The 144179-nt window shown below is 42.2% G+C and overlaps 1 protein-coding gene and 1 long non-coding RNA gene across 2 annotated transcripts; both read left to right on the forward strand.

Moving 5' to 3' along the window:
- Nucleotides 1-3750: 3750 nt before the first annotated feature.
- Nucleotides 3751-76643, forward strand: LOC125173566 (uncharacterized). Its single transcript, XR_007155079.1, has 8 exons — nt 3751-5058; nt 5446-5548; nt 6020-6205; nt 8164-8342; nt 11261-11462; nt 37097-37177; nt 39226-39268; nt 76407-76643. It is a non-coding gene; the product is annotated as an uncharacterized LOC125173566 (long non-coding RNA).
- A 45511-nt stretch (nt 76644-122154) lies between these two features.
- On the forward strand, nt 122155-126015 carry LOC125163531 (protocadherin-8-like). The gene is given in 4 exon segments (XM_047855429.1): nt 122155-122294; nt 124154-124217; nt 124265-124346; nt 124349-126015. Coding segments are annotated over 4 exon segments (1953 nt in total).
- The last annotated feature ends 18164 nt before the right edge of the window (nt 126016-144179 follow it).

The raw sequence follows: 144179 nt of genomic DNA on the forward strand, positions 1-144179 counted from the left end.
TCCCTCCACTGACTTAGAGGGCCCTTGACTGACAGGCTGACTTTTGGAGGTGATGCTTTACCCAGAACTCCTGAGGTGACAGTGAAGATAGGGACACCCCTCCCCCACCCCGAGGGCCTTTCACCAGGCTCTGATCTGCTCCTGAAGAGAATCATGGTAAGGACCGTAGCATGGTGTTACTTTCCAATGAAAACATAGCTTGTCACTTTTCTCAGAGCCATCCTGGGCGGGGCTGCACCACAATGAGTTCCACAGCCCCCCTGAGACCATCTGCTGCTTGCTGGAGTCCGGGTGGCAGATTTTCTAGAAGGATCTCAGAAGTCAATGAGTGAAGGCAGAACTGCCCTGGAGAGGAGGAATTCTGGCAGCATAAGCTCAGGGAATTCGTTTGGGAAAGAAAGTTTATAATAACAGTGTTCTAGTTACTGCTGAATAAAACATTCACAGAGCTTTTGTTCTCCCAGCAGAAAAATAGAATACCCTGGTGGCAATAGAATGGTTGTTCTGTTTAAATGTTGTTTTTAATAAAAATCAGATGGTAGCAGTCATTTGACCTCTACACTGCTCCCCTCCGGGTCTTGTACGGGGCCTCCTCTGGGAGCACACTGGACACCGTGTCCTGGGGCTGTATGGAGGCGCTCTCCTCGAAGCAGATGGGGAAACAGTCATTTGAACGAATGGGGCATGAGCCCAGAGAAGGTACAACCAGCTGCAGAAAGACCAGTAAATATGGTTGTTACACAGCTGGTAGGTAGTTCTGCAGCGACACAGCTAATGGTGCTGGTATTTAAACGGCCGTTAGTAGACTTTGGCTTCTGAGTGCCCAATTAAGAAATACCCCGGAAGCTCTCTCTTGGTGCTGCTCTGCTGTCGCCGGGCCGCAGAGCTCCGGTTTGCATGGCCATCTTCATTGCCTGCAGGGAGAGAAACTTCATTTTTGTCAACAGCACAGAGCAGATTCTGGAGTGGCCCCCGCCAAGGGTGGGGCATCTCAGTATCCTAGGGAAAGATAGGATTCGGTAGGCAGAGGGGGAGAGGCTAGGGCCTGAAGGTCCCTGGTGGGGGAAAACACAAATTTTAAAACATTTCTCCTGGGCACCGCTGACCTCCAGCAAACTCCCTCGGGCATAAAGTTCCTCTTAAGCGTGTGACATCACCTACTCCCCCTCAGGTTTGCCTCAGGAATTTGACAAAAGACCTAACTAAAAATAAGTAGACCGTACAACACGCAAGGCACAAAGAACAGTACGGCCAGAGACCATCCCTCATGCAGTGGAAACGAGTCAATCAAAATAGAATGTCTAGTGGGCCTGGGTGGTTCAGTCAGTTAAGCTTCCAACTCTTGGTTTCAGCTCAGGCCATGATCTCACGGTTCGTGGGTTCGAGCCTCACAATAGGCTCTGCGCTGACAGCATGGAGCCTGCTTGAGATTCTCGATCACCCTCTCTATCCCTCCCCCGCTTGGGCACACTCTCTCTCTCTCCCTCAAAATAAATAGATAAACCTAAAAAAGAAAAAAGAAAGGGATGACTAGACACGTAGAGTTATCTACCCAATAAGGGTAGAACCTGTGAAGAAACAAGGGAGAAGGAAAGGGGGCCCCCCAAACCCTATAAAACAAGTCCCTTGCCTATAGTCTGTGGGCATTCACTTTCAGATGCCCTCTCTCTGTAAAGAGAGCTTTCCTGTGATTCTTACTTTCTGATCTTATACTCTAATAAACTTTGGTCTGTTGCGCCTATTATTCTGTGTCCACCTGTTCATTCTTCGAGCGACAATGAACCCTGGGTATTGAGGTAAAAAATCCTGCAACCCCTGGGGCTATACCTCCGAGAGGTGCTGCTTGGCTCCCTCCTATGCGGGTGAGGGTGCCAGCCTGGCACATGAGGCACGTTCAGCAGCTTGGCCCTCATTAACCCTGAATCGACAACACTTAGAGCCAGTTAATCTTAAAGATTCAGTATTCACCAGTGCCAGGTTATTCCCTTTAAATCTCTGAAAAGAGAGGAAGGGGGAGGAGGCGTTTTCTCTTCTGAAAAACCTCACCGCAGGGGGCAGCTTGAGCAGGCTTCCTTCTACCTTTTGTAGGATTCCCAGGTCCCAGGCTGCTTGGAGCCACTCCTGTCCCTCAGGGGTTCCTTCACAGTCGCAATGCAAATATCTCTGGCCTGAGAATTTATTCAGAATGGTGCCTGCAAAGAGCTTAAAGGCTTTGAGGAAGGTGGGGCCCAGTGTAGGGACATCTCTGACTGTTGACAGTTTGCAAGGAAAGATAACGACAGGAAAGGCCACTTTACCTACTCTGCTGGCCCCAACCCCGTTTCTTTTCTTCTCATTTCATAGGTTTATTACTGAAAACCACCACCACCTCCTAATATGCTACGTGCTGCCCAGGAAAGAGCCAATGACATGGACCCTGTTTGCAGAGACTTATTCCATGGAAACATCTTGTCTTGCACAGGCCGGTCCAGTTTGTGCTGACGGTCCTGATGTAATTATTAATAGCCGGGGGCGGGGTGGGGGGCTTCACTCCCAGAAGGTTCCAGTTCGAACTGCCCACGATATAGGCAGGCACCCTGTCTGTACATCATAGGAAGACGCCATTTGTTTTCTTTTGTTTAATCTCTTCATTTTCTCTCTTGTTTTGGGGAAGCAGCAAGGAGACCCAGGCTTCTGCTTTTACGCAGCAAGGCGGTGACAACCAGTAACATGGGTTGATTGGAGGAAAACCAAGACAAGCCTAAAAGAAGTCAAGCTGCACAACAGTGCAGACTGAAGCGCAGCACGGGGTCCCCGGTTCCTCCTCAGCCCTCTGATGCTCACTGTGATGGCTGCTTTTCACCAAAGCCTCCGCTCCCTGGCAGCCAGAGAGAAGCTTCAGGAAGCTGGTGTGGTAGGCTGGTCTACGGATGGCCCAGTGGCCTGCGTGGAACCTTTTCGGGCATAGTATGCTGAAGAGGTGGCCACGTGGTGGGAGTAGCATGTGACACACAGGGGGGGTAGGTCACACTCACCTCTACTTCCAGCCCCGGCAGTGATGGCTGGTAACTTGGCCTGGCTGCCTTCACAGGGGAGGATTCTCGGAATCAGGAAAGATGGCCAAGCAGAGGTTTGGGCGGTTTGCCCCACTGGACTGATCTGTGTTCAGATCACGCACACACACATATGACCTCTTCCTCTTTGTACAAACACACACACACACATATGACCTCTTCCTCTCTCTCCCACCCCCACGCCCCCCACCCCCCCAGACACTGCCATCCATTGTGTTTTCTATATAACAAGCTCTTGACATATGGATGGGAGGTGACCATGTGGCATCATGGAACAAGGGCTGGTTTGGGAACAATCAAACTCCGGTTCCAGTCCCCCCAGCTGTGGGATTTACTAGCTGTGTTAGCTTGGTCAAGTTTCTTAAACTTTCTGAGTCTCGGTCTCCTTAACTATGACATGTGGTACTTGTGAGGATTGAAAATAACTCAGATGAAATAACTCTGGCCCATAGCACCAGGTCTGGTCCACAGCATCGGTCAAGAAATGGGAATCACCAGGAGCTCCTCATCCTTACTCCAGCTCTAGCATTAAGAACCTTTCAGTTGAGCGGGGAGGCTTGTGGAAGAGGAAATGTACTCTCCCCTTGGCTGAGTGTCCGTGCCCACGGGCAATCTTTTACTCACTGTCTGTTTTCATATTCGCCCGCCTCAATTCACCCATCTCCACGTACTCCATGGGGCCTTCGTGTGCCTGGACCCTGGCTGGCTAGATGTTACTGGTTTACCAGGAGCCGCGTGGCTCGGAGAGAGGTTTCTGTTCTTTGAGGTTCCTGCAGGTGGATCCTGTTGAGATTTAACGCAGGTGTTTGTCCCTCAGACACCACTGAGGGCCCTCTCCTCTTTCTGTTTCTCGCTGTCCCTGAACAGTAATAGGGTAACATTTTCTGGTCCCCGGAAAACAGCCTGCTCTTGGCGTGTTTCTATTGTGCATCATCTATGTTTGGCCTTGACCCTCCTGTGTTCTGCACTGTGAGCAGAATATCAAGTGGGCTGGAGAAGCGAGCCAGGCACTGCCAGCCCAGTGTGTGCATTGTCAGGGGGAATATCATGCTACGTGCACAGAAAATAACTTCCTTTTCTCATTTTATAAATTAGCTCAGCGATCCCTGAGATTATGAGCCTTTATTCCCATAGACAGTGCTTTAAAGGGGAAAAAGAAACAATAACAATGGAATCAGAATACAGTTCTCTGGGCAGTTCCAATCAGGAAGCGTGGGTAGGAATACGGTCTAGAGATTCTTACAGCACCCAAAAGCTCTCCATCATCCCCGATCCCACTTTCTCTCCTAGCCTCACCCCTACTTCGGCTGCTTTATCACAAAAAGCTCTGATGAAAGGCTTGTGATCTCAGCTGGGGCTGCCGGGCTGGGGAGAAGAAAAGGGGTCCTCTTTCTAGAGGAGAAAGGTCGTGCAAAATGCTGGATTCCTGTGTCTGGGAGGCAGCCGACCAACCTTTTCAGATACAGGTTTGTCCTCTGTCATAGAATTTGTCATAGAAGCAGTGACAATTTTGTCATAGAAGCAGTGATAATCAGAGCGAGGAATGTATAAATCATCTGGACCTCCCCCTACAGATGAGGAAACTGAGACCCAGAGAAGGTAAGTGACTGGGCCGAGGTCCTCACTCAGCTGACGAGGGGCTGGCCTGGGACCCCCGTGAGCCTGACTGCACTTCTCAAAGCAGAAGGGTTCCCAGGGGAGAAAAAGGCGTCTCTTTCCCATCTCATTTTATTCCAAAGTACAAAACCCATTCCTATTTTTTCTTAATCTACTTGTAAACTCTAATGACTAGTTCTAGTGTTAAATACTTCACATAATTTACTTAATTAGCTAATTGCTAACAATGTGAAGTCATTTTCTTTGACCTTTTATAATCCCCGTTCCTCCCACAGAAAACAAGGTCCTATCATCAGTGTTTTGGTGACATTGGCATAAAAAGTGAATGGCTTGACATAAAAGCAGAGTCTAGTTCTGGAATGTTTGGCTTTCCTCCACTAAACACCTGGTATTTCCTTATAAAGTAGAGTGTGTGTGTATGGGGGGGTGGGTGGGGGCAGTGGGAGGACATTTTTGAAATTAGGAGCATTACCCCCACCTGTATATTTACTGATCTTAGAGGCGAATTAATGAAGTAAGTTTGAAAGATTGGGACCACAGAGACCTAACATCGAGTCTTACCTCTACCCTGTCCTCGCTGGATCGCTTTGAACAAAGAACCTGGCTCCAAGACTCTTTTTGACTATAATATGGATTTAATAATGGGGCCTATTTGATAGAGTCATTATGAGAATTAAGTGACTTGATATGTGTATAAAGTTTCTAAGACTGGATGTGGCATGCACTAAGACTTCAACCAATGTTCATTATTATTATTGTTAATAAATACTTACAGGAGTATTTGAAGGTTCAGAAAAGTAAGAAGAAGGAAGGCTGCCTCGATTCCCTCCCTCTGAGTTTGCTACTTTTCCACCATGGAATCATCATGGTATCACAATGTATGTATAATTTATCAGGCTGCTTTTTCCATTTAGCATTCTTTTGTGAACATATTCTCTTATTCTTCAGACACATGACTTTTAATGTCTACAAAGTATTTCATAAACAGACATACCGTCATTTATTTAACTCTGTCCCTATTGTTGCCGTTCGGTGTGTTTTCCCCATTTTTTTTCTCCTTTGTAAATATTTTGGCATATAAATCTTTGTACTTTTGATCATTTTCTGAGGCTAGATTCCTAGAAGCAAAATTATTGGGTCAAAACATAAACATATGTCAGAATCTCAATTCAAACTGTGAGTTGCTTTGTAAGAAGAAGCAGTGCTTTACTTTGTAAAGCTCATTTGCCAAAGCCGTGCATGTCAACATTTCCCACTGGGCTGTCATTGGGAAAGGGGTAGTCGAATACTTAATGTCTGTAGTCAATCGAAAATTAATTTCCTCTTCCTTTTCTTCCTGGGTTGCCTAGAGGACTGTTGGAAATGGCCCTGACCGGGGAGTCCTTCGGGATCTCCTCCTCACGAAGCCTCATGTACTCTGGTTCGGAGACGCTCAAGCCCGAGCCAACCTCGCAAGCCCAGTTGACCTAATTCAGTCTTCTGACCAGTGGAATGGCATCCAGCATCACGTCCAGCTTTAAAAGCTTTCACAAAAGGTGAGCCCCTGGCTTCTTTGCTTAGTCTATTGTTGTGTGGGTAATACCCCTTATTTGTTAAAAAGTTACTGCTTAAGCTCATCCCCTAAATCCTTGACCAATTTGGTCCTGTTAAGCAGAAGTCTTCCAGAACGTGCGGTCTCCATAGCGTGTGGGTGGTGACCACATCACAGGAGTGCTTTGCCGGTACCTTTCTAGGTCCAGCACAGGGATGCCTGCTACATGGCTTAGATATTGCTAAGCTTCTCCTCATGCTTCTCTTCCTTGAATATAGAATTTTCACCTTTCCCGGATTCACCCTTTCTATCCTTGCTGATGCTCCCCTCCAATCTAGGGCTCCCATTCTTCCAGCCTCAGATGCTTCTTACTTCCCTAAATGGTCTCTCTGCTGCTAAAGTGTTTCTCCTCCAGTCTGTCCTATGTAGAGCCACCAGGTTCGTCTCGCTTAGACATAGTTCTAAGCTGCCACTTTTCGCTGAGGACCAGATTAAGCATGCTCTCAAGGCCATCCATTGTGTAGACTCTGTTTCCTGGTTATCCCATAACACTTTCCAGCCAAATCATACTACTCTCTGTTCCCGAATGGGCCCAGTCCTTGTCAGATTCGTTATTTTCCTTTTGCTTAATTGCCCTCCCTTTTCCCATGTCACTCTTGAAATTTCAGGGGCACCTGGGTGGCTCCGTCGGTTGAGCGACGGACTTTGGCTCAGGTCACGATCTCACAGCTCACAAGTTCGAGCCCTGCGTTGGGCTCTGTGCTGACAGCTCAGAGCCTGGAGCCTGCTTCTGCTTCTGTGTCTCCCTCTCTCTCTGCCCCTAACCCGCTCGCATTCTGTCTCTGTCTCTCTCAAAAATAAATAAACATTAAAAAAAAATTAAAAAGCAATAAAAAAGAAATTTAATCTACTCATCCCAAATATCCATATATGAAGCCTGTCTTAACGCCCTGTTGCCAGAATGAAAGCTCAGCCACCATGAACACCTGTGCACATCACTTCCCTTTTCTCAATTTTCCCCATAATACAATATTTTCTAATCCTCCCTTTGTCCCAATCTTGGTAGCTAATAACGATTATCTACCTTTATTATCTATCTCTTGTTATCTAATCCTCCTTTTGTGCTAGCCTCTGTAGAGAATAAACTCCTGGAAGGCCGAACAGTGCTTGCCTCTTCGTTGCACCCCTTACATCTCCCCAGAGAGTGCCTTGTACATGGTGGACACTCAGGTTCTGAGACAGAAGTTCTCTGACACAGCCCCCCTCTCACACCGCCACAGAGTGGGAGCAGCACAGCTGCCTGGATTTATTGCTTTTCCCAGGAGAGGCAATTATAGTGCTTTATCTTCCCCTTTGGCTTTCAGCCAGTGGCTCTGCACCTAGTTTTTAATTTTCTTTTGTTTGAAGGGATGTTCTGTCTCCTCAGTCAAAACAAAATGATGACGGTAATAAGAGTTGCTGCTATTTATTGAAAGACTACTATGCGCTGGACGTTGTGCTTTACATACGGGATCTCATTCATTAGTCTCCATGAAAACCTTACAAGTTAGAGATATGATTATTCCGCTTTATGGATGAAAAAATTGAAGCTCGGAGAAGTTAAAAATCTTGCCCCCATGTCACTAAGGTAGATTAGAGTTTGAGTCAAGAGTTGAACCCAGATCTGTGGGCCCCAGTCCCTTCCATTGTGTCCCACTGGAAAAGGATGGCTTGAGGGTGGGTAGGCGTGAAGCTCTGGCTCAGTTTTCCTGGGATCTGAGAGCCTTGGGCTTTGTAGTTGGGGGAAATGCGTACTCCCACTGCAGCTCAATTATGCTAGTTATGCCAAGCCCCTGGTGCCCCTTCATCCTGTTGCGTTGCCTACAGGAGGGCAGGGAGATGGCGTGAGGCCACTTCTTGGATCTGAGTGCCCTTGGTGCCCCCAAGGTCTTTGGCTCTACACATACTCTGTGCTTCTTCCAGAGACCTCCAGAGCTCCCAGACCTATCACTGCACAAGGTACCCTGGACATTAAGTTATTGGAAATCCGACAGTTTAACACAGTCTCCGGGTCATCTGTTTGCTGGGGAGAAGGCAGTTGAATATGGGTGTGATGTATGCCGAGATGGAGACAAATGTCTTCCTTTAGGCATCAAAACTAGGTAAGTCGGGATAGTTCAATGCTAATTTTTAAAGAACTCTGGAAAATAGCATTCTAGCACAGTGCTTGAAATACACTAGTTATTTAATAGACATTAATTTCCCTTATTCCATCTAACATGTTAGCCTGTCACACTGGTTACCTACACACACGGTGAGCGGTGTTATATAGGAGAGTGACCTGGGCTTAGGGATCCTGAGTTTATAACAAGCAGTAAGTATGCCTGCCTTTTCCTCTGGTGGGTGATACTATCTCTACCTTTCCAGGCCATTTGCTATACAGATGTCCTTGAGAAGACATTCTGGAATAAAGGGAACTATAGCTTTGCTTGTAAGACATGTATGTAGAAATGCATGAGATCCATGAAGAATCATCTTCTAACACCCACCTCATGGATCTTTTTTATGAGGATTAAATGAACTGACATATTATATCAGTCAGGATAGTTCAGGTTATGCTGCAGTAACAGATGACTTCCTAAGTTTCAGTGTCTTAAACCTCCAAAGACATTCTTCTTGCTAACGCCACTCGCTCTTGAGAATTAGCTGGGCACTCTGTTCCAGATTATCCTCACTCTGGGTCCTAACCTGAAGGAGGCTTCATCATGTGGCACATCATCATGGGAGAGGGAAAGTGAGTGTGCAAAATAGCATGCTGGCTCTTAAAACTTTATCCCAGAAAGAATGTGTATCTCTTCTGCTCACATGTCCATCCCCAAAGCAAGTCATGGGGCTAAACCTGACTTTGAGGGAGAAGGCAAACGTGCCCAGAAGAAGATCTAAGATACTTAATTCGTGGGCAGCATGAAATACTACTAAAGAAATGCAAAGTCCTTGCACAAAGTTTGGCACCTGAGAAATTGTGGCTTCTCTCTTCCTTTCCATTCCTGGAGACATGAGTTTGGGAAGGGTCAAAAGTGTGGGTCATTGGTCCGGAGGAAGCTCATAGTGATCAGGGATTCAGTTTATTCTCTGACTGTCTGTGGCTGTGGTCAAGAAAATGTGCAGGATTTCCAGAGTAAAGTTATGTGCCCAAGCTTGCAAATCAGATTAATCAATACTAATTGCTAACATGCATTCAAGTTCACAAGTTTGTTGGTCAACACTAACAAAGAAGGAACAAGAATTTCTCCCAATCCCCAATTATTGCACAGAGATAATAACTAGATTGAGAGAGAGAAAAAAAATGTTGATTTATTTTTATTCATGAAGCAACGCAATCACAGATTCAATAGCTGAAATACTTCCTGACCTGAACTGGTCCCCCCATCTGACTAGAAATCATTGAATGCCATAGAATGAAATAAACATTAAGGATCATCACAGCCTCCATGCTCTAGAGTTAAACAATGCCAGATGGGTATTAATTCATTTCTTCAAAAGATATTCATAAAGCTTCCCCTGCCCCAACCTGTCAGGTTCTGTGTTCAGCATCTGAGTACAAGGTGCAAAACAAAACAGACATAGTTCCTGACTCCATGGAACTTAGAGTCTAGAGGGAAAAAAAAGATCGTAATAAAAGGAACCCTTATTCAAGGCTTGCTTACTAGGGCCTGGGCACCAGGCTGTGCAATATGTTTGCATTTCATCAAAGACTCAACAGCCTGGGGTGGTTTATTATTCACAATAACCATGTGGAGGTAGTGGGAAGCATAGCTTTGACCCAGTGTAGTCAAAGCTCAGAAAAGTTATTCTACATATTCCGTGGGTACCAGAGTTTTTAGGACAGAATTCAGGTCTCAGTAGCTCAGCGTACAGATGTATCCACACCCAGACATCGTCACTAACCTGTATCACAAGAACCACCCTTGTTCATGGGCTGTGGATCCCCCTTCTCCAGGCTGTGCCTTGTCCTCATTTACATCCTCCATCAATGAATGAGTTAGTCAGAGAACTCAGTACGCGTCGATTAGGTGCCAGGCAACGCGCACCTACAGTTACCTTCCTACAATTACCTGCAAAGGTAGGAATGACTATGATCACTTTGCAGCTGACTAAATGGAGGATCAGAACATGAGAAGACACTTGCCTGTTATTCCAGGGATCGAAATTGGTACAGGCAGCCAGGATTCGACCCACCCTGTCTGAGCCAGAACTCTTCCCAGGGCCACAACGTTGTTCTTCCTCCCTGCCGGCAGGCCTGACCAGTGGATGTTTCCAGACCTATAACCATGGCTCCCGCCTGACATCCCTAAGTCCCCCTGCAATAATGCCAGGTTATGAAATCCAGGCAGCTCTAGCAGAAGCAGACTCATTCTGGGAACACCTGCCTCTCCTTACAGCAACAGTATAGCTTCCAGCTCTTAACTCACCTATTCTAATGAACCCAGCAAACATTGATTAAGCAGTGGCAGGCCCTGAGGCTAATGCAGTGAGCCCAGTGCAACTCTGGTCTCCAAGGCCTTAAAATCGAGAGTGTGAGCGAAACTTAGAGCCACAGCAAGTAGAAGGCAAGTAGACTTAACACACAGGGTTATAACAAATAAAGTGTAACAGGAGAACAAGGAGAGAGAAACTCCTACTAGGCAGTCTAGGAAGACTTTGGGGGGCGATGTGATTTTCAGGGCCTTGAAGGATGGGTAAGACTCAAGTGCTAGAAGCCAGGCAGTGAGGGGGATGGAGGGAAAGGGTGAATGTGAAGGAGCCAAGTCCTGCAGGCACAGGAAGGTGCTATTTCTCCCGGAAACTGGTAAGCCCAGGGAGAAGTTGTTTTTCCAGAACACTCCAAGGCTGACCCATTTTCACAGAGGCCCCAGGGAGGAGCAGCTTGTGGAGTGGGGGTGCGGGCAAGTGCGATCAGAGGGGCTGCTTCAGGGATGAGCTGAGAAGAAAGAACACTCTGGACACTTCGAAAGTCTTATCCGAAAAGGAGCCATCTGGTCTGGTGCGGAGTACCAAGCAAACTTTTTATTTTCTGCAGGCATCTGGGCTTTGTGGAAGGATCTGCGGTGGCTCCCTGGGCTGGTGAAGGGCCGAATCTCTGGCGCCTGAAGCCTGACTGGTCCCAGCCTCCACACCTCTGCCCAGAGCGGTCCTCACAGTGAGCTGCTGAGCTGACAGCTGTCTCTTTCGGAGCCCTTTGGGTCTGCCGCCCCATGCTGTCCCCTTGAGAGAGAAGCATGGTAGGTTTTGTTTTGTTTTGTTTTAAATCCTGGCCAGTTACATCTGGGAAAAACAATCCAAATGTTAATCCATCTGGAGAGAGAATGAATCCCTCTCTTCTGCTGCTGCTTGTATCTTTTCATTCTCATTTCTGGATCTTTAAATCACATTATGAAGCCAGAACGAACGCCCTGCAAACCTGTCTCCTACCCTTCAGGCAGCCTTTTAGACCTTTCTTTGTGCCCTGTCTCCTTATGCTCCTGCCTCACAGAGCTCCTTTCATCTGGGTGTGATGCAGCCCGTGAAACAGAGAAACAAAGCCTCGCTACACCCCCATGAGGAAAGAGGCAATCATAACTTGCCTTCCTCCTGCCAGGGAGGCGACAAAACAAGGAGGTGCAGTGATTTGGTCACAGTTCCAGCTCCTCCTGCCACCCTAACGCAAGGATTTGGCCACAACACCCTGCACTCGTGTGCTTTCGTAGGAGGGGACTCACATGTTCAAGAAGGAACTTGGTACATTTCTTCCTAAACTGGATCCTCCTCCTGCATGCATTGTCGGGGGAAAAGCAACAACCAATCACCCCAGCTGGGAACTTTCAACTCTCCCAGGCTTTAGAGACGTACCGGGGGTCCTAACGCTCATGCCGAGGCTGCTTCTCTCCAGTTCTCTGCGACTCCTTTCGGCGCCCTGCTTGCCTGCATTACTACCACAGCTTGCTCTCCACAGTCCTGTTTCTGCTGCGTTTCCCTCCAAATCCACCCTCCAGGCTGCTGTCAGAATAATCTTTCTGAAATACACTTAGATAGGTCATGCCTCTGCTCAAAACACTTGTCCTAAGATTTCAACCCCTTACACTGGCCTAGAGGCTCCATGTTCCATGCCCCAGCGTACCTGCCCAACCTCCTTTTCCACCTGTGCCCCTCCACACTCTCCATAACTGGCCACTTGGAACCACTTCCTGTTCCCTGTGCGTGATGCATCATGCCTTTGCTGGTGTTCCCATGCACGACTCTGATCCTCTGGTGCGGGAGTTCCTGTCTGTTATCAAAGCCCAGCTTCAGGAGTGGCCTCCACCCTGAGTACCAGATGAAACTGGCAGTTCGCTCCTTCGCGTCATGTTGTATCTTTACTGGGTTTCCGTTAGGGCTCATGGTAGGATATCAGACATTGTTTACGTACTGCCTCATCTCTGGCCCCAAATCACCTGTGTGTTCTTTCTCGGCTAGTGTGGTGTCCTTCATCTTGGCATTGCCAGGACCCAGTGGAGTGCCTTGCAAATAGTCGATAGAGTTTGCTGAATCAGGAGGGTGATCACGTCTGCTCACGGAAAAGGCAGAACTAACAGACAGGGAAACAGAGGCCAAAGACTGTTGAGAGGTTTTCCCAGTCTCGTGCTGTGAATTTGAGTAGCAGTGCAATGACTAAACCCAAGGCTTCTGGTTTCCAGATTATCACACCTCTGTAGTCCCTAGAACCAATGCATCGAGCAAGCCTGTAGGGGAGAGTTTGTATTCCTCTATGTGTCACAGATAACCTTCATTCATATATTCAACGTGTACTTGTGTGTTTAACAAGTCAGGAAGGTCCCCTTTCCCATTAGAAACTTGCTACTGGAAACAGAGAGAAAAATAGATAACAAAGTACATAAATCAGATATAAGGTGAGTGGACAGGAGTCAGAACAGGTGGAAGCTTGGAGGCCATCATAGGGGGCCCGGATTCTATTCTAGCAGCAGTCATTGGCTTCTAAAAACCAGGAGTTTGACAGCTGTGGGACAGGAGTTGGGAACAGAGTGACACAGGGAGAGGAGTTACTGCACTGCCTCTGAAGGATGCGACAGTGACTTGGACCAGGGTGGTGGAAATGCAGGTGGAACAAGGTGGACTGATTTGGGATTTATTTCAGATGAAACCTGCCCACACTTGCAATGGGTTGGTTGTGGCTAAAGTCTTTGGTCTGGAAGAAAGGTTATTAGGCATTGTTTTCATTTATCCCCAACAAATTGATGACCACAGAGGCAGTGTTAGAATTCTTGGGTCATCAAAAGATTCCAGCATTTGGTAGACACCCGTTATTTCTGTGAACAACCCCACAATATTTTATTATGTGAATGATGTCATCAGAGCCTCCTTTGGGAGTCAAAGTTTGTCTTCTACCTCTTAAGGCCATGGAAAATGGCAATAGGACCCTGGTTGGGACCATTCTGGGTTTGTGTGTGGCCCCTGGCTGTGTCTTGCACGGTTTGACGTGAGGGCCAGCATGGTATAGGAAGAGATTAAGATTTGAAGCTGTACAGTGCCTGTTTCAAGCTGTGTGACCTTGGGAAGGGTTTCCAATCTCTCGAAGCCTCAGTTGTCTCATCTATAAAATGAACTTCAAGAATACATGACTCACAGAGTTTGTGTGAAAATTTAATGACCGAAGTAAAGGACTTAGAGGGCATTCTTGCCTTTGATTCTCCCCAGAACCAATATGTGGGGAAAGAGGAAAGTTTGGGAAAAGGAGGGAGCATTCTTCACATTCTCTTCCAATAGCTTGGGCCCCGATGTAACTACACCCCCAGAACAAGAACCTTCATATTCCTAGTAGGTATTCATCTGGGTTTAGGGAAGAAAACAGTATGGGGCACTGTAAGGTATCCTTCTTACCAGCTAGTAGCTTGCTCTTTTCTCTGTCCCCATTGAGGGTAACCGTAGCTTGAGTAATGACAACATGATAAAGATGTCCATCTCCAGCCAATACCATGGCATCTGGTGTTTTGCTTCTGGGCTTGCGGGGTAGGTGGAAAGTATAAGAGGAGACTCCTGTGAGGACCTTTCTCTTATTGACCTTCATATGAATGTGTGGTTTTGAGTTGGTGAGCAAAGAGGGGCACCTCTGTGGGCTGGCGTGAGCTCCTCTGATGTATGTAGTTCCCGGAAGATCACTCACATGGAGACGAGGTAGTCTTTGGACAGGAGCCAGAACTTAGAAGGGGGTCTTAGTCAGGCGTGATAGGGAGTTTTCTGGATTTCTTGGGACTCTGCTTTCTTTGATAGGGACTTTGGGGATCTAAAGCAGGGATGACAAGTTGGTGTAACTTTGGCTCATTGGGAGTTGATACCTAGAGACTGTGTCCAAGTCTGTGCTCAATGAGGAAGAGTGCTGTGGTTGATTGGGGATGTCTGCCCTGAGCAGACTACGGGGACATGTAGCAGGTAGGTTGTGAATTGGCCATTCTTGGTATGGAGATTCGCGGGATCCCTCCAGGATGGCAGGGACTAAACGTGACCTTCACCACATGGAGTCAGAAGGGCAGCCAGGCAGGGAGACCTCCCCATTGACGCCAAATACTAAAGATGGATAAACTACATTGTGTAAGCCAGATGATCTGAGTGCTTATTATTTTTGTTGATTTATCTTTTTGAGCCCCTTGCTCTTAGTGTAATCTTCTAAAACTTTTGTTGGCCGGGCCTCTGCCTTGTCACAAGGGACTGGTGGAGGGCACGTGCCTGGGCTGGAGGACAAAGGAGAGGGACAAGCCCCTGAAAACAGTGAGGCTGGCCATGGATGGCACCCGAAGACCCCAAGGAGATGGCCAACCTCAGGGCCCAAGCCTCCCTCCTCACATGTGGATTTCCTCTCCATTGCTAGCTGCAGGCCAGTGGAATTCTAATGTTCTATAGGCAGCATTCCATCTTTTTTTCACTTCACCTTTTCCAGAATTTTGCCAAAGACTATTGTCAAGATAGTTATTCAACCATTTCACTTCTTAATTCCATTAGGAAAAGAAGGGAAAAATACATAAGAGGGGAAAGAAACCAAGAAGACTGAAATTGAACATTTACCAAATATTTTTATGTACGTTTTTCTTTATTTTTTTAAAAACTACCTTATTGAACTATGACTGATGCTTAAGAGGCTGTACGTATTTAATGTACACAGCTCCATAATTTTGGGAATAAATATACATCTGTGAAACTATCACCACTTTCAGGCCATAAAAATCTCCCAAAGTTTCTTTCTGCCCCATCATCATCATCATCACTGGAAACAGAGATGTTATTTGTGGTGAGAACACTTTTATCTCACAATTACCCTATGAAGTAAGCACTATTGTCACTATCTAATTAATGGTGCAACTGAGGTTCAGAGAGGGCCGGGCCCAGTCCCCAAGTCTCAAACCCGGTCGAAAGCAGAGCCACACCCCCGGCCCCAGGCATGACAGTCCCCAGTGTGCATGCTCCTTGGCTCTGTCATGCCTCGGGAGCGTGGTGGGGTTTGCAGTCCTGACAGGGAGCCACGGAAGGAGTGTGGGCTCCCCCAGGCTGAACGCCGGCAGGGATTGCTGCCCAGGAAATAGCCAGAAAGCTTCATCTCCCGTGGCAACCTGGCGTCTGGGAGGACGGGAGAGGGCTGAGGGCTGGGAAGCTCTTGTGCCCTTTGAAATGGGGAAGGGAGCATCTTCCCCGCCCAGAGGGGCCACTATGAACCCAGGTGACCGCAACCTTCGCCCCACTGCTGAGCCCAGAATACCTAGAGCCTGAACGATGTTGTATTCAAGGGGCCCTTCCAGGAACTGCTGTCTGGTGCTCTGTGCTAAAAATGCTTGTAATCACAGGATTTGCTTTACAGATTTCTTTTTTTATTCATAAAAATTCAAAGAACTGAATGGGGTGTTACCTATGTGACTTTCCCCAGTCTGAATGGAAATTGTGTAGCTAAATCAGGGAGCGAGATGTCCTTGAGTTCTGTGTGCATGTGTGTGTGTGTGTTTGTGTGTGTGTGTGTCAGGGATAGAGGTAGACATGATTTGACTTGATGTCACTATGAAATATTTTTAGAGACCTTTAGAATTCTCTGTAATTACACTATCTATACTCGGGCCTAGTGTTATTGTTCAGGTGACAAAATACTGGCTGCTAATTACAATAAACAAAGGATTTCATTTCTCTAGAAAAAGGAGTCCATAGCTTCTCTTTGCTTAAAGCAGCCCAAAATACCTACTGGGATTTTCTTCTTCTTTATTTTTTTAATGGCTAAGACTGGCACACCAAGACAATTTTTATCATGATTACATTAGTATGGTTTGCAAACAAGGCAGCGTGTCTTCACACCTTCTGTCTGATGTGGTGGCAGAGATATTAGAGGGGTTTTGTGTAAAAAGTTTAAGCTGAAGCCTGGATTTTGTATGGCTTAATAGAGATGCTTACTCCAGAACTGTTCCCCTCTGGTATTGGTGTGCTGTGTGGACAGAAGTCTTGGGATTTTTCTATGCATTCACGAGAAAGGAATTGAGATTTGCAGCCTCCCTTTTCACAGATGACAGAGGAAGAGGAGGAAGAAAGGACAGGCCGCCTTGCCAGGGTGCGTGGGTTCGAGGGCTGCATTCTTTAGACATAAGGGAAGAGGCAGAGTGGTCAAGAACAAAACTCTGGCTCTGGTGGGATTTTATCTTATTTTTATTAAGTTTAAAAATTTTAATTCCAGTGTAGTTAATATACAATGTTATATTAGTTTCAGGTATACAATATAGTGATTCAGCAATTCTATACATTAGTCAGGGCTCATGGTAAGTGTGCTCTTAACCCCCTTCACCTGTGAAATCACCTGTCCCACCACCCACCTCTGCTCTGGTAACCATCAGTGTGTTCTCTGTAGTTAAGAGTCTGTTTCCTGGGTTCGTCTCTTTTTTTCCCCCCCCGTTGCTTGTTTGCTTTGTTTCTTAAATTCCACATAGGAATGAAATTACATGGTATTTGTCTTTCTCTGACAGACTTATTTGGCTTAGTTAGCATCATGCTCTGTAGCTCTATCCATATTGTTGCAAATGGCAAGACTTTATTCTTTTTTATGGCTGAGTAATATCCCATTATGTATATGATATTTTTATAGATAACTATATATATTTATATTAGTAACTATATCACTTCTTTATCCATTCATTAGTCAATGGACACTTGGGCTGTTCCCATTATTTGGCTATTGAAAATAATATTCTGCAGTAAACATAGGGGTGCACGCATTCCTTTGAATTAGTGTTTTTGTATCTTTGGAGTAAACAGCCAGGAGTGCGATTCCTAGATTGTAGGGTTCTATTTTTAACTTTTTGAGGAAGCTCCATGCTGTTTTCCAGAGTGACTGCACCAGTTTACATTCCCACACAGCGCATGAGTGTTTCTTTTTCTCCACTTCCTCACCAACACCTGTTATGTCCAGCGTTTTTGATTTTAGCCATTCTGAGAGGTGTGAGGTGATAGGTCATTGTAGCTTTGATTTGCATTTCTCTGATGGAATCTTAGTTCTGCCATATGCCGTGTGACCGGTGGCAAGTTACCTTACCTCTCTGAGCCTCATATACAAAATGGAAAGAATAATAGTACCTCCCTTATAGCATCGCTATGAGTGTATAGAAAGCACTTAACACAGCATTTATACAGGGAGTGTCCATATGTAGCTGGCTATTATTTTAAAGATGCGCTCAGTAAATGTGTGGTGAATGAATGAAGAATGTTCTGATCGCAGGATGCTTCAGGCAGCGTTTTCAATTTTAAGTTGCGCTATGAAGAAAGCCTAACGAAGTGCCAGCCTCCCCCAGAAACCTTGTAACTTGTTTGTCTCCAACAAAGACGGCTGCTAATCTTCCTGTGGAACTGTGGCCATCTGCACTCTGCAGAACAGCAGCCCCGGACTCTTACTGGGGCTGGAGTGGGAGTGGAATTAGGACTGGGCTGACCTAGCACGGGCCAAGGGTGCTGCCAGGCGCTTCGGTAGCTCTATATAGCTAATGCTTATTCAACTCTTGCCATGTGCCAGGCGCTGTTATAAGCACTTTATGCTTAGAGCAAACAATCCTACCAACAGGCGCTATTGTTAGTCCCATTTTGCAGAGGATAAACCTGGGGGACAAGAGACTATTTCAAGAGACCGTTAGGAAGTCTCTTGAAATCCCACAGTTTGTAAGTGACAGAACTGGGACCCAACATGGACATTCCCACTCCAGCATTCCCCCCGCCGCTGTGCTCTGGGGCCTCCCTGGCGACTGTAAATCTGAGGGTGCCCTGAATAAAATTTATGTTGTGGGTTGGCAACAGGACGTTGGTTCTCTGATCTACAGATGGCCCGGTGAGAGATATACCCAGGGTAGATCACCCAACTGGTGCCTGAAGCTGGCCTGGCTTAAATCTCCTACGTGTGTGTGTGCGTGTGTGTGTGTGTGTGTGTGCACATGTGTGCGTATGTGTGCATACACATCTGTTTGTGCGTCTTCTTAAGCATCACATGGGGCATAGACAGGCGAGTGAGAAATACACTTGTGAGGACCATAGGAGGACACTGTGTAACTGAATTAAGTGATTTTGAAGGCGAGGGAAGAAATGGATTTCCAAATACTTTGTGCTTGCTGCAGGGCTCTTAGAGATTCATCTTATTTCCATTTGCCCTTAAACATTTTTTTAAGCTTGCCTTTCTGGGCTGGAGATAAAGTCGCCGTCTTCTCTAATTGTCCGCCTCCCCTAGGAACGCTCTTCCTGCTTGAGGCGAGGACATCTGACAGTCACCGAGATTTTCCTGGCAGACAGACTGCAGCATGTGCCCTGGTCTCCACCCTCCTGCCTTCCCTCTCCAGGGAGTACAGGGCTGTGTAAATCAGCCATGAGGAGGGCTTAGCAATTAAGGAACCTGACACCTAGGTGATTGCTCCATCCCCTGGGGTTTCCAAACCTTTTTGAACCATGAATCTCTATGTTCAGTGTAAATCCCAGACCCCCTGTGTGTGTGAGGCGGCTGAAAGTGGAGCTGCCCTGGCAGATGCTGGGGGTCCCGGGAGCCCGCCTCGTCTCCGGCGATGACACCCTGGGGTAGAGAAAAGCGGTTTGAAAGCCCAGTGAGCAGCTCTCAGTTCCCTTCTATAACTCTGAAGACCAGCTTGTTTCTCTTCTGCCCTCCATTCTTCTCATCTTCTGGGTGCCTGTGATCCACTGTGACAAACAGGCGTAGCTAGCATGCCGGAGGATCAGAAGGCAGTGCTAAGGGGCCAGATTTAACACTCATTCTGCTCCACTCTTACTTAAAAAATGAGAGGTGATGGTGGCGAAAAGTGTTTGGAAAGTGGAACAGTTTAGAGGTTGGGAACATGGCTTGTGGAGTCAGACTGCCTGGGTTCAAAGCCCAGCTCTTCTACTTACTAGCTGTGTGAGCCTACACAAGTTTCTTAGCCTCTCTGTGCCTTAATTTTCTCATCTGTAAAATGAAGATTAAATAGTAACAAACTATCTCATTGGGTGGTTGTGAGACTTAACTGAATTAATATATATGATGATATACCTAGAACAGTTCCTAGCACGCGGTAAGTGCTCAGTAAGTGTTACCCATTATTATTTAGATAATCATTCCTCTCTTCCCCAAAGTGAATCCAGTATATCCTAAGGTATACATGACAGACTTTCTGACAAGTAAGATTTTTTTTTTTGAGGGGAGGAAGAGCAGAGATCAGTATAAGAAGAAAGAGAAAAGAGTTTCATGGAGAGCAGTAAAACCATAGAAAGGGAAGCCCACAGTCTGTGGGATACATGAGCACCTGACTACCACTATACCAGACCAGTCACTAGGGGGTCTTGAGCAATTTAAGAAAGGGGATTATTGGGGCTCCTGGCTGGCTCAGTCAGTAGACCATGAGACTCTGATCTTGGGGTCATGAATTCTGGCCCCACATTGGGAGTAGAGATTACTAAAAACAAAAACAAAAACAAAGAATGGGGCTATACCTTAGAAGAACCTACAGGAACAAAAAAGCTTTGAATTTTATATAACAGTTCTGTTTTATGAACCAGCACTGCCTCACCCAACCATTTTATGGTAAGCCATTTTCATTTCTTTCTTTTTCTTTTGGAGGTGGATTCTCTGTTACTATATGAGATGCTAAGATATTTTAAGCTACTTCGGGCCTGTAGCTCTGCTCCAGGTGCTGGGCTGGGAGAGTGTCACATATTCCGGCCAGAAGACTTCCTGAGGGATTGGAGGAGGCTGCAGGGCAGAAATGCCAGGTTTCTCTGGAAATCACTAGCCTGCTAAATATAGTGGTGATTATGCAGTTACTCCGTTGATTTTTTTCTAATCACAGTTTACTGGAGGCCTTAACCTTTAGAATTCTTAACAGCAGGAGGGCTGCAAAAACAGTTCTGGTGTCCTCTCAAAATAAACATCTTTGAAGAGTAATTAAGGCAACATATTGTTACCTTGGTCCCACAGAACCAAGTCTGGAGTACACAGGGGTCAGAAAATAAACAGACTTTGGGGTAGCTGAAGCAAAGAGAGGGGTAGGCCCAGGGATCTGGAGTCCAGGGCTGAGGGTATCACAGATATAAGGGAGTTGGGTTAAAGGATGCCATCTGTTAATTCTCCAATTTTTTAAAGCTGAGAGCAACGAGAGTTAAGTTCAACATAAAATTAACACGAGTTAGTGTTAGAATCAAAGGAAATTTTGGAAATATATAATCATCCATTGGGTAATCGTAAAACATACAAATACAGGCCGTCGTAGAAATCAGTATGATTGAAGGAGTGATAATCTGCAAGGAAGGTCTGATTGTCTGAAGACCTATTTGCCCCTTGTTCCTCACAATTTTGACTAGACAGTACTTTGATTCTGAAGTCCGGTGACCAAACGTTTAAATTTGGTGAGGCCACCTGGGGAGAGCTTACAGCTAGACATACAGTTTTTTGACACTGACTCTGGTGATTAATTTGGTCTTGACCTTGCAGAAGGAAAGGCCTGGGGTCAAGTTCATCTAAGTAGATGATAAACCCCCAGAGGAACAAAAGAATAGGATGGGTGTTGGGTATTTAGAGAGGGAAGGAATGATGGAGAAATGGAGTACCATCTCACACTCTCCAAATTCTGGGCTCACTGGGAAAGACCAGAGTCATTTGGAAGGAGCTCCAAGCTGGTCTGAGGTTCCTCTGAAAACTCCCTGTTTGTCATTCTTATTTTTTAACTTAACAAATATTTGTTGAGATCCCAGGCACTGTTTTGAGTCCTTAAGGATGGCTAGCAGAGAAACAAAAATACATAGACACATTCCCTGACCTTAGTTTAAACCTAATGAGTGGTATAGTTGATGTGTACACAAGTAACACATGGCAGCTTCAGGGCAAGTGAGTTCATTTGGAAGTTATCCAGGCTATGTTTCCAAACTGAAGCACCACGGATGGGTTTCCCTTCTAAATGCCACCATGGCCACGTGGTCCATGTTGGTATGTTTGCCTGTGTCTCAGGGGAGAGGACAGGGTGACAGACAGAGTGCTGTTAAGCCTCCTCTCCTTTTTATAATGTGTGGGAAATTCCACTTGGAATTCCACTTGGAGAACTTTAATACTGGTAATAATCTGTGGTCTTTTTGGCCATCGTGCCTGAAAAAATGAACTTGTCAGCATCTTTATTCTTATCCCTTTTGGGGAAGAAAGCTAGAGAAGCACAGAAGGGCAGTCAGAAGCCTGACTGCCCATTTAGCCCCCGCTCAGCCCTCGTTCCTGAGCAAAGGCAATGGCTCAGGTAATTAGAGTCAGAATCCTGATGGAGATACTTTGTTCAAAGTTCAGTCATAGTCTGGGATGGAGAACTCTGCATGCTCACTTCCCTTGTTAATAGCTTTGCTGACCTTCTCCAAAGAAAAAGTCATTAGAATGTTGAGTTATGATCTGTTTCTTGTAAAATTGTGCCAGTCCCCCATTTATAGCCCTGTATTTCAACCAATTCTAATTACTTCTTAGAATATACTTCTTCCAACCCTTGGAAAATATTTCAAACCCTGATCCAAGCAATCAAGCATACTTCTTGGTTTGCAAGCCGATTGGGACCCAATGCATGCAAGTCTCAATGAAAGGCCCCTCCCCCTTCCCAGAAGCCACACAATCCTTATCTCCAGGACTCTCCAGGGCTCCCAAGAGCCAGCGTCATTTGGCTTCATAACTTTGGAAGGTGACCTTTCATGGAGGATGTTGGGTGTTAGGAAGGTAATGAGGAAGAGCAAAAATTTTCTGCATCTCCCAGGGAGGGTCTTTCCTTCTCTGTCATAGCTGAGCATCATTGGAAGTCACTGGCCATTCCCTTCCTCCACCTCTGGAGAGTTCAGAATCCATTGTGGGGCCCTGGGTAATAGAGTCCTTGCATTGCTTCTGCTTTATCTCTACAAAATTCCCACAAGGTTTAAACAAAACAAAACAAAACAAAACAAAACAAACAAAAAAAAGAGTCCCTGTTGGCTTGTGAAGTCAAGATCTCCTTGGTACAGCTCAAATTTGGCTGAGTCCAGTGGATGTTCTCCCTCACCTATCTTTTTAAATATATTAATCATTTCAGACAATTTAAGCAACTCAAAGATTTTCAGAAGTCTCTGTTCCTTTTATGCTTTGAATGGGAGTAGAATCACCAGCAGTGCTGAAGGAAACATTTTTATAGACTTTCTAAATCTCCCCACTGCTGAGAAGAATTAAAAAAAAAAAAAGAAAAGAAGCATTTCTCTTGTCTCTTTATTTCTAATCACTTTTTCCTTCTAACGGGACTGAAGCACCATGAGAAATGGCGCTCTTTTACGGCAAGGACTCATTTGCCCATAACGAACACTGAGTACAAAAGCAAATTAAAAAAAAAAAAAAAACCAACCCTATGCTTAGAGAGACCATTAGGAACGATTTGACATTTATTGAACAACAGATGGCGATTAAAAGCATAAAAGCTAGATTGCCTTGCTAGAAACAAAGGGTAGTTCTACTGAGGAAGTCTAACGTTTCAATTAAAATACCTCTCAATGTCAATTAAATCATATGAAGATAAGTCTGAAAATGGTTTCTAGCTGCACTATAATCAATAGTGCAGTTAAAATCCTCATCAAGAAGCACCCAAGTTTTTAGGTTGACAGTTTGCTAAAAGATTAGCCAAAGCTTCAGGAAACCATTTCCTTCAGTGTAGGGTTCAAAAGGTAAACATTTAACCAGGAGTGCTTCCTATGTATGAAACAGATTTATTTCAATGATGGGAAAGAATCCTCCCTGCCTTTGCTTTGTTTCAAATCTCAACCACTTTTCAGTATGGATTAGGCATTAGTTAGGGGTGGGGAAATAACCCCATTATTTCCACAGCAAGGATCTCGCTTTAATGATATCCATATCATTTGGGAAACAGCAAGTTGGAGTGGAGAGAGAAGTGGTTTGGTAATGAGACAGACCTTGGTTTGAAACATGGCTCAGTTACGTTGGATGAGTGTCTTTGGTGATCAGAATCTGTTTTTTCGTTTGTAAATTTCTCATTTTTCATTTGTAAAATGTCATCATAACATCACCTTTCTTGGATTGCCTGGTGCATTCTAGGGTCTCGGAGAATGAGGACCCCTATCTTTAGCTGTCTTTTGGAAGAACCTAATGATAGAGAATCCATTGTAGCAGATCTTACCAAAACTGAGTCCAGAGCGACAGTGGTTTTGCTACACGTTATATGCCAAAAGGTGTGCTAATGTTAGAGTAGGCAGTTAGTTGGGTTCTAACAGGATACCGGGAGGCCAGCAAGGACGAAGTCCTGGCCAGCTACCGGGAAGATCAGAGGCAGGTCCTGACAGCACTCCACAAGAAGCCAGATCTAACCAGACAGGCCCAAGATGGCAGATGCCATGACAGGAACCCCCTGAGCAAATTGAGAAGAAAAGGCTCGGGAATTCTGCTTTCTGTCCCAATAAATACAATAAATATTCTGCCCCTCAGAACTGATAAAAGGTAGAAGCCCAAGCTTCTCTCTCTCTCTCTCTGTCTCTGTCTCTGTCTCTCTCTCTCTCTCTCTGTCTTGAGCTCAACCCTTCTCATATCTCAAAAGTGTACTTTTCGCTTTTAATAAACTTTCCTGCTTGTGTTCCTTGTCCTCTGTGCTATGTGTCTGTCCTTAAATTCATTCTTGTGACTAGAGCAATCATCTTCCATGACTCCTTCAGATCTGGCTGAGTCAAGGCCCCAGGACCCAAGGTCTCCCTAGTTCACCCAGCAGCAATATGGATTGAATCATTTCCCCCTAAAATTTATATCTTGAAATCTTAGCCTGCAGTACCCCAGAATGTGACTGTTTGGAGATGGGGTTGTTGCAGATGTCATCAGTGAAGTTAAGATGAGGTCATACTGTGTAGAAGGGTGAGCCCTCATCCAACGTGACTAGTGTCTTTATGGAAAAGGCAAATATAGAGACAGCCACCCACACTGGGAGGATGCCATGTGAGCGTGAAAGCAGAAGAATCTATAAGCCCAGGGAAGTCAAGACATTGCCAGCTGGCCACCAGAAGCTAGGAGAGACACTTGGAACAGATTCTCCCTCACAGCCTCCAGAAGGAAGCAAACTTGCTGAGATCTTGGTCTCAGACTCCCAGCTTCCAAAACGGTGAGATGACAAATTTCTGTTGTTGAAGCCGCCAGTTTGTGGTTCTTGCTACCACCGCCCTAGCAAACCGATACACTGTGTCAAATACATTTGGTAAACATTGGTACAGCACCCTGCTTTTGACATTTCATAAAGCAGCTTACTAAAGAAAGTCAGGTCTCTGAGAAATCCTGCTACTAAGAATTGTCTCTACCTTTGCTAAATCCAGTGTTTCCCAAACACTTGGCCATGTAAGACTTTCCCCCGTGCATCAATACCTATTTACATACTTTTGGAACTACTTTGGGCAAGAAGGCTTTGGAATGCTTTGCCCTGAACCCCACCCTGCGATTTACATCAACCCATTCCTTCACCTCAGCCCTAGGGCTGTCACTCCAGCTCTTGCTCCCTTCCCAGCCACCACCAGTCACTTAACCACATGCTCCGCACCACTCCAGAATGATGCCAGCCCCTTCCTCATCGCTGCATCCCTGAGCAACTCTGCCGGATGCTCTCTCCCCTTTGCTCCACGTCTGCTCTCCAGGTGTTGGGTGTGGCTTGAGGAAGTGATGGAACTGAGTTAAATGATGGATTTGGATCCTGGGCAGTAAAATGTAATACATTTCAAGCTGAGTTTCCACTGCCGCTCAGTAATCCTTGTATTCTTGTATTGCTTCTCCTGTGCTTGCATGCCTGCTTTTAAGCACTCACTCATTCATCACCTAGTGAGTGCCCCACCATGAGCCAGTGCCTATACCAGTCACTGGGCAGGTAGGCGAGTAGGGGAAGACATTGATGAATCACTTCCTTCAAATGCCGCTGGTCTAGCAGAGGAGGTAAACTAACACTATCAGAGGAGAAGCATTCACGGAAGTAATGTCATATGCGGCAGAAAGAGGGAATACAGAACCGACCAACAACTGTTTGCCAGCCGAGGGTGGGAGAATATATTTCAGGCAGAAGTAATAGCAGATGTATTCAGAAAATTTTAAGTCCTGGTCAGATGTTAGGTTACTAGTTGGGGGAGAATACCATGCGAAGCTAGGAAGGAGACAGGGGTAAGAATGTTACTTGCTGAGGCATTTACAGTTTATCTCGTAGGGAAGGGGAAGCCATTGATCTGTACATATGTAGTGATAGCATTATATGTGATTTGAATTTTCTTCTTTGTCCTTGTTAGTATTTTCAAGATTCTCTGCCTGCTTTAGTTTTTGTGCTGCATGCACGGGTTTTTACCAAAAGGATTTAAAACATTCATACATACACAGAGGGAATCCTGGATTTTCTCACCACTTTCCCCACCAACTTATATTCTCTTCTAATAAGTGTGGTTTATTCTTTCTGTCCCTCAGTTACCTTTCTATGTATTTGGTGTATATGTACATGCATACATGCATACATAAATGTATGCACGCATGCCACATACGTGTTCATATACACATGCCTGTGACTCAGATTTGTTAGCTATAAAACAGATACAACCATGCTATGCCTCTGTTTAATGACTTAGGCTTTCACATTTGCAATATTTTCACATTGCAACTCTTTCCACACATGGGTTATTGCAATAAGTTTTTAATAAGTTTTTTAAATAAGCTTATGTATTTTGATAAATAGAGATTTTCCCACACTAGACTAATTTCTGAATTATGTTTTCCTTTTGGTGCTTTTAAGGTTTCCAGACTATACTACAGTATTTTTGCACGTGGTATGATATTAATAAGATGTAAGTTTCTTGTTAGTTTTTGATTCAAAAAGGCTAACAAAAGTCCCAATGCCATTTATTGAATAATAATACTAGTATAATCAGAAATAAAATATTTTAAATGTATATATTAATTTGGTGCCATTTTACAGGTTGGATTGGAAGGGATTGAGAACAATTAGGAAATTTTTTATAGGAAGAAAATTCCCAGGTAAGGAAGTCTAATAGCTTAAGCCAAGGAACTGGCTTTGGCAGTAAATAGGTGACCCAGAGAAGAAGACATGAAATTGAGAGGTCATTAGGAAGAGAATAAATAAGGATTTGTAACTGACTGACTGAGGAAGAGGGAGGAATCCTGTGTGATTCTCAGGTTCCCAATCTTGGTCACGTTAAGTACTAAGAAATGTCCTGGACAGGAGAATAGATTGAACACAATAAAATATGCTTCGCCATCTCAATTAATCAAAATCCCGGGTAAATGTTTAAAAATTAAAAATGCACACTAAAAGCAAGCAGGTCCTCTAATGCTGAAAATGGAAAGGGAACTGAGAGCAGTGAGTCAGAAGCAAAGCCATCTTGCTCAGGGAGGCCTGGAGGCAACAGAGGCTGGAGTGGCTATGTTTTGACAAGCATCTTGGGATGGCGTTGAGTCCACAAACACTGGGTTGGGCTGGGGGCACCGGGGGCCCCCTGGGTGAGACTTTGGGCTAGAAAAGTGCTTCATTTACTTTTAAGGGGGGAAATAATGGCTGCCCACTACATAGGGCTGCCACCTGAAACCAGCTGCTGCCTCAGGCTGAGGGTGGAAGCCATCTTACCAGGTCAACAACAGGATTGGGTCACATTCAAGCCCAGGCCCACATACACGCAACCAGGGTGGAACAAGAACCCTGAGACCATAAACTCACTTAAACCCTGGTTTGGAGCTGGTCAGGCTCACTCTGCCTGAGCAGAAGACTATAAAATTAGCCAACTGGGAGGCTAAGAAATAGAAAAAATAGTGATAGACAGATGTAGACGGATGAGTTTCACATCTAGGCTCTTAGCAGTCCAAGCGCCGAATATCAAGCATAATGAAAAATCCTATAAGCCACTGGAGGAAAAAAAAAAAACGTAGACCATAATCTCACAATAATAAGGTGGGCAGCCTAGCTCTTAGCAGTGATAGTTATCATAAGGCAACGGGATAAATTTTTAAAGTCCTAATGGCAAATGATTGGGGATTTAAACATTTATAATGAGTAGGATATTTTATACTTCTTGTTTTGTTTTGGGTCAGGTGCTTGTTTTACCTATTTAAAAAATTAAATAGAAGAGTACAAGTAAGAAATAGACATCTCAGGCCTACTAGGACTTAGAAAGGTTTCCACGAACAGTAACTTGAATAGATTATGCTCACTAAAAAGATTACTCAATGATATACTTTAGTTTGAAGAAAAATATATTCAGAAGGAAGAAGTGGAATGCAAGTAGCAAAGGGAGCAAATAAATTGTGGTGGTAAATCTAAATGAGAATTGACATTAAAATCAATGAGAATAACGACAGCATTGTTCATCATATGCGCTGAAAACAAAATGATCTGAAATATCAAACAAACAAACAGAGCACAACAGCAGGGGAGTGATTCTGAAGGGAGTTCAATTCTACAAGGTTCTAGTTTAGTTTAGAAGGAAGACAGATATGTGTATGAACTTTAGCTTTTAATAGAAAAATTTAAATTTAACTATATAACTTTATATATCTTTTTTTTAAGTTTTTTTTTTTTTATTTTGAGAGAGAGAGAGCAAGAGCACGAGCAGGGTAGGTGCAGAGAGAGAGGGAGAGAGAGAGAATCCCAAGCAGGCTCTGCACCATCAGTGTGGAGCCTGATGTGAGGCTTGAACCCACCAACTGTGAGACCATGACCTGAGCTGAAACCAAGAATTGGATGCTTAACCAACTGACCACCCAGGCACCCCTATACCTTTATATATCTTATAAATATATCATATATATTAACTATACATACATATGAAAAATCTAGGCATAATTACTAAAGGCACAAACATAGACTATCATGCTAAGTGGGTAAAGGAAAATAGGGAAAATGAAGAAAAGGTAATTAATCCACAGAAAGTAGGACAAGAAAATGCATGAAGGAAAGTAAAAGCACAGCAAATAGAAAACATCAGAGGCGGGGCCCCTGGGTGGCTCAGTCGGTTAAGCGGCCGACTTCGGCTCAGGTTATGATCTTGCGGTCCCTGGATTCGAGCCCCGCGTCGGGCTTGTGCTGACAGCCCAGAACCTGGAGCCTGTTTCAGATTCTGCATCTCCCTCTCTCTCTGCGCCTCCCCTATTCATGCTCTGTCTTTCTCTGTCTCAAAATAAATAAACGTTAAAAAAAAAATAAAAAAAAAAAAAAAAGAAAACATCAGAGGAATTTATAAACACATCAGTGGAATGGCAGAGAGGCCCCAGAAAATACCTTAGGTGTGGAGCTTGGTTTATTGAAGGGACATCAACACCAGTGGGGAAAGATTCCCTACAAACTCCATAATGTTGAGACAGCTGACTTTCGGCAAGGAAGGCAAAGGAGAATTAGATAATGACTTCACACCATACACAAGCAAATTCCAGACAAAAATGTGGAAAATGAAACTCTAGGAAGCGAAAAGAAACTACTAGGAAAAACATGTTTAAAAAAAAAACATAGAAAATAATTGAATAATTATTTTTCAATAATTGAAAAAAATGTGGACTAGAGATAAAGAATGAATTTTTTTTTTAAAGATCAAAAAGCACATTCTATTATGGAACAGCTAGATAATTTTGACTCCACAAGGCAAAATGCTCAATAAATTGAAATTTAAAAACAACCTATGGACAGGAGAGGGTATTTTTTGTGCCCATGGGAAAGGATCAGTGTCCACAATAAATAAAAAATCCCTATGAATGAATAAGAAAAATACAAAGAAAATACAGGGAAAAAATGTCAAAGGATACGAAAAGCAGGTCACAGCAGAGAAGTGAGTGAACAATAAACACAGGAATTTTGAAAAGCTTTCCATTTTACTAGTTATTTGGCAAAATGCAAATTAAAATAGGGAACAACATCTTTTACCCTCTGTGTACAAAAAGTAAAGTCTGACACTTTTACGTATTGGTGAGCATGTGGACAAAGATACCCAATCAACCACCAAAAGAAAAATAGACCTAATGTTCAGGCTGGTACTTTACTATTTTCCCCTTTTGTTTGTTTTGCATTTCATCCCAATCCTGGCACAGGACAAAGGCTGTAGGCAGAGCACATGACATGATTTTTGAATGAGCGAATGAATCCCCCAAATAAACTAGGTATCCTCTCTTTCTCTGTGGACTGAATGTATGTGTTCCCCCCACTGCCCCAATTCAGATGCTGAAACTCTATCCCTCAATATAATGCTATTAGGAGGTGGGGCCTTTGGAAGGTAATTAGGATTTGATGAGGTCATGAGGGTGGGAGCCCTCCTGAAGGGGATTAGTGCCCTTATAAGAGGAGACACCAGTGAGCTTTCTTTTCCTCTCCACTCTCCCACTTTGTGAGCATCCAGGAAGCAGTTGACAGTCTATGACTAAGGAGAAGGCTCTCACCAGAACAGACCATGTCGGCACCATGATCTCACACTGCCTGCCTCCAGAACAGAGAGAAAAGAAAGGTCTGTTGTTTATAAACCACCCAGTCTATGGTACTTTGTTATAGGAGACGGAACAGACTAAGACACCTTCCTTGACACCTTATTTCATTTTGTTTGTATCTTTTTATGGCGCTTACGTTATTTTGCTTCTGTTAGAGTCATTTGTTAGTGTGTGTACTTGTCTTATTTTATTCTCCATTTTCATCCTTCCAGTGGCAAAAATTTTGAAGGCTGGCACTATTTTATATGTGACTTTTCTATTACTCGCAGCCTACTACCTTGGATATAATGGGTGCTCAATAAATATTTGTTAGATTTAATTCAGTAGAGGTAAAAATCATGTCATCTTCTCTAGAAAAATGTGCTGGCCATGAGAACCATTGTTTACCAGTGAATCTCCTAGAACTTTCATGTATCAATTTTAAAGGGCTTTGTAGCCTATGAACACTACATGAGGTGGGCTAAAAACATTTTTAGCCCACCTCACATTTTAAGCTTTTCCTTTGAGAGGAAAAAAAAATCGCTAGATTTATTCATTTATTCTCAGAAGATTGTACTTAGAGGAGGAAATGAGGGTTATGGCAGCAATCCAAGCATCCTGAAAATGCATTGGAATTCCCCCCAAATTGGATTTACCTTTCTTCACACCACTGATGCTCTCTTGGCATTTTGATCACCAAAGACAATAGGATCTCCAAGAGATTTGGGGTTTCCTGGAGAGCGAGTTTTGGTTTAATTAGGTCCTACTGTATGAACTGCAGTTTGATTCACACTGGTGGAGAGGAGAAGGCATTCTCTCTCCTTGTTTCTTCCCCACACCTCCTCCTCCATGTCTTTCTAAACCACATCTCCTTTCCACCTATCTTTCCTTCTCATTGCTTGTCACCCTTCATAGGCTGTTCAGTTACAACTTAGTTCCTTCTGTTAAGTCTCTGCCTCTAAAGCCCATACCTGTTGTAGCTTCTCCTTGTCCGCACCAAGTGATCTTTCTCAGGGATGAGGAAGGAGGGCATTTAGTATGGTACAGACGCATTCTGTAAGCCACCCTAGAAAGAACTATCACTATTCAACGAGTGTTCTCTGGTGGTTTAGGACACGGGAAAAATTTAGCAACCCAGGATGCCTGGGCATCACTGGCAGAAATAATTGCTAATTAGTATCCTACTAGCTTGGGAGCATTAATTGGCTTTGGGGGATCTGCTTTCTAGACCCAAAGTGTATTTTGTTCATTTTAGCTTGCTATATAGGATGAGGGAGGAATAACAATTACTGAAATAGTTTCATTTCAGTAATTCTACCTAATGAAGACTTGTCATTTGAATGATTATTCAGTAGTTGGTCCTTGTTTTTTCTGCCAAGGTTTTAGAAAAACAAGCTCAGATATTTCTCAAGCCTGAGAAAACACAGCCTTTCCTTTAAAATAATTTAGAGAAATTTATTTTATTCACGGATACAGGAATGCTCACAAAAGAATTGTCATCCTATGTGGTTACATAAGTAGAGAGAAAAGGAAAGAAGATATCTTTTGAAACATATCATTTTCATTTCAGAACACATCAAGCAATAATATAAAATAAAGTGCCTCAAATTGATATCTTTAATTTTCTCCTAGAAAGAAAATTTGTCAGCTATTTTATGATTTATTGAGGCTAAAGCCATACGTGAGGACAAGTTTTTATGATTAATTAAATAAAATTACTTGAGCATAATACTCATGATGATATTATCTTTGAATTAAAACTCACTTGAATAAGATTGATGACATTTTCAATCAGCAGATTAATTAAACTCTTTTGTTAATTACACATAAGTCAATATGTTTGGATTATGTATCAATCAATATGCTGAAGCAACATCCACTTACTTTGCTCTAGAAAACGGCTTTGCTGATATTTTTTTAGTAGCTTATGTTAGAAGTTAGCGTTCTTTCATTTTCTTTATACCAGAGGTCTCAATATTTAGCAAATTTAGATGTGAAAATAATTGTCATAACATTTTTTTTTTTGCCTTTTTTTTTTTTTTGTCTTTGCGAAAGTCTTTTTTTGGGCTGAAATGAGCTGTTTTTTTGTTTAACATTCTGGTTTTTTTCTAATTTTATCATTATCTTTTTATTTGAGAGAGAGAGAGTGCGAGTGGGGGAGAAGGGGGGGAGAGAGAATCTCAAGCAGGTTCTACACCCAGTGCGAAGCCCAACGAGGGGCTCGATCCCAGACGCTGCGATCATGACCTGATCATGACCTAAGCCAAAATCAAGAGTCTGAAGCTCAACCTACTGAGCCACCCAGGCGCCTCTGTGTTTCACGTCCTGAAGAACTGTTAACCTGTTTCTGTGCCTTACTCTACCTTTGACAATTTCCACCCCTCGCCCTCCTGCCCAGTCCCATTACTAGAGCTTTAATTACCGATGACTTCCTATTTGTCTTTGTAGGTAGAGGTGGGCGGGGCTGGCGGAGGGGTGGGGCGGGGAGGGTGACTAGTGCTTTGTGACACCGAGACACAGAAAGGTAGTTTACTTACCATCTTACAGAGCTTAGGAACCAGTGATAAGCCGACACACCGGTAACTGTTTTGAGGGCCTCTATGAAGCGCAGGAAAACTAAATGCTGTGGTTGGACAATCAACCCAGAGCCTCTTCTCCTCCTACAAGTTTCCAAGCATTTATTTTCTGTATTTTTATTCACTGGGCCAGATTCTTCTCTCAGCCTGGCAAGAGTTTACATGCTACAAATAGCTACCCTTGAATGAGTGGGAGTTTTCTAGGCTCTCAGAGAAGCCAATTTGGGGCTGTTATTTAGCTCCTGTCAAAGCCTCGCTGAGACAACTGATATTTGAGAAATAGAGTTTATAGATGTACAGTCTCCTATGTGGGCTAAAGCCATATCCTTGATCACCAGAAAGCTCTAAATGTGGTGCTCATTAGTTTACCCTTTCCCAGTGGAAGTTCTTTCATGAATCATGTTTTAGTGCTAGGTCTTTATCTTTTTTTTTTTTTTTTAAAGCATTTAATACTGGAAACAGTGAAGTGAAGAATATTTCTGAAGCTTCTGTAAAAACTGCTTAAAGATACTGCCCATTATGTTGTTCAATGTTCCTTGCGCAAGAACTCATGTGATGAATTCCTTTGAAAATTTATTACCAGGAAAAGTTTGTCTCTACTGCAGAAGTGAAAGTTTTGCTTTTTTTCAGACAACGAACGCCATATCCTTTATTGTTTCTCTTTATGCATTGGCTGTCAGGAAGCTCAGAAGTAAAGTAAGTGCTGTGTCATTAGAAGAGAGAGTAAGAAATACCAGGCAGTTTCCAGGAGGAGCATAGGAGTGAATCTTTGTATTCCTGTTATCTGTTCACTTGCTGATGCAGTGGACATTTACTAAAGGGCCACTGTATTCCAGACACCATGCCAAAGGTTGGGGAGAAGACGACGGTCCTTACCCTGAAACGGATTATGGTCTGGGAGGGGGACAAGATATATACATGAATGAATCTGCCAATGGGCTGCAGGAGGTAAATAAGGGAGCACTTAGTTCTGCGAGGAGACAGGAAAGGTCCCCCAGATGAATTATGGAGAAAAAAAAAAATCGCTGGGTAGACATGGTCAGGGTAGGGCACAAAGCTCAAAAGGGAAAAGCAGCGAAGCAGCCACAGCAGTGTGTGAGGGGAGGGTTAAGAAATGACGGCAGAGAGATGGGTAAAACCCAAATGTCAAAGGCTCCTGTGACTCACCTGGAAGTCTGTGCTTTGTCCTCAGGGGGAATGTAGATTTGTAAAAGTATTTTTTTTTTTTCAGTTTATTTATTTGGAGAGGGGGTTGGGGGAGTGCACAAGCAGGTGAGGGGCAGAGAGAAGGAGACACAGAATCCCAAGCAGGCTCCTGGCATCTGCTCAGAGCCAGATGAGGAGCTTGGAGCCCAGCAACCGGGAGATCATCATCTGAGCCAAGATCAAGAATCCCTGGCTCAACCGACTGAGGCACCCAGGTGCTCCGATTTGTAGAAGTAGTTTAAGGCACATGATCAGATTTGCATTTGAGACCGCCTTCTGGCAACCTAGCAGGAGAAGATTTGGGAAGGGGGCCAGATGAGAAGCAGAGACCCCGGGCCGGTCGGGGGGAGGCTGGTGGAAAGCACAGGAGCTACAAGGGAGGGACCGGGCTGAGGCTGGGGCAAGAGGAGAAGCAGCAGCGAGGACCACAAGCCAGGTTTCTGGCTCCGGAGACTAGGGATGAAGGCGAAAGGAAGAGAAACAGCTGCAACCGCTTGGGCTGGGATATTCCGTCCGCTCTGGTTGTCTGGAGCTGCGGGGCCTGGAGGGCTATGAGGGCTGCTGCTCCTGAGTTTCGAGTCAGAGGTAAGGTTCTGCCCCGCAGGAGGGAAGTCCCACCTCTGAACCGTTGATGGAGCTCTGGGAGTTGTTTCCGCCTTGGAGACAGGCAGAGTCCTCGATCCAGCAGATCCCTCGAGGAGTGGGAAGTGTGAGGATAACAAAGGGCGAGGCGGTGGGTGGGGGAGGCGGGCAGAAATACTGGTGTCCTTCCTGGAGGCTTGGGAGGCGCGGGCAGACAGGGAGGCCTCTGGGCGAGGGGGGGGGGCATGGGGGGCAATGGTGTAGGCCTAGGCACCCCGCCCTCCCGTGGTCAGTCTGGGAGGTTCATCCACCCGCACCCTAGGAAATCCAAAGCTCAGCTCCTGCTCTTCCACCCTCCTCCCCACATCACCCCCTTCTCTACTCTCTCCTTGAAGCAGAAACCTACCCTTTTCCGAAGCCAGATCCTCAGTGTCACCCTTGAGGCCTTAAGCCCCCCCACGACTTACAGGGAACATTCAGTTTCTTATTAAGCCCTTCCTTTGTCTCCGGCCCACCCTCGCCCCAGTCACTGCCTTAGTTCAAGCTTCTGACACTTTAAAAAACAATTTTTTTTGCATTTATTTATTTTTGAGAGATGGTGTGAGCAGGGGAGGGGCAGAGAGAGAGGGAGGCACAGAATCAGAGAAGCAGGCTGCAGGCTCCGAGCTGTCAGCACAGAGCCCCAGGCGGGGCTCGAACCCCAGAACCGCGAGATCATGACCTGGGTCGAAGTCGGACACTCAACTGAGCCACCCAAGCACCCCCAAGCTTTTGACACTTTTGGCATGGGTTGTGGCAGTGGTTCCCAGTGGATCTTGCCTCCCTCTAGTCTAGCTCTCAAATTTGTTCGTCACTTCCATGCTAAAATAATACAATGGACTCCCATTTCCTGCCTGACCAAGTCCAAAGCCTTAGCTTGATATACAAAAGCTATTTAAACAGTGCAGTGTAAGCAGCCATCTTGCCGTCATTCTTTTGCATATGCACAGTGCAACGTACAAAGAAGTCTCCGGAGCCCTTGGCCACATTCCTCCCCCTCAACCTTTCCTTAATCCGGGATGACAATGGACAGTCCACCCATCCAAGGTCAAGAGCAGAAAACGGCGCCATGTTTTGTGGAGTTGTGAAATCTACCGCTACCTTTCCATCTTTGGGAAATTTCCTGATACTGAACTGCAGTATATTTTCTCTTATCCCTACACTTTTGCATCTGCCATTTTTTTTTTTTGCCTGCAACGACTTTCCCTTCTTCATTTGGATAGATTTATTCAAGAAAGAATACAGAAGTAGTGAATTCTGTACAAGAAGGGATGTTTTGTCCAGGTGATAGTTAACCCAAAGGTTGTTTTCTTTCTCTACCTGGTCCCATCCAAGCCAGGATTTATAAAATCCTTCCCATGGCTATAGTGCAGTTCAAAGAGACAGAAAGAGAGATCAGAACAAAGAACAAAAAGTCACCTCTGGGTAACTATTAGAGGCAGCCACTGTTTGTAGAGAGTGCACTTTAGAGGAACCCAAATCTCCTCAGAAATAAGCTTGATGACTTAACAATAAATTTTGAACAATTGTGGACTGAGAAACTGAAAGTTCTCTGTTATTTGAAAGAAAGCCGTGATACAGTGAAGCGTCCTTTGCAGAGCACAGGGGTTTCAGATGTAGAATTTTTGTGAAGATGAAGAATTTGGTGCAAATAATGTAGCTCCAGGGCAGAGGAAAAAGAGCATGTGCCCTGAATCCAGAGGGACGTTTCTCTTAGCAATATTTGGCTAAAAGTTTTGCCGATTCTGAGGTGAGGGAGAACAAGTAGTTTGCTGTGTGTTTTCATGCCTTTATAACGGTTTAATAATCCATATACAATCAACTTCAAAGTAAGCATTGATTTAGTCATTCTCAGCTGGGGAAGCAAATATTATAAACTTGAAACCCTTGGTTAAAATTAAGAGCAACTATCAGTCATCATGCTGTTTGATAAGCCCAGGAAGAAAAGAATCCTACATGTCAAATGCTTTGAATTTTGAAAGTGCTTCACGGATGAGATAAGGATATTTACATTCTGTGACCACAATTACAGAGCTAGCGAAGAACGCAGGTAAGAGAACAGACTAGGAGGGGAAGGGCAGTATTGAAATTTAAGTTTATGCACGCAGGCTTTGTCTGCTAATAAGTTTATTGCAAAGGAGCTGGAAGCCTCTGCCTCAGATTCAGTAACTATAAATTTCTCCCCGAGATGGTCATTTAATGTTAACTACAAAATTGCTGCTTAATATTCATGGAGTGCAACCTTCCCCACTGCTGCACGTGCAAAATATTCTATTATTTCCTTAATTCATATTTGTTTTGTAGGAAATGGAATTTGCTTACTTAATTTGTAAATAGATGCAAACAGCATTTTGTTAATCTATGTAAAAATTGTTCTTGCGTTAGTTGGAAAATCCTTTTATCTCTGGACTTTTTTTTTTTTTTTGTAGGTTGCAGGTACATACCTTCCTTTAGCTGGTTTGGAGCCAAAGACAACATGAGGGTTGGTTCCTATAACCCACTAACTTTAACTTATTGAGCATTTCCTGTGTGCCAGGTGCTGTATTGAGTGCAATGCCCATCACCCTGTAATCTGGCTGTATGAGTCCGAGTTCAGTCAAGGAAAGAGAGCAACCATGTGAGTGTCATGGGATGAGGGGCTTGTTCGGGGTCGAGCTGGGGCTGGCTCAAGAGCTCCTGAGAGCACTTGTGCGCCTTTCTTCCCAACTCCATGTTCAATGACTTCATATCGATGGCTTGAAAAGTGGGAGTATTCGGACCACAGATATCAGCAAAAGCTGCAAATTGGGTTCTCCCTGGAAAGCAGGTTTATTACATACCTGTGCAAGGTGGGGAAGTGAAAGCTTGGGAGAGGGAGCTGGAGGGTTGGCGGTGTCATTTACCGGTTGTCCTGAAGCAGTGGCCCAGAGAGGCAGTTCGGAGCTTGCAGTGAGATCTGGGAAACTAAGCACGTCCAGTCGCTGAAGGTGGATTGCAAGGGGAGGATTACTTGGAGAGGACCGAGGGGAGCTACAGCCTCTGTGTGGCACCTGCCTCTGTGGTTTGCAGCCAAGCATCTGGGGTGGGCTTGTGGCTGCTGTTGATGAGCAGAAGCCGCCGTCCGGGGGACAAGCTAGGTGTGGAGCAGAGGGAAGTCAGCACCGGCTGGGATCCTTACTGCTGTGTCACCGTCACCATGTCTGACTGCAGGGAAAGGTCTCCTGCCCTTCCCCTCTCTCCTGCTTCACTTCCATCTCCCAAATTTGGGGCAGGTTTCTCTTTTGGCCAATCCTAACCTTGAGCCCTCTGGGAAACAGTTGTCATCACGGTTCCCAGCTTAACCAAGTTGACATGGCACAATCCCACACGCTTCCCCAACGGGGCGGTGAGACGGATATCATGCTCTCCATTTTTCAGAAAAGAAAACCAAGATCCAGTGAGGTTATACAAACATGTCACTAGGTCTGTTAGATTCCAAAGCCTATCTTCTTCATTACCATAGTACCCTAGGAGTGTGTTTATTCTCATTTTGTCTTTTTTGGTTGTTTGTAAAATAATGGCCCAAATCAAAGAATCCCTTCCCAAAAGTGCCACACGTAAACATTTGTCATGGGTGAACCCATCTGACAATTATCATAAGTGTTCTAGTGCCCAGGATGACCAGGTAAGATGAGCATTTACAAAAAAATGTACGTTAACAGGGCTTACTCCAGTCTGTTATGGTGTGTCTGGGCCTTAATTCTGGGGATACAAGGATGCTGGGATGGTGAGATAGGATGTCTGCCATCAAGGAGCACACTAAGAAAAATAGAACAGTAATTTTAGTTCCAGACCATTTTATGTACTTTTCCAGATTTACTCAGCCCCACCTGCCCTCTTGGCCTTAGATGGTTGCTCCGTGGACGGCCTGGCCAACACTGCCATAGTCTGAATGCTACCGCCACCACCTGGGCTCAGCATGGGTTTCATTTTGTCCACCAGAGTGGGGGCCTTCGGGCTTCTCGGCTCAGATCTGACCTGACCAAACACACAAGGCCTGTGACTTCCCTGGCACTTCTGGGCTCAGAGGTAGCCGTGCATCATTGGCTCTGGGCTGGGCTTCTCCAGCGGCTTCCCGGAGGGACCGGATGTCATAACTCAGAAGTGAGTGGGGAGGTGACACATTGGGAGGGTGACCTTTGAGCAATGGTAGACAAGAGTTGGAGGATCCTGGCTGATATATCCTCCTTTCCTGTCCACGTGGACTGTTCCAGGTATAGTGGTTCCACACAGCTGACTAGGAGGGGTGGAGAGTCATGTGACTGAATAGCTGACTATGTTTTCCAGGAAGATGTGGCCAGCTCAGTAACCCACCACTTTGTTTATGCCTGTCTTCCTTCCCTTCCTCTCTCCCCTTCTCCCTCATGGTCGCTTCCCTGGAATTGCACCTCTGCAAAACATTGGCCTCTCATCTTTGCCTCAGACTCATCTCTAGAGAGCCTAGGCAAAGATAATTACCTAAAGGTAAACAAATGCTAAAAAAAAATTATGATAATGGCATGTATAAAATACTATTGGAGAGGGTTGCTAAAAATATAAAATATATACATATATATGATACATATATATGGCTATATATATATATATATATATTCAAAGCCCAAACCTTCCATACCTAACTCATTAATTTCTGAAATTAATTCCTAGGTGTTCCACACGCCGTGACGTGACAATATATCGTGATCCTCAGGTAACGTGTTTGCATTCTAAAAGAGATCTCATTAAGTCAAAAGGATGAGTAGTATGTGTACTTCATACTGCATAGTGGGGTAGACGTGAAGGAGGAAGGAGACTCTCAAATCACATCCCATCGGGCACGGTCCACTTTCTCCCAACATGATAATCTTATGAGTAAGGCTTGCCACAGTAGAGATGTGACTTTATGTTCTAACAGGTGTTAAAATTCCTTGAATTACCAATATTGGCAAGGAAACAACTACACGTTGACTTCAATGGCACTAATGGGTGCCTTCTTTAAGAAAGATACTTATTATTATTTTTACAAGACTATTTAAAAAAACCCACTTCATCCAGAAGATCTATAGTCCAATTGTATTAATCCCACTGCAAAGGCACAGGGAGATTCTGTTGAAATTAATAGAAAATGGCAAAATAATACCTTATGTTAATGATTAACATATTAGGAAAGTTTAAAAAGCATACTTCTAGACTCAGAGTCTCTGGAATGAGTCTATGAACATGCATATGCTCATATTTTTCAATGTGATTGTTTGGCAACTGCAGAATGGGTAAATTAGCTTCCTTTATTAAAAGAGAAGAAGTCTCCCAAATTGACTTTGGGAACTAAATCCCAAACTGCAAATAATTGAAAATAAAGGTTAAAAATGAATACGCTGATACAGCAGTCTCCTAGAACAGAGCGCATCATCACTATACAATTATAACTGGGTTTTCCAAGTGGAAGATTAAAAGAGAAACTCAGTTTTGACATTCTAGCCAAAAGGATTTTTAGCAGAACCTTGTGGTAAAAATAAGGGCAAAGGTAAAATGGTGTGTTTACCCTAAAGCGTCTGAAAATCTTCACAGTAATTAGAAAAAGGGATTTTTTTTCCTATCAAGTTTTCATCTTCTCTCTTCTTGCTTAGAGACAGAATCATCTCGATGGAAAATTAGCAGTCACAGAGCAGTGTTCAATTTCACTAAATTATGGCACAATTCTGGTGCTGTATGTTATGAGGAGCCTTTAATGCCATTGCTGGAGGACAATCAGAGATTTTTCCAGTTCTTGGTAGTTGAATTGCAAAGGAGAATATTAATAAGATAAAATCCTGGGATGGGAAAATCTTTCAACTCTGAAATTCTATGCCTGGAAGAATCGTAAGATAGCATTTTCTCATAAAGTACCTTTGCTTTGGAAGATCCACAATCCTGATTATTATTCAAACCTAATTTCAGCTCAGAAAACTTAAGTGAAAGACAATCTTCAAGTTCTGAGGATTATAAAAGATGACAGGACGTATGTACTTTTGATCAAAAATGCACCAGGGGCAACCGCTGCCCACCAAAAGACAGCTCAGAGAGGCTGTCAGTCAGAATAAGAGGGATGCAAGTCAGAGCAAATCACCGTGTCAGACTCCTGGGCAATGAAACCATTACTCCTTAAATGCTGGGCAGTTAGGAAATGTTGCTGTACCGTGAAAATGACATTATGACATTCTCGGTTTGTTATTTCTCTTTAGTTTTCATTTAACATTTATGTACTTGAAAAGGCAACCAAATTACACATTGTCCTGATTAGGGTTTGAAACCTAGCGTAATGTTCATCTCATTTTTCAACAAATATTTATCGAGTGCCTGCTATTTACCAGGCCCTATGCTAGGTCCTGGGGCTCACAAAATGATTGGATCTTGATTCCTATTGTGTAGTAGCTTACGGTCCAGTGGGATAGGAGAGTTGGAGGTATACTTGGAGATCATCTAATTTTATAGCTCAGAACCCTTGGGCCCCAAGAGAGTTAGGGACCTATTAAAGGCCACCTGGCTTGTTGGAAACAGAGGTGAGATGATTCATGGCCTCTGATTTCCACAACAGAGCTGTTTCGAATTCTTTTTTCATTTATTTACTCATTAAAACATATTCATTGAGTGTGTACTCTGGGCCATTTATGTTCTCCCCCTTCTGGAGGTTACAATTTTATCAGGGAAGGTGAATATCAAAATGGTGAAGAATGTACAAATTCCTTAAGCTATAACTTTAATGTATAAATGATGTCACTTAATATTCTAGTAAGTAAATTTACACAGTATTTCAATCATCCCCCGCTACTGATGGCAGAATATTTAACATGATCAGTCTCAGGTGAATCCTATTTTTTTTTTTTCCACTCTTTCCTTCTCCTCATGGTTGATATTAAGTTGCCCTTAGAACTTACGGATTGTTGTGGGCCCCATCTGGTCCCAGATCGTCATTAACCAATGCGGGCAAGAGATGTCTGATTATCCTCATCCTTGATCCTCTTCATCAATCCTTTTGGTGTTTACTGAGATACCCATCAACACCTCTGGTCTACACTGCCTGGATTCCAGCAGTGAAGTTTCAGAAGACTCTGTCTTCTCTTCCACAAAAATTTTTTAAAACATTGTTTTTAGTATCCTCTTAGACTGGAAAATTCACTCCTATCTTGCCTTTTTTCTGAATTTTTTGCCTAAGTCATAAGTATTATGCCTCTAAGTTCTTTAGGGCATTTGTCTTTTGATAGTCAAATGCCAGGATATTTAGGTTCCAAATTTAATTCCTTTAAGCCATCATCATAGAAACGATTGTTGAAAAACTACTTTGAAACTCAAAAACTAATTGACCCCTTTCTCTTTTAGCATCCTAGTCTGAGGGCAGTGGTAAGAGTAGGGTAGTATGCTGGTTACTTATTCCTCAACATGTCTCATGGTTTCTGTGGGTCAGGCATTCAGAGAGGGTGCAATGAGGACAAGTTATCTCTCTTCCTGTGTCTGGGGCCTCAGCTGAAAGTCATCAACATTGTGGGGCCGAGATCATCGTAAAGCTTATAAATGCAGTATCTGGAGGTTGCTGTTGGCTGGGGGCCTAGCTGGTGAGGTCAGCCGGAAGACCCTCACGTGGCCACATCATGTGCCATGGGCTTTATTAGAACATGGTGGCTGGGTTCCAGGGGCAAGAGGTGAGAGAGAGAGAGAGAGAGAGAGAGAGAGAGAGAGAGAGGCAGGCAGAAGCCATATTGCTCTTTATGACAAGCCTCATCAGTCACATGGTGTCCTTTCGTTGGTTGAGGAAGTTACAAAGGTCCACCTGCATTCAAGGAGAGAGAACTCTGGATGGGGAGGCTTGTCCATGCCACACTGTGAGCATATGGACATATATTGGTATGGCCATCTAGGGAAAACATAATCTGCCACAAGGGGGTTAGCAGAAAATACAGGGAATGAAAAACACTGGGTAACGCATCACAATATTATTTTGTCGCATTTGGTCTGCAGCTGATGGCCATCAACCACGTGTGCAGATGTGGCCAAAAGGAAGGAAAGCGTGTATTGATGGAGAATCAAAGTGTGTGTGATTGGTTCTTTGAAAAAAATGTCTTAGAGTATTCGTGTCCAGCTATTTTTGTCCCACTAAGGAGTGCAGTTTCTAGCTATTTGTGTCCCACTGAGGAGCAAGCTTTGCCCTACCATTTGCAAACTAGATGTGATTATCACTGGAGGCCCTCCTTCTGTGGGTTACCCTCTCACTACTTTCCCCAGGGACTGAGTGTGTTTATGTTGGATTTTCCCACTCCTATCACCAATTCCTGCCAGTTCCCCCTTCTTCCCTTTTCTATATAATAATCTAATGGTTCAGCCTTTTGCTGGGGGAATTAATTGGGTTATCATGTCCTTAACTAATAATAGCTTTTTTTTTCCCCATGAATTTTAACAGCTGCCTAATTGAAGTATCCAAATGGAATAACTAATAATGAGAAACTTAGGCTTTTAAAGCCTGACTGCAGGGCTCAAGGATGAGACCAGGGCGGGCTGGGCAGAGCAGCTCAATAGCTCCTAATCATGCCATGCAGATGCCCATCTGTGTGGCCTGCACCCAGGGCTGACCTGCTTTCAGGAAGCTTAATTAGCAAGATGAGAAGAATTGCCTCCTTTCCATGCTTGGGTGAAGGCGTTGATCTAGCAGAACAGTAGAGCCTAGCTACTCTCCTCTTTATTAGTATATATATATTTTAAATGAAATAATGTTATTATTTTATTCTGGTCATAAAATGAATTCTTGCCTACTTTCAAAAAGCTACACATTTCTGGAATTGCAGAGAAAAAAAGAAAAACTGTGTGAAAACTTACCATCCAGATTTAACTCTTAAAAAACGTTTTGGGAAATGTTCTTCCATATATTTCTGTATGTGTGGTTACCTAGAGCTATACTTATACATGACTTTGTTTACATATACTATACATCCTGTTCTGTATCCTGTTTTGTTTTGTGTTCATTCAATAATAGTTATTTTTTCCATGTCAATTAATATAGATTTGCATCATCATTTTTATTGACTGTGCAATATCCCTCTGTGAGACATACCATAAGTTATTTAACTAATTCTATTGAACAACACTTACGCCTATTGCAATTTTTGGATATTATAATCAATGCTCTGAAGAACTTTCTTGTACATCCATTTTTATGTACTTGTTCAAAAATCTCTTTGGGATAGTTTCCTACACAGGGAAATTACTAGGAGTTTTTTTTTGTTTTTTGTTTTTTTTTTTTAAGAGACAGTAGGAAGCTGTGGGGGGAAAGAAATCTGAGTGAGCAGCCTAGTTCCAGAGAATTTGTGGAAAAAATATACATAAAAGGCTCTATTGAGTTAGGAGACTGATTTAGACAGCTCAGAATCCAAATTAAAAAACAAAATCTTCGTGAAAATCTTGTAGCCTAGAGTGGAAGATAGACCCTTACACAAATTCCCAGGGGAGGCATGAACAAAGTACCATGGCAAAGATTAAAAACAAAAAAGAAGGGGGGGGGAGGTATTAAATCTGAACAAGAGAAGTGGGGGAAGAATTAGAAGAGAAAACAAGTGGGCTGGGCCTGTGGTTGGGAAGGAGTTGAAGACATGAATCCATTAGTTTACTCAGGCTGCCATAACAAATACCAGAGACCAAGTGCATTAAACAACAGAAATTTGTCATTTCATAGTTCTGGAGACTGGAAGTCCAAGATCAAGGTATTAGTAGGGTTGGTTCTTTCTGAGGGTCATGATGAAAAATTCTGTTCCAGGCCATCTCCTTGGCTTATAGATGACTGTTATCTCCCTATGCCTTCATATCTTCTTCCCTCTATAAGAGTCTATCATGAAATTTCCGCTTCTTATGAGGACACCAGTCAAATGAGATTAGTGCCCATCTTAATGACTTCATTTTAACTTAATTACCTCTTTAAAGACCCTGTCTCCAAATATAGTCACGTTCTGAGGGACTGGGGGTTAAGAGTTCAACCTCTGAATTTTGGGGGTGACATAATTCAGCCCATAATAGCAAAAGAATGGAGAAATTCTTGTATAAAAGCCCAGAGTCAGGCAAGGGTGCTGTGGTTGTGGGAGACTGAGGAAGCTGTAAGCTAGGTGGAGAAGGTCTGGGGGCTGGGATTGAAAAAAGAGAAAAGTGGGGCGCCTGGGTGGCACAGTCGGTTAAGCGTCCGACTTCAGCCAGGTCACGATCTCGCGGTCCGTGAGTTCGAGCCCCGCATCAGGCTCTGGGCTGACGGCTCAGAGCCTGGAGCCCGCTTCCGATTCTGTGTCTCCCTCTCTCTCTGCCCCTCCCCCGTTCATGCTCTGTCTCTCTCTGTCCCAAAAATAAATAAACGTTGAAAAAAAAAAATTTAAAAAAAAAAAAGAAAAAAGAGAAAAGTGGTGGAAGGCGTGTCTGTGCTGGGAGGCAGTCTTGTAAAAATCCCTGAGAAAGGTGGGCTTTATTCTGCAGTGGGTGGGGAATCATGGGTAATTCTAAGGAGTGACATGATCAGGTTTGTCCTTCATTTAGATGTTGCTGTCAGAATACCAAGTATTGGTATGGATGTGGAACATCTGGAACCCTCATGCACAGTTGGTGGGAATGTAAAATGGAACTATTTTTGGAAAATAGTTTCGTACATGTACCATATGAACCGGTATTCCTCTCCTAGGTATCTATCCAAAAGAAAGGGGAGCATGTCTAGACAATGATTTGTACATGGATGTTAATAACAGCTTTATTTGCAATTGCCCCCAACTGGAAACAATTCAAATGTCTATCAACAGGTGAATGGCTGAAGAAATTGTGGTATATCCATTCAGTATAATACCACTAAGTAATATAAAAGAAAGAACCATTGATACAACAATGTGGATAAATATCAAAATAATTATGCTGAGTGAAAGCATCCAGCACTCCCTCCCCCCAAAAGACCCTCAAGTATGTACTGTGTGATTCCACTCATGTAAGATTCTAGAAAATATAAACTAATCTGGGAATGAGGGTTGGGGCAGCTGGGGCAGGGGTGGGAAGGAGAGATTGCAAAGGTGCATGAAGGAACTTTTGGGAAGGATAGAATTGTTCATTATCTTGATTGCAGTGATGGTTTCTTGGTTGTATACAGATGTCGAAAGTCATCAAATTATACAAGTACAGGCAACTTATTGTATGTCAATCATACCTCAATAAAAAACACCAAGCCAACAAAAGGGAAGCAAAACCAGAATCAAAAAGAAAGGAAGTCTGTAGGGTGGATAAAAAAAAAGAAATTGGAACATAACCTTGAGGAAGGGAGACCAGTTAGGAGATGACTGTAGACTTGCGAGAGATTATAGGAATCTGAATGAGTCTGGGTAGGGGTGCCCACTTGGCTTTGCTCTACTTTTGTTCTGGGGCATATGCTTTTAGGAACTGAAGTGCTGTGGGCTGCAGAAGGATGCTTTGAACTTGTGTGATAGTGGAGGACACCAGCCTTTCTTCATCTCAGTCTCCACTATAGGTTAGGCATAATTTTAGACATTTGTAGTAGTGTTGAATAAGACAAATATCTTCTGGGCCCTAAAGGCTACCATGCTAGTAGGTGACCAAAAGATAATATGTCAGGTTAACTGCTATGAAGAAAAAGCAGGGTAAGGGGCCAATTAATGGATGGGCATTGGGTATGAGAACCATTCCAGTGAGGTATTTAATAAAGGCCCCTCCAGAATGGTGAGCTCAGGTCTGCATGAAGTGGTGAAAGAGGTTAGTTGAGATCAGGGACAAGTATCCTAGGCTGGGAGACAGGCAAGTGCAAAGGTCTTGAGGTGGCAATGGAAGTGGCTTGTCAAGGAGAAGGCTGGAAAGAGTACAGAGCACAATAGCAGAAGCTTAAGTAGGTTCTTGAACTGCCACCATCGTGCGCGCAAACCAGCTCACTGGTAATTTATACTGGGCATTTCCTCTTACAACAATGTTCATGCTAGAATGTTGAAAAGTTTAAGTGCTGTTTGAAATACTATTAGGTTGGCTGTAGCTTGGATTCTGTTTCTTAGTCCCTTTCTGCCCTCTTCTTTTTGCAAGGTTGGGGTCGGTTATGGCATTTGTTTTAATGGGATTTAATCTACATTTCATTAGGGTCGAAGATATGAGAAAAGTCTTATGGAGGGGTCTTCATTTATCGTGTACCTTAATGCCCAATGCTGGGTCGAATCCCACAATTAAAACAAACCTAAGTATGACTGAGAATTGGATAATCACTAATGGTTGACAAATTAAGATCATTGACACATCCCTATAACATCTGCTTCAAAAAATATGGCATTAAAAGGGAGCAATAGACATTTGTTGGTCACCTCTTATGAGGCGAGCATTTCTACCTGTCTTAATTCATTCTCTCAGCAATCCTCTTATTAACACTATTTTGCAGCTATAGAAACTAAATAACTTGTCCAAGGTCACACGGCAAGTAAATACCAGAGTTAGGATTTCAAGTCACGTCTGCTGCCTCCTGCTTGGAACTCCTGTCGCTGTACCACGTCAGTGTTTAGTGCTATGCCTCAACGTACATAAAGCCATGCTGTCAGGGACTGAATAGAGAGGCAGTCCTTTTAAGAAAGCAAACAACTTCCTTGAGAAAGAAGCCTCAAGGCTTTATCTCTTGACTGTCAGACCTATCTGTCTGAATGTTCCGGAAGAGCCTGTGCCCGGCTCAGCCATTTCTCCCTTCCCAGAAGGATTCTCCAAAGGGACTGGGAGCAGAAGGAGGCTGAGGGAAGTGGCTGGGTCAGCTGGGTATGATTGAACACTGTGCCAGTATCGAAGACCTGATAGAAATCTGGGGCCTCTGGGCACTCGATTTTTAAAGTAATCCTGTCAGTTCCCTAATAATAGTAATAAATTAACCAAACAGTGGATTCAGTGGTATTTTATGTCCTAAGGGTATTGCTTTCACACTTCAACTTGATAGCATGATTTATCAAGAGATAAATTACAGCTGGGAACGAATGGATTTACTGGTGTCAGAGAGACGACAAGTATATTCCTAAGATGTTACCAGTGACGGGCATATACCTGACAAGCATACTTGAAAATCCCCCAACAAAAAGCTTCTCTTCAAAGGCTGAATAACTTTAATCTTCACTTTAGATGTAGGTTATTGCAAGGACAGAAGGATTTTGATGGTATAATTAGCCCCTTCCCAAATCATTATGACCCAAAAGTACTAATTACGTTTATCTTTGGAGATGGGGTTACGTAGCCAAGCCTTTTCTCAAGCCCATCAGGACGATAAGTAAATAAATGAATGTGGGGGTTATGCTACTCTAAATGAACGTCTAACTGCCGGCTCCCCCCAATCCTCCACTGCCAATCGGCCGTTACCACGTGTCTGTCGTTCTCATGTCAGTGCACATGACGAAGATAGAGTTTTCTTGTTGGATTTGCTTACTGAGCAAGACAACCTCATCTTTGGATGTAAGGGAAAGTGGAATTACTTCCAAGATGTTGCTCAAAAGAGGATCCAGAAAGCAGAACTGAGAAAGAAAGCACAGGTACAGGGTAGGGATGGCCTGAGCTCTCAAGGTTAGATGAGGACTCCTTGGAGATGTGAGAAGATGGCCCCCTCCACATGGAGACAGACCCAGAAGTGCGAGCTGAGAGTGCGCCCTGCCTTGTAAATCCATAGATGCGTATGGGGCTCTCTCTAGAATGTAACTTTAAGAAAAAGCGTATTAGATCTCTAGAATGTAACTTTAAGAAAAAGCGTATTAGAAGAATTCATGGTGACTCATGGTCTAATGAATGTGTTCTCAAAGCCTTTTTTGAGTCTTTTATGAGAAGCATGAAAATGGGCTTATTTTGGGGAGGGCAGGAGTGGTGAGGAGAAGTAGGGGTAGGGTAGGATGTGTGCTCTTAGTGCTTAACAGTATCTTGAAAAATAACTCTAAGCTTAGGGTATTTACCTCATAGACGAAACAAGTTAAGTGTGGGTTGAGCCTTGCACATTCAAAACATGTCTTTAAAACAAATTCCAAAGTCTGGGAACTGTACAATTAACAAACAAACATGTAATATTTTGCCCAAAAAATCAACACAAAAAAATTATTAGGAAAAGTAGATGTAGAAATAAGATTTAACTTCAGAAGTAAGCAAGCAGATAAGCACATTAATGAGTGGTCCACTCAAGAAGCAAATAGGATTTAAAATGTTTCCAGCTTTTGGGTGGTTTAAAGCTAGCCATAACTAGACAACTATGTACACAGATTAAAAGAAAATGGTGCAATGTCGTTTCTTGTTAAATCCCTTTAAAGTTTTCCAATAGCCTGAAGCATTTGTCAAAATCCCAGGGAGGTGCAACAAAGAACTATTTTAAACCTCCAAATTCAGGGCACCTGAAGAAGTAAAGGTGCATGCCATTTTCCCTCTTGGGGATAAATAGCTTTGCCGTATATAAAATTGTGAAAACTGTTATAAACATACAACACTTTCTTATTACATAGTCTATGTGGATCTCTCTAGACCCGGATAAATTTTTTTTTATTGTAAAATATTTAAGCTGCTTCATATATCTTTTGAAATTATTTTTTCTGGCCAAATTCTGAGTAGGTTTTTATAGGGGAAAAAAAAAATCAAGTGCGAGTCAGAACTCCTGGACTCTGGGGAGACATCTGGTTTTCAGAATCAATCTCTAAGATGGAACCTCACCACCTTGGACATCTGACTTCCAGTTAAATCCTCCAATAAAACCCTAAGAGCCAGAGAAATCATCTTTAACATGCATTCTTCATACTGTCTTAGAGAGTGTGTGCCTACGGGCAAACGTGAGAGGCAGCACAGAACCGGACAGGGGCTTAAATCTTTCTTAAATCTTAAATGTGACCTGAGAGTCAGAGTCATGGACGTGGAGGTGAATTTTGATAGGTGCCCAAGCAACTGTTGGCCTAGGTGCTCTTACGGTCACCCACACTTCTAGTGGACAAGGTGTGCCAGTGCTGATATTGGGAAGCAGGTCAACCTAAACCAACTGTATTCAAATTAAGATAGACAGAGAACCCACATGTGGCCATCTGCCAGCCTCCTGTATGCCATTTCTCAACTCCACACTCCGTCAGATGCAGGAAGGCCAGGCAAGAGTGTGAACCCCTCCATCTCTTCTGTTATCACCCTTCCTTTGAGGCCCAATTTAGCCCAAGGGGTAAGGAAAGGGAAACTACCGGTAATATTTATTTTGTCTTACCCAAAAACATACTGCCCAGTTTTTCATCTTTTTTTTTTTTGGACCAATGACACAACTATTTGTGTTTTGTTTTATTTTGTTTTAGAACAGCGGTTTCAATTTTTTTCTGCCTTCAGTTTGTTGAAGCAAAAGTTGCTATGAGTCACAAACTTGGTCTGCTTTATATTAACACTTAAATATATTGCATTTAAAAAATTATACTGGAGGAATAATTCGGAAGCAGTGGCACCATTTTTATGGGAAACATAGCATATAGATAGAAAAACATGCACTTTGATGGTTTTTTACAAAGTACAAACTAAATATCCCACGAAAGCCCTACCCAGGTAAAGAAATAAAAAATTACCAGACCCCAGAAGATTCCCTGTGCTCATTTCACTTCCTATCCTGACAAGGCTGATCATTGTTTGTTTCATCATTCTGATTTCTATCATCACTATTTGGATTGGTCATTTTTTTTTTTTTTTTTTTTTTAAGAAAACGTTTCCTTAAATAAGTGGAATCATACAGTATATAGGCTTTTTTTGTCTGGCTTCTTTCATTCAACACTGAGGTTCTAAGAGTCCGTGTTGTTGGGAGCAATAGTTCATTTGTTTTCATTGCTCTAGCATTTCACTGGATGAACAGACCACAGTTCATTTATCCTTTCTACTGTGGATGAACATTTGGGTTGTTCACAGTTTTTGCCTATTATGAATAATGTTGTTATGAGCATTCTTGTATATATCTTGTGGTGAACATAGGTACTATCTTGGTTGGTTACATACTTAGTGGAATTCAATGGGCCAAAGAGTATGCATATGTTCAATATTAGCAGATACTAAACAGTCGTCCAACATTTCCATTTAATAATGGCAGTTAACACTCTGGTCTGAGAGTTTTGATTGCTCTACATTCTCATCATGACTTGACATTGTATCTTTGACATTTTACCCATTCTGGTAGCTGTGTGAATGACACCATTTCTGAGAATATACACTGTAAAATGTAGTAAGTTAGAAATAAAATAACATGTATTTTCACGTTTCAGAGATTAAATAACGTCCTGAGAGAGACAAATAAGTGGTTGGCCTCGCTGGGGGATACTGGTGACAGATCACTTCTGAATGAACAATGTTTTAAGGATAGCTGGTTTTAATTATTTGTTAAAAGAAGTGCAGAGTGTAGGATTCAAAATGTAGGATTGTAGAATTAGAAAAAAAGAAACCTTTTTTTTACTGTATTTTGTGTTTCATGGGCATTTTGAAGAATTGTGATCAATACCCCAGTGTAGGCAATTTGACCACTGGTTAATCTACATCAGCACAAAAAAAGTGCAGCAAAAGGGAGTCTGTTCATATGCTAAATACTCTGAAGCATTTTTCCCTGAGGTAATCTAGATTCTGCTGTCATTTATTAATTCACCTTCCATTATTCCTACAAGCTCAGAGTTTTTGAAGGAAGTCTACATGTGTTTTTTTTAAATTTATTTGTTGCATTAGAACTATTAACATTTGTCTTTCATCGCTCTAAAATCACACTAAACATATTCACGAAATACCTGGTTCTGTGGAACCAGGAGGTTCTGTGGAACCAGGACCATGGAGCAAAATCTGACCCCAACCGTTCGTTAAGAAAGTTTGGGTGGCAGTAACTAATTAATTGGCCAAAGGTACATCAAACAAAGTGTTTATTTCCCTCACATAGTGAGAGAGAGAGACTTGCTGGTTTTTAAGTAAGACTTGTTTACCAGCTGGTTGTGTTTATTTATTGTTCCAGCCGCTCAGCAGTATCTTTAAGCATCCAGCTTTCGGTCATTCTGTTGTGTCACCCTTAACGCACCAACTCTCACACTCATGTTTGTTGCCTCATGGTGGCAAGATGGCTGCTATTCTTCAGGCATTACACCAATATGTAAGGAGGAAAAGAGGAAAAGAAAGGGTGGTTCCAGCCTTATATTTCTCATTTATCTGGAAAGGTAAAGAGCCTGCAGAAGACTTCTGCGTATACCTACGTATTAGTAATCTATTGCTGTGGAACAAATAACCTCCAAAACAGTGGCAAAACAACAAAAACAACAACCACGAGACTACTGCAGGGGATAAATAAAGTGAAAACAAATGCCGATTAATTATTGTTTCACAGTTTCTGTGGATCAGGAATGCCATGGAGGCTTAGCTGGTGGGTCTGGCCCAGGGTCTCTCATGAAGTTCCAGTTAAGATGCTGGTAGGGGCTGTCATCATGTGAAGGCATGACCAGGCTTGAGGATCCACTTCTGAGATGGTTCACTGCCAATATGGCAGTTGGCAGGACACCTCAGTTACCCACCACGTGGGTGTCTCCTATAGTCTCTGTGTTGTATCCTTTCAACATGGCAGGTGGCTTCCCCTAGAGCAAGCAATCCAAGAGAGAGCAAGGCAGAAATCACATTACTGTATAAACTAGCCTTGCAAGACTAACACTGTCCCTTCCACCCTTTGGGGAGAAGAGTACCAAAGAATCTGTGAGCATATTTTTAAGCCATCACTGCCTCGTTGGTCAAAACTGATTCATTTGTTTAGTCTAATTACAGCAGAGTCTGGGAAATAAATTTATCGTCAGAGGCTATGGCCATTCTTCCCTCGAAAAAACAGGAGCCCTACTGGCAGGAAGAAAGGGGAAAGAAATATTGATTGGGATTGCAACTAGCTCATGAATGTGTATGTAATAGAATTTTTGGAACTTGGTCAGATAATTCTAGAGTTAATCTGAAGGAAGGAACAATTTAGAATAGAAACAGTTTGAAAAATATGACTTTTTAAGGGTGAGAAGGGAATGACCAGACCTTTAAGACTTCAAAATACAAGATGAACCAGTAAGAGGCAAATGAATAGAAAACAATGTAGGGTACATAAATAGATGCTAATTTATGGGGAATTAATATTAAAAAGGATGAATTATTTCATAAATGGCACTAGAAAATATGTGTTTGAGAAAGTTTCATTTACATTCTTGCTATACAACAGAGTAAATTCTAGATGAATTAGAAAGTAAAACATGAAAAATCAAACCACTTTAAGACACTAGAAGAAACTTTAGGTAAATATTTATCCTATCCCAGATGGGGAAAGGACTATCTAAGTATATAAGCAATGGACTAAATCGTAAAGGAAAAGATTGATTTTAATATTTAACATTACAATCTCTGCATAAAAAACATCATAAAAATTTAAATGCAAACAAGGAAATTATGCATTATTGATATTTTGATGGGATATATTTATTAACAAGAAAAATACCTTAGCTTTGCTTGAGGTCTATGGCCCTTTTCTGTCGAGCAAATATTTCAGATTAAAAATAAAACAGTGGGAAAATATTAATATATAATGAGTTAATATAACTGATAATAAAACATCTATCTTCTCAATAAAATGGGTAGAACCATAAACCTACAATTCACAGAACAGATAGACCAAATGGATAATAAACAGGAATAAATGGTCATCTCATTAGTAATCATAATGACGCAAATTAAAACAAAAGTAAAATTTAATGTATGTATCGGATCAACACTCAGGGCAGCCAGAATGTGGTGAAAAGGGATTGTCAAACTCTGCTCGTCGATGCAAAGCAATTTTATAATCTTCATCAAGCCTTCAACATGTTTGTGCTTTTTTATCTGATAATTTTACTTATAAGAATCCAGCCTAAGGAAATAACAGAAATGAATTTTAAAATGTACATCTGATGTGGTATGTCTCAATATCAATTATAGTAGAAACAAAAAGAAAATTCCCTAAATGTCCTACAATAGACTCATAGCTAAACAAATCATGGAATGTCCATATGATGGAATATTTGGTTGTTGTTAGAATATTTCAATGAATCTCAGTGACTCAGAAAACCATTCATGATATAATTTTAGTTATGAGAGCAACACAGTACTTAAAGTATATATGACAGTATATAAATTATGGAATAGGTATTATATAAGAATTTAAAAAGTTTGAAAGAAAATAGAACAAAATACTTGCAGTGTATCCTGAAAACTATTTGGGGGGAGGGCTTGTAAGATTATGAAAAATTTGTGTCTAATTTAGATTTATGAACTTCCGAAGTTTTCTATAGCGCATTGCTTTGTGATCAGAAAAAAGCCCTCAGTAGACTCTAAATGGACTATTTCAATCTTATTATCTAACCTATCTACTGCTCTTAGGGAGTTGTAGTGTGTGTGTGTGTGTGTGTGTATGTGTGTGTGTGTGAGAGAGAGAGAGAGAGAGAGAGAGAGAGACAGACAGAAAAAGAGAAGGTGAGGGAGAAAGGGCAGAGGGAGGGAAGGGGGAAGGAGAGAGAGGGAGAGAGAGAATTTGGGTACTATAATTCTAGGGAACTTATGTATAAAAAAATACTCAAATTCATTTTTGTCAGGAAGTGGTAGATTAAAACCTACAATAGTGTGTTAACTCTTTCAGGTCACTAAGGGACCAATTAGTGCATTAGGCTAAGGGGTGCTAAATTGTATCCTACTAGCCTGGAGGAGACCAGGCATGTCTTGCGGCTCTAACTCATATCACCACTGGGAAGTGATTCAAATCTGGGAAGAAGCTGGTTCATTGAATATTAATTGAATGGGTGAATAAATGAAGGAAAAGCAAAGAAGAAGCTAACAAGCTAACATTTATTGATTATTTTCTATGTGCCAGGGGCTTCTTGCTCATTATTTCATTGAATTCTCACGGCAGCCATAGGAGGCCTATGTTATTATTGTCAGCACCATTTTGTAGGGGAGGATGCTGAGTTTATAACCACAGACACACAACTACTTTCTTGCCCGTCCTATCGGAAGGTGCTGGCATTGCTCTGAGTTAGTCACTTGCTTCCTGGGGTCAGGAGTACAAAATCCGTCTTGGCCCCCCAGAGCTTGGTTCAGGTTGACTGACATGAAATACCACAGTTGAAGACATCATTCCTTTTAAGACTGTGGCTTTTCTTTTTTATTTATTTTTTTATTAAAAATTTTTTTTCAATGTGTATTTATTTTTGAGAAAGAGAGAGAGCATGAACGGGGGAGGAGGCAGAGAGAGAGAGGGAGACACAGAATCCAAAGCAGGCTCCAGGCTCCCAGCTGTCAGCACAGAGCCTGACGCAGGGCTCGAATCCACGAACTGTGAGAGTGTGACTGAGCCGAAGTTGGACCCTTAACCAGCTGAGCCACCCAGGCGCCCCGATGGTGGCCTTTCTGAGTATGACATAGGCAGTAGTATCTGAGGGGAGGGTGGGGAGGGGAGAGGTCTGAGGAAGGGAAAACTCTTTGGACTGTCCGTCATTGGCACTGAAATCGGGCTACATGTCAGATTACTCTCTGAGCACTATTTTTAAGTAAAAAAAAGAAAGATGTAAAAAGAGGCAGAGGAGAGCAAAAGATTGCGGGGTACCTCAGGAGGACAAAGGGAGTACCGCACGACACAGGAGAAGGGATCTGTGGTTACTTCCTACTAATCATCGGTGTCACAAGTGTGCTTAGAAGCCGCTTCTCCTGTAGTCTCTTCAAGGCGAAAGGCAGGCATTTGCAAGAGTTGTGTGGGCTGCTAGTGCCGGCACAGGCTGTTTTTGTGCCTTGGAGCAAAGGAAATTGGTTCATAAAGAGGATGTATTCCTCACTCATTTCATTAGCAAGAAGCTGTAGCTCAGTAAGTTGGCTACTACAGGCTTGTAAATGGTTCTGGAAACCGACCCAAGCAAGCACCGTACCGCAGTTGAATCCATTTCTGCGGGGGAGCCTGGGCTAGGGGAAGAGTTGGTTGCTCTGAATATTTCATGTTTCTATTTAGAAGGATTTTTTTTCCATCTGAGAGGAAGCACTCTCCTGCTCAGGTGGTGACACGCAGTTTTACATTTCAGACATTTAAAGTTGTGAGTGCAAAGTTCCACAGCCCTATAATTTCATCTTTAAAAGGGAGATTTCAAGAAAGGAGATGAAAGTTCGATAAGAAAGCTTTTTATTCTTTGTTTGCTTCCTGGTTGGGGCACACTTATGTTTAGGCTTCCAAAGAATGAAGGGGGGTAAAGTGTTTCTTTCAATAAAGGAAATCCAAACTAGTGACATCTTTAAACAGATTTATGCCCAAATTACCCACTGTAAGTCCACAAGCCACATTATAAAAAATCACCCACATGGCCTTTTGTACTGTGATCCATTGTGTGATACCCAAACTCCTGGAGGAGGGAGAAAATAATGATTAGGCTTAAGCAAAGTGAAAAGATATTTTCTCAGCTGGAAGCTGTTAATACTTTAGCTGATAGAGACTTGGAGAATAACTCCTCTGTTGTGTGTTTAAAAAATAAATATACAAGTACCGGAATAATTCACAGGATGAGAAATCACAGGAGGGAGATAACAGCTGAGCATATCTGAGACTGATCGTTTTTCTGCTTATGGGGATGTTGCTCTTTTGCCCTAAGTCTTAGACTGTCAGTTCTTCTGGATGTTGTCTCCGGTCCTCTGGGCCTTGCTGTCTTTGAGTAAATACTGTATTGCCAACTCAGCCAAGGGGCTTACATTTTCATAGAAGACAGGTAATTATTGGAAACATAGGCAGAGGATTTAGGATTCTAAACCTCCTTCACACTTAAAGAAATCAAATCTATGTATTTTTCTTATGGTAAAGCAATATATGTTCATGATTTAAAAAAACCTGGAGAAATGCAGGAAAGCAAAAAGAAGAATGTGTATAATAATCCTACTAATGAGAGATAATCACAGTAATGGAGTATCTCTCTCTCATTTTCAATCCAATAGAAGTTTGTGTGTGTGTATATATATATATATATACATATATATATATGTTTTAATGTTTTTAAATGTTTATTTATTTTTGAGAGAGAGAGAGAGCGTGAACAGAGGAGGGGCAGAGAGGGAGGGAGAATTAGAATCTAAAGCAGGCTCCAGGCTCTGAGCTGGCAGCCCAGAGCCCCATTATAGAGGTATATTTTACAAAAAATTTTCCTCACGTAGGACATACAGTTTTTTTATCTTCTTGGTCTCCCCTTCCATCCTTTTCCCTGAGTAATAGCTAAAAGTCTACACTTTGAAATCAGAACCAACAATAGGTAGAATTCTGAGTTTGCTACTTACATCTGGGTGACGCAAGTCTCAATTTCCTCCTGTAGTAAATGAAGATGATGATACCCAGTTTGCGGGGTGGTGTGAGGAACATGTGACACATATTAAATGTTCAGTAAATAGGAGCTATTACAATTTTTCTTTCTTTCTCCCCTTTTGGACTTCTGCCATATTGGCGTCTTACTCTGTCTTTTGCAGGGCTCAGCTTCCTCCACTCCCTGCCATACTAGTTTTATTTACAACCGTTCCCAAAGCTTTCTTTGGGTTTTGGCATCCTGTTTCCCAAGCCACAGCCTTCTCGAGGCTGAAGGGCAGCAATTTTACCCAGTTAGTTGTGCCACTAGTGGTATCCATTCAGCCTTGAGACAGGACATTGACTTTCACAACCATTAATGAAAATTCACTCCCTTACATTTCTCGTGTCACTTGGTAAGTGTGATGTACTTTTCTTGATGGTTCTACCTCCCAGGAATGGACACTTATAACCTTTAGATATCCTCAGAGTAACCTTGGCCATATAATGTTTATCCTAATTTTCTGCTTCCTCTGTCTACTGACAAATGTCTTCAGTGTTTGACTAGCAGGGAAACAGTAGCCACATCTGTTACACGTGCAATACCATTTGTTCTTCCTCTTCTTCCCCTTCCTCTGGCCATTCCCAAGTGTCCTTGATATGTTTCTTTCTATCAGCCAGACTGTTCATGTCACAAGGTCTTTGGATTTCTGTGCATAAACTTCAATCTGTTCTGCTACCTTGACCATTATTAGTATATATGATTACAGTTATTTATAAATCTTGCTAAAAGCTAAATTGTATAGATTCTTGAATTGCTCCCCATAACATTACTAGAATTCTATGCCATCCAAAAATATGTATTTCTTTAAATTTTTCCTTGACAGATGAAGGCGTACAGTTTTCCATCAGGATATGATTGCCAGGATCAAAAACATTTCTATTCCTGAAATTATTATTAAAAAAAAAAAGGTTAAAAAAAAGCAGCACTGAAAATGTTTAGTCTGAGTGCTGATTACACTTTATTTTATAGAGTATAAAGGTATAAAGATTGGAGATGTTTTGGAAAAGTCAGAACAACCCGGCAGTAGAATGTTTTAATTCCCAAGTTACAGTATATACCGCCATTTCTTTAAATAAGATAAAGAATTCAGCCAATAATAATCAAGTCTTACTTGTCTGAGAGACGGACCTAAGGATTTAGAGAAGGAGGTCTCTGTCTCTGTGGTAACAACCTTTCAGGAGAGGAGAGTATGGGCAGGAGCAGGGAAGCAGCGTAAGAAGGTTGAGCCCCCATTAAGAACCAGTGCTGCTCTGGGATGTCCTTCTCTTATTTCAGGCTGGAATCTTGACTTTCCCTGGGACAAGAAAGATGGAGGCGTCTGTCTAGAAACTGGTAAATGGTGGACTGAGGGCTACCATACACAGGCACGTCTACCACCCAATATGTTCACATTCAGGGAATGCTGTTTCCTTGGGTTCAGCAGTGGGCAACCTGTGAAGAATGGGCAGTCAGTTGTACTTTTTTCTCTCTTTCTTTGCTTGCTGTGCCCAGTAAGTAGAGCTACTTCCTTGTCCATGGGTCCATCCACCAATGGAATGCTCTGTTTGGTGAAGGGGCCTGGGAAGATTAAGAAAAATTTTTTTATGATGGAAAATTTTGGACATCTGCAACATTAGAGAGAATAGTAAATTGACACTGTGAACCACGACACAACTTTGGCATTTTTCAGCAGTTTTCCAATTTTGTTTCCTCTTTTGCCCTACCACTTACCTTCCATGCCTTTCTTGTAACTACAGCATTCTAAAGCAAATCTCAGAGAAGACATTCTACAAATGCTTCAGTAGATATCTCTAAAAGATAAGGATAGGAAAAATAACATCATCACAGTACCATTCATACCTAACAAAATTAGTAGTAATTCTTTAATGTCATCTAACGTCTATTCCATGTTTAAATCTTCCTGATGGTCTAAGAAGTCCATTGGTTTGTTCAAATCAGAATCTAATCAAGGCCTACACATTGCATTTAATTGTTAGTTCTCATAAAACTCTTTAATTACCACGGTTCTCCCTTCCTTATACCCTGTTTTCATGCCATTTCATGCCATTTCATGATCCAGAAACTGGATCAGTATTTTCTTTGGAATCAGGGAAGAATTTGGATGAGCTATTTCTTCAGGTCTTAAGATTTAGGGAGCTAACTTAGAGGTCATGTGGAACAATATAGCAGGGTGTCTGCAGGCACAGTAATGTCATCCATCATGGTGGGACGGTGGTGATGACGGAGTGACTGATGGGACACGTGGGAGTGGCTCCAGGTACAAGATATGGAAGGTTGAGAACCACTCTGATGCAGAGAAGCTTAAATGGCAGTCTAGCAGAACAGCTGCCTTGCCAATGACCCCATTGATCATACTTATGTTCTTTTAAGAACCTTATCCTGGACCCAGAGGCCATAGGATCTGTGAACTTGGACTTCATGTGTTTTTCTCAGTACAGACGGTACTCTCCCCTAGCCGCTTTGGCTAGCTGGATTCTGTTGCTAATGCGTCACTTCTTCCATCTTTAGATGGCCTTAGTGATTCTAGTTAGTACAATGAAAATAGTTATTCACACGCCTACTGCGCACCCTGCAGAAGAGCAGGGGTGTAGAATGCCATTTGTAAGGTGTCCCCTTTCAATCTCAATTTCAAACATGCTTGCTTTTTGGTTCGTAAAAGCTGCTTAGTTGATTCTTTGGGCTTTGAAACCACACGGTACTGATGGGAACTGAAAAAGAAAAATGAATTCTTTCTTGACGTGACCTCTGGGTTAATCTCAGCCATTCTGCTATCCTTCGGGCTCTAACTAGGTAGGAATGTGGAGACATGACAGCAGAGCCCTGGATTCCTTCATGGTCCACACCCATGTGGGCTGATCAGTATGCCTTATACATTCTTTATGATTTCCCAGAATAGCATGCTGCTTTCTCTTTTGGAGATGCGCTCCTTCTCCACCTCCATTGAAGCCTCCCTAAGGTTCAGTTAAGACAACAACCCCATGAGGTCTTTCTTGAGCTTTCCAGCCAGGTATTTGTTCCTCATCTTTTTTTAAAGTGCTAGCATTCAGTGGATCTGCTGTAACTAGAACTGGTACAGACACCAGAGCACTCCTTCGTCCTCTTTCTTCTAATCTCCTCTCAAGACTGTAGCCAGGTGTCTGACCAAAGAAAAAGGGACGCATCTCCAACTAGCCAACAAAGAAGCAAAACCAAACGGTGGTGGTAAATACTTGGAAAGTCCTTCTTTTTTTTTTTTTTTTAAGTTATTATCGCCTGTGCCTTTTTAGTGAGTGGAAACTTCAGTCCTGCTCCGTGAACAGTTTTGTTTGTCTCAGTGTTTTTTTGCGTTCTGGGGATCACGCTAAATGTAGAGGGTACATAGAATAACAATAGCTAAAGCAGTGTGGAGGTTCCTCAGAAAATTAAAAATAGACCTACCCTATGACCCAGCAATAGCACTGCTAGGAATTTATCCAAGGGATACAGGAGTACTGATGCATAGGGCCACTTGTACCCCAATGTTCATAGCAGCACTCTCAACAATAGCCAAATTATGGAAAGAGCCTAAATGTCCATCAACTGATGAATGGATAAAGAAATTGTGGTTTATATACACAATGGAATATTACGTGGCAATGAGAAAAAATGAAATATGGCCTTTTGTAGCAACGTGGATGGAACTGGAGAGTGTGATGCTAAGTGAAATAAGCCATACAGAGAAAGACAGATACCATATGGTTTCACTCTTATGTGGATCCTGAGAAACTTAACAGGAACCCATGGGGGAGGGGAAGGAAAAAAAAAAAAAAAGAGGTTAGAATGGAAGAGAGCCAAAGCATAAGAGACTGTTAAAAACTGAGAACAAACTGAGGGTTGATGGGGGGTGGGAGGGAGGAGAGGGTGGGTGATGGGTATTGAGGAGGGCACCTTTTGGGATGAGCACTGGGTGTTGTATGGAAACCAATTTGTCAATAAATTTCATAAAAATAAATAAATAAATAAATAAATAAATAAATAAATAAATAAATAAAAATAATAACAATAGCTAACATTTGGATAATGCTTATGAGAGAGCAGGTTCTGTTCTAAGCACCTTATAGTTTTTATTCGCTTAATCCTCGGAACAATGCTATGAGGCTGACACTATTACTGCCTCCATTTTATTTTCAGAGAAACAGAGGCCTTATGAGGTTAAGTAAGTCATCAAGGTTACACAAGATTTGGAAGTGACAGAGCTGGGGTATGAACCAAGGCAATGTGGCTCAAAGGAAAATAAGACCCAGTCCTTTGGTCCTCAGGTGTTTACAGTCTGAGGGTTCTAACAAAGGGGGCGAATGTGATTGTCTCCCAGTCTTAGGATTTCATACACATCCCACAGAACTGGAGGTAACCAACAACAGGGTGGACTCTTAGATAAGGCCACAGCTGAGACCGGTGTTGAGAGTGGTTGTCCTGCCATGCACCCGGAAGGCAGGCGGTTGTAGGTAGGGGCTGAACTGAGCTCCCTGTTAAACCGTAAAGCCTCCTGCAGAGGGCGTTATTGGGCGCTGTCCTTCAGAAGTGACTGGGAGCATCAGCTATATATGGAGGCTGGTCTTTCTCTGAGGAATTCACCTTTTATTCTCGTTCATTACCATCAGTGAATCTAATTGCAGGATGCCATTTTGTGTGGTGTGGACTGACTGGCTATTAACGACTATTCTGAGGAGACCTTACTATTTTACCATTTGAATATTTCTTTAGAATTTCCTCACAAAACAACAGATTATATGGCAGCAATGAAACCCTGCTGAACTGAAACCACGTGGAATCGTAGCCAAATGTTGGGATGGCATAGCAGTCCCCACAGAATTTCTCTGGGGGTTTGGGAATGTTCAGAGTAACCCTCTATCTTAAATACTGTGTTTTTTAGCCAAATGGGTTTTCTGAGAAAGAAGAGGTTTTAAGGGCTTCTCTGGAGATAAATGAGCATATAATCATCTGCTCTAGAGGGAAATGGTTCCAAATCTTGGCATAAATCTGAGAAGTTGTTGCCTTAGAAACAACTAATGTTGTGTAACTCTCTTCCCTGGACAACCATTTAGGGTCTCTATAATTTGCTCGCTTCTACCCACGGTTTTTAAACCTTTAACCCCAGGTGAGAAATCTTAATCTCCTTCTCCAGTGCGGATGATAACAAACAACCTTTCTCTCTTCCCCAGACATTAAACATTTGGTGGGGACCTATCTCCTTCTTCTTGAGGGGGATTCTGTTAAGGTGGTGGAGAAAAATCCACAGTGATAGGGCCATTGGGAGTTTGATGACATCTGATCTGGGTTGCTCAGGACTGAGAAATTTCCTGGGTTGCAGGATTTTCACTGTTAAAACCAGAACGGCTGTTCACCATAGTAGTGGCATGGGCAGTACTGTAAGGGAGGATGCCCAGCTCTTTGGCCTCTGGGCTCTGGACAGCTCCAAGTTCCTCCCCTAGCATCATCAGTGGAGGGCCGTTCAGAGCATGGTCCCTACTGAATTGTCTGGTGATTGCTCTTTCAAAGATTCTCTCACAGCAGTTACATTAGAGAAACTGCTGGAAATATTACACACAGCCAGATTCAGTTCAGCTCGTTCAATTTTACTCAATTTATCAAGCCTACATGGAGTTTCTATAAATACTATACTAGAGGCAGGGGATACAAAGATGAACAAGGCTCAGCTCTGCTCCCTAGGGACTCTGTCTGATGGGAGAGATGAAGGTGTAAGCAAAGAGACACATTTCAGTGTGATGGGTGCTGTGCCAGAAGTGGCAGCCAAGACATGGGGAGGGGCATTGTTAGAGTAGTTCACTATGTGAGGAGGTCAAGAAAGCCTTCCCAGAGGAGGTAATACTTCAGTGGAGAGTTGGAGGATGAGTAGGCATTTACCAGCCGGACAGTAGGGAAGAGCACTTCAGGCAGAAGCAAGAACATAGAGCAAAAGCACAGAGAAAAGAAATGATCTGTTGAGTAGAAACTTCATGGTACATTTAGGGAACAGCAGGTCTGGCTGGAACACAGTGTTTGAAATAGAAGGAATGGTAGAAGAGGAGCCTGGAGGCAAGAAACAAGGCATAGACCATGAATGGCATTGTAGGCAATTATAGTAATCACATGCCCGTCTCCTTTCCCACTTCGCTGTTTTTGTTTTTGTTTTTGTTTTTTTCCAGATGATCCATTCTCCCCCACATAGCCATTGGCTTCTTTGAGCTAATCACAATGATCTCATTTCTCTTGGCAGTGGCTTGTTTAACATTTGAACTGAGACAAAAGTCTGGCCTAAGAGATGTGAGATGTGTTGAGAGCTCTGTAGGAAGAGAAGCCTTCTTCTCCTGCCGGAAGTTGTCATGTCTGCATGTTTGGCAGCCATCTTGTGAGCCTGAGGATAGCTGGCTTGAAGACCAGCTGACCTGCTGAGGAGTTAGGTCAGAAAGATAGGAAGTGCCTCGGGCCTTGGAGTCACTTTCCCTTAGGACATTTTGTTATATGGGATACATTTTACTTATTGTTCTAGCCATTTTGAATTGAGATTTCTGTTACTGGTGGCTGAAAGCCTTTAGTGATGTGGTAAAACACACTAAAAAGTTGAAGCTTTTGGCAGCAGGAGAAATGATGTAATATTATGAGTTTTGTTTTAGGATATTGACTCCTACCTGCCAGTAGCCATAATCCCTGCCTTTAAATCCTAGATACAGAAACACATTCATTCATCTAGTATTTTTTGAAACTTATGCAAAGTACAATTCTACATGCTGTAGATACAATGTCAAATGAGATATGCTATGTACTCTTGGGGGCATTTGCAACCCCTTAGTGGAGACTGGCAATTGAATCAACTTCACGGTGTAATGTGGCCAAGTGCTGTGGTAAAGTTACACCCAGGATATTGTAGTGGTGCTGTAGGGCTCCTAAATCAGTCTGATAAATCATAGAGTGCTTATCAAGGAGGTGATGCTTGTGCAGAACCGGCTGAAGACCCCTGAAGCAGTAACTAGCCATCCAGAGAGCTGCATGTAGGCCCAGATGTATCCACATCTCTGTCCTTCTGTTTCTGCTGTGGTCCCTCTGACTTCAACCCATTTCTGGGTGCCAGAGACCTAGTCTTATATTTGCCGTGACTCATCTCTTCTAGGTTTAGTCTCTTGCTTCTGTCTCTTGAATTGGCCGGTTCATCTATTCTAACTTACCTTTTGGTTGATTATATGTTTCCAACTTCCAGAGTCTTTCTGTGTATGTGTTCATATATTCTTGACTTCACAGATTTTGGTTTTTGCCTGCTGTTTCTGAACATTTTCTTGCTGAAGAGGCACCTGGCTCATGTTGAACCTGTCTGACTTTTTCCTACCCTTAACCCTCAAATGGTCTCCATATGTGGGCCGAGATATTAGCTGCCAGGACATATGAATTCAATGTACTTATAATAATGACTGTGAGCCTCACCGTGTTGTCATTTTGAGACTGATATAAAAGGTCATATTGGTTTAGAAAACTTTTGGGTAAAAATTAGGTGGAAAATAATTTTCCTTTTCCTTTTGGCATCGTTTTTATTTTGGTGAGGGTGGGTCTGAAGACTTTTCAAATGAGAAACTATATGCACAGCAGTATAACTTTTTTATTTGCCACAATTATTTGTCTTATGAATGATGTTGCTTTCATGTGGGAAGAGTATTAACAACTCTTTTAACATTATGTGAAAGGCCTTTCTCCAGAGGGTGAAAACCAAAGATGGTTCTCTGGCTTATGTAACCTTCCTAAGAATTGATTAAGTGCATCAGCCCCAGAGGGGTAGGGTATTTGGAAAGGTAGAATGGTTTTCCTAATGGTTTCTTGTAGGTTCAAAACAGCTTACTGTTTACTTTCTAAGGTCACTGAGGTTGAAATTCAGTAGGTAGAAAATGTTTAAAGAGCAGAAATAATATTATTTTTCAAAAATTAGAGATGCCACATATTTTCTTTCAGATATTAGATATATTTTCAAGAACTCCATTGAACTTAGAAAAACAATATAGCTCAGTATAAAGAAATCGAGCAACAGAAAAAGATACAAAGAGGAAAAAAAAAGTCACTCCAAATCCCACTACACAGAAATAACCATTGCTAACATCACTGCAAACATTATCCTCAGCATCTCCTTCGGATGAGATTGCTCCTATTCAGAATGCATGGTTTAAGGTCTTCTATTATTTCCATTTCCTGATTGCATTAATGACAGGAAAGGTTTCTTTTCCCTAACATTTTTATTATTAGTTTTGGTTACCCATGGGTTTTGCATGGATAGTGGCATTAAATGACCCTTACTGTGCCATCTTTGACCAAAGTACATATTTCTTCCAACTGGAAAAAATTCATATGAAAGAGGCTTAAGTGTGAGATGAAAATGTGTGGCTTCAGAGCTTTGAGTTACTGATCTCCATGGCTTATACTACTCAGTTCCCTCCCAGGACTCCCATTTTGGGGAGCCATTTATTCATCATCAGATATTATTGATATTCATAATTCATAATTGCATGGAACCACACAAATCCTAGTAAGAGACATAAAAATATGACACACTTTATTGCTTTCTAAGACATAATTCAGCAACAAAGGGAAGTCATCCATTCATTCATTTTACTAATCATTTATGGAGCACCGGACATCTGGCACTGGGTCAGATGCTAGAGACAGAAAGACAATAGATAAAGATGTAGTCTCTGTCCCCAAAGGAGTTCATAGTCCAGTAGGGAAAATAAACACATTGACAAATAGTGATCGCATCATATGACATGTGCTTCTGATATGTAAGTAAACAACAATAACAAGAGATCGTATCTGTCAAGTAGTTTATGAGAAATAGTTAGTCCTTGAGCATGACTTAGGAAGGAAAGAGTGATCCCATCTTGAGGTCTTCAGGGAGCAGAAGTATTTGAGCTGGTCCTTAATGGATTTTCAGTCTTTTAAATTGGCAGGGATGGGTGAAGATAGTGTTCACAAAGGAGGCAAGGCCACAAGCAAACCAGAGCACAGAGATGGGCAAGAGGGGTGTGAAATGGGGCAATTTAAGTCGTGCAGCCACTGGAGCTGAGTGTTCCTTTCTGGCAGTTGGAAGGATATGGCTTGCAAGGTAAGTTAGGGTGAGGTGGGTGACGCAGAGTTCTGTGTCTTATTCTTTGTACAGTGGGAGGTGACTCCAGGTTGCAGTGAGGGAGTGACGTGATCAAAGCAAGGTTTTGGTGGATTAATCCCCAAGCAGGAGGGATTAAAAGAAGAGAAATGCAAAGGAACTAAATTTATGCAACACCTGTTACCTGCAAAGCCCTGTGAACTTACTGCTCTTTGATTCTCAGGAATATACCCACAAGGAGGCACTTTTATTTCCATTTTAAGTCTATAGAAGTTGAGGGTCAAATGGCTTATGAAATTTGACCAAGGTTCCAAATCTAGAATGTGAAAGAGTCTGGTTTAGTTTCCCTGCCTGTCTGCCTTCAAAACATGGAACATGGTTTGACATCCTTCCTCTGCGCCATGACCATGGACTGGCATCACGGAGCTCATAATAGTTACTCTGTTTGTATTGAATGTGCTAAGACACAAAGTTATAAAAATGCATGGTTTGTTCAGGGTACAATCTCCACTCAGCCTTCTCAAGTTGGAGAGAGTTTGATAGACTAGCAGAAGGGTCTAAGCCTTGCTTTAACCCTAAATTGCTCTATTAGACCCTGAACAAGAGCAGCTGGAACAAAGACTCTCACAACGAATATTTCAAGCTTTGATGTTTTATTTCTTTCTATCTAAATAGAGTCTCAAGCCCTGCAGGGAAGGAAGAAAGAGAGGGCAAGTCATGATGGGGGTAATGGGAAGTTTCCTGCTCCAACTTGCCCGGAACATTTTAGCCACCTACTTTACCCAGACGCCCCATGCTGGCAGGTACCAGTAGAGAAACAAAAGAGTGATTTTGGAGTTGTGTGGCCCAGCAGGCCTTCTCTTTGCCCTACCTGCAGGTGTACCCTGTGGGTGTGTGTTCACATACACATGCTGTAGTGACGGAGTGGTTAAAATCAGCCAAAAGATTTCTCATCTCTCTCCCCTGGATTCTGTTTCTCTAGTGCCATGTAAACTTTCCTAACCTTTTTTTTTTAAAGTAGAAAAATAGTCTGGAGATATGAATATTCATTTAAATGACTTAGAAATACTTTCAAACAGGTTCAGAGGAAAAGAAAGACAAGTGTTAAGGAAAAGAAAGAAAGCATTAAAAAGCTAGCTCAAAAGCCTTGTGAGTGGATTTTGGAAAGAGACCTTTGATAGGATTTCTGATAAATTTTACATACATAGAGAGGAGGGAAGGAAGAACTCTCGAAGGTGTTCAGGCTGGTAAATTGTGGCATTGGTCACAAATCCTAGAGCAGTGCCACGACTTCCCTGGTTCCTCTTGGGCACATCCCCATTTCACCCCTTCAGAGGCCCCCAGTCAACCAGAGACTGACCCAAGTTAACAGCGTCCTCAGGAAGCTTTCCCTGTTTCTTTGCGTTTCATTTTAGTGCAAAAGAAAAAGCCACAACAATAAGGTTCATGAGGTGGCATGAAAGTCTTCCTTTTTCTAGCCGCTTCTTCAGTACCTGGGCTTGGCAGCATCTAGCTTTGCTATGGAAGAACAGTCATTGAGATTATTGCATCAAATATCGTTAGTGATTAAGACTCAATGTGGATGACAGATGGCAGCTCCTAGTTTCTACAGTAGGAGACAGCAGTGCGACAAAGCCCGAAAACAGCTGTAGGGGTAATGGTTGGTGCAGACAGCAGCAGGATGTTGAGCTTGGTTTTGAATGCCATACTGTGGGGGTGACGGGAACAAATTTGAGCACATTCAGAGGAGAGCAATGAAGACCAGGCAGCATCTGGAAATCTAGGGACACTGAGAATGCTTCCTCCAGAAAAAAAAGAGCCTGCAGTGGCACATGACTTTGGAGTTAGACTGGTTGTATACTGCTCCGGGCAGACAAAGACAGATGGGTGCCAGAAGTGCATTTTATGAAAGAAATAACTTTTCTAACAATGATAAAATGGGCTGCTGTGAGAGGTCATGAGCTCCCTAAGATCAGAAATGTTCAAGTGTATGCGTTTGGTGACCTTCCAAATCAAGGGTTCTGTGGTTTGATGGTTTCCGAGGGTCTCACAAACGACCTGTTTACACAAGTGCATGCACAACTGTCAGCTTGTTGATGCATCTTTCCTTGCCTTGCAGTCTCTTTTCTACCCAACCCATGCTGGCTTCTGTCCCAACCACCCCATGGGGACTGCTTCTGTCAAGTTACCAGTACCTCTCAGTCATCAAAGCCCATTGTCTCTGTCCCTATCTTCTTTCAATTTGGGGGAGCATTTTGCACAATGTCAACTCCTACATTCTGGAAACAGATCCTTCTCTTGGCTTTCATGACCTCATCCTCACCCAGCGGCTTCTTCCTACATCACTGATTTCCATCTCAGTTTCTTGCGAGTTTTTCCGCCTATGCTCAACTTCTAAATGTTGGAATGCTCCAGAACTCCTCTTAGGATTTCCTTCTCCTCTCTATATTAACTCTTTGTGGAGGTTTAAGAACATGGGTATACATTCCTTGACTTTCTTCTGATGCAGAGGTGGAGTCTATGTCTCCTCCTCTAGAATCTGGGTAGAACTAGTAACTCATTTGTTATGTAGCAGAAGAGATGATTCCTGACACCATAGGCTAGATCAGAAAAGGCCAGGAAGCTTCTACCTGATTCTCTTGGGACATTGGTCTTTGGAATCCTGAGCTTCCGGGACTGAGGGGGTCACACTGTGGGAAAGCCTAGGCATCTGGAGAGCCCACATTTGTACTCTAGCCAAAAGCCCAGCTGGGGATCCGGACATTGGGCAACAGAGACAAGCCTTCTCTGTGGTGCTCTGTCCAAACTCTTGACCCACAGAACCTGAGAGTGGAATAAAATGGTTCCTTTATGCTACTAAGTTTGGGTGGCTTGTTATACAGCAGGGTAACTAAAACACTTCCTAAAAGGTTTCATTTTATAGCATGACTTGAAAAATCAACTATAAATGACTTCAAAATCCACTTTCCAGCCCTGATCTCTTCCCAGAACTCCAGACTCTTTAATCTAATTATTTAAGTATCTATCTGATCTCTCCACTTAGTTTTCAGTAAGCATTATCTCAAACTCCATATAACTAAGACATAAAGCTTGACATTAACCCTTGACCTTTCTTTTTCTTCCACTTTTGCCTACACCTAGTTTTTCAAGCAAAAACTCCTTTAGTCTTGCTTCCCCATTTTGCCCTCAAGATGACATCTTATACAATACCAAGTCTCCACAGTGTCCCTGGGATCTGTCCCTTTCCCTCCATCTCATCTACCTCTGTCCTAATCCAAGTTAACATTTTCTCACCTACTGCAATATCTGCTTGACCATTTTCCTGTGTCCATTCTTATCCTCTTAAAATCCATTTTTAACATGAAGTCTGTATTAGTTAGCTATTACTGTGTAATAAATTACCCCCCAAACTTAGTGGCTTAAGACAACAACATTTAATACCTCACAGTTTCTATGGGTTAGGATCTGGGCAGTGTAGCTGGGCCCTCTGGCAATTGGTCTCGGGCTCAATTGGGAAGCATCTGCCTCCTAGTGCCCTCATGTGGTCGTGACAAAAATCCACTTCCTGGGAGCTGTGAGATTAAGGGCCGCACTTCCTCTAGGATTGTTGGCCAGAGGCATCCCTGATTTCCTTGCCACATGGCAGCTGGCTTTATCAGGGAAAGGGAGAGGGCAAGAGAGAGAGAGAGAAAGAGAGAGAGAGAGAGAGACCTAGCTAATCACAGGCTTTTGAAACCTAATCATGGAAGCGACATCCCATCACTTTTAGCATGTTCTGTTAGATAGGAGCAGCAAGTCAGTAAGTCCAGCCCACATTCAAGGGAAGGGGATTTACTCAGGGCACGAAAACCAGGAGCTGGGGTTGTTGGGAGCCATGTCAGAATCTGACTGCCTGCTACATTGCCCCAGTGTGATCTTTTAAAATCATCAATCGCATCATGGTATGCCCCTTCTTAAAAACCTCCGGTGGCAGATATATGCCATCATACGTTTGTCTAAACTCACAGAAGTGCGGTACCAAGAGCAAAGCCTAACATAAACAGTGGACTTTGGGTGGTTATGATGGGTCAGTATAGGTTCATCACTTGTAACAATGCAGCGCTCTGGTGGGGAGGTTGATAATGGGGCCGGGGCATGTGAGAAATATCTGTTTATGCTTCTTAATTATTCTATCAACCAAAACTGCTCTAAAAATTAAATATATTTAAAAAGCTATCCCTTATTGCACTTTGGAATGAATTCCCAATTTCCTATTGCTTTACAGAGCCCTACATGTCCAGCCTCCACCTCCTTTTCTCACTTCTTATTTTACTACGCTTTCTTTCACCCATTTCACTCCAGCCGCCCCATCTTTCTTTCTGTTCCTTGAATTCTCCAAGTATGCTCCTTCCTTGGGCCTTTGCATTAGGTGTTCTTCCCTTTGGACCACCTTCCCCACGGTGTATATTGGGATGGCTGGTTCTTTTCATGCAGATCTCAGCTTCCTTGTTACCTCCTCAGAGAGGCCTCCCTGACCACTCAGGGACTCTCTCCTCTCTTGCACGTCCCCCTTTTTGCTTCTCTGCACTGCTCTTCAGTATTGATTATTCTTGTGTGTGTGTGTGTGTTGACTTATTTGTCTGTCTCTCTCCCCCCTTCCCTCCTGCAAATGGAATGTGGGCCCCATGAGAGCAGGGACTGTTTCTGTCTCAGCTTCCATTGCTTTCTCCATCCTCAGATCTGCATCTGGATCCTGGCTGGCTCCTGGGCTGGGCAGGCTCTCTGGGAGCATTTGATCCTGCTGGCTGTGTCCACGGGCACCATTTATCGTCCCCTCATATGGGTGGCCCAAGTAACATCTCCGCTCTATTTAGCTTTTATATTTATACTTAGCTCTTATATTAGATTTTCTACTTATATGTATTATCTTTGCGGGGATTCATCTTTGAATAAATTCCTTGTCAGAAGTCCAGATACCACATGGAAATTGCTTCAGCAGTTCAACCAATGAACAGATTGGATTTAATATACTGACCAGTTCCAGCTTTGGTTCATTCACTCTACATGTTCAACAATATCAATCTCTGTTAAGAGGATTACCAGAGATTTTCCAATATACAGTTTCCATGACTAAGGTTGTCAGAATAGCTAATAGTTATAGGATACGTCTATGGTGGCAGATACTGTGTCAACTGCTTTATAGGTTTCAACTCATTTAATCAATCAACATTCCCATTCTACAGATGGGGAAAATGAGGCACAGAGAGGCTAAGTAAGTTGCCCAGGGTCACACAGGTAATAAGTGGCGAAGATGGAATTTAACCTCACAGTCTGACTTTAGAGTCCTTGTTCTTAACTAGTGCATGTTCTTGCCCACTCACAGTAGGCAAACTTCTGCAAAAGCCCTCCATCACGACTTAGCACAGGTATAGACCGGTTCCCAGACCCATGCAATCCCCACTAGGTATTTTTTTCAAAACTGTGCAGAGCTTCGAGTCTCTTGATTTGTTTACTGTCTTCATTGACTGTATTTCTACCATTTTAGGGACTCTGTTTCAACTATCTGGGAGAGAGAGAGAAATGTCAAAACACAAGCAGAGACATCCTCCCAAGTGCCCGTTGAAGCCATCGGTGCCACCCAGGGCACAGACTGTCTCTCGATATCCCTCAGATCCACCCTGGCCCGTAGTTGTGGGAGGGCTTTCAGAAATTTGTCTGGTGTTTTGGCAGGAAGAGAACAGCTGTTAGCTTGGTTATCACCTGAAAAATACTCCCTTGCTCTAAAGATGTTATGGGTTCGGTGACGCTCCCTGTGTGCCACCACTGAGCACTCTCCTTTGCTGTCACAGCGCAGGGTTTCCTGTGGAATTGCCTCATTCTTTGTGCATGTGGAGCTATAGCAACCCCCATGGGGGCCCCCTACCTGACCTTGCTTCCCTGCAAATTTCTCTCCGCACACATTTGGAAATTTAGCTAGTAATTTTCCAGCAAAGCGATTCCTCCTGCCCTGATGGTAACGACCAAATGGCGGACAACAGGGACAGCCCCTGTGGCCAAGTACAGAGATGGAATAAACAGCACCCAGCTTCTTATTCCTTCCCTTCTGAGAAGGAATAGTGATGTCTTGCAAGTCAGGAGGAAGACAAGTGTCCAAATAAAAATGATTTATTGAACACTATTCAGGGTCCCTCTGGGAGGACTGTCACTGGTGGGGTTTCCGCAGGGAGCCAGCTGCAGGCTGTGCATGCAGAGGGCCTGAGCGCGGGCTCCATTTTCTCTGGTACACGCCGTCTCTGGGTGGGAAGAATGCTATTTTTTTTGTTTAAGCTGAACACTCACCTGAACAAATAGCAGATGTTGATGAATATTAATTTGTGCTTAGATTAATGCTTCAAAGTGTCAATTTAATTTCTGTTTTACTCTTCAGCCCCTGATTGTAATGAGCTACTTCAGGATGTGGGGAGCGTACACCTGGGTGGGGGTGGGGCTGGAGGTCTCCTGGGAGCCTGGCCAGGTCCTCGGGCTTTTATCTCTCTGCAGTGGGACAATTCCAGAGGGGTCCGGGTGGCCCTTAGAAGTCACCCAGCAGCTCACTGGCCCAGTGGAGAGCTGGCAACTCCTCAAGGACACACACACACACACACACACACACACACACACCCCAGGCAGCCATTTGACTTTGAGGAGAGGCGGGGTTGCTGAGTGCCTGCCCAAGCTGGGCTCTGGGCTGAGTGGACAGGCTGCTGGGTGATGCCATCATGAAGTCCTTTGATGCTACCCCAGGCCATCTCTGTCACTGGATTTGCAGGTTCCTGAGAAATTTCATTCTAATCGATATCCTTATAGGTCCACATGGTGAGGGGAAGAGGGCCTGCTTTGGGAGTCAGGCATATCAGGGTATAAATCCCAGCCCTGAATTTCATCAGCTTAGGCCCATTTCTTAATCTGTCTGGGCCTGTTTCACTGCTTGTGAAACGGAGCCGTCGAGAGACGAAACGAGGTGCCTATGTCCACGCTTAGCAAGGGCCTGGCACCAACTTCCCTTCCCCCCTTCCCTCCAGAGGGGTAAACCCATTCCCAAATACCATACAAATTGAACTTCTTACTGAGTTTTCAAAATTCTGTTATAAATGTTTCTGTGTGTTGCCTGATTTCCTAATTCTCCCTGTGCCTCATTAGTAACTTGGTAAGTAAGCACGACAAAGGTTTCTATTTTGAGTTTTCTGCCAGAATAATGTGAATGCTACGATTTTTACAAAGGACACAAATGGCACCGTATTCTACATTCGTCTTGTTTCTCGTTCATCTATGTTGCTGTTTCTTTGTCAGTTGGGCAAATAGAATGGCTTCTTCCCTCGTAGGAAATCACCTTCTGTGGCCCCAGCCTCTTGCCTGCCTGGGACTTGCCTTCACCACTTCACCTTCTCCCTCCAACCTTGCCGGCTGTCATCCCACAGACACACAGGTTGATGGCATATTGTCTCTTGAACCGCAGTCAAGAGAATCCTGGGTAGTGACGATGTGCAGAATTGCAAGGCCAAGTTGTCCTGCTGTTGAAACTGTTGATGGCAGGTTTGGGCACACAGTGTGGGTGCCTACCTCCCTCTTGCTATTCCGCACTTAGATGTTATATTAGTTTCCTAAGGCTGCCTTAACAAAATACCAAAACTGGGTGGCTTAAAATAACAAATCGGTTATTTCATAGTTCTGAAGCTAGCAGTGCAAAACCAAGAAGTTGGCAAGGCCATAATCCTTCTGAAGTGTGGTGGGGCGGGGGGGAAGAAACCGCTCTGGCCTCATCTAGCCTCTGGTGGGGGCCGTCCATCCTTGGTGTTTCTTGGCTTGTGGCAGCATAACCGTAATCTCTGCCTCTGTCTTCACATGGCATTCTCCTGTGTCTTCCCATCATCCTGTCTCTGTGCATGTTCAATTTTCCTGCCTCCAAATGTGGACACGGTCCTCTGTCTGTGTCCAAATTTCCCCTTTTTATAAGGACACGAGTCAGATTGGATGGGGTTCCACCTTAACAACCTCATCTGGAATTGGCTAAATCTATAAAGACCCTATTTCTACATAAGGTCACATTCTGAGGTCCTGGGCTCAGGACTTCAGCATATCTTTTTTTTTTTTTTTTTTCCTTTTGCAGGAGGGCGGGGGGAGAAACACAATTCAACCATAACATACACAAATTACTTCTTTTCTTTTTTCTTCCTTGGGGAGCTGGTCAACCCTTCAGGTTTTACCTCTGTTTCAACCCCAATCAGCAAAACTCTTCACAATCTGGCCATTATTCATTTGTCCAATTGCTAAAAAAGTCTCTATTAGGCACTTACAGTATGCTTGGTCTGGAACTTCTGTATCATCTCATTGAATTTTCAAACATCCTAAAAAGGTATCATTGTTCCCATTTTACAAAGGAGAAAACAAACACGCAAATATATTCAGACACTTGCCTGTGTCCTCACAGTCCCTGTCAGAGCTCAGTGTGTGAGCTGAGGGCTTCTGACTTCCAGTCTATTAGGTCAGAACTGTATTGACGTGGCAGCCATCTTTACTTTTCTATACAACTGTATGTCTCTACCCTTGACTGCAAGAAATCCTGCCTGCCCTTAATCTCATCTCTTCCTCAACACTGTCTGGTCACTCTCTGTCTTTGTCTGGCTATTTTGGTGACATTGGCTCCTGCCTCCCAATCAGACCTGCGACACTGGCTCCTACTGGCTACTTCTCCCTTGCCCTTGTGTTCTATTCCCTTCCAAGGACTTTTCGCTTCCCTGCCTTTCTCCCTTCTGTCTCACTTGCTTTGTTCTCTTGATTCTTTAAACATGCCACTCTCCCCTGACTCCTGGAGTCATTCATCTACGTGAATTTAGCGGCAGTCTCTAGCCTTCACATTTATATATTACGGACAGCAATGTACTTCTTACCATTTGACCTCCTTTTTTTTTTTTTTTTTTTTAAAGCAACACTCATAGCTTCTGATGTATTTTAAACAGCCTTAAGACACCACTTTATACTGGCACACAGCCCAGTTCCTTACCTCTGCCGCTTCTTCCAAACATGACATTGGTCCCCTGGGGGATATTAGCTGTTCTTTCCCAAGCACTGAGAGGTGGCCTCTTGCTAATGTTATTGTTCAGTGCTTTTTTTTTTTTAACACGACGTAAAGCGTCTAGGTGTCTGACTGCAGCCACCTGAGCTCATTTTAAAGATCACCTGGCAGGTAGGTCTGCCTGTTAGAATAGCTACCCAAAACTACCTTAGGAAGAGGAGAGGCTCGCATTTTTAAAAAACCTCTAGAAAAGGAGATGTAGTTACTCCCTTGATAACATTTAAAAAAAAAAACAAAAAAAAATTCCCAACCTCAGATCTCCTTATTTTCTTCTGTCTGTATTGTACATGCTCATGTCCTGAGTGATCTTGTCTTCCTTATAACTTTTTAGGTACTATTTACATGCAAAAATGTCAAATCTAATTCTCTCGGTGCCATCCCCAAACTCTGTATTTTTAGCTCTCTGCTACCCACCTGGATGTCCTGCGGGCACCTCACACGTAACTGTCCTCCACCCTGGTTACATGTCCCCTTCCACTTCTCGTCTGTATTCGATGAGGCTGGTGTCCACCCCCCATATCCCAAGCTCATTACTATCATTCCTGATTCTGTGTCCAATCAGTTAGAAAAACCCTGCCATCCCAGCTCACACATATACATATACCTGTCTGTTGATCCTTGTTCTCAACATGGCTCACCAAACTTGAGCCCCATTGGCTGCTCTTTCTCTCCAACCCAAAGAGGCTTCTCTGGAGAAAGTAAACTTGACCACATGGTTGTCTTGGTTCTGATATTGCCCCTGGCTTCCTAATGCCGAGGGCAAATAGCTAAACTCCCTAGGTTGTTATTTGAGGCGCTCACAAATCTGACCGTGACTGACTTCTTATTCCTCAAATTCGGTCCCTCCAGCGTCTCCCCACCCCAAGCATACCAGTCTTCTGCCAGATGGGGCTTCTCATACCCTTTCATGGCTTTGTGCTTCTGCATGTGATGCCTCCTCTCTTGGGGATAGCCTTTCTCCCCTTCTCTAACTGACAAATGACTTCTCACCTTAGGCTGACAGGAATCCCCCCAGGTAGAATTACTGGCTCTCTCTACTTGCTTCATGGCATTTTGTTCATAGGTATGTGGTCCTACTCTAAGCTTTATAATTATTTCTGTGTTCCCATCTGCCTCCTCTACTGGGCCCTAAACTCGCCAGCACCTAGTACAGTGCCAGGCATTCCATGAGAAAACACGAATGTTTTTGAATGATTGAAAGCATCACAGTCTCTAATTCAACTCCATATCTCTTTATCCCTTTCCCTTCATTCTTCTTTTCTTTTTTTTTCCTCCATAGAGAAGGATCTGATTATCATAACCCAAAACCCACACTGATTAAGCTATGAACAAATATATAAATAAACAAAGAAACATGCTGGAGTCAAAAGAAGAAGAAGAAGAAGAAGAAAAGAAGAAGAAGAAGAAGAAAAAGAAAAAGAGAAGGATCTGATTATCATAACCCAAAACCCACATTGAGTAAGCTATGAACAAATATATAAATAAACAAAGAAATGTGCTGGAGTCAGAAGAAGAAGAAGAAAAAGAAGAAGAAGAAGAAGAAGAAGAAGAAGAAGAAGAAGAAGAAGAAGAAGGAAGAGAAGGAGGAGGAAGAGGAGGAGGAAGAGAAGGAGGAGGAGGAGGAGGGAGAGAAGAAGGAGAGGAAGGAGAAGAAGGAGAAGGAGAAGAAGGCGGCCATAGGATAAAGTCAAGGGTAGGGTGAGTACATCATCTCTGCCTGCCTGGCTCAGTGCAGGTGCTAGAGGCTGGCTGTAGGACTTCCTGGGCTCCCCGGCAGCCCCCAACAAAGAGCACAAGGTTGGTTTATTTGATTATTGGTATCCACATAATAACATATGGCTCTGGGGGCGACCAGGAACTCTAAGTCTTAAGACCCAAGTGAAAAAATCTCAGAAAGGCACCACATAACTGGACAACACCACCACCCTCTCTGTCTGATAACATAGTCAGCACATGGCAGGATAATTCCTGGCTGAGCTATGGGAGGGAAGTGTAATATTTGCCCAGTGTCCACATTAATGAGTTTTAATTAGAAAAGGTAAGCATATTTCCCCTTAGTCTGTGTCTGATGAACAGGAACAAGGAAAAGAGTTGAGAGGGGAGGGTCCCATCCTCTGACTAAAAGTCCTGACAGCTCCACTCACTAACTCGCTCGCTCATTCGTTGTTTCATTCATCGGGCAATATTCTTAATTGAATGCCTATTTCATATCAGGCTTTATGGAGGGTTTTCCCTCCACCTCCTACTGTGCAGTCTGTCCCATCCTGAGTTTGGCTGGGAGGTATGCTACCATCTATCAGCTCTTTCAATCAGAGGCCAGAGGATGCATCTGCCTAAATTGCTTCATACAGGATTCAGCACTGGAGCTGGAGGTTTTTCCGTGGCAGCTAATGGTTGTCATAGGGAGGAACAAAAAAGGGCTGTTGGACATGCTTCTTTTTAAGCGTCCAGGGAACATTTTCTGGCTCGGGAAAGATTGCTTTCACAGAGCAATTTTAGCCATTATCAACTGAGAATAAAACCTACTTTACGAAATTAAATTAGCCAGTCTTCCCTCCCAGATTCATTTTTCCTCCTTTAGCGTGGTGAAACCCATCTCTATTTAGCAGGCCAAGTAACCTCTCCTACCTCGTCGTTCAAATCATTTAGTAAAATAAAAAGGCTTTAAAAAAGGAGGTTGCAAATATAAACACGAGTGCAATTAAGATCTCAACTCCATTACATTAATATAACTACTTCGCATGGAGTTCATTATGATGCACATCAGGGTTTTAATGTTTTCTCCCGTTTAGTGCCATCCTTAGTTAGAAGGAAACATCGTGCTATAGAAAACAATCGTCTCTTGGGCTGGAAAATGGTTTGCAGAGGATTCCTTTGTGATTAATTAAGCTCACACACGATAAAGTAGAAAGAACCAAATAGTTGTTCTTCAAATTGACAGCATATTTGGTGAACAAAAAAGATTTATAACACTAAATTTAAATTTTCCTGATGTAATAATATACTATGGAAATTACTCATCTTTTTTTCTCTCCCTTTTTGCTGGAAACATGGTGAACCCTTAGGTTTTTTTTTCCTCCCTGTGCACATAGGGACACAATAAGAATGAGGGGAAGAGAAGAAAAGGAGACACAATGAGCAAGCACAGGCATGATAATATGGATATATGCCTTTATTTTCCCCTCCTTACCCTCAAATTATTTCCCACAAACATTTTACCCCACAATTCTTTGGAGTCCACCCTGAATGCATGCCGCCTTCTCCCTGGATAACTTCGCTCCTTCCTGGATATCATTCTCCAAATTGAAAAGCAGCTAGCTCCCTTTTCCTTTCAGTTCATCTGCTGGCCCAACCCCGTGCTCTGCTCCACTCAGCAGGTCCTTGAGGAAACAACCACTGCCAGCCCTTAGCATCTGAGCCACGCCTCATCAGTGGCATTAGAAACCTGCAACTAACAAGTCTGCAAAGAGAATGACGAGCTCTGCTTTGAAAAATGTTTCCTCTCAGTCTCTCCTTTATTTCATCTCCGCTCTGTGTTTTCTTTCCCCTCCTTGTGTCTGCATCTCTCTGTGTGTTTGTCCCTCTTCAGTTTGCTCTGTCCATTTCCTTTCCCCGACCCTCCCCTCTTCCTGGCCTCCTCCTCTGCCGGGCTTTCTCTCTGCCTGCCCCCGCTCTTAAATTCTGAGTCTCCAGGTTGCAATCAAAATCCTTGACGCCAAATTAGGAGTGATGGCTCATGTCTCTGGAGAGCATCTTCTATTAACTGGCAAGACTCAGGAACAGCTATTAATGAATAAAGGCAGCTCCCCAGGGTCGGCCTGGGGTACTCAGGCAGCACACTTGAATACTTTCTGCTGTTGAGAAACTCAGTGGGGCCTCCAGCAGTGATTTCTTGTCTGCCGGAATGACGCTTCCAAGGTTGCAGCAGGATCGGCGTGATACTTAAAAAGTCACCTCTTGGCGCTGTCCTTTGTGCTGTTGTGGTGGTGCGCCCCAGGGCCAAGCCAGCTAGATAGTCAGATGGGCCCATGATGATGGCGACACGAGGTAGACTTTCCTACATCTTCAGGAGGGAACAAAGGAATAATCCCTCTTGAACACCTTGTACATTTGGGAAGAAAGCTGACTTCTCACAGGAGATGGGCAGCTTTCAGATAAAGAGCCGAATGGGCTGAGACACCCATAATCATCCTCATTTGCTCAAGATGTGCAGGATTGAGAAGCAGAATTACCAAATTATTCTGCAAATCCAAAGAGATGAAACACAATAGAAGTGTTATTGATTGGGCAAGCTTGTCATTTCCTTGCTGAGCTTGTGATGAATGTCTGGAACAAATGTGTGACAAACATCCATGGACCACCTGCTGCCCCCTGGCTTCTGACTCTTTCTCCCTCCGCAGCCTCCCAGAACTTGTTTTCCAGAACTTTCAAGACAGTTTCCATAATGGAGTTTTAAAAAAATATACAAAATCAAACCTAAGGCCAGGCTTCAGTCTTCTTTGTCTATGAGGAATAGAGAAAAGGAGTTAAAAAGACTTTTAAAGTCGAACTACTAGCCTTATTCCTTTGCATTTCATTGTTTTTCAGTCCTTGATGCCATTTGTAAAATTAGAAAAACAAGAGCCTCAGGTCAATTCACTTAAGTATATATATTTGTTATCTATTATGTACCAGGTACTAATGAAAAGCTGGGGTCGTGGGGTGAGGAGAACATTTTTCTTGCCCTCCAAAAGTTGACAGTCTTCATGGACACAGATTTTTTTTTTTTAAATAAATGTCACATCTCTTCCCGGGTAATTATAAGGATCCCAGTCTCACCTTCCCCCTGATATAGGGACTTTCCGAGTAGGGCTGGCAAACACATATTATAATCCTTTCTCAGCTGGAATTGTTCAGTTTCTTTCTACTTCTTCTGGGGTTTCCTTGGTAGAGCAGTAGCATCTCTGTACTCACATAAGACCGCATATATTTTTACCTTTGAGCTGTGAGCAGGGGATGTTTGTTGAATGAATGAGAGCCTGGATTATTGTTCAATTATTTTGATCAATTGACCTTTCACTTTGGGCTGTGTGAGCTCTTCCAGGGAGGCAGAGCCTTGTGAATGTCATCCTTGTGTCTTCAAACTGTATGTACTCTCAAAAACTCTTTTGAACTATATTCAGTGTCATGATTTTGTTGTTGTTGTTGTTTGAAGGGAACGTTTTTCTTCTCACCTCATTCCAGACACGCTTGGGGTAGGGTTGTCGTAAGGTCATGTAAAGTGTGGATCTCGGCCAACCTGAGTAGCTTAGAAATGGGGTAGTTTGGAACATGCATCTGTGACCAGACATGGCAGCGTGTTCCTGGCCTGGGGCTTCTGCTCTGAAGTGTCTCTGCAGAGGCTAATACTGAGCAACTGAGTACAGTAAAACCTTGGTTTGCAAGAATCATTCATTCCGGAAACACGCTTGTAATCCAAAGCACTTGTATCTCAAAGCGAACTTCCCGATAGGAAATAATGGGAACGCAGATGATTTGTTCCACAACCCAAAAATAGTCATATAAAAATGATTACAGTTCTGTCATATAGTACAAAATAATAAATAAAATACAAGATAGAAAGAAAAATAAACAAATTCACCTGAACTTATCTTTGAAAACCTTTGTGGCCGGTGTGAGGGAGACAAGAAAGAGGAGGGTTATTGTATAGGACGACTTTCACTATCACTAATGGAATAACTGCTATCTATTGGCTCAATGGAACCTTTCTTTTCTTGCAACTTTAACAAGGAACCTATCCAATGACACTTGTTTTTGCTTCCTTTTGAGGATTTCACAGAAATGTGACATTGCATTGACAATCACCCACAATCCTACAGTGAGAGAGAGAGAGGAACCATTGGCTCAGTTGTGATCACATGATGTTTAGTATCATGTACTACTCGTATTGCAAGACATCACTCATTTATCATTTTAAAATTTATTAGAGACATGGGGCGCCTGGTTGACTCCGTCTGTTGACTGTCTGACTCGGCTCAGGTCATGATCTTGCAGCTTGTGTGTTCGAGCCCCGCGTCGGGCTTTGCGCTGACAGCTCAGAGCCTGGGGCCTACTTTGGGATTCTGTGTCTCCCTCTCTCTCTGCCCTTCCCCAACTTGGGCTCTTTCTTTCTGTCAAAAATAAAGAAAACATGAAAAAAAATTATTAGAAATGTTTGCCCATCTTGCGGGACACCCGCAGGACAAATTACTCGCAATTCAAGGTCTTCCTGTGTGTTTTTTTCCTTCTCCTGCCAGCTGTGAAGTGAGTGTGTTGGCAGCCTTCTGGCCTCTCCTAAAACTTCAGAGCACGGCCCTGTCCTAGTTGCAGAGATCCTATATTGGTCCTCTGTAGCTGCTTGTTCCTTGGCTCTATAGAGTTTCTTCAGGGCTCTCCTCTCTTCCTCCTGCTCTGAAGCTCCCTACACATAAATCTCTGGTGGTTCTCCTCTCTTAGGCACTTAGTCTCACTCTTCTCTTCCTGCCTGGCTTAGACATGGTAGCTGGATTTTGGAATATTGCCTTTTTGAGTGACTTGAAAATTCTTAGGGTACTAGTGCCATGAACAGCTCCTAAATTTTAATTCTTGATCGTGACCCAGGGTCATCTCTCCCTACCCTCATCCCCAGTCCTTGGGATACAATAGCCTACACCTCTTGGCTTTGTGCCATGTCCATGGAGAAAGCTGCAATTGCCCCAGGATAAGCTGCTTTTCATACTGGTTCCAGTTGCCTGAGTTATGGAGGGAAGATGATAGATGAATCTAAGGTCCGCATCTTTCTGTCTCTTCTGCAGGCTCCAGGTACGTGAGGGAAAGAGGTTTGTGGGTGCCATCTGCATCTGCCTGTTGAAGAGCCAGAAAGTTCACATGTTGGCTCTTGAAAGGAGCTGGGGAATGTCATAAAGAACCTTCCTGGGATAAGGAACTAGTGAGAATGCCAGCCTTATTTAAAGAAACATTCCAGAATGGGGCAAATCTAAGGAGATGCCTCTGACACTGGACTTTCAAAGTTAAACCCTCCACCCCCAGGCTTTTAACTCAAGAGGACAATCTCAAGGTCAGAGGCAGCAAAAACAAAGGCTCTGTGGGGTTGGCAATGCAATGCTTTATTTTTCATTTTTCAGGTCATTGCTTAGACTTAGGGAGGCCATCCTTGGCTATCTGAAGGCTGGGTTATGTGTCCTTCCTACACGTTCCCCTAGCACCCTGTGCCATCCTTTCTGCCAGCACCTGGCACGCAGCCTGACCCAGGTGTGCGAGGCCACAGGGGCACTGAGTACAGAGGCCCCCACATACCAACCAGGTGCTCAGTAAGGACTCACTGAGTGAGCACAGTGGGCAGCCCTTTTACAGCCTGGGTAGCCCATTCTAGAAAAAACCCTGCCACCTCCAAATGTCTCCAGGTAACTTGTATCCAGGATGTGATTCGTAAGGGTTGACTCGAGGATTTAATTTTTTTTTCCTCCCGAATTCTCAGGCAAACTCTGTGAATGAGCATGTACCTTTTCTTCATGGATTTATGAAGACTGCCTTTTCTAAGCCCCTGGCAAGCCCTCAGTGAGTGGCCATTCCTTTCCCATTACATGCAAACAGCCCTGGAAGAAGCGGCATTTTATAAGCATCCAACTGGAATTAGACCATTAATCTGGGGAAATCTGTAGTGAAGGTGGTTGTATCAGCATAGGGTATGGAGGGAATTAAATAAGTAGATATTTGAAAAGCACATAGTAAGCACTATATAAATGCTTGTTAAAGCAATAAAACATTACTGCTGCCATTATTATCATCAGACACTAAGACATCACGCAGGCCAGAACGTTATTTCCTAAACTATGGAAGTTCTGATATTTTAAAGAAAAAAAAATGATATACTTTACATTTTGGAAGCCCCCAAAATAAAACATGGAAGTACTCTTGGCTCGAGGTTTATTCTATTTAACACCTTTCAATAGGGCAACATCTGGATGTTATCACGGCTTGGCAAGATGAGATGCCAAAATTACAAATTCTGAAAATGCTGTGCATCAGGCACTCTTGTCTTTGCCTGTAATTGCCTAAAAGATATAAAAGAGCCTGATTGTAATAACCTCCCTACTGTAACTATTCTTTGTGTCTATTCTGCAAGGGAAGAGAGCAGGAAGTGGTATCACTCTAAGGGTACGAGCGAGGAGAGAGGGGTGCTAATTCTTAAATATGTGTGCCCTGCATCTCAAGTAAGTGCTGAACAACAGTGTGAAAGGATTACCGGTAATCTCATATATATATCCCTTAACCTATTAACTGGAATAATTGTTGCACGAAGATAAGAAGCCCCTAAGTATTCTAGGCTACGTGGCCTGAGGTCCGAAAGCATTTATTATTTATTTCCTAAAGTCCTGTTCCCCAGTGATAGGGATGGAAATTTGGCGGACTGGGTCTCCCCTTGTCAAGCAAGGGAAATGGTCGTTTCATTTTTAATCTGGGTCCTCTGCCCTGACAGATGAATCTGAAGGGTGCTGTTAAGGATGTGATGAATTGGGCTCCTGGTGATGTCTGTGGGAGAGGGGGAGAGATACGGCAGGCCAGGACTATGGTTTTTTTTTTTTTTTTGCCAGGCGTCCGGAGGCCTTTTGAAGTGAAACAGAACCAGCCATTTCTGAGAAGACTTAAACAAGGAGAAAAGTTTGTCTGCAACATGCCTTGAATTCTTTCAGTGGACTGCTATCTGTCGTTTCAGAGAGCGTGCTGAAGGCCATTGGGGATGGAGGCGGAATGATGGGGGAAACGGAGGACCGCTGTGGCTGGGTTGCTTTCGTCCGTGGGTACCCTGGAGCTTGGTGGGCAGTGAATGGGTGCCTCTGGCTTGTGTTCCAGCAGCTCCCGTGAGAGGTGAGCTGTGGCAAACACGGGAAGGAGGGTACGTCTGCGTCCCCCCTGGTATCATGTGGTCCAATGCCATGCCCACCAAACACAAAAGCAAGCAGCCGTGGAATCTTGACTGGGTTCATGTGATCTGTGGAGACGGTCAAACTGTGTGATTATAGTTCCCAATTAGACTTTTGTTTTGGACCCAAGGATAATTTAGATTTCCTGTTATATGTGATGAGGAGTCCATGCAGATTTATAGGAGGGGTTGATATGACTTGATTTATATTTAGAACACAAGTAGTGAGCCAGTTAGGATTCGGCCAGGAGACTAAAGGCTCATAGCAATTTGAACAGGGAAAATTTAATACCGCATACAAATTATTAGCTAGTTAAAGTGTATTACCTCCTAAGACGTGTAAAGAGAGCTATCGAGAGTACAGGAATAAGATGTAGGGAGCAGTCATTTCTTATAGGGCCAAGGGAGCATGCATGCTAGGAACAGACTTGGAGGAGGCATCCCTCCCCACTGCCAAGGCTGGGATTCATCTAGTGTGGACCAGGGAAAGGTAGAGAAGTTCACGGAGGTGATGCAGGCTGGGCCGGCGAGCAGAAGCCACCTGTGGGAGTGGGGACGGAACTCGTGGGAGGGTTTGCTCCGCAGACCTCCAGCGCACCACTGGCAAAGGAGTGGCCCGTAGGGAAGAAAGCTACGTGCAATGCTTGGTAGAAAGAAAAACTCTGGAACCAGGAAGGCAAGACTCTTGTCTTGCAGTCTCCCTCTAGCGCCCTCTACTGACAAGGCTGGCACCGTGCCTCCTCGCAAAAGAGAAACATTTACTTGGGTTCAGCTCCAGTATCTCCAAGAAGGGCAGGGAAGGGTGTATTTGGAGCTTAGAGACAATAAATCTGCAGGTGTACAGGTAGTGAAGTAAAGGTGGACTTGAAGAGAGGAGAGTCTGGAGGCTATAGTTAGGCGGGGTGGGGGAAAGGAAGATGAAGTGGACAGACTGACGCTCTGCCCTTGATCCTGAGACAGAGCTTGAGACAGTGGCAGGGAGGAAGATTAGACTGGTACAGAGGGGGCTGAATAGGTAGGACTCTGTGGCTGATGAGATGCAGTTCGTGACAGGGAAGGCTCGCGGGTGTGCCCAGTCTTGGTGGCCTTCATAGCTGGAAAGAAGAACAGGCTTGGGCTTAGGGGAAGAGAATAAATTCTGTTTTGGACATGACTGTTTATGGCACCTCTAGAATATCTTGACAAGATTCAGAATACCCTGGAAAAAGCACAGTGGATTGAAATGTGTACTGGGGGTATGGGTTTCCACTATGGCTACACAACTCCCACGCAAAGAGAAGGAATCACAAATTTCCACCTTAAGAAGAATTCAATAAAACTCTCTTTCAGAAATCAACTTTCCTCAAACCCAGAGAAGTCTTACAAAATTTCAGTTAGAGCTTGGAGCTGTTTTACTTTTTCTTCAAAACATCCTGAAGCTTTAATTTAGACGAAGGGTGAGAATTAAAGTTGTGTGTGTATGTGTGTGTGTGTGTGTTTCTGTGTGTGTGTTTATTTCTGTGTTTTTGTGGTTGTTTTACACAGAAAGAATTGGTTTTGTATGTATGTCATTTCCAAATGAGGGAGGTCTCAGTATTAAGCAGTCTAGGAGATGTTAATATTTTACTATTGTAACAACTTAGTGCGGGTCACAAGTTGGTTAGACGCACTTGCATAAACGCAAAGGAAAGAAGTGAAGTTAATGGGTTGGGAAGACAAATGTATATAATTCAACCCCCGCCCCCAGCATTCATTTCTGGTGCCACACATCATGGCTTTTAGTTGTATTCTGCATCTAGTTGTTTCCCACGCCTGAGTCCTGCTTCCTTTTCTGTGCTGAGTTTCCAGAGGGCAGGAAAAATACCACATGCTATTTATTCTTCACAGTTCAAGAATAGGTTCTCAATAAAGACTTCATTTTTATTGTTCAGTGAACGTTTATTAAGTATCACTCTGAGCCAGCACATGGCCTAGGTGATCCTGGGAACGGACATGAAAAATACACAGTCCATTTGCTTGAGGGACTCACGACTTAAATGGCAAGAAATAGAAAGAGCCCTCTTGATGAAATCCGAATAGGTGTTTAAAGTGATAATCCTTTTTCTAGGCAGACCCTTCAATCTGGAGTGGGTCTTTGGACTAACAAGGCAGGAAGTTCCATCTTTTCTTTGCAGCAAAGTTTGGGAGCTGACTGGGTATCAGATGCCATGCGGGCTGATCAGACCTCCAGTAGTGTTTGTGTGCAGAAATCAATTGAACGTTCACATATTATATGGGATTATACTGGAGGGAACATCAGAACAGTGTAAAGCCCTATAAGCTTGACAAGAACGTTGGGAAAATTAACAAGTTAATATTTCAAAAACTGCTTTGAAGATAGAAAGAGTGCCAACATAAGTGCTAATTATTATTATTAGTCCCACGACCTTTTTCCTTCTCCTTTTACTGTTAGATCTATCGTCAAACTTCTTGACTTCAAGGGAAATTATTTTTCTTTAGATGAGCATTTTTTAATCAAGTCAAATATTAATATGTGCATTGGTGGAAATACCATTTCTTCCATTAGTCTTTTTATCCTCCCTAGAGGGCAAGGATTCTGTCATTTGTGTATTTTGTGAGGCGTCTAGTAATGCGAGGTACCTTTTGTCACTCTGTCAGTAAGTTGGCCGTGGCTGACATACCTGTAGGAGAGGCAAAATGTATGTTTAGAGTCCTACAAACAGTGAGTATGAACTAGTGAGAATGAAAAAAAAAAAAGAAAAGAAAAACCAGCCAGAGCTTAGGTAACTAAAGAGATTTGCATTTTAAAGTGATCACCAGGGGAGACTGTAGTCTACCAGAGATGCTGACATTACTCCAAATATTTTGGTTCTCCTCATTTGGACTTGCTTTCAGACGCACTTTGACAAACCAGATGAAGAGCCGGTGTCATTACTTGATGTTGCCTTTTATATACGAGAGAACCTGAGACACCAAGAGTGGGAAACATGTTCAAAAGGACCTCTCCAGGGTCACTTAGCTGGCTCAGTTGTTAAGCATCCAACTCTTGGGTTTCTCTCTCTCCCTCTTTCTCTCTGCCCCTCCTTTGCTTGCTCTCTCTCTCTCTCTCTCTCTCTCTCAAAATAAATAAATATTTTAAAAACAAAACCAAACCAAAGGGACCCCTCTGTATTGGTGTGTGGAAGGCCCAGATAGTTAATGAGTTAGAAACTCACTGGAATAATCAGAAGCAAACCGTTCTAATGCTATACACACCCATATAGCTTGAGAAAATTTCAAACACAAACATGAAAAGGTTTTAGGGCATTTTAAAATTTAGACTTTTTGTGAAACTTGGTTGCTTGGGGAAAAAAAATCAAAACTATGCTTAAAAGACATTCACTGAAGATGGAAAGAATGACACACACACACACACACACACACACACACACACACACACATTTCTATCTTTTCTTCCACCCCAGGCAATGATAGCCAGAAATTTTTGGTTACTTTCCACCTTTTCCTCATCAACCTGATTTGTTGCCAGTAGAGAGGAGGAAAGAGAAACAGATAATGGGCCTCTGGGACATGGACTTGGCTGAATAGTCTCAGGCTTTTATTCCTTTCCCTGTCTCGTGCATCTATTTAAGGCTTATATTGGTTCTCTGAGGCTTCTGTAACAAAGCACCGCAGACTGAGTGGCTTAAACGGCAGAAATATATCATCTCACAGTTCTGGAGGCTGGAAGTCTGAGATCAAGCTGTCAGCTGGGTTGCTTCCTATTGAAGGCTGTGAAGAAGAATCTGTCCCGTGCCTTTCTCCCATCTTCTGGAGGTTTTCTGGTGACCTTTGGCTTTCCTTGTGTGGCAGACGTGTCACCCTGACCGCCACCATAGTGTTCACTTAGCACTCTTGCATACATGCCTGTCTGCATGTTTCCCCTCATATAGAATCCAACATGTTGGGTTCAAGTGCATGCTAATAACCTAATTTTAATTTGATTACCTCTGGAAGACCCTATTTCTAAACAAGGTTGCGTTCTGGGGTTAGGACTTTAACATGTACATTTTGAAAGAGGGCACAATTCAACCCACACTGGGTTATCTAGAAGGTGGGGTGCACAGAGAAATGAGAATGTGGGAGCACAGCAGGCCTAATGGCTTGATCTTTTGCTCTACGACACATATGGCCATAAAGTCATTCTTCATACTTTCATAAGTTGCATACCCATAAGGATCTAGGCTAAGAGTCTTCACGTCTATCTCAGGTAGATTTCCATGGCACTGTGCCTGCACCTGTCTTATGACAATTTTCTGCCCTGTACCACAGTTCCTTATGTACACACTTTATCTCTCCTATGAAATGATAAACTCCTTGAAAGCAGTGTCTAATTCACATTTGTTTTATATTCCTTGACTTAGAACAGTGCTTTGTACATAAGAGATACCCAATAAATAGTCATTGAATCTATAAATGACCATCTAGCCTTTCTAGTTCCAGAGTTCTTAAAGTGGACGTACTCACAGTCAAGTGTTGCCTCAGTCAGGGTAGGTCTGGTTGTGCTGCGGGAGCAAACAGCTCCTGACTCCGTGTTTTAACATGATAAAATGTATTTCTTGCTCAGGGAAAATCTCCTGCAGTTCCAGGTGGTTCTCCAAGGTGGTCACGTTCAATGTGGGAGCAAAGCTTCCCTTGCAACTCCACAGAAAGCTTCACCATTTCTGTGGCAGGGAAAGAGGTCAGGGAGAAGCCAGCACTAGATCTTAAATCCTTCAACTGGAAAGTGATGCACATCACTCTGCTCCCAGCCTGTCGGCCTGAACTACTTTCATGCCCCTTTGTCCAATGGCAGGGGGACTAAGAAACGTTATCTGTCATGTGTCAGGAAGGGGAGGAGGATGAGAAATGCTGAACACTGGTAATTTATACCTCACCCACTCTCCCTCCTCCAAAATGTATCTTAAATTAGCATTATGTTTTATAGACTACTTTTTGAGCCTTTACTCTGTTCCAGGGAGTGTTTGAAATGCTGGCAGTCTAACAGAAGAAGACAGACTGAAGGTTACATTCCAGTGTGGGGCAAGGATAACAAAGGAATGACCAAATAAATAAACGAGATATTTTCATACAGTGATCGGTGCTATAAAGAAAATAGAACAGGAGAAGGTGATGGAAAATAACTTCCCTAAGATCATAGCACCAGTATATTCTAGGAATTTTTGTCTTCTAATGGAGAGTGAGTGTTTATTTTCTCATACGATTCAAAATTTTATATAGTTCATCTTAGACTGTATTATAGTAACAATTGAATAGAGCCTTCAAATTGTTGGAATTTGGAAGCCTCTAACACACTCTGAAGTATTAAAGTTAATATTGAAAAGATTAATAGAGTATTCCAAAAGTACAAGCCCAGTATATAGGTGCTTATCAAGCCTTTCCTTGCAACACATTCGCTAATGTCCCATTGGCCAAAACTTGTCCCATGGTCAAACCCAGAGTCAGTCTGGAAGGCGACTCTACAAGAGCATGATTTGCGGGCAGCTGACAAATTACTTGTCTGTCACCGACAACTCTCTGGACTCTTAATAATTTTCGTCCCTCCTGTACATTCTTCCTATACAGTCTCTCTCTGGGACTCCTAAAGTCTCATTCCATTATAGCATCATGGCTCAGGTTTGAAGCCTAGAATCTCATCATCTAGATCGGGTCCAGGGAGAATAAGAACTCTGAGGTGTGGCTGCTTTCAATCTAAATATCTCTAAAATCTAGAGATAAGTCATCTTTCCCTCTTCTTCCCATCATCACCATGATGAAGAAAAGACAGAAAAACTGCAATAAAAACACCCATTCAAAAAAAGGGGAGATGGGAGAAATATAACAGTCAATAGTCTTGAGCAAATCTGAAATCCAGGTGGGTACCTGTGGCCAGTCTCTTGGGTAGGGCCTAGTTCTGATGTCTGAGTGTGGTTCTCGATGGCCCATGAGTGTAGCCGAGCCACTTTTCAGTCTTCATCCTGCTCAAGGAAGGTTGAGACCTCAGGGGGCTTCTTTTCATTTTGAAATTCCAATTTCATTTTGGAATGTTTGTGTCTCTTCGAGTACAATCTGGCAATGTTAAATGTAGTATAATTCTCTTAAAGCCTTTGTAGGTTGCTTATAAATCTTATTATGGGTTCACTTTATTAGACACTAGCTTTATCATACCCATAAAGTTCTTCAAGATGGACCCCTCTCTCATATTTTGCCTGCAAGTCAAACTGCTATGGGACAATGCCCTTAATATTTTTAGGAGGCCTTTTTATCCCCCCCTCCTCATTGAGAGTATATAAGTTCTGAGGATTATTAGAAGCCTTTTCGTCTAGCTTAGAGTGTATGAGGCAGTGCTCTAAATCTTTGCATTTTCATAAACAACATTATTGATTTGATCTTTACTTTGAGACCCTATTTTACTGGTAGTACCTTGGATGTGATACTTTTCTTGAGGCACTTTCTCACTTTGAGAATAGTTTTCCAAAACACACTGGGGCTGGGAATTCATTTGACTCTTGAGCCCCAAAGTCCTTTATATTTTCTCTAAATTATGATGAAAACTGAACAACTTATTCTTTAGTACATCTTACTCCTCCTATAACTTATCTCAGGCAACTAAAAGATGCCAGGTGCTACTTTCAACATTCTGCATGGAGCCTTAGTTGGATCCATAAGTTAATTAGGTATCCTTTTTGTTTTCCATGTTACTGTAGGTGACAGTTTTGCTAATTAATCTGCTCATACATGACTTAGGTTTTCTTTTCTCCGGCTTCCAAAAGCAATTTTCTCGCTGCCCTTCTAACTATCACTAAGCCCCATCTTGAGGTTTGCCAGGGCTCTGCCCACTACACAATTCCAGATGCCACATTTTTTTTTGGGTTTTTTTTGGTAGCAGCTCAGCACTTCTGGGTACTCGCATCTAATTTTCAAGTTACCTCAAGCGACTGTTTTACTAATTGTTCTGCCCGCACATAATTCAGGTCCCCTTTTTCTCCGGCTTCCAATAGCTATTGCCTCACTGCCCTTCCATTCTCTATTAACACAGAAACACAAACAAAAATCTGTTCCAAGTTATTTCCTTAGGGCAATAAGTACACATTTAATTTGATCCCCTATATCTTCTGAAGCTACTGTTACAGGGCTGAATAGCCATAATTGCAGTTACTAAAGTTTCTCTACTGCCAAAGATTCAGTTTTCTTAGACTTAGAAAAATTTGTAATCGACAATTTTCTCCTTCCCTCCCTCCCTCCCTCTTTTCCTTCCTCCCTCCCTTCCTCCCTTCCTTCCTTCCTTCCTTCCTTCCTTCCTTTCTTCCTTCCTTCCTTTAACATTTACTAAGTACTTCCTATGAACCAGGCACATAGTACATAGTATTCAGCATTAGGGTAGGGAAATAAATAAAACAAAGTGTGTGCTTGCATAAAGCTTATATTCTAGTGAGGAACTTATTTCTCAGTTGGCCTAAAATTCAAATGAACCCGAAATCCTATTCTGGTTATTGGATAACTCAGGTGAAAATTTCACACTGAAAAAGTTTGTCTTTGATTTACTCCACTGTGGGTGGACTTCTCTCCACCTTTAGAAATCCTGGCCCTGGAGTTCAGTGAAGGTTTTCCTAGGAAGCCTCTGTGCTCTGTGTGGTTTCCCCCCAGAAAGGGCCTCAGAATCCATCCATAGTTTCCCTGCCTTTCTTTGCACTAATACCTCTGTGATTCCCTGAGGGCCTTTCTTCAGACTCCAGTTCCCCAAAGTCATTTTCAGGAATATGATCTTGAGTATTCATTGCGTTCCCTGATAAATGGTAACATTTAGATGGAGTTTTCTGGAGATGTCATGCCCCAATCCAAAGAATATCTAAAATTATGCCCCGGGCTTGTGATGGAGACATGTAGGGATAAGTTGGATTTTCAGGCTTCCTTAAGTTGCTATGGCAACTCCACATGGCTTTTGTACCTCCTGAGATTCTCCATGTGAGTCAGGCCATGTGCTAGAGAAGGCATGCCTTCAAGTGTGGGTAGAGCCAGTGGCTGTGCAATTACATTTATCCAAAAAAACAATTTTTTTTTTTTTTTTTTTTTTGTCAAACCAGAGAGGTTGGTATTGTGGGCCTGGCTTCATACCTTTACTTTGGAAAACACCTTGGCCCCTCAAGTTGCTGAAAGAACCTGATCAATCCAGGGGTAAAATCTACCCCTCATGGCCACCAGAACTTTGACTATAAGTGCGAATATCTTTGCTTTTCGTTTTACTTGAAATAAATATATGTTAATTTATCTCTTCTGAATATTTAACATCTGAGAAAGATTTCCAACTCCACCCTCCTTTTTTTCCCTTGTGCAATCTTCTTTAGTGATTGATTATGTCATAGCCTGTAACAGCTGGCCTGGGCATCAGAAGGGATGATAAGGCAGTGAACATGACCTGCTCACAAGATTTTTGGTTCCTCACCCAGATTGGGATCTTATGGATGGGGATAAAATAGAGGGATCTGAACCCAACAAAGGCAATTTGTCTAGGGAAGTTGGTCCAGAGCTTGGCTCCCAGTAAGGAGATAGAGGACCGAAATTGCTGGAGTCCAGCCCTGCCTCTTGATATCTCTGGGACCTGTCAGGTTTGGAAAACTTTCCATTTCTATAAACATTGAAATTTCTCAAGTGAAGAGGAAATGGGAAAGACTCACTTAACCTTTTCAAATGATAGTCTCTTAATGTATAAAATGCAGATAATAACGTCGGCTTAGCTTTCCCAAATGCAAGTTATACCTACAGTTTTGGCAATCCCGAGAATGGATGTGTTCAAAAATTCCTGGAAGAGTTTCTGCAAACCCAAATTAAAGCTATGTTCCTGCAGGGAGGGGCAAGTCTACCTGACTTTCTGACTCCATTTGAGCTGCTGTTGGTAGTCAAGTAAAGTCACTTTTCTGTGCTTCTTGGAGAGCAAGTTGGGATCCAGAGACAAAGAGGGACATTCTTTTGTATTTTTGTTGCCACCTGGAAGAATTTTCTTTTTCTTTTTCTTTTCTTCCTTTTTTTTTTTTTTGTAGGTATAAAAATAGAATCTAAAAGTGTTCCCTTTATCTGGGGGTAGTTAGGTGTGAAACAGCTTAAAGCCATCATCTAAACAGTTATGACAAAGCTACTTCTCTTTTCAGGGAGGGAAGGTATAATCCTATTATCTTTGTGTGGTTATCAGCGCCACTTGAATTTCCAATTAGTGCAGCTAATCACCATGGGCTCCTCTGGTACTTAGCTGGCAAACAGCTAAGTCTAATTAATACTTTGGAGTGGTGGGTAAATGGCATTTATTTTACACCCCTAGACACATTTTCTAAGTAAAATTCTGATGTGAGTCTTGTTTCATTGGAAATGAACAATTTATAAAAAGAAACGAGAAGGAATTCCGTGGGAAACTAGCAAAATAAGATCCTTAGGAGATCTTGTCAAACCTGAGAATTCAGTGTCCTGGAGAAAAACAGAGGCTATTTGATGGCCAGTCAGAGGCACATTTCACACCCATTTATTGTTAAAAAATTAATAAATCTATAAGATAGGAGAGGCCTTACTCAACCTCAGACTTGTAAAGAGACTCATTACCATTGGACTCATTGATGATGATTCTTTGCTTAGAAACAGAATAAAGTATTAATAACCCAGGCCTCTGGGCTTTTAATTCAAATGGCTTAGAGCCAGTGGTCTCTGGCATGTCCATTATAATTATCTGGGTGAGCTCCAGGCGAAATAACAACTTCTCTGTGGCCAGTGGGCATTTTAATGGGAATTAGAGCTTGGCAACCTCTAATCCTTTGTGCAGAAAATCTCTATTAGCACCTGCCCTCCAGATTCACAGTCCCACCAACTCCTGTCCCGCTGAGGTCCCAGAGTTGATTGGGATGTGGGTCAACTTCTCGTGGGGAAGCCAGGCTTGACCATGTGCCCAAGGTCCCTTGATCAATGTGGTATCCTTGTGTCTTAGAAGAAGAGGCAGACATGCTCACGGCTGAGTCAAACCCAGAGTGACTACTGATAAAGCTGTTCTGTTGATTCTTATCCCCTCAATGCTGGAAGAAAAACACCGCAATGTTAGTATTAACCCAGAGAGTGGAGGGTCTGATTTTTTTTGAGGCTGTGACCCTCCGTAGACCTGGTGGATTCCTATGCTCTTGTCCGGGAGTAACTTGTTTATAATTAAACAATTCCTTTGTACTCACTTAGAAAAAAGCCCTTATTTGCAGAGACTATCAGAGTTTCTAAACCAGAAAAAGCTATAGAGAAGAATAATAAGCCTCAAAGAATCGCAAATTTCGTTGGTTTTGAGCTCCAGGCTTTGGCTGGGCACTGGTCTGGGAAAAGGGGACACTTATTTTTTAAGACAAGAGCTCTGTGTTTAATTTTTGGGAATACGAAAGAGCTGAATGTTTGCTTGAGAAGGGATTTGAAGCCTTTTGTAGGCTTTTTGAGTTTTTCAGATAAAGGCAATCCACATCGCCGTTCTTAGGCAAAATAGTTCCGCAAGTAGCTCTCGTAGGAAAAAAGAGCCGCTCCCCAAAGTGTAAGCATTATTCTGTATAATTATGGATATTTTCCTTTCCAAAAAAAATTTTTTTTCTAGAAGCTATTTCAAAGGCTTTCAATTCTGCGTGTCATTATCAAATAATCTTTTTTGTACTCGGGTGTTTATTATTGGATTGCAACAAGGATAAAGCTCTAGGGGTTTTTGTCTCCTTTGGTATGCTAATTAGCCAGTTTCCTTTTGATCTTTTTCTCACTGAAAAGAGTGAAAAGCTATCTCGGTAGGAAATCGTAGTGCTGTGCATTCACCCCCTCATCTCCATAATCTGAGGATCAGAGGAAGACAACAATTTCACTGCTGAATGAGAGCTTCCAGAAGCTTTAGTTAGGGCTCACTGCTGCCAGATAATTCCGCTGGCACTCAGGGGTGGGTGCAGAGGAGGAAGACAGAGGAGGAAAAAGGCACAAATATTTCACGTGGTCAAGTGAGCTCAGTCTATTTTATTTCTTCTCCAAGCATTTAATCCATGCAAATCCATGTCATTTCACCCAATGTTTAGCTTTTAGATTTCTTTTTCCTATTGATATGTTTTTAGGGACAACGACTGAATACTCAGTTTAAGGAAAATGGTTGGAGTAGCAGGAGAAAGTACACAGCTGATAAAATCTGCTAGACTACGAAGCCATCTTTTAAAAGACACTGTAAACTCACATATGCAGAGTAAACTCACTGGGGAAAATGCTGCCAGCTCTTCTGGGTTGGATGCACGTATTTGTATGTTACATGATGTTTGGGAATGATGGGAACACGAAGTCCCATATTAGATTTTTAGTTTGGTCACTGACTGGTCCACTGTAGCTGTGAATATTTACCCCTTTCATTAAGATCTAAGAATTTAGGACAAAGTCTGGGAAGCCGAATGGGAAATTTCGTCATCAGTATCATCACCTAACATCTATCGAGAATGCACATAGGACAGCACTGCATTATCAGGACAAAGTAAGTTGAGACCTAAGTATCTAGTCACAGGGACTGTGCCCAGCTCAGGCAGACAGACAGGCGCGCGCGTGCGCGCGCGCACACACACACACACACACACACACACACACACTAGATTGAATCATATGAACTCAATGTTTTTGCAAGTAAAAAGCATTTCCATATGCTCAGCCTAATATAGTTTATTGTTTGAGAGGTATGTTATAAGATGTGAGCATTATTTGAAAGTAGAACAAAAAGTTCATACATCCAAAAGGAGTATTGACTCCTTTAAAATCATCCTAAGAGAGGTCTGATTCCAAAAATGCAGCCAGGGCTCAGGGCATTTTTAGAATAGTCCTAAACCTAAGGGTTTTCACTTCCTCAATGTTTGAAAAGCAATCTTTACCCTTTGGAAATGGCTTTGAAATTTTGGAAATAACGGAGGGTCATTCAAAATCACCTCGTGCGAGTAAAATAATTTATACTGAATAAGGCTATTTTGAATTTTCTTTTAAATAAGCAACAATTTGAGTATAAATAATGCAACAATTTTCTTGGATGCCATACGAGCCACCAGAGCCATATAATTTTCCATATAGAGGGTACCTTAGAGATTGGCTAGTCCAGCATTCCTTAAACTTTATTGAACCTAAAAATCCTCAGGGGGAATTATGAATAATGCAGTTTTCAGCACCTTGCTGTAGAGTCTGATTTATTAGATTTAAGAAGAGACTCGGAAATCTACATTTTAAATAACCTTGTCAGATGGTTTCAAGGCAGGAACCATGTCAGCCATACTTGAAATTCCCACATTTGTCTGTAAAGACACTGAAAGTTACTCTGCTACACAGAAGCTGGCCCAGAAACAAACCTCCAGTCTCCAGACTCCCAGGAGGGCCTCAAGAAGGGATACTTGGGGTCTGAATCATAGTTTGGTACATAGACTGAGTGGTGTTCAATCACTTTTTAAAACCTTTCTGTTAAGCCAGTTGCCTCATTTAAAACACGGAGGTAATACTGATTGATTCCAAGCTCAGTGTCGTGTCTATGTAAATTGCTTAATATGGTGCCTGGCGGATAGTAATTGCTCAATAAACATTAGCTACTCTATTTTTATCCCCAAGTCTCCACCATGGCTCTTTGTGTTTCTTTTTCTGTACTTGCTCCTTTTCATGGGCCTTTTTAAATAGGCATTTCTGCTTGGCATTCCTTCCCTATGGCTTTGATCACACCTTGGTTCCCGGTACTGCCATCAGACTACAGAGTTGTTTTTGAGAGGTAGCAATTGGTTATAAAAGCCCTCTGGAATCCTCCCTGAGAGGAACAGCTGGGTCTTTGTACATGTTGCCTTTATGCCCAATTAACCCTTAACTACAGCCCTACTGGCTTGTGACTCTTGGGGGGGAAAAAAAACGACCAAAACCAAACCAATAAATAAAAAAATCCTCAACTGTGAAACCAAAGTGTGCAGAGATCGAAGGTAGCGGCACAGAAATGCCTTCTTCATGCCAGATGAGTGGAGGGCAAGGAAGAGGCTGTTGGGGAAGGGCAGCCAGAACAGCTGGTGGCATGGGCACTTGCCCACGGGCTCTTCAGACTTGGCTCAGAATCCGGAGGCACTGATGATGGTGCCGGAGGGAGAAAGACAGCATGAGGCATCCATGCAAGGTGCCAGGGAAGTACTTGTGTCTTTCCCCCGTCTGTTCCCGTCACCCCTACACCCTCCCATTTGCTCACAAATAAATAGGCCATGGGTGACCAAATGCTGCCTGAGCCACCTGATGCTGCTAATTACTATGACCGTTTAGAGCCAATTATCGCCACAAAAGCAAAACATCTTCGTGTAGCATTCCAAATGGATACTGTTTCGTCCGGGGCAGAGACGAATTGAACACTGTGGCTTAGTTTAAACTAAAAGGGCTCTACTTTGGCAGTTTTCAAAGACCCATTTGAGTCCTTTTGTTTTCTTTTAATTTGTAGCTTTGCAGATCCTACAATTATTATAAGTGCAAGAAGCATGATTGGGGTGGGACAATTCTGTATAGGTAGATTTTTATGTATCTTTCTGTGTAAAAATTATATATAATATAATTTATTAAAAATATAAAAATTGTATATAAATAAATACACACACACACACACACACACATATATATATATATATATAGAGAGAGAGAGAGAGAGAGAAAGAGTTATCATGTACATGTACTATGTAGGACCCCTCCCTGTAACAGAATCATGCATGTATTTATTAATACTTTTGTTGGGACTCTAACTCTAGGATTTCATTTATTTAGTACAAACGGTTGGATAAAAACCTTTAGGGTAATTCCCTTATCTTTAGTGTAAGTGAAATGATGCTTACTTAAGACAAATGAAATGTAAATCTGAAATAATTATCTGAATTTCTGGTCAAAACATTTCAGCTGAGAGAAAATGTAGGCTTCGGGTTGTGAATAATACATATTTTCTGCTGCTCTGATTAGTGTCTTTGGACAATTGCTCAGCTCTTCCTTCTGTTTATAGGTAAAGCTGAGTCGCTGCTTTCCAATGTCACTATGGAAAGGGACAAGAATAATTTATATGAAAAGTATGTGCATGATTTTAGTCTCTTTAAATGAAGGAAACTTCCATACAGAAGCCAAGCACTTGGAGAAAACGGATGCTAAGAAATGCATAGCTGAGCTGTGGAACCCCCTGGGAAAGGCTCAGTCTTTGTGAAAATGCTTCTGATTTCCCCCTTGGTTTCTCCAGAGAAGAGGACCATAGTATGTCGTGGCAGACATCCACATGTTAGCTAAAGTTAGTGTTAACTGGGGAGCTTACCACCCCCATCCGGTCACCCATCCCTTCACTATGTGCTAACCGTGGGCACTCATTGGTAAGCAGGACCCACAGGCATCTGTCCCTGTGCATTTTTGAGTACAGCTAAGATGAACCGAGTGGGAAAAACAGAAGGGGTTTACTTACTAACGGGAGTTAGAGAAGCAACATGAAATCATTTTTATCGGCCGTAATTTTGTGATGTTAACTTACTGTTCTGAGATTTAAAAATATCAAGATTATTTCTGATACCGTCAAGACCCGCCAGCTATCTAGAAGACATTTGTACGGATGTGGTGGTCTGTGCTAATGATAAACAAGACTTAAATTTCTGGGATGTGGATTGTTACTGGGAGCCTCTATAAAGTCCAACTGGTGACTGAACTGAAACTGAAAAGGCATCCTCCTTTGGGTAATGGCTGTCCTTGAAAATAATCTATTCACCGGGCTACTTCCCCTGTTTGATTGGGAGTGTGTGTGTGTGTGTGTGTGTGTGTGTGAGTGAGGGGGAAAGGGGGAGGAAGGATGAGTGTGTGGGTGAACATGTGTGTGAATGTGTTTGCACGCAGGGGTATGATTGTGCGTGTGTATGAGTGTGTGTGTCTGCATGTGCAAATGTGTGCATTCATTATCTAAGTCTCTCCATTCCCTGCAGAGAATCGTGAGAGTCTTTTGGAGAAAGTTATTTATTTAAATAATACAGCAGTGGAGTAATTATAGTAAGTCAGTACATACCTAGGTATACTTTTACAAGGAAGCATACTGAAAAGAAGTAGACCTTTTTCCAATAAGCTTTGGGCTCCTAGCATACCACGAGGTGACATTTGGACAGTGTCCATGGTGATCTGTGCAGCGGCCCATGCGGCACTCATTTTAAATTGGTCCTGTTAAGTATAGCATTAAGTGTCTGCTCATCAGCAGGACTGAGCAATTTCTGAGTGGGACTAGAGCTTTCCAATCCTTACCCAGGTGATCTGTAACACTGGTGTGGGTGTATGACATTTCTGCCCAAGACATAATTAGGTAGCATGTGGGGATATTTCAGGGTAAATATTTTTGTTTTAATTTTTTTTCTGATAAAAAAAGTGCCCATTTGCTAACATTCCCTTGGAAAATGAACCAAAAATGATAGATGATTCTTTTCTGTTAGCTTCTCTCATAAAAGTTCTTCTCTGCATGGCCTTGAGACTGCTTACTCCTAGAGTTTGTCATATCCAAGGCTGATTTCCTAACCTAGTGTGTTCTCGCATGCTTCCCTAATCTCAGGCTTGGTCTTCGTGACATTGGGTGAGAGAATATTCTTTCAGAATCTGGGGGCTGGATTTTTTTTTAAATGTTAGCCACCTAAACTTATTCAGCATGTATTTACTAAGCAGTTTTTTGCATCACTTATCATGACAAGTCTTGGGGAGAAAATGATGAATAATCCAGGCCTTCAAGGTGCTCTCAAAGTGGAAGGGGAGACATTCTCTTAAGAAGGAAGTGATTACATGAGATGGGAAGTCAAGGGAGAGAAAAGAATTCTTTTTGTGGGGTTAGGAGGGGCTGACAAAAGAAATGCTGTATGAACAGAGGCTTGAATGATGGGTATGAATCTATCATGTGGTAGGCTCCAGTGGGGGTAAGTGGGAAACATTCTAGGCAAAGGTATGAATTTATAAAAATAAACCTGACTGTTGAATTTCTATCTTCAGAATAAGTCATCACAACCAGACACCTATCTCATTTTTCTCCTTCCTCACTGATGATTCCAGTCTTGCTTCCAGAATCTTCTGAATCAAGTGCTTTGCTCAGTAAACATACAGGACAAACCTACCAAAGAGTAACTCTATCCTGTGCTGTTTATTATGTTGCTTTCTTTGTCTGAGACAAAGCAATTACTTGGTTTGGAATTTTTTTTTTCTTTTTAGTTAGAGACGGAAACAATATTTTGCATTCTCCAGAGCTACGTCTGCCTCTAGGCAATCACCCTGGAAAAGGAACAAACCTTACCTTCCCGTAGAAAAGACAAATAGTTTGGGCAACCCATAGTTCTAGCCAGGGTTTATTTTAGGCTATGTATTACTTCAAGAGGCTCACATGAAGTAAAAACTAGTTTGAAATTGGTCTCCCTCTGTGTTTTTATTTCATTTAATGTTTTTGAATTGTGAGGCTTTGTGACGCTCAAGTGCCCTTTAGGTAGTTCAAGATGGACAAACCGGTAACACCGAACCCAAACCCAAACCAGGAAATAAAAAAAGCATCTTGTCGAATATTGCAATAAATTTAGACCCTTTGTGCATAGGAACGGATGACAAAAGTTCTCTACGTGTAAACATAAAGTGAAGATTTATTGGAGTGAGGTAAGGAAGGCATCAACAAGGGCCAGAGCAAATACTCTTCTGAAAACATCAATGACATTCTGCTCCATTTCACACTAGGTAGGACTGTAAATCTGCAAAGGTCAAAACACAGCCTCCCTTCAGGCTTATAGGAAATGTTTAAAGATGTCAGTTTGCACCAATCTTAGTTGCAATGTCACACAGCAAACAAGGCTAAATTGTGATTTAATTCTTGCACTTGTGTTCTTGCTTTCTGTCCTGATTTCTGTACAGCAAAGGATTCCGTTTACCACCCCTGAGATGATCTATTCTTGTACTAACACCTGTTTTGTCCTTTGCTTTGCATAAATGATAGTCTCCCTTTGTCTAGGAGATAATTTTTATATGGTATAAGGAGAGAATTCTATCGTCTGCCTCTGGAAGCTTACATCCTCCCTGCACACCCCACCCCCCTCCATTTTCTCTCATTCCACACCACGCAGTGTAATACAAGCATGGCAAGTGTAATGGGGAAACCCTGGGCTGATTAATATTATTTACTGTGATACTTCTTCTGGTCAATTTCTGCAGACATGAGAGGCATCATACCTTACCTGGGAAGAGGCAGTTGGAGCCTCTGGTTTCCATTATCTTCCATATATATGATTGCTGCTTTGCTAGTGTTAGAAGATTCTGTGATTGGGTTGACAGCTGATTAGTTCCACAAATATTTATGAAACGAATGTGCAAGACCTTGTGTTAGGTAGGTATTGCAGGAGAGTTGGTGGGGTGGGGGAAGAGCATCATGGGCAAAGATAAACAAGAACTAGTTCTTTGTTCTAAAGACCCTAAAACTTTGAGGGGGGAAAGTTGATGTGTGAACAAGAAGGAATGAAATGAGTTTTATAGCAGGAGCATAAGCACTGGGCTCTGGCAAACCTGGGGAAGGCGAAAGCTTTAGAAAAGCCAATTTCTGTTGAGCTGTAAAAATCCTTACAAACTGGAACTCATTACTTCCAGCTTGATATATTCTCTGGAGCTGTGATATGAATAGATCCAACTCCATTTCACATGTATATTTCGAAATTGCCTCTGGTTTTGGATTTTTGTGGCAATGTGTTTTATAGACTGAACTGGTTCCAAAGGCAGGTAGTACATAGTTAAACAGCTATAAAATTCAAAGTATTTAGTTCCAGAAACCCAACTTTTTCAAGTCTCCTTTGTCTGGGCAGCTTTATCTTATATGCTATCTTGAACATCAATACTTTTGGTCGTGGTTCAGGAAGTTTCGATCATCAATTCACTTCCCTTCTTCCTACACACGATGTTTTCTTAGTCATGAATGAGCTTCAGGGAATCATGTCTCAGTGTTAAGTGTATGCAAAAATTTCTTTAAGGACATTTTTCTTGGAAGAGAGTCCATTGTTTTAATCAGATTCTCAAAAAGATGCATAAGCCAGGCAGTGTAAAACTACTATATGTTCTCTCTTCATGATTTTGCCTACTGTCGAGATTTCAATGCCAACTAAATGCTGATGACTCTAAAATCTGTATTTCTATATTAAATACCCCTGAGTTTTATTCTTATATGTCCAAATGTTTACAACTTATCTTTGCTTCTTTGGGACAATAGCCCAAGCCCACCAATTCCAAGATGAAATTCACGATCTTTCATTGTATATCATGCCTACATATTTTCCATCTTCATTGATGTCACCAACGTGCACTCAGTCACCCAGGATAAAAAACTGAGAATCATTTGGGTAATTTGTCCTTGTTCTTTATGATAACTCAAATGGCACTTGCTTCTAAAAGCCTAAAAGCCCCTCTTGACCACCCAAGACAGGCTGGTTGCTCTCTTTTGGGGTCCCACAGCACCCTCAGCGCTCAGCCATATATTAATGATCTGTTTATTTTTCTGGTTCCCTCACTAGTCTGCAAGTTCTTGAGGGAAGCAACCATTTCTTACTGGGTTTTGTGATTCAGCACCGAGGCCAGAGTCAAGCCCTCAGTAAATGCTCAGGGATCAATTAAAAGGAGTAATTAGGACTCTTTAAAGAATATACGTTATACCTGGTGTCCGGAAATTCAGACATAGTGACAGTGGCTTGAAATATTCTGTTTTCATGGCTTGTGAAAGTGCAGAGGAAAGAAACCTCTGTCTAATGTGGTCTGCTAAAATGAAATTATTGTAAAAGTCAGATCTTAATGCTGATTCTATGTCACTCAGTAGGGGGGAGATGCCAACTGTGTAGTAATAGGCTGTTTTCTATATGTTCTTTCTAAACTTGACAATCCTCCTCTCCAGAGAAAAAATTCTATTAAGTTAAACATTTAGGTTTTAAAAATAATGTTTTAGAATCAAGTAATTAATAATTCATAGCATCTTGTGGGAAATTGTGTTAGATACAAGTACAACATTTCTGAGGCTTCCTGAATTCTGATAGAAGCGTAAAAGGACAAGCGTACCAAGACGTTGCCTACCACATTTAAGACAGAAATGCTTTCAAAAAATGGACTAATTGAGGGGTGCCTGGGTGGCTCAGTCGGTTGGGTGTCCGACTTCGGCTTAGGTCATGATCTTGTGGTTTGTGGGTTGGAGCCTGGTGTCCGGCTCTATGCTGGCAGCTTGCAGCCTGGAGCCTGCTTCAGATTCTGTGTCTCCCTCTCTCTCTCTCTGCCTCTCCCCCTCTCATGCTCTGTCTCTCTGTCTGTGTCTCTCTGTATCTCAGAAAGCAATAAACATGAAAAAAATGGACTAATTGAAAAGAAATGAGAAAATGCCCCATAGTCCTTCACCTACCAAACATCTTTTTAGGCATTGTAGCTGTGTTCTGCACTTTTCAAATGAATCAGAATTTTGTTTCCCTTCCCCTCCTCATGGGTTAAGGGAAAGAGAATGCCTCCCTCTACACTATGCCATGTAAGAGGGCCTTAGCAGAAAGTGTGGTGTTTGCCAGAAAGAGAGCCTGACATCTCATCCTAAATGACTGTTGGCTGAGCTGTAGAAAGAAACCCATCCATCCCTGTGTCACCATGGGAACACAGCTGTGTGCACTAGGGAGAGGTTAACCTGTGTCCTCTGGAGTCTAGAGCCAGAGATTGGGCCCTGACTGTGGCCTGGAAAATCCTAAAGGAAAGAGGTTATGTGGAGATGCTCCTGAAAATTAGACCAATGGAAGAAGGATACAGGAGGAGTGTCCTACATACCGAGATTTTGGAAAGATGAGATGCAAACTTTCTGATGGGTTATTTGGACACTTGGTGAAATAGCAAGAAGTAGCAAGTTTGGGGGAATCTTGAAAGGACTCTGCCTAAGAGTTCTGCTTATCAGGACAAAGTGTTCCAAATAAAGAGGCTAAATGGGGTATACCACTGGGGCAGCAGCGATTGGTCTAGGAATGGTGTTGGAGGTAGTGTGTGTGTGTGTGTGTGCGCGCGTGCGCGCACATGTTCTAAGTGGGTTCTTTTCCCCTAATTCCATCCTCCCCTTCAAATACCCCAATTGTTGAGGGGCCAGAAAGAATGTTAGCAATGGGGCAGGCAGGGGAACAGGAAAGACCTAGATAAAAACTGAAAAGTTAAAAAAAAATGCATTACTGAAATGATTAGGATATCTATTGTACTCCATGCCATTGATGCCCTCCTAGGTCTCCTTTCCACCAAACACATCACTTGGACAGCTGTTGTGAATGCTGGCTGCTAATAGCACACAGCTGCTCTGTGCTGCTGAGACTTGCCCTTGGCCAAACAGGAGCCACCTCACCCTGGAAGCGATGAATCTCCTCTTCGCTAAACCTAAGACAACTAGCATTTTATGGGAATGGTCACATTTCTGCTCCTGCTAGGATCAGATGTTAAAAATGTTGGAAGTGGGGTGCCTGGGTGGCTCGGTCGGTTGAGGTCTGATTTCAGCTCATGTCATGATCTTACGGTTCATGGGTTCGAGTCTTGCTGCTGTCAGCACAGAGCCCATTACAGATCCTCTGTCTCCTTTCTCTCTGCCCCTCCCCTGCTCATGCTCTCTCTCTCAAAAATGAATAAACATTTATTTAAAAAAAATTAGAAGTATTTGGGGGGGGGCTGAGAGGAGATCTCTCTTTCTGGTGATAGTGAACTGAAAAATCTAGACAAGATGTATCTTGTAAAAGTCTGTTGGAAGCATTGAAGAGCTACCAGAGCAACTACAGCTTGAGAGGCCAAGGTCTTAGAGAGAAGAGTACAGAGAGGTAAATTCGAGGTAAAGGGAAAAGTGTCTAAAGTGTCTAAAGAAGTGTCTAAAGAAGCAGCAGAGAGGTTGAGAAACTGAGCAGACATTGATGGCTGAAAGGTAGAGAAGCCAAACATAACTTTGGGTTGTTTCATGGGCTAGGGGACAGAAACTGGAATTCAGGGCCAGCTCAAGGAGGAAGACCTTGGCAAACCTTCCAGGGTTGTATTTAGGCCCCTGGACAGCCTATACCCTAGGAATGAGCATGGACCAGAAATAGATCAGTCCCACAAAACAGATCATTCTCTGATCAGATTAAGATGACATTCCTATATTCTGTCAGAAGCAAAAGTAAATGCAGTCTCGAACAAGGTGACATTATCTATGGTCTCAAACTATTTCTTCAAATTTTGATATCTAGAATTCAATAAACAATCACTGGCAATTCCAGGAGATAAGCATAGGTTTCTGAAAATCAGGAGAAAAAGCACAACAGAAACAGACTTGGAAGAGATCCAGATACTAAAGTTATCTGACAGAAACTTTACAAACATGATGAAAATAAAGGGTAAGATGGAGAATTTTAACAGATAATAACTTTTAAACATAAACAATGGAAAGTTTAAAAGTGAAAAATGACAACTGAAATTCGATAACTCAATAGATATGTTTAATGGCAGATAAAAAATGCTTAAGAGAAAATTAGTGAATTGGAAGATAAACCAGAAAATACTCTCAGCATAAGAGAAATATGGGATCTAGTTAAATAGATCAAACATATTTTGAACATGGTTTTCATTGAGGGGTACATTTAGAACCCCTCAATGAAAAAAGAAAGAGATTGGAACAGAAGCCACATTTGAAGGGATGGTGGCCAAGAATTCTTCAAAAATAGTGAAAGATACCAAGGGAGCATTACAAATGGCTGGTAGGATAATATAAAGAATGTCATACTAAGCATATCATGGTAAAACCACTGCAAACAAAAGAAGAGAGGGTATTGAAAGCAGACAGAAACCAAAATAAGTCATATGACTTCCCCAAAGAAACAATGGAGGTTAGCTAGCAACGACATTGTCTGTTCAAAGTTTTGAAAGATTGTTTTGAATTATTTACTCAAAATTGTCAAAACATAAGCTAACCTAGAATTCTATCCCTGTAAAAATGCCCTTTGAAAAGAAATCAAAAGGCATAATTTTAGACTCACCCACTGCCCCCTAAAAAGTGAGATAATTTTATTACTAGCTGACCTGTGTTACAGTAAATACTGGAGTGAGTTCCTCTGAAAGATGATTCCAGACAGGAGCATGGAGAGACAAGGAAGAATGAAAAGCAATGTGAGGGGTAAATATATGGGTAGATCTACATGAATATTGAAAGCATTAAATAATAATAATGTTGTTTTGTGGGGTTTAAATATCTATGGGGTAGACACATGAAAAAAATAGAACAAAAGGCTGGAAATTGGATAAACAGAACTATTTTGTTCTAAGTTCCTTGCGTTATGTCATAGTCAAAGTCAAGGAGGCAGTTTTAATCCAGGGTAACCCTTAAAGGAAAAGTAAAAGTATGATCAACCAGATAGTAAAAGGGGGAATGGAATAATAAAAATGTTTTATTAAAACAAAATAAGGCAAGAAATGAGAACAAAGGAGCATGGAACAAATTGGAGAAAGAAAAAATGTACAGCAAGATAGTAGAGTTAGACCCATATATATCACTAAGTGCATTAAATGAAAGGCTAAATACTTCAATTAAAAGACAAATACTGTCAAATTGGATTTAAAAACTTTATGCTGCCAATAGTAAACAGCTTAAAAATAAAGGTGCAGAAAGGTAGACAGTAAAAGATGACAAAGATGTTCCTTACTAACATTAACCAAAAGAAAGCTGTTTTGCTAAATGAATAACACTCCAAGTATTCATTTGCTAAATGAATAATGCCAAGTAGGCATTAAGGCAAGAACTACTAGAAGGATATTCCACAATGATAAAATGGTTAAGTTGCCAGGAAGTAACACTGACAAATTTGCATGGATATAATAAGAAAGTGTCAAAGTTGACAAAGCAAAAACCGATAGAACCAAAGTGAGTCCAAGGCAAACCCTCAATAGTCTTAGGCAATTCTAATAGACCTCTTTCAGTGACTGATAGGATGAGCAGAGGAAAATAATTAGGATATTGAAGAACTGAACATGGTTAACACACTTGACCCAATTAACAAACAGGAACACACGGCATCCAACAACTGCAGTGCAACCGAAAGTGAGTCTCAACAAATTTCCAAATATTAAATTCATATAGAGGATGTTCTCTGATCACAGTAGAATTAAACTAAAAATCAATCATGAAAAGATAATTAGAAGTATCCTCATATATTTGGAAATTAAGCAGTAAGCTTCTAAATAAACTATGGGTCAAAGAAGAAATCACAATGGAAATTAGAACTTATTTAAGCTTTGGAAAGAGAACTGATATCATTATGCTAAAATCATAACCACAGCAGCGAAGGAGCTCGCCCAAGGAGACTGCATAGAATCTTTCTCATTCTCTTTTTGTCAAAGTTTCAAGGAATGTTGCATCTGGGACATGGAAAAGCCATGGTAGGTCTTTTCAGGTGTTTGTTCTGTAGTTTACTGTATTTAATCTTATAGGTTACACGGTCAACTTGCAGTGGCTTTCTGGGACAATCATGATAATCATATTAGAAATACTGAACACTGTGCCCTGACATAGAAGTGATATTTCTATCATCCAAATGATCTGTCAGATGGCCTGAGTCCTTTCCTTTTCTTATTCGTGTTACTCCTCCCTGGGAAAAGAATCTGGCAGATGTTTAGGAACACAGCGAAGCACTTCACACCATTATTTAACCAAGCACACTGTGAGAAGTAATTAAGAATCCTGCCCTCCGTTTGCTCAAATATGAAGGAAAGGGATATATAAACAAAATGAGAGAAATTAGATGTTTCTGTGTTCAGCATAAAGGCAAAGTTGGCTTTTTAATAAAAGCATTGTTTTCATGTGCAAACCTTCAAAAAGCTTCTTCTTAGGGATGATTACATGATTAAATAATAATTACGTCTATAAGTTATGAAATGGAAGATGATGCTGTATGTTGCTCTGTCTGTCCCTCTGAATAGGATCATAGGCTTTCAATGCCACAAGTATTCAAGGCTTGTCACATCAGAGACCCTTAGAAACCCATGAAGCCAAAAGTGGTGCTAAGTTATGCTAATGTTAGTTACTGTGCTCTGAGGGCCTGGGTATGTCATTGCAGGTTATCACAAATTAATTGTATAGATTAATCACCAGAGCTAGATTTAGGGGGTTAAGGAGCTTTTTGGTTCCTCTCATAGTCCTCCCCTAGCTTTAACCTCCAAACTACCAGCTCGTCAGCTGCAGAGCACTGTTGGCTTCTATTGGAAATGCAAAATTCTTCCTTGATGTTAGGATGAAGGGGCTGCGTTTGTAATATTGTGCTCATAAAACAAACTTCATTCTTTCCCAAGTAATTGGCTTCCTGCTGACAGGAGCACTAAAGAGATGTCTGACAAGAGTTTGAATTGGTGCGTTAGTACCTTTCTTATGTATCTCTCTCCATGCGCTGTTTATATTTTCTCCTGTTAGCACACCCTTCACTTGCTAAAGATGAATTTGAATTTTCAATGTGTGCTTGTACAGTCTCATTAGTGATTTGTAGTTGTATCGGGTGCTCATGCCTTTGTAACTGTAAAATTCATGGTTCGGCTAGACCACACGAAATCATAAGGTCCTGGAAGTCTGAGTAGCCCCAAGTGGCCCCAGGGTTTTTATCTTCTGTTTTATGCCCCTTTGTTTGTTCAGAGAGACAACTTGGATTTTATTAGATGCAAGAGATAGTTCTATTTCGAGTGTCTTGCCCCTTAGTCTGTTAAAGAGCACAAGTTGACTCTCCTTTCAGAGGAGTGTTCAAACCTGCTTTCAGTGATTGCTTTTGGGAGAAAAGCAGTGCAGATCCCAAAGTGCTGGGACTGAAGTGGTTCTGGGGCATGTATAAATAGGTGACTGGATCAGAACGGAAATATTTCTGAGGATGGCTGCCATGTTAAGGCAATAATGGTGGTGCTGAAATTCCTTGGTGTCAGGGCTGATTGGTGGAGTCAGGGCTCTGGGGTGCTTTTGCTGAAAAAATGGGGTGAGAGAATTCAGAAAAGATGGTTTTGCATACACTTCTTCTTCATTCCCATCCACCCCTAAAATCATGAGATGGAATTGCTGTGATGAAATATGTTCCTATCAAACTCTATAAAGAATACGAAGTAGGAAATTCCAAATGTCTTCTGACTTCTCTTTATCAATTAAGAAAGCTTACATTTAGTGTCTGTGACTGGAATGCAGATATTAAATACATAAACTAAGGCAGCAGTTTAAGAGAATGTTGTCCACAAAGGCGGAACTAAATCACATGAAAATCAGTCGTGATACTGCTTAATAAAGAACACATGGGTGTAACAATGGAAAGACTTGGATTCCAAGCTTAGTTTTCCTATCTAATTCTTGCATGACCTATTTGGAACAAGTCCCTTGATTTTTCTGGGCCTCAGTTTCTCCAAGTATAACTTGGAGGGTTTGGGCAAGTGCTAAGGAGCCTGTGAGTCTGTGAATTATGCCTAGGGTACTTATCAGACTTGGATCGGTGTATTGCAAGTAACTGACATATATGGGCAGGGTTGGTATTCTAAATATTTTCCAGCCCTACAGCAGAAGTGAAAATGGAGGTTTGATATCAACAACCAGTAGCATTGTACCTGTTCATGTTTGCTACAACTACACTTACGGGAATGAAACCCTGGCTATTTGTGTCAAATTGTTAAGGCAAAACAGACTTAGGAATCGGCAATCCCTCTTCCTGTCTTTCCAGGTTGTCCCATCTTCTGTTAGAAGAAGCATGTTGTGATAATGAAGATTTGCTGAAGGCAGATAACAAAAATACACCAGGGCTTAGGGGCATGGTTGGAGATCTCAGTAACATGGTGGACTGTTCCAGTAATGGCACCAGTGAATCATACCTCCTGGTATCCACACCCTCTAGTAGTCCTTTCCCACATTGACTCTGGCCTTGGCTATGTGACTTGCTTTGGCAACAGGGCGTTAACGAATGTGACCCAAGCAGAGGCATAACAAATGCTTTCTTAGTCGGGCTTGCTCCGTCTCTTGCTGCTTTTGGAACACGACCACTATGTGAAGAAGTCTTCTGGCCTCTTGCTGACCCATGGTCCAGCTGACAGCTTGCACCATTTGCCAGATTTTTGAGTGAGGCTTGGACTAAACAGCCCCATATGAGCAGACAGATGACTATAAAAACATGAGCAACCCCAGGGGAGACCAGAAAAGGAACCACCCAACTGAACTCTGCCCAATCTGCTGACCACAGAATCAGGGAAAATAAAATGGTGGTTATTTAAGCCACTAAGTATTGGATTGGTTTGGTATACAGCAATAGATATTTGATACAACAAGTGCAGAATCTCCAAGTTAGGTGGAAGGGAGGGGCGTTGGTGGGAAGAAAGAGAGTTGAAGTCTCCTTCATCATTTTCTTCTTTGAAGTTGGGATCAAGGATTTGCATCTAGTTCTTGTAAACAGATCCTTGCTTCCTAGATGGGCCAAGAAGCTCCTTCTTACATATCTGGCCAAGTACACTTGGTTTCAGGAAAAGCATAGTTAGTTTTTCCTTGTCCTTCTTAGTGAAGCACACAGGTAGGTTTTGCCTCTTGCATTTCCCTCGGTCTCAATTTTTCTATTTCGTTCAGAATGCAACAAGGATCAGTTGGCCTGGACTTTTCTTATTAACTCAGTGGGTGGCTATTATCAAGAGATTTTGTAGAATATTATGAGAATAAAAGGGTTCTTGGGAAATAGGTGAAAAGATAAGATTTTAAAATGACTGAGAAGTATGATATTTTCCAAATGTCTGTATACAGCCTGCAACCATCTTGCCTTCAGCACATCTTTGAGATAATAAAAAAATCCATTTTGTCTTTGTCCTAATGTTTCTGATATCTTCCCTCTGGCAGCCACAAGTCAAAGAGTTTATATAAAACAAAACCCTGAGGACTTCTGCTTTTTTTCATAAATAACTCTAAAACTAGACAAATGTATAAGGCAACTATTTTCAGGTATTGAACAACAAGAAGCACAATCCCCAAAAGAAGGGAAACTCACTCCCTATGTTCATCCAGGTCTCTTCCCAAGTTTCCAACTGTGGTACAGAAAGCTGGAGTCCACACAGAGTGTGATAGTCTAGTTGACCTAAGAGGCAGAGACAGGAGTTGGGGGCTACTCAAGTGGATGGAAACTACATATCAGGGCACTGGGGAATAGGGAGCTGTGCTGGATGATGAAAGAAGAGTGAGGAGTCTGTATGGGAGTTCCCATGAATTCTTCACTGAGGACTGGGACACATATTCTGGGGCAAGATTATACGGAGCTTATCATGGCAGGCCTGAGGGTAGAACAGAGGTACCAGAGGTTGAATGCTACTGGAAGATGTTGGAGTTCTGAGCTAGCCTAAGGAGAGAGTTCTTGTTAGCACCCCAAGCATTTATCTGAGACACCAGAGAGGTCCTACTCTAGAAGAAATGACCATGTTGTCTTATAGTAAGGCTTACTCTAGACCTACCCTATTAAAGCCTAAAAATCCAAGCTTTGTCAATATGTTCAGAGAGACAGTTTGGAAATTTCCACTAAGTTATAGAGAATGAGGATCAACTAGAGTTTTCCACAGCCTGAAACCTAGGCTAACAAGTTCAAATTTAGTAGCTAATAGTTAGTTTGACTGTCAAAGACATTACAAGAAAAAAACTATCAACCGATGCCCCTCATTAACATAGATGTAAAAATAAAAATTTTAGCAAATCAAATCCATCAATAGCTAGAAAAAAATGTAATACCTCACGACCGTGTAAGGTTGATCCTAGAAATATAAGGATGGTTTAACACTTGAAAACTAATATATGTAATCCATCACCCCAACAAAATAAAAGAGAAATAAATAATCTCAGTAGAAACTGGAGAAAACATTTGATGAAATTCTTACAACCACGTATGATAAGATCTCTCAGCAAATTAGGAATAGAAAGAGTCTCCAACATCGATAATGAACATAGTAACTATATCTGCAACAAATATAGTTACTGATGAAACATCAAATGTTCTCTAAGAATGAGAATATGGCAAAAATATTTGCTCTCACCACCTCTATTCAATATTGTACTAGAGGTCCTAGCTAGTCGTATCAAGCAAGAAAAAAGGAATAAAAGGAACAAATATTCGGGAAGACTGTTTTTATTCACAAATGACATGACAGAAAAGCCTGAGTCTATAAAAAAACAAAGAAATAAACAATTAGAATTAATGTTTCAGGATGAATCCAAGTAAAAAAAACAACTGTATTCTATATATTAGCAACAAACAACTACAAAATAAACATTAAAAAACATTTAGGATAATATAAAATATGAAATATGTTTAAATAAATGTAACAAAAAACATAAAAGATTTGTATACTGAAAACAATAAATATTCCTGAGAAAAATTTAAAATTCTAAATAAAGAGATATACCGTATTTATGGATTGGCACATTCAATATTGTTAAGATGTTAATTTGCCCCAAGTTGAATTCAATGTAATGACAACCAAATTCAATGTAATGACAACCAAAATTATAGAACTCATTTTTGTAAAAATTGAGAATCTGATTCTAACATTTACACAGAAATGCCAAAGGATAGTAAAACAACAAGAATAGTAAAAACAATTTTGAAAAAGAAATTGGAGGATTTACAGAAGGTTTCATGACCTTCTATAAATGCTATAGCAATCAAGACAATATGGAATAGTCAAAGGTAGACAGACTCAATGGAACAAAATGGAGAATCCAGAAATAGATCTACGTGTATATGATCAATTCATTTTGACAAAAGTAACAAGGTAATTCAATGGGAAAGGGATAGTCATTTCAACAAATGGTACTGTAACAATTGGATATCTATATTAGAAAAAATAAACCTTGGCCCACAGTCTATACCATACAGAGAAATTAATTCAAAATAAATCACAGATCTAAATGTCACAGATAAACTACAAAACTTCTAGGAGATCATGTGGGAAAAAATATGTGTCAGCTTAGGATAGGCAAACATTAGGACACAAAAAGCACTAATCTTCAAATTTAAAAATGGTAATTTGACCTTCACCAAAATTAAAAACTTCTTCAAGATATACCGTTAAGAAAATGAAAAGCAATCCATTGGCTGGAAAAAATATTCATGCATATACATATATCTGATAGAAAAATCATAATCAGAATATACAAAGAACTCTTATAATTCAACAATGAGAATGCAAACAACCCATTAAAAATGGGAAAAGGTCTTAACACTCTACAAAATAAAATATATAAAGAACATAATACACATTAATAATAAGGAAGACAATCCATTAAAACAGGAAAAAGACCTGAACAAACACTGCACCAAAAAAATATGAAAACTGTCAAGAGCAAGTCTATCAAAAGATGCTCAACATCATTATTCATCAGGGAAATGCAAATTAAAACCAGTGAGATACCACTTCACATATACCTGAATGCAAAAATTTTAAAAGACTATGAATATCAAACGTAGGTGAGTATGTGGAACACCAGGTTACCTCACACATTGCTAGTGAAATGCAAAGTGGCACAACCATTATGGAAAACAGTTTGTCAGTTTCATGTGAAATTAAACATGAACTTACTATATGCCCTAGCAATTGTACTTTAAGGTATTTATCCCCCATTCTTTCAAAATAAAATGTCCACTAAAGACTGGTAGACTGATGTTCACAGTAGCTTTATTCACAAGAGCCCCAAATTGTAAACTATTCAAATGAACTCAAATGTGCACACAGGTGAATGATATATTCATACCTGTATATTCATACAATAGAGTACTACTCAGCAATAAACAGAAAAGAAATACATGGAATAACATGGATGTATCTCAAAAATATACTGAGCAAAAGAAGACAGACACAAATGAGTACATGATGTATGATTCCTTTTCTATGACATTTGAAAAAAGGTACAACTAACAGGGATACAGTTCAGATCAGAGGTTGCCTGGAATGTAACTGACAGCAAAATAATACTGAGGGAACTTTCTGGGGTTGATGGAAACATTCTACATCTTGACTGAGGTGATTTCACAGTACATACGCTTGCCAAAACTCATTGAGCTGGGCACTTAAAATGAGTGGATTTTATTGTATGTAAGTGATGCTTTAATAAAATTAATTTAAAATTTTCAAATCCTTTAGTGATAAAAATAACAAAAAAAATCCAATAGCAAAAACAATAGTAAGCCATGAGGAATGTCTTATTAAGTTTTCTTTTTATTGAAGAAAAATAATTTATTACTCATCTTTATTCAGTTATGAAGGATATAAAATACTGAATTGTAGTATCATAAAATTTAAGGAGAGTGCGAATTTCGATTCAAATACAACGATGATTAAATCTTTTCACATTAACAAATTTAAACTTTACAAAGGAGAGAGAGATATTAACTGCCCTATTGTTATAATGGAGAAAATGAACTAAGAGAGGTTAAATATCTTACCTAGAGTCACAGTAAAGAAATTGAAATTCCAACTCATGTCTTTTGGCACTAAATCCAATGCTCTTTCCACTACACTATGTTGTTTGTTTTCTCATGCATCCCTTTTAAAATATACTGAATAACCAAAGTTAGCAATGTCTTTTCCATTGCTAGGCCTTAGGTTGCATTTCCTTTGATGTTATTAGATTTTGAAAAAGGCTTTTTCACTTGACACTGAGTTTTTGTTTTTATTTTTGTTTTTTTTTCCAGAAATCTTCCCAATCTTTACTTTTCCAGAGATGTGGGGGATCTTTATCTTTCTTGCAAAAGGTATGGAATCTTTGAACAGTCAAATTAAATAGAGTCTTATAAAGCATTTCCTCTCCCCAACTTAACTTGCTGATGAGAGTAGAAGTTGATACAGTATTTCTGGAGGGTAGTTTGGCAATAGGCATCAAAACTCTTACAATCTGGTATATTCTTGAGCTGAGCAATTACTCTTCTGGGAATTTATCCCAAGGAAATTATCAGAGATATGTGTATGGGTTTATGTGCATGGATGTTCATCACAGCATTATTAACAATAGCAAAAAAATTGGAAACAAGATAACTGTTTGTGTCAGAGACTTTTTTTTTCTTCCATCATCACATCTTTTTTTCCTCAGCAATAACTCTGGTTTTGTAGATGGGCACATTGCCACCCAGTAAAGCATTCATACATTGGCCATCCCTTGTAGCTAACTTGTGGCTATTGGAAGTGTTGTGAGTCAACATTCACTAAGATGTCTCTGTTCTTTGGCCATTTCTCTTTGGCTTACTGGATTCTGGATGTAATGGTTAGATCTGAACCATTTTGGAACACAAGGCAACCCTCTAAGGATGGCAGAATAACAAGAAGGAGCCTGGGTACTGTGGGAATATCCGTGCATGCCTTGAGACTTAATTTGCATGAAAGAAAATAACCTCCAATTTAGTTTAAGCACTATATTTACATTTTCCTGTTAGAAATAGCCAAGCTTAATCTAACCAACGCTATGTTCAACGGCAAAGGAACGGTTAAATTATGATATATACATAGGGTATAATACCAAGCAATTGTTAAAATGACATCATATAACACTCTATTAACATGAAATAATTTTCACAATGTAAGACTAAGACACAGCAATAGGCTACATTCAAAAGCAGGATATGAACAATATTTGTAAATATAATTTTTGTTGTATATGTACATATACATGTGTGTACATGTATATATAGATGTTTTTCTGTGTGCACATATATCTTTTATCTCCCTCTCTATATATAAAATATTATATATAAATATACACATGTATAATATAAAATATAAATAATAATAATAATACATGATAGAAAATGTTGCCAGCTGTTATGTTTGAATAGTGTCATTAGAGGTTTTTTTAAATGTGAGGTTTTCTTGTGTTTCTCACATTGGGCATGTATTACACTGGTTATAAGAGAGGAACAGCTGTCAAAATAAAACACTCTTTTTCCGAAAATGAAGCAAGTTTAAGTGTGATTCACTAATTTTAAATAAAAAGGCTATATATCATAACATAAATAAAAGAAATAGAAATTAAATATTGAGGAAGTCTTTTACAGTGTGCATTTTAAAATATGGACTGCCGTTGCATATCTTGTTATATTGATGCATGAGTGGTTATGATTACTCTTTAAAACTGTGCGCAAGCCAATTATTTAGTAGATGGGTGAATGTATATACTTTATAGCTCTTACTCAAATAGAATGTGAAGCACAGGGACATTCTAAAGATGACATCTAGCGGTTGCTGTGGTAACCTTATGGGCTCAATTTAGTAATCTTTTATGTCAATTTCTAGAGTTGGAATTGGCATATTCTTAGCTTTAACATACAGGAAGGAGACCGTGATCGGTGGTATTAACCCTTACAGACTGTATTTGTGATTGCTATTCAGCGTTAAAGAGAGTAGTCAAGTCACAGTAGAGGTGTTGAAGAACAGCCCGAAAATGATTTAATCTAAAACTTATCTTAGAATTGTCATGGCAATTATTTGCAACTATGTGGATGGAACCGGAGGGTATTATGCTAAGTGAAATGAGTCGGTCAGAGAAAGACAAGTATCATATGACTTCACTCATATGAGGACTTTAAGAGACAAAACAGATGAACATAAGGGAAGGGAAACAAAAATAATATAAAAACAAGGAGGGGGACAAAACAGAAGAGACTCATAAATATGGAGAACACACTGAGGGTTACTGGAAGGGTTGTGGGAGAGGGGATGGGCTAAATGGGTAAGGGGCACTAAGGAATCTACTCCTGAAATCATTGTTGCACTATATGCTAATTTGGATGCAAATTAAAAAGAAAGAAAGAAAGAAAAAGGATTGTCATGGCAGTTAAAAAACACCTGTCATTCCAGGTAAAAATAAAAATTTGTGATTATTATAGAACACTTACAACGCAATTAGCACAATGCTTAGTGCTTTATAAACACCATCTCATTTACATCTGTTCCCTGACTTAAACCTTAGAAGAGTCCTACAAAGTGGTATGATCGCTGTTATTTTATAACAAAAAAAACAAAACTGAGACTTAGAGAGTTTAGATGAGTTGTTCAAAGCCACATGGTTAGGGTATGGTGGTGCCAGGATTCACACCCAAGTCATCTGCCCACACTCTTAACCCCTGCTCTATGCAGCATCCAGGCGTTTGCCTATGATACCTGGTCTGGGTCTGTCATAAAGGTTCCCTTTAAGGGAGACACCACAGCAACGCTGGCTTATCTAATCTAGTCTGAATCAGCCAAATTTACTAAACAACCACTTTGAGCATGATACTGTTGCTATTTACAAACATATGATGGGGCCTTCTTATGACATGAAAGTGCACAGCCAAGCTTACAAAAAACACTATGCCATATCGTAATTTGATTTGGGAGTTGAGCTCTGTAGTAAGGCAGAATGGCAGAAGTGGGGGAAAGCTAATTACAGTGTTGGAAGACACGCAGTGGAGAGACGCATTACAGCTGAGGCAGCAAGAAGGCACTTTCCCCCAAGAGCTGACCTTTGAACAAGCTCTCAAGCCTTGCTTCTCAAAGAGCAGCCATGGAGCTACATCAATGGCTTGTTGGAAGTGCAGAATCCCATGTTCTACCCGAGACCTAGATCTAAATCTGCTTTCATACAGGATCCTTAGGTGATTTGCAGCCGCATTAATGTATTAAAAGTACTGCTTTAAAGAACGCATAGCATGGTAATAGCACATGCAGAGGGAACCACACTGTAGGAACAGAGAACAACAATGTGAGCAAAGCACAGCAGTGGGAATAAATAAAACAGTTCCAGGGCAATCTCCTATCTAGTTGCACTGGAGCATAAACAGTGGAGTGCATGATATCGAGTGGTAGAAAGATAGGTAGGGCTGAATTCACAGAGGGTCTAAGAGCTGTATCTTGTTTTAGAGGTAGTGGGGATAACTAAACATTTTTGATCAGGAAATGATAATTTTTATTTAATAGCCTCTTTAAATATATAAAGTAAGTTTTGTGATAGATTTAGAACTTAACTTTTGTGTCATATGTGATTCTTTCGTATATTCCCTTTTACCTTCACACTACCAAATGGTATTACGATTGTTATTATTTAACACTTACTTTGAGAAAGAGGAGGGGAGGGGCAGAGAGAGAGGGAGAGAGACTTCCAAGCAGGCTCTGCGCTGTCAGCGCAGAGCCTGATGCTGGCTCGAATGCACGAAACGTGAGATCATGACCTGAGCCGAGACCAAGAGTCAGAGGCTCAACCGACTCAGGAACCCCCAAATAAATATATTACTAATAGGTGTTAAGTTTATGGATGTTATTAAAAGAGAATGGGGTGCGGTTTTCCATAAGAGATTCTTAAATACAGAGAAGAACCTGAGGGTTGCTGGAGGGGTGCTGGGTGGAGGGATGGGCTAAATGGGTGATGGGCATTAAGGAGGGTACTTGTTGGGATGAGCACTGGGTGTTATATGTAAATCATGAATCACTCAATTCTACTGAGATCATTAATACACTGTATGTTAACTAACTTGGATTTAAATAAAATTTAAAAATTAAAAAAATGAAAAAAAAATAAAGTAATACAAGAGTACTGAGCACCCCTCCTCCAAAAGAAAAAAAAAAAAAAGACAATGGAGTAAATCCTGAAGTCAAGCAGGAACACTTGAGAATTCTATAGCCATCGCCCATTCACTGTGAAGGGTTGGATGGTTAAATTGACCTGGGAGATTTAAAAGCGTACAGCACGTTGTCCTTCAGGAATAGATGGGGCGAGCAGATGAAGTATTGTCCTGCTGTATTTTGCATTGGTCAGGCACTCTGCTCTCAGGCTGAGAAGGGACCTCAAATCCCTCCTCCAGCCTCCTTTGATGAGGTTTCTGGGAGAGACAGAAGCTATTTTGTAAAGCTGTCAGCTGTCCTGAATCAGGGAAATAGATAAAGCAGCCAGGAACAAGAGAAACAGATAAGAGGTGAATTCTCAGGAACGAGGGGGAGCCTTGTCTGCCTTGGATTAAAAGCAGAAGGGAAGAGGATTTTGGAAGGAGGGGCTGAGTCGACTGATGGAATCTTCAGCTGCAGGCTGACAGCAGTGTTACAGAGACAAAATGAGTCAACAAAGATATCCAGTGGTTGGTTGAGAGACAAAGGACAAGGGACGGATAGGTGCAGCTGGATGCAAAACGTTTCATGTTGGGGTGGCTGCATTTATCAGGGAGGGTGAGCTGGAGGGAAAAGGCGAAAGATAAATGAATCAAATTTTCTGTTCCTGCATGTTGGGCCCTGTTAAGTAGGACATTCTTTTGTTTTCACCAGTTGGTGACTTAATCAGGTCCCATGGGGAAGCTGAAAGACTGGTATAGGATCTTGGAAAGATGTGCACTTCTCCCAGTCAGGGCTGGGTATAACGGCTCATGATCTGACAACCCATCTGATACACTTGACATCCCCTGACACATCTAATGACAAAGAGCTGCAATTAAAAAAATTTTAAAAAACCCATCTGGAAAAGGGAAAAACACACACAATGGCCATTGCCCATAGCATCTCCATAGTGTCCTCAAAACATCTACTCCAACGAACTAGTCTACTAGGTCTCTGTAACAGGCTCTGTGCCTGTCCTTCTCCACAACTTGTTCACATCATTCCCAGGGTTTGTGTGTCTTTGGCAGTTCTGGCTGCTTGTGATTGTACCCAGAAACTCTTGAGATCGTTTCTTGTTTGTGCTTGATACAACTTTCTCTTTGTCATTTGGCACTTGTGACCTTCTCTGAACTCTGATGGTTTTATTTTTTAAATGTTTCATTATATTCTTCTACAAAGCTGTGAGCTTTATCGTATTACCAATATTTGATCCAATATCTGTTGGTAAAGGCCCCGAAAGTGCTTTGACTACTGTGAGCCTGAGCGTCTGTGTAGAGTAGGGACAGAGGTTCAGCTAAGAGGGAGAGAGAGGAAGATAAAATAAGGCACAGATAAAAAGTTTCTTCTCGATCTTTATTCTTTTATTCTCTTCTTGCTTTGCTACAATCTCTGGGTGGGGGGCAGGTTTTCTCTCTACAGGGTGACGAGAATAAAAACTATGATCCTTGAGCCAATGACTGAAGTCAAGCACCAAAGTCAATTTCGTTGGCTCACTTGGGGTTTGAGACATCCCTGAAACAAAAAGGTAAGGTATTTTTAATTATGCATTGATTTACTGTCCTTCATGCAGCTAGAATAATAAAATCAGCAATTTAAAAACTAGTCTTACGTGGTATTTTAAGATTATATAGTTTTGACGATATGTTTATTAACATAATGATCCTATGGGAAACTTTTTCTAAGAGAAGATTGTATCATTTAAATCCTTGTTTTACGTACACGGGAATTTGTGATTAGTATTGATACTCTATCATCGTTCTCTCTGATTTTCTCTAGGTTAAAGCACTTAAAGAGTTGATAAAACATCATTTGTTTCTATGCGATGCTTGTAGACAGTATTTTGGCTGACTTTAGGGCTGAATTATTTTCCCTGAAATCATTTCACAAAAAGGGCCAGCAATTTGCTGATAAGTTTTCTTATAAATGACTACACAGTGAAGACTTACTAACACATTGATTACACAATGGAGTAATAGGAATGAGATAATGGTACTTCTTATGTGATGACTTAAAACAATTTCTCTGTTTTGGGGGCTCATACTCCTAAAGATTAACTTTAGTTTTTTCAAGGTATGATTTTTAAAAAGAAAAAACATCCAGCTGTTAGGTAAATTTGTTTTCTTTCAAACAGTCTTCATAGCTTCCATTTCTGGAACTTAACTCCTTGAAGACAGCAACATTGCATGCGATAATATTTTGCTCATTCGCCTATAAGATGTTTGTTCAGTTGAGAAATGAAAATGGGTCTCAGTATACTATGTAGAGTGATTTGTTCTAAATGGCACAAAAACGGTTTCTGGGCCAGGAAAGTATTAGTTCAAGGTCCTGTGAAAGTTGATGCTTTTTCTGATGCATGGACACCATGGTCTAGTGAAATCTGCACATTAGGGACTTTCCTATAGCTCATTCCCGCGCCCTCCAACATATGTCATTAGTTTCACATAATAGGAAAGAGGAAATATGCAAAGGCACAGACACTATTCTGAATTAAGAGACCGATTTTTCCCCATGATTATGATGAAAATTTGTTTATGTACAGTGTGCTTTTGTGTAAAGGGACACTCTGGTGTTATGTGCTCAGCAAAACAAAATATTCCCTTGAAATGATTAGAACGCAAATGCTATTTTCTAGATCTGGTTTCCTGGCATTTTTGGGGGGGGGGTGGCAGATGCTAATATATCTGGTGCTTTTGTTTTAGAAACAAAAGTAAACTGTAGGGAGTTTACCAAAATCCTGCCACGACACCCCCTTTAAAACCAAACTGAGCAAGAGAACCAAATTGCTGCTTTATCCACATTTTGGTCATCCCGGGGTGGTGGTAGTCCTCTGCTCCCATTGTTTGTTTTGCTTCATGTTTGACTCCGACAGAGATCAGAGCTACATTTTATGGACTTACGGTTTGGCAATATGCTGGCAAATGGGAAAACAAGCAACATAAACCAAATTTCTGCCACAATGCTTTTAATATTGAGACAGACTTTTATCTAACAGAGCCAACAGAATGGAACATGAGAGCACCCGCAGCTCAGGGCTGTAAACACAGCTTCCTGATGACACATCCCTGGGGGGGGGGGGACAGATCATACAGTTTCTATATTATGTGGCTTGTCATTCTACTGGCACAGAACTGATTTTCGCCTCAGAAAATGTCTCTTTCCTGAAATTCCAGCTGTCCTTCATTCATAAAGCAGCGTTTTAATAAGGTGGTTGTTTACTAGGAAAACAATGCTAATGTTAATAATGAATCACTAACAATATAGCATATTCCTTATCATAGATGGTCTACTTGTTGCCAAACAGCTGGAGGAAACGCGGGGGAAAATGCAATCGAGCATTTAAACATGATAGCTGGATGTTTCCAAACATAAGTATCCAGATGCTTAGCATTGTGGAGGTAATGTGTTTGATTGCTTGCCTTTTTCATATTTTATCCGGATCTTTTGATGTTCTGTGGATAGAGTCATGACTATTCATTTTCGGTATGCTGAGCAGTTTTCGCTCATCATGAATGGCGACAATAATGCTGAAGACTGGCAGAGGCCAAGCCTGGCAGAGATTGCTGGAGATGAGGGAGAAGAGGAAGAAATGAGACTCAGACTGTGGTTAAATGGGTCCCTCTCCTGGCTAATGTGTATGGAAGCATGTGCCTTTTAAACGGCATCAGCTCAATCAGGTTTCAAGCTTCAGTTAAGGGGAATGTAGGAATTAAGAAGCTGGATGGAGGGTCAGATTCTCTTGTTTTCCTTGAGACCCAGAGGCTGAATAACCAGGCCCTTCTTCAGGATACTCACTGCCAAGAAAGAAAGCTAACTGATTCTATGCCCGTGAGGATACTGGCTTAACAAGAATCTGGTCCAGCTAAACTATAGTAGAGTCACTCCCTTCCTCAGACTGATGCCTCATCCGGCAAAATTAAAACTCTACAGTAAACAAGATGAAGTACTTTCTCTTTTTAGGATCTCAGAGCACCCAACCCAAATCAATTCATGCTTCCTACTGCAAACTTCTCCGACATCGGGTTATCGGTACTTATAATTAGAGTCATTGCCAAATGTTCCACTAAATTAAAATTCCTGCAAATTAATTATCTCATCAAAGGTGGCTCAGTTTCAGAACTGGATTCATAAATCCTAGCACTAAAATAGACGCAACCTTCTCCTGAGAGTGAAAGAAAAAAAAATAGTCATTTACTGACATGTCCCTGCAGGAAACAATAACATTACAGATCATGTAGGAGCCAAGAATAGCCGGGGCATATTAATAACTCAGTCTGTTCCCTGATTTTATTCAAGATGACTGGTTAAAGAACACTGCACTGATGATGACTCCATGGCATGAGGAAGAATGTCATCATTAACATGTGGACCGTTTGGCATTTAGAACATTTCACACATAAAGAGAACCCAACACAAGACTATTTACTGTGCTTTAGACAGATGGTTTAATGTTTCTTTAGCCTTCAGCCTATCAGGCCACCCATGGTTTTCTTCAGCCAAGGGCTTTTTAGAAATAATTGGTCTCTAGCAATTTTCTAACAAGACTGACTGCGATCTATTTCCCTAAATCTTTTTCCTACCCTTAACTATCCCTTACAGTGGTTTGTGGCTGACAAACCTCCCTGACTGACACTGATTCCTCACATATAAGTAATTACTGACATAAAAGGAGATGAAGGGGCTGAAATCTCATCATTAATGGTTTCTTTGCTACATAAAAGCTATTTAGAAACGATTACTTCGGAAAACAGTTCTTCCCTGATTAGACGTTGCCTGACCCTGGAGAAGCTGTTCCCCCAGAATCTTTCAATACAGGAATTGATAACCCCACGTAGATGGATAACTGTGAGTGGCAAAAGATGCATACAGGCGTTGGTTTAAAAATGGTAGAGAAGAGTAATTGTGTCTCCGTCTGAGGAATATGTAAATGTGTTTAGAAGGGATACAGAGGCTGCAGATTCCCTGCTCCTGCCATCAAAGTGGAAATCACTCACACTGGAAAAGCAAGTGTGTGCATTCTTACAGTGCAAACGTCTGTAGGACTCTTGATCCCCTGCACTTCCCTGGCCACAGTTCAGTTTTCCAGGCCCTTCTGTCAGCTCTTTTAGGGAACCACGTGACCTAAGGCCCGGAGACTCTACAGACTGGCCCAGAAGGATGGATGCTTGTTTGCACATTCTTCTCTATGTAACCTCCCCAGTAAGGTTCAGAAGAGGCAAGCTTAGGCCTGGAGCACAGAAAAGTGATGACACAGCAGAGAGGGTTTAGCGATCAGATGTATTTAGGAGGGCAAGTGTCTCCTGACTGCCTGCAGGAGAGGGCTTGTGGGACTGGAAGTCTCAGCGGGAACTTCTGATTGGCTTTTTTCTCTTTAAGGGACAATGACGTCTCATTGGAAGCTCAGATTTCCCGCTGACACTTAATGCTGGGCCTAACTGGAATCCTTGCTGGTTCTGTGGCTGCAGCTGGAGTCTGGGTTTTGCACTGCAACTGTCAACTTTCCGCACCTATGAGGAAAAGGGGCCCACGGTACCGACATTGGTGGTCTGTCTGACCATGGCTTGTTTAATTCCCAGCTCGAAGTGCCAAGCCAGTTCTGTTTCATGAAGTTCAACAGCTCGCTGCTCCGAGTGCGCGAGGGCGACGGTCAGCTGACCGTCGGGACGCGGGCCTGGACCGCGAGCGGCTGTGCGGCCAGGCACCACAGTGCGTGCTGGCCTTCGACGTGGTCAGCTTCTCGCAGGAGCAGTTCCGGCTGATACACGTGGAGGTGGAGGTGAGGGACATCAACGATCACGCGCCGCGCTTTCCCCGGGCCCAGATCCCCGTGGAGGTGTCCGAGGGCGCGGCTGTGGGCACGCGCATCCCGCTGGAGGTGCCGGTGGACGAGGATGTGGGAGCCAACGGGCTGCAGAGCGTGCGCCTGGCCGAGCCTCACAGCCCCTTCCGCGTGGAGCTGCAGACGCGCGCGGACGGCGCCCAGTGCGCGGACCTGGTGCTGCTGCAGGAGCTGGACCGCGAGAGCCAGGCCGCCTACAGCCTGGAGCTAGTGGCCCAGGACGGCGGCCGCCCGCCGCGCTCCGCCACTGCCGCCCTCAGCGTGCGAGTGCTGGACGCCAACGACCACAGCCTGGCCTTCCCGCAGGGCGCCGTGGCCGAGGTGGAGCTGGCGGAGGACGCTCCCGTGGGCTCCCTGCTGCTGGACCTGGACGCAGCCGACCCCGACGAGGGCCCCAACGGCGACGTGGTGTTTGCCTTCGGTGCCCGCACCCCGCCCGAGGCGCGCCGCCTCTTCCGCCTGGACCCGCGCTCCGGCCGCCTCACCCTGGCAGGACCCGTGGACTACGAGCGCCAGGACACCTATGAGCTAGACGTGCGGGCCCAGGACCGCGGTCCCGGGCCTCGGGCCTCCACCTGCAAAGTCATCGTGCGCATCCGCGACGTCAATGACAACGCTCCGGACATCACCATCACCCCGCTGGCCGCCCCGGGCGCGCCTGCCGCCTCTCCCTTCGCTGCCGCCGCCGCCGCCGCCGCCGCTCTCGGGGGTGCGGACGCGACCTCGCCGACCGGACCTGGAACGCCAGAGGCCGGCGCCATCTCGCTGGTGCCAGAGGGGGCGGCGCGCGAGAGCCTGGTGGCGCTGGTCAGCACCTCGGACAGAGACTCGGGCGCCAATGGGCAGGTGCGCTGCGCCCTCTACGGGCACGAGCATTTCCGGCTGCAGCCGGCCTACGCGGGCAGCTACCTGGTGGTGACCGCGGCGTCCCTGGACCGCGAGCGCATCGCTGAGTACAACCTGACGCTGGTGGCCGAGGACAGAGGCGCGCCCCCTCTACGCACCGTGCGGCCCTACACGGTGCGCGTGAGCGACGAGAACGACAAAGCGCCACTCTTCACGCGACCGGTCTAAGACGTGTCAGTGAGGGAGGACAACCCTCCTGGCGCCTACTTGGGCCGCGAAGGCCAGGTCACCTGCCGACTGCTGGAGGCCGAAGAGGGTCGCGCCCAGGACGCCGTGTCCCCCTACATCTCTGTGGACCCTATTACTGGGAAGCTGTGTGCACAACGGTGCTCTGATCGCAACTAACTGGCTGAGCTGCAGCTGGGGCTGGAAGCTCTCGACGGCGGCTCTATGCAGCTCTGGGGCTGGGCCGTGGTGTGCCTGCATGTGGAGGACCAGAACGGGCACTCACTGGTCACACTGCCAGAACGGCTGGTCACACTGCCACTCTTCAATGGCTCAGCCCAGCTGCCTCTGCTTCAGGGCGCGCTGCTGGGCTACCTGGTGACCCAAATGCAGACGAAGGCCCCAACACAGAGCTAATTTCCACCGTAGCGGCGGCGACCCCGCGGCGCTAGCGCCGCACCCGTTCACGGGTGAGCTGTCTTTTCAGCGCCGCTTGTCCCCACAGCCCACCAACCAGCTGACGGCTGTCGTCATCGTGCGGGACCGAGGCCAGTGGGCCTTTATCGCGCACCACCACTTTGCTCCTAGTGCCCGCGGATTTGGCGCCACCTGGCGGAGAAGTGATGCTGGTGCCGCCTTCGCCGCCGCCGCCGCCAAAAGAGGGAGGGTAGGGACGCCCCTGGAGTCGCACAGCGCAGAGAGCAGGGCGACAGCCTGGCTTCCTGGTTGTCTTGGCAGGTGTTTTGGCTAGCGGCTGTGGCCTTCTGCTGGTGGCATTGCCATCGAGACTTGTTCCAGCCAAGGCGAGGCCAGGACGCGGAAGAAGAAGCTTTGTGGGCATAGCTTGAGCAGGTACCACGCGAGGAGTGGCCAGGCTGGTCCAAGTCGCAGAGCATCGGGGGCTGACTCTGGGGGCTTTGAGTTGAGGTTCTTCGGGGAGACACTGGCCCTTTCCGTTTACGCAGAGGCCCAGGAGGGCGAGGCTGCGGAGATTTCCCAGTCTGGGGGCAGTGGGGTGTTCTTGTGCTCCTCCCTTCGAAAGAGAAGCGGGATCCTGTGGGCCCTGGTAAAGCACCCGAGCAGTTTTAGGGCCCCTCATGAACTGTTAGTCGATTTTCCTGCCCAGACGTTAGGAAAATTCAGAGCCTGATCTGGTCTGGGACTTCAAAGGACTGAGTTTTCCGGACTTTTTATTTTTTATTTGAGAGGAAAATTTCTTCACAGATGAAGGCAGAAGGAAGCATGGTGGTCATGTTTCGAGGAGACCCACGTCTCTTTGTGCTGTTTTTGCCCCTGGTAACTTCCTTCTGGGTCCAGTTGGAACATCTTCGTCCCTCAGGGTTTAAATGCTATCTTTCTGAAGCACTCCAGAGAAGGGATATTGTGCCCTGTCTGGAAGCTTTGATATCTGAGCGTGAAAAATTAACTGCTGCTCTCACCCCTCTTTTTAAATAGGGTCCAGGCTCAGGTCCTTTCCATTCCCCATCCCTGTGTGGAGAGGGTAAATCGGCTGCAAGTTTAAGGTAATTTCAGAGTACGTACGGCTCTGTCTAAGCGACGTGTTTGACGTTTTGTACATGTTTATGGATAACAGAGTGAATCTGTCCTTTTCACTCCCAGTACACATTCAAATCCAGATGAATTTAGTGAGAAAAATAGCGGAAGAGGAGACAGTGAATCGAATGACAGCAGTTCTGACATCAGTATAGAGCGGGCTTCAAGAAAGCGTCTTTTCTAGTGATTGCAAAGCGAGAGGGTAAGTTCAAACCTGTGACTTTGAAGCTCTTCCTCACAAAGCCCTGATAATTCTGGATGCCTGAATGAATTAAAAACAGACAAGTGGTCCGGACTGTGCAGTCATAGAGGGGGTATGCCGAGTGCTACTGAACAGAGCTAACAATTTTTTTTCTGAACGCTTCTTATTTAGCTGATTCTATGTATTTTGAATACTTTACGCTAACTGACTTATTTATTCCCCGTAATAAATCCAGTAGGGTAGGGACTTGCCCCAGTGTTGGAAGTAAGGTCTCAACCCAGGATTCCAGGTATAGATTTCTTCCTCTTAATCATCCTATCTAAGTGGCCTCTATTAATGCAAACTATTAAAACACAAAAAATCAGAATATTTTGGTTAGTAATACTAAAATAATTTTGTACCACAGCACTAAGGAGAACTTCCCATACATGGGGATTTCAGAAGTGGATAGCATATGAATAGGTAAATTTTTTTTATAGGTCGGGATGCCATTTGCTGGGAACATATGACTTTGTGGTTTTCTTCGGCCATGCTTTGTTTGTAGAATCTTGCACCCACACAACATCATGCTATTCAGTCTAGCTGCTGTCATATCTGGGAATTTCGTTTTAGGTCAAAATCTCTCTAATGGTGTCTAGTTCTATGGGGGAAAGTTGATTATGGACTTGGTGTTAGTTTCCGTGGAAGTGAGCACTAGATCTTTTAGTCCTTCAAAGCAGATACCTTACTCTCAAAGATGCGTCCTAATGGTATGTCCTCCTGATTCGTATATTTCTTCACGTTATGGATATTTTTGCCCTATGTTTGGTTCCTTCAACATTTTTTTTTAAACAAGATGACTTCTAGACGCATCTACATCCTGGTCCCCTTCTGAATGTTCTCTGGTGTGTAAATATCTTTCCTAAAATGAGACCCTTAGAGTTGAATACAGAACCATAGAACCGGCCTCTCTTCAGAGCTCCAAACTAATATTCCCAGTTGCTTACTCAATGTCTCCATTTGGGGAACTGGTAGACATGCTACATGTTCAAAACTGAAGTCTTGATTTCTGTTCTACAAATTTGTTCTTTCTCTAACGTGTGTGCCTCAGTAAATGACAACTCTGTTCACTTAATTTCTTGCCCTGGCCAAAGTCCTTGTGTCATTCTTGATTTGTGTCTTCTCCCACTCAATTTCCAGTCCATCAGCAAATCTGATTAGATTTACTTCGAAAATATATTCCCAATCTGGGCTCTTCTCACCACCTTCTTTGCTGCTATCCTCCCCAGGCACGATCATCTCTTGCCTGGATAGATCCAAACTGGACTGTGTTTCCATGCTTGCCCTCCTGCAGTCTGTTTTCCAAATCATATCACATAATTGAACTCTCCAAAGATTTCTCACTTAAAATGAAAGCCAAAAATTCTTATCATGGCATCCCAATTACTACTGTTGTGTAACAAAATGTAACTCAAAATGTAGCAGTTCGAAACAACAATTTTATTATGCTCATGGATTCAGTGGATCATTTTGGACATCTCAAGGTTTAGACACGTGTCTGGCATGTGGATTAGGATTATTCAGGGTCTAAGATTGCTTACTTGGGCATGGGAAGAGGGGCTACATGTGCCCTTTACATGTGGTTCGATTTTCTGACACCATGGCAGCCATAGGCAAGCATGAATGTTCCTCCAAATAAGATAGAAGTCACATCCTCTTTTATAACTCAGTCTCTGAAATGACATTGTCATTTATGTTCTACCGGTCCAAGCAGTCTTAAACCCACCCAGATTCAAAGGGAAAGGGAAGAGCCCCTCATCTCTACACTGAGAAGTTATTAAAGAATTTTGGGGCCATATTTGTAAATAAGCCACACGTGGCCCATAAAGTCTTGTATTATCTTGCCCCTGGTTGCTTCTTCCAAATGATTTATTACTCTTCTGCTTGATAATTTGGGTCATTATATTGGCTCTCTTGATTCGTTCTTGAACAAACCAAACATATTTCATCTCAGACCTCAGGGTCTTGTGATTCCTTCTGCTTGGTATGCTCTTTCTCAAGATATCCATATTGTTTTCATCCTTCCTTCATTTATGCCTGTGTTCAAATGTCTATTTTCTCAAAGAGATTTTCCATACCTCAAGCTGTCTCCCCTGGCTGTCACTCTCCACCCTGCTTTATTTTCCTTCATGCCATTTATCACTGCCTGACATTACTTTATGTATTTGTTTATTATTTGTTCTGTATTCCATGTTGAATCATCAAACCTCAAATATGTACTTAAAAAATGAATGAGTGAATGAATGAATGAATGAATGAAAGGTATAGTCTAACTTGCTTATACGTTGCAACTGTATGACCATTTCTTATGATCATATTGCATTTTAGACTGGGGTAAAACTGCTGGTGTTTTTTTAGAAGTTCCATTGTGTTGCTTTCCTTTCTAGAATATTTTAGTGTCATCTCAAAGCTTGAAGGTTTTATAGCAAGTTTATCTTTTCGGATCATTTAATGTTAAATCGTCCTTTTCAAACAAAGATCAAATTCCTGGAGCTCCTAGTGTTTATTCTCTGTTTAGAGAATTACCAGCTTATTCTTTCCATAACACAGTTCTCTCCTCGTAGTAGTAGGCAGGCTCTCTGAGTCCCTTGGTAGCTCCAGGTGCTGCTGTGACCAACCATAAGGTGATTGAAGCAATGCATTCAGTGTGGGAGGGTCTAGTCACTTGGTAATAACAACCACATTTCTTTTTTTTTTTTTTAATTTTTTTTAACGTTTATTTATTTTTGAGACAGAGAGAGACAGAGCATGAATGGGGGAGGGGCAGAGAGAGAGAGGGAGACACAGAATCGGAAGCAGGCTCCAGGCTCTGGGCCATCAGCCCGGAGCCTGACGCGGGGCTCAAACTCACGGACCGCAAGATCGTGACCTGAGCTGAAGTCGGATGCTCAACCGACTGAGCCACCCAGGCACCCCCCACATTTCTTCTTATACTCAACAGCAATGTTTTATTTACTTATTTATTAAACAGTTACACAACACTTACTATGTGCCAAGAACTGTGCTAGGTGCTCCATAAATATTAACCCACTTAATCCTCATAATAATGCTTTTAAGCAGGTACCCTCACTTAAGCTCATTTTGCATAGGGGGAAACTGAGGTGTAGAGTTGTTAGAGTATTTTGATCAAAACCACCCAGCTGTAAGGGCAGAGGTGGGTTTTCCATTCTGGGAGTCTGGCTCCAGAGTTCATGCTTTTAATGTTCTGCTGTAGTGTATTTTCAGTGGGTTTTTAAATACTTACTTTATGGGTCTTCTAAAGATTTAAGACTGATTTACATTCCTTGGGATGTTTCTGTCTTTGGCTTTAAGTGAGATGTTCTGATTTATGGCTTGGTTTATACTCCAGCTCTCTGCTGCATTTTCTTGTAAAACGTTTAGTGGGATTATTGAAAGGGTGACACATGGGTGATGGCAAGATAATTGAATTAGATGTTGATAGCTTGGGTTAAGACATTTAGTGAAGTTATTTTTATTAATTTTTCATCTCATTCTTAATAGTTAATGCAGAGAATAAATGGATTAATAAATACACTGATATTCTTCAGAAATTAACTTTATATATTTATTTATTTTCCTACAAGTTTTTATTTAAATTCTGGTTAGTTAACATGCAGTATAATATTAGTTTCATGTGTAGGATTTAGTGATTCATCATTTACATACAACACCACATTACAGGTGCCCTCCTTTTTTTTAATGTTTATTTTTGAGAGATAGAGAGAGTGAGCTGGGGAGGGGCAGAGAGAGAGAGAGCAAGCAGGAGAAAGGGTCCGAATCAGGCTCTGTGCTGACAGCAGAGAGCCCCATGTGGGGATAGAACTCACAAGCCATGAGATCAAGACCTGAGCTGAAGCCGGATACTCAAGCAGTGAGCCACCCGAGGAGCCCCACAAGTGCCCTCCTAAACACGCATCACCCATTTAACCCATCTCACCCCCAACTCCCTCCAGCAACCCTCAGTTTGTTCTCTATGGTTGAGAGTGTGCTTTATGATTTGCCTCTCTCTTACTTTTATTCTTCCTAGGTTCATCTGTTTTGTTTCTTAAATTCCACATATGAGTGAAATCAAATATTTGTCTTTCTTTGACGTATTTCACTTAGCATAATACACTCTAGCTTCATCCATGTCATTGCAAATGGCTATAGTTTTCTTTTTGATGGCTGAGTAATATTCCATTCATTGTGTGTGTGTGTGTGTGTGTGTGTGTGTGTGTGTGCATATGTATGTATATGCCACATATTCTTTATCCATTCATCAGTAGATGGACATTTGGGCTCTTTCCATAACTTGGCTATTGTTGATAGTGCTGCTATAAACATCAGGGTGCATGTATCCCTTCATATCAGTATTTTTGTACCCTTTGGGTAAATACCTAGTAGTGCAATTGCTGGATCATAGGTTAGTTCTATTTTTAACTTTCTGAGGAACCTCCATACTGTTTTCCAGAGTGGCTGCACCAGTTTGCATTCCCACCGACAGTGCAAGAGGATTCCCCTTCCTCCACATCCTCACCAACACCTATTGAGACACTTCAGTTTAGATTGTAATTTTTACCATTCCTCCCACCAAAGCTATATTAGAAATTCCAGCAAACTATTTAATTTAGCTGCTTGAATTTTATTTCCATTTCATTTCATCAGTGTACCAGCAGGTGGAGGTACAAGTCATTGACAGAAGATCCAAAGGAAGAAAAATAAATACATAAACGACTAAAAAACTAGTCCCTGAACAACTGAATATTGTTTGCATTTTGAAGCATATTGCCAAATAGCATTCTGACTTTTTAAATATTTCACACGACTCCATTTTATTTCCAAGTTGCTTCCGATCATTCGGAATAAAAAACATTTAGGGATCCTGAAAGATTCATCGAGGAATCTCAAAGCAGCAGGACTTTCATCACCTCATGAAAATAGCCACGGGATTGCACTTTCTTCAAGTATTTTTACCCTCACATTCCCCAGCTGAGAAATATGAATTTCCAACCAGTCTACTCAGAACTCAAAAGAGGTTATTTTCGAGCCTGTGAATCCCAAAGTGAAGGTTTGCAAAGTGTGTATGGCAGAGTTCAAACCTGCAGGCCAGCCCTGTCGCCTCCCCCTATCCTCAGACAGAATGATGAATTAAATCACCCTTCAGTGGATGGATCACCTTCACATACTTCAGAAATCGCCACTTCACCCTGAAATGCTGCAACTCATATAGACAGTTATATTTTGGGAATATACACATTTATGTTTTTGTCAAGTATTTATAAGCCAAGTTGCATACACGAGCCTCCTACTTTTGATAGACATTGCCCTAAATTATGTGAACAGTTGATGTCAGAGCACGTGATGCTTTTTATATAATCCAGGATATTTTGCCAAAAAGTCTTAGATATAAGACCCAGATATAATAAGTGAACGTGTATTTTATATTCTAAGATCATTTGTGGATTTAAATGAAACCTTCAGTCTAGCTGTACGTTGATGTTTGGGTATTTGCAATTCTACTGGGAACACAGTTTAACTTGGAATGACTTTAGGCTGGATTAAGAATCTGGACCCCAGTCGTAACCACAGACCCGATGGGGAGAAAGAAGAAGCAGCATTGGGGTGAAGGAGAAAGTTCAGGCAGCACTGGGGTGGGGAACCCGAATAATTTCTCTAGCCTGAATCAGAGGTGGTTGCTGAGTGCTTAATGGGCAGAACAGTGGCAGATTCTGATAGTGTGTGAAAATCAAATGCAGGTGGCTGGTCATGTCGTGCTCCTGGGCATTCAACCCATTCATCACAGCAGCTCACTCAGAGGTGGAGCTGCAGGGAGCAGCAGTGGGAGGAGTAGAGAGAGTCTTCAGGCCTCAGCCACCTGGGTTACTATTCCCAGCAGGACTGGGACAGGAGACGGGGGGGCAGAAGGAAGGATTGGACCCAAAATGCAGTGACATGCAGGCTACCTGAGCAGCTGGGCCTCATGAGTGACTGACCAGATTGGAGGGGCAGCCAAGCTGGGTGATGGGATGGAAACAGCTGGATTGTGTCTTCTTTTCTTTAAGATTGGCTCAGACTGTGGGAAGGATTGAGTCTGTAAGGACAGCACACTAATGTCTCCCCAAGTGGAAGATTCTGGGTCCGTCAAGATCCGATGGGCATGAACTGTATTCCCAATACAATAACCACTAGTCACATGCGGCTGATTAAATTTAAATGAATGAAAACTCCATGCAATGAAAAATTCAGTTCCTTGGTCACATTAGCCACATTTCAGCTGCTGAATACCACACATGGCTAGTGGCTACAGTATGGGGCAGAGCAGCTATAAAACATTCCATCATCACTATTCTACCGAACAGCACTGATGTGGAAGAAGAAGCAGGCCAGGGGACCGCCTCCATGGGCTGGGGGTGTTGAAGACAGCCAGTGACCCACAATGCTTGCTTAGCACACATACGGGAGACTGCGTGTTCTCTTTTCTCCATGCTCACACTTCCCTGGTCAGTGACAGTCTTTTATTGGTTCATATCAATATTTCAAAATGGATTGACACATTATATTATTTATTAGAAAATATTTGAAAAATGTCTAAAGACAAGAATTCCCAATAGTACAAGGTTTCCCGTATGCCTGGGGATTTTCTGAAGGCTCCTGTGCCATTCCAGCTAGCACCTCAAGTTTATAGTCCTCATGTCCAGTCCTATAACCTTAGGGATTTTGCAGCAATATTCGTGATAAAACCAAGCCACTCATACTCCTCAGCTCTCCCAAGAAATAATGCAGCAGTTTTTAAGACCAGTAATTCATTTTTTAGCTATGGTCAGGCAAGAAGCTACTAAGTACTCTAAACTCCTCTTGTCACTGGCCTCCCATAGAAAATCACTGCTGTAGAAATGTATAACAATTTAGTTATACATTGCATTATACTGGTTTGCAAGTCCAGTAGGGTCTTTAGAATCAATGTGCTATTCCAAGTATCAGATTTCCAGAATGGGGGAGTCTAGGCCCCAGAGAAACTGCAGCTAACGAGAACATACCTAGCTTTACCTGAGACACGCCTTTCAAATAAAATACTTACCTTTTGGGTTATGTTGAATAATACTTCATCTTCATTAGAGTGATTTGTTATGGAAGTGCATTCTGTGTGAAACGTTGTTTCTAGAAGCCAAGAACCTAAAACTTTGACTCAAGTTTATAAACGTAGGATTAGATGGATTTGTTTTTTCTTAAAACCAGGTTCACGTGGTTTTGGAATGGTCGCTTCTACCTTAATTATGATTCCTCAAGCAGTTTTCCTGACTTTTATGACAGCATTCTCAGTGACAGACAGTAATTGGAAACATGAATCAAATACTTACTGCATACAAAGCTCTTTGGTAAGTGCTCTATGTGAATTATTGTACTTATACCTCATAACCATCCTGGGAAATAGTGATATTATTATCCCCATTTCAGAGATGAGGAAATGGAGGTTTAGAGAGGATAATTTGTCTGAAGTCATACGGTAAGTGAAAGAATTGTGATGTAACATTAAAGCGCATGAATTTTAGGTTGACAGCTGGATGACATTATGTATGCACATACTTATGTGACCACTACTCGGATCAATGGAACATTTCCGGCTCCCCTGAAGGCTCCTTCGTGCATCTTGCCAGGCAATGACTCTTCTCAAAGTAACCACTATTCAAACTCTTTCACCATCTGTGAATTTTGCTTGTTCTTGAACTTCATAGAAACAGAATCATGCAGTATGTCCTCTTCGGTGCCCAACTCAGCCTTATGTCCATGAGCTTTCGTACACACATCCGTGCTGTGTGTTCTAGGAGTTCGTTCTTTCTCGCTGCCGTGTGGTATTTCATTTGTGAACTTGCCACAATTTAGTTATCCATTCTACCATTGATGAACATTAGGGTGATTCCAAGTTTTTAGCTTTTGTGAATAGTGAATTAAATTACACGTTTTTTGGGGGTAGACAGAAACCCTTATTTCAACAGAAATAAGGCCTTCTAACCAGAAATAGAATTGTTGCGTCAAAGGGTGATGGATTTAGGATTTAAACCTCAGGTTTTCTGAGTCCACTGTTCTCCATTGTGCAACACCCACTACCTCATTAACAGCTAATATTGACTGAGAACTCTCTGTGCTAGATACTCTGATAAGCTCTATTTTTCTAAGCAGGTGCTTGATCAATTGAGAACTTTCTATAAGCTTTACTAATAACAGCAGGGGAAGTTTTATATTTGTTCAACAAATAAGACAGTCTTTTAAATTATCATTAAATAGCTGATGTATTACAGTGTATGTGGAATGCTTAGTAGCTTCTCTTTGAAAAGACCATAATAATATCCATCTTTGACAGACTTGTTTTGCTCATTGAAATGTATACAGTAGAGGCAGAGTTAGCAATTGATTGTTCATTTGCTTGTACACCGTAATTAGCTAAGGAAGAAACAAATCAATTTAAAACCAATTTCCATAGTCTACCCATGCACAGGCATTGATTACAGACATGAATTTTCTGAATAAAAAGTGAAGCTAGCTAATCTCAATTTGTATTTCATCGAGTAAATGTCAGCTATTGATTTCTGTGGCTTACTACTGGTGAGGCCATCTGTCTGTCATTCTTTACAGGTAGCACAGCACAATCGCTTGTGCAGTTTAATTAGGTGTGGGCCAGCCGTTTCACTTGCGTGAGGAAGATGAAATATTCAGTCTTGGTCGAAGGAAAAACCTCAGCCAGCTGCCTGCTCTCTCACCCTCTTTCAGACTCTTACTCATCTTAATTTAATGCCCATTGATCCTTATTGTTGGATGTTGTACAGAGGAGCCCTTTTGTAACAGGGTGTTGGGAGATTGGGCTAAAACTGACTTTACGGGCTAACTGAATTTTCTCAAGCTTTCTTGAACTCTTGACAGCATGGCATCACATTTTAAGGGAATGACTTGACTGTATTATAGAACAGGCTTCCACGGCACTGGTTTTCTGAAAGAGTAATCCATGCTGCCTTGGTCACACAGGATTTGTACACAATTTGACAAGTTGTGATGTCTTCCGACCTGGAGTAACACGGAATGTGTAATCGTACACTGTGTTGAATACAACTGTTCATTTAAAACATGGCCTGAGGTAACAGTGAAAATCATGTCTTCTTTTTCAAAGGACATACCATAAACTCTTTGTTTTCGGTTTCCTCATGTGTGGTGGGATATTAGCATCTACTTCATAGGGATTTTGTGAAAGCTAAATGAGATAGTCCATGTAGAATGCTTAGAGCAATGCTTGTACATAGAAATCACTTACTAAATATTCTTATTATCATCAGAGACATTTCTCATTTTCCGTTTCCTTGTTTAAAGTTTAAGTAGTTTGTTATTCCAAGTATTCCTAAATGTTTGTCTTTTTTTTCTTTTTGTTTGGTGTGATTAGTATTTTTTTTCCATTTCTTTTGGTTGGCCATTGTTTTTTAAACTAACTTTTCAAATAGGCAAACAATAATAATTAAAGTAAAGTCCCCTGGGGATTACAGTTTTTTTTTTTTGACCGTGGTATGAACCTCTGATTTAGAAAAGAGAACCATTCTGTAGAAACATTTTTTTACAGTAGTTCTTGTAAAGTTTGATCAGTCAGCCATTTTGTCATATGGCTGTATTTCAAGCCAGTATGAGCTTGAGAGTCACGTGGGGGTATTTAAATGGAATTTAACTATTACTGGGAGCCCAGTAATAATAAACGCACTGGTTGTTTACTTCAAGAATCCTTGGGAAAACCCACAAAAACTTGGTATCCCACTTTTACCTGCTTTGCTGAATGCTAATATGCCATTTAATCGTGCCTGTAGACCCCCTGCCCTGCTCCCGGTATGTTACCATGAGCCCATGCTGCTGTTGTAATACCCCACAGGAGGCATGAAGTAATCAAATGGTAAATGATCAGCTTCTAGCTCAGGTCACTGTAGCTGGGGAGATGACTGACAGTGAGGCATTTCTAAATAATGGGAGAGAGTCTTCCAGAAAGGACACAACCTGAAAAGTATTTTTCCTTCCAACCTGCAGCCAGAAAAACCAATAGAGCATCTCCCACTTAAGGACCAGAAGGCATTCACATTCATAGATATTTTGGTAGATGTTTTTAATAAAAGGCATGGGCTCTAATGCATGCTCACTTTTCAGTTCTGTCTCTTGCCACCTTCCTACTTGCACTCCCTGTACCAGTGTCTGTGCTCTGACTCCCTAAAATGGAGAAGGAACATCCACATAGACTATAAAGCCAAGCCCGATGTCAGGAGCCAGGCTTACCTCTCAGATAGCCCTGGGGCCAGAATACACTGGAGGGCCCTTAGAGAGATGGGCTCCTAAAATATGCCAAATACCTACTCACCTGAGTCCTTGTCTACAGGCAACCTTCCTCCATCTGCCTATGACTTGGTTGTGCATATAGGTCTTATTTCCGGGGAGAAAATGGGCTGCACATAATAGAAGCATGCATTCTGTTCCTGTGCAAATTAGAATTTTCTTTGGAAATGACTCAAATTGGGATTTTTTTAAAGCATGATAAGTATACTCTTTATTTTTATTTTGAAGTTTATTTATTTATTTATTTATTTATTTGGTGTGAGAGCAAGAGCCAGAGAGAGAGGGAGAGAAAGAGAATCTCAAGCAGGTTCCTTACTGTCAGTGTAGAGCCCATTGCAGGGCTCGAATTCATGGAACTTAAAGATCATGACCTGAGCTGAAATCAAGAGTCAAATGCTCAATCTGAGCCACCCAGGCACCCAGATAAGTACACTCCTTAATCCCCATCTCCGATTTCCCCCACACCTCCCACCCATCCTTCCTGTGGTCACCATCAGTTTGTTCTCTATAGTTAAGGGTCTGTTTCTTGGTTTGTCTCTCTCTCTGTTTTTTTGCTCTGCTCGTTCATTTTGTTTCTTTAATTCTACATATTTTATATTCTACATACATGTGAGAGATCATATGGTATTTGTCTTTCTCTGGCTGACTTATTTTGCTTAGCATTATACTCTCTAGCTCTATCCATGTAGTTGCAAATGGCAAGATTTTATTCTTTTTATGACTGAATAATATTCCATTGTGTGTATGTATATATATCTATATATCTCACATCTTCTTTATCCATTCATCTATTGATGGGAACTTGGGGGGCTTCCACAAATAATTATTGCAGAAAGTAATGAGGCAATCCACATAGGGGTGTGCCTATACCTTTTTGAATTAGTGTTTTCATATTTTGGGGGTAAATACACAGCAGTGGAATTATTGGATTGTATGGTAGCTCTGTTGTTAATTTTTTGAGAAACCTCCATGCTGTGTTCCACAGCGGATGCACCAGTTTGCATTCCCACCAACAGTGCATGTGGGTTCTTTTCTCTCTACATCCTAGCCAACACTTGCTGTTTCTCATATTTTTTATTTCAGCCGTCTGACAGGTGAGAGGTGATATCTCATTGTGGTTTTTTAAATGTTTATTTATTTATTTTGAGAGAGCAAGAGACAGAGAGAGTGCAAGTGGGGGAGAAGCAGAGAGAAAGGGAGAGAGAGAATCCCAAGCAGGCTCTCTACTGTCAGTGCAGAGCCTGACTTGGGGCTAAATCTATGAACCACAAGATTATGATCTGTGCTGAAATCAAGAGTTGGATGCTTAACCGACTGAACCTCCCAGTTCGCCCTATCATTGTGGTTTTGGTTTGCATTTCCCTGATGATGAGTGATGTTGAGCATCTTTTTCTGGGTCTATGGTCATCTGTTTGTCTTCTTTGGAGAAATGTCTGTTCATATCTTCTGCCCATTATTTAGCTGGATTATTTGTTTTTTGGTGTTGAGTTGTATCGGTTCTTTATATATTTTGGGTACTCTTTATTGTGTATCATTTGCAAATATCTTCTCCCATTCATTGTGTTGCCTTTTAGTTTCATTTATTATTTCCTTCACTGCAGAAACTTTATTTTGATGTAGTACCAAGAGTTTATTTTTGCTTTTATTTCCCTTATCTCAAGAGACATATCTAGAAAAATGTCGCTATGGCCAGTGTCAGAGAGAGAGAGAGAGAGAGAGAGAGAGATTACTACCTGTGCTCTCTTCAAGGATTTTTATGATTTCAGGTTTTACATTTAGGTCTTTAACCCATTTTGAGTTTAAGTTTTGTGTATGGTGAAAGAGAGTGGTCCAGTTTCATTCTTTTCCATGTGGCTGTCCAGTTTCCCCAACACCATTTGCTGAAGAAAGGGATTTTGGTTTTACATAGCAGTACCATGAGGTTGGTTGAAGTGATTTTGCTATTCAGGAAAAGGTTTATTTTCATGGTGCTGAAAAATCAGGGATCTGAGTCGACCTAACTGAGGGCTGGCCCCTGTATTATAATAAATTGACAAAGACAGTGGACAAAATTCTCTGAAGCCTCTGAGAGGACAGCCTTCTGGTCCCTCCCTGGGCAATATGCCACCCTGATTCCTGTACTGGACACACCAGAGCATTTCCTAATTAAATGTTGGCATCAGGAATGATGGTGTACTAAAAACCAATGTCAGTCTAGCCCTTCATGTGTATAGTGGCACTGCAATCCTACGAAGCAGGTAGCATTATTATCTTTCTTCTACATGTAAGAAAATCAAGGTTAACTTATACAAGTCACAGAATGGTTTGTGGCCAAGCTTCAGTGCCAGAACACCTCTTCTGGGTTTGGTGCATGTTACGCCTTGCCTTACTGCCTTTCTTTTAGCCTGTTAGTTCTTCTTTTATTGGGTCTACAGGTCTAGAAATCAAAGTACTTAAAAAACCATTTGGTAGTTCCTTTGCTCAAATCACCAGGAGCATATGAACAATCTAAATGCATGTTCAGCCACTCAAAGATGTGATCTGTTCTCTGGCTGAGCGCCCCTCATCCATCATGCATGTTCCTAATAGACATGGCGGGTCTTGCACGGAGGGGAGCTTTTCTTCCTCTCTCAGTGGTGCTTCCTTTGAGGCATGCTACTGTTCAGGGGCCTGTTGAGATTTTGATTAAAAAAGACAGATATTGTGCAACTTCCATTAATGTTCTATTTCTCCTGTAGCAAAATGTAGGCTCTTGCAACTTTCTCAGGGGAATTTAATTTTCCATGTCTGTTGGCAAATTCAATTTTGAGTTTTACATAAAACACTAGAAAACAGTTAGTGGCCTGGTCATGGGTTATGCTTGTAATTCAATGATTCTCCGAGGTGACTTTAACCCTTTTGTAACCTCTTCTGCCCTTCTCTAATCCACAAGCAACTAGATTTCTAATGTAAAAGAAACCTCTTTTAAAAATATAAAGCACCTAAGGTAGTTAGCATTCCTTTGTCCTTCTCTCTCTGGTTATGATAATGCCATCTGACTTATTTTTATACTGTTCCTTGAAAGTAACAAAACCTTCTATAGATGAAGAAACCATGAAAATCTGTTTTGAAAATGCTTAATGCACAATAACTTATGTTAAGAGAGTGTATTATATACCTGAGCTGCTTTACAATGTCTCCAATGATAGTGTGGCCTTCTTTTTTATCTTTATCTATCTCTATCTTTATCTCTATCATCTCTATCTCTATCTCTGTATTTATATCTTAGTGCCCCAGTCTTCACCTAACTCAATGTATCTATAATTTACATTCATTCATTCATTCATTCATTGTGGGACGTATTTCAGTTTTCTGGATTATGTGAATCTCTTCCTCTCCCCCAGCCCTCTTTCTTTGCCGTGTGAATGCTTCCACTTGTTTCTCCTCATTAACACTCTTCTGGTGTTGGAACAATGAGAAGAGAGTGAGGAAAGTCAAATATAAGTTTGACTTCTTTTATGATTTGACCAAACCAGTGTTGTAGACAAGTGGTCAAAAAAATCAAGCAACAAGTACAAAGTTTGGAGCTGTAGTTTCCAGTGTATATACATATATTATACATATATATAGTTTCCAGTATATATACATTGGAAACACACACATATGTATGTATGATATATATATATATATATATATATATACACACACATATATGTATGTATATATATATGTATATATATATGTAATTTTTTTTTTCTGGAGACTAGGAGTAAACTGGAACAGGGAGTAGATATAAGTATTACCTTTCTGCTCCTCATATGACTTCTTCCCATAAGGCTACTATTTTTTGTTTTCTGGGATCCCACACTGTCATAATGATAATACTATGCAGCCAGTTGCCCACATTCCCTCAAAACGACCAAAATAAAACTTGGAAGATAAATGAACTAGATATCCAAGTTTGTATTTTAAAGAAGTTTCAAATAGGGGCACCTGGGTGGCTCAGTCGCTTAAGCGTCCGACTCTTGATTTCAGCTCAGGTCATCATCTCATGGTTCAGTTTGTGAATTCGAGCCCCACAATGGGCTCCCCACTGATAGCATGGAGTCTCCTTGGGATTCTCTCTCTCTTCCTCTCTCTCTCCCCCCTTCCCTGCTCATGCTCTCTCTCTCATCTCTCTCTCTCACACACACACAAAAAAGCTTCAAGATTATCAACTATAAGAGTCACATTTATAGACTACATTTAACCATTGAAAATGGAAAGAACCCAGTTTTGTGCCACGAGTTTTTGTTGTTGTTTTAAACGGTTACCTTAGCTAGAACCCGTGCTTTCTAAAGCAAACCAAGGAAGAAATTTTAATGAAAAAATGTTTCATAGACCGAGGGTTAGTAATTTTAGTTACTTAGATTACTTTATGAGAAAAAGGTCATAAAACGCATGTTTGACCAGGCCTGAAGCTTGTCCACATCGAATTGAACTTGGAAATCCACTTCACAGAGGTTTCCTTCTTGCTAAACATCTGCTCTGCCCTGAGGGGAAGGAGACAGCTGAGCCTGGGGACAGTTGGGGCCCAGTTGTCTGCCAGAAGTGATCTCTTCTGTAGCATCTGCTCTTTGCTTGGTGAGCTCTCTCTGAAACACCCGAGTGCACAGCAGCCTGGAAAGATGATGGATTTTCCACTGTCACTGAGAGTGGGGATGGTTGTCCCTTATGGTTGAGGTGATTTCTCACTCTTAGTTTTGTAGGGTCCTGGGCTAGGTGATTTGGGAAATGGAAAATATATACTATGATCGTATTTTACTCATACTTCCCTCTCCTTTTTCTTTTTATATTTAAGACCTGGTGAAATAGCAAAAGCTTGGGTTTTATGCAACGAATCTAAAACAACAGCACAGCAACTCTTCCCTTCCGCCCCGTATCCAGGGCCTTACAGAGCATCTTGTTTTATACCAGCCGATTTTTAGGAAATGCTCATTACATAATGAGAGGATTTGTCAGAGAAAAGGGGTACATAAATTAAAATTTCACTTAAAGAGAATTTGCACACTATTATATCTATATTTTATCTTAAAAGCAGTATGAAGGGTGCCTGGGTGGCTCAGTCCGTTAAGGTCCAACTTTGGCTTAGGTCACGATCTCACGGTTTGTGAGTTTGAGCCCTGCATCGAGCTTTCTGCTGTCAGTGCAGAACCCGCTTTGGATCCTCTGTCCTGCTTTTCCCTGCTTGTTCTCTCTCTCTCTCTCTCTCTCTCTCTCTCTCTCTCAAATAAATAAAACATCTTAAAAAAGCAATATGAGCGTGCAGAATGCTAAGATCACCCTTCTTTTCTTTTAATTCTGGGTAAAAGGAACAGTCAAGCTTTACCGCTTCTTCAGCAAAGGATAAAGGAAAATTTAAATGACATCTTCTATGGTTAAGCCACTTTCTGAATATCAGTACGTTTGAAGCCCATTGTTGGTGTTGTAAAAGCTTAGGCATAAGTTTGTTTCTGTGGAGAAGACCTTGTTCTGAAGGCCTGCAGAGTTTGTGTTAGGAATTGATCAGATGTGCTCGAATTTGGGTGGGACGAACTTGACTTGGAAACCTTGAGGTCTTCCACAAGCAGAGGTGACTTTGGTGACTGCCAGTATGTGCAGCAGGCTCAGGCTCGATGCTTTCTGGTCCTTTTCTCTGATCCTCCAAAACATCTGAAAGGAGATCCATTTTAGAACAGGAAACATACTCAGTGAAGTTTAGAGATTTGCCCCAGGATACAAGTTATAAAATTGTCAAATTGGGATTGTAATCCATGTATGTTCGGTTTGAAAGCTCAAATATTTTTCATTGCACCTTTCTGCCTTTTTGAAAAAGCCAATAGTCACACTTTTTGGATCTGGTAGTGTTTCAGACATATATCAATAAACACAGTAGCAAATGTACCATGCACCATTAAACAAAGTGTTTCACACATGTATCACCGAACACAGTTACACATAAACTCTGAGCCACTAAACACAGTTTTTCACATAAATATTACTAAATGCAGTATGCCCCCCGTGCCTAAGGGTCTCTTCTGGAATCGTGGCTAGTTGTGTTGCAAATGGTCAGGTATGAAAAACCCTCAAACACCCAGCAATAAAAAAAAAGAAAGCTTGTATGTCTGTGCTCTACCTGGCAAGCTGGATGTGATTCATTTTAATATTTACTTTTCTCCTTTTAGAGGATTTTGGTTATCTGATGCATGTGCACACTGTGCATTCTTCTAGATACCCTAAAAGGTATCTGTAGGCCAAGCCAAGCCACTATTGATCTGCATATCTGAAATTAATTACCCTGCTTTGGGTCCAGAGGCCGCATGGGGAGAACATTATGAGAGACAAGAGTTATGAAATTCAGTTCTGTTTATCTGTTACCAAAAGGGTCCTTTTGTCTATTTCCCCTGTTAATTCTTTCAGTTTTTGCATTATATATTTTGAGGCTATGCTATATAAATGCAAATTTAGGTTTACTTTA

The sequence above is a fragment of the Prionailurus viverrinus genome, chromosome A1 (genome assembly GCF_022837055.1).
Source record: "Prionailurus viverrinus isolate Anna chromosome A1, UM_Priviv_1.0, whole genome shotgun sequence".
Taxonomy (NCBI): Eukaryota; Metazoa; Chordata; class Mammalia; order Carnivora; family Felidae; genus Prionailurus; species Prionailurus viverrinus.